The sequence below is a fragment of the Meles meles genome, chromosome 8, assembly GCF_922984935.1.
Source record: "Meles meles chromosome 8, mMelMel3.1 paternal haplotype, whole genome shotgun sequence".
NCBI classification, from domain to species: domain Eukaryota; kingdom Metazoa; phylum Chordata; class Mammalia; order Carnivora; family Mustelidae; genus Meles; species Meles meles.
The window spans coordinates 58,169,094-58,313,272 of NC_060073.1; the positions used below are offsets into that span (position 1 = coordinate 58,169,094).

The 144,179-nt window shown below is 37.6% G+C and overlaps 10 protein-coding genes and 2 pseudogenes across 10 annotated transcripts; 8 read left to right on the forward strand and 4 right to left on the reverse strand.

Annotated features, from left to right (window-relative positions):
* The first annotated feature begins 3,537 nt into the window (after positions 1-3,537).
* Positions 3,538-4,473, forward strand: LOC123949281 (olfactory receptor 52J3-like). Its single transcript, XM_046016669.1, has one exon. The coding sequence runs from the start codon at positions 3,538-3,540 to the stop codon at positions 4,471-4,473; it is 936 nt and encodes a 311-aa protein (XP_045872625.1).
* Positions 4,474-15,328: 10,855 nt separating this feature from the next.
* On the reverse strand, positions 15,329-16,273 carry LOC123949709 (olfactory receptor 51G2-like). Its single transcript, XM_046017290.1, has one exon. It carries the CDS (start codon positions 16,268-16,270, stop codon positions 15,329-15,331), a length of 942 nt encoding a protein of 313 aa, XP_045873246.1. The 5' UTR covers positions 16,271-16,273.
* Positions 16,274-24,545: 8,272 nt separating this feature from the next.
* LOC123949378 (olfactory receptor 51L1) lies at positions 24,546-25,502 on the reverse strand. The gene has a single exon (XM_046016795.1). It carries the CDS (start codon positions 25,491-25,493, stop codon positions 24,546-24,548), a length of 948 nt encoding a protein of 315 aa, XP_045872751.1. The 5' UTR covers positions 25,494-25,502.
* A 7,100-nt stretch (positions 25,503-32,602) lies between these two features.
* MMP26 (matrix metallopeptidase 26) lies at positions 32,603-39,034 on the reverse strand. Its single transcript, XM_046015918.1, is given in 6 exon segments — positions 32,603-32,841; positions 33,316-33,441; positions 34,254-34,402; positions 34,935-35,155; positions 36,468-36,557; positions 39,014-39,034. Coding segments are annotated over 6 exon segments (846 nt in total).
* A 12,431-nt stretch (positions 39,035-51,465) lies between these two features.
* Positions 51,466-52,407, forward strand: LOC123948763 (annotated as a pseudogene).
* A 6,086-nt stretch (positions 52,408-58,493) lies between these two features.
* Positions 58,494-59,466, forward strand: LOC123948764 (olfactory receptor 51A7-like). Its single transcript, XM_046015919.1, is given in 2 exon segments — positions 58,494-58,649; positions 58,651-59,466. Coding segments are annotated over 2 exon segments (972 nt in total).
* Positions 59,467-63,506: 4,040 nt separating this feature from the next.
* Positions 63,507-80,355, forward strand: LOC123948765 (olfactory receptor 51A4-like). The gene is given in 3 exon segments (XM_046015920.1): positions 63,507-64,461; positions 79,185-79,487; positions 80,183-80,355. Coding segments are annotated over 3 exon segments (1,431 nt in total).
* Positions 80,356-87,634: 7,279 nt separating this feature from the next.
* Positions 87,635-88,575, forward strand: LOC123949250 (annotated as a pseudogene).
* An 11,736-nt stretch (positions 88,576-100,311) lies between these two features.
* Positions 100,312-101,271, forward strand: LOC123948767 (olfactory receptor 51G1). The gene has a single exon (XM_046015921.1). The coding sequence runs from the start codon at positions 100,312-100,314 to the stop codon at positions 101,269-101,271; it is 960 nt and encodes a 319-aa protein (XP_045871877.1).
* Positions 101,272-108,620: 7,349 nt separating this feature from the next.
* LOC123949027 (olfactory receptor 51G2) lies at positions 108,621-109,562 on the forward strand. The gene has a single exon (XM_046016300.1). The coding sequence runs from the start codon at positions 108,621-108,623 to the stop codon at positions 109,560-109,562; it is 942 nt and encodes a 313-aa protein (XP_045872256.1).
* An 11,348-nt stretch (positions 109,563-120,910) lies between these two features.
* LOC123949734 (olfactory receptor 51A7) lies at positions 120,911-121,849 on the reverse strand. Its single transcript, XM_046017320.1, has one exon. The coding sequence runs from the start codon at positions 121,847-121,849 to the stop codon at positions 120,911-120,913; it is 939 nt and encodes a 312-aa protein (XP_045873276.1).
* A 15,959-nt stretch (positions 121,850-137,808) lies between these two features.
* LOC123949766 (olfactory receptor 51A7-like) lies at positions 137,809-138,744 on the forward strand. The gene has a single exon (XM_046017381.1). It carries the CDS (start codon positions 137,809-137,811, stop codon positions 138,742-138,744), a length of 936 nt encoding a protein of 311 aa, XP_045873337.1.
* Positions 138,745-144,179: the final 5,435 nt, after the last annotated feature.

Genomic DNA, 144,179 nt, shown 5'->3' on the forward strand with positions numbered 1-144,179 from the left:
GACTGAGCGGGTGAGATAAAACAGAGACAGGATTGCATGCTGGTGCTCAGTCTGGTGAGTCTTCCCCATCTCCCAGCTCAGGGAGCATCCTTACTTCACAGTGAGGGGTGAAGGGAAAGAAGGCAGATGGGGAAGAAGAGAGGAGACATGGGAAAAGTGTGGGGCAAAAAGACTAAGACTGGTGCTTAGAGAAGGAGTAGGATCATGTTAGGGAAAACCGTCCAATCCTAGTGAAAGCATTTGGATTTTATCCTGAATCCAGTCAACGTACATATTAAAAATCAGTCTGCTTGGGGCGTCTGGGTGGCTCAGCGTGTTAAGCCGCTGCCTTAGGCTCAGGTCATGATCTCAGAGGTCCTGGGATCGAGTCCCACATCGGGCTCTCTGCTCAGCAGCGAGCCTGCTTCCCTCTCTCTCTCTCTGCCTGCCTCTCTGTCTACTTGTGATCTCTCTCCGTCAAATAAATAAATAAATAAATCTTTAAAAAAAATAAATAAAAATCAGTCTGCTTGAAGATATCTAAGAATGATGGACAACCAGTCTCTTTGGAACATGCTTTAAAGTGCTTTAAAAAATTATCAGTTAGGGGCACCTGGGTGGCTCAGTGGGTTGAGCCTCTCCCCTCAGCTCAGGTCATGATCTCAGGGTCCTGGGATTGAGCCCAGCATTGGGCTCTCTGCTCACCAGGGAGCCATCACCCCCCGATCCCCGCCTGCCTCTCTGCCTACTTGTGATCTCTCTCTCTGTCAAATAAATAAATAAAATCTTTAAAAAATATATATCGCTTTAAAACTAATAACATACTTAAAGTTTTTATCTTTATTATCTCTATTTTATGATGAAAATACATTATGATGAAAGGTGCTTGTTATTTACTTCCCTTGGATTACAGAGTGAAATAAGTGATGAATCTGGGTTTCTACACAGTTGGTCATACTGTAGTGCTCTTGCTCTTAAGCACTGTAAAGTACTGTGTTATAATAAACCTCCCAAATGATCCCATTAGGATGGAGTAAATGTACAGATTTTAAAGATATTGGGGAAGTAGAATTAACTTTTTGTTTGGTTTGGTTTGGTTTGGCTTTTTAACGTGTGAAAGAGAAGGAGGGTAGTTTTCAATTTCTTCTTTCAATTTTTTTTAAATTTTAGAAATAATTGACATAGAACATTATATTAGTTTCAGTTATACAACATCATGTATAATTGGTAAATGATCACCACCATAAGTCTGGTTAATATCCTTCACCATACAGCATTAATCAGATTTTTTGATCTAGTGAGTTCACCGAGTGGTAATGATATAAGCCAGACAACTACAGAATTTCATTGCTGTCTGTGTCTTCTGACTATTTCTACTAGGCTATTGATATCACTGCCTCTCTACTTACCTACTGAGTCCTCATTGTAGCTTATAATTATCTGAGTTGAGAAACACACTAATTTCCCTCAATCAGCTCAATAATGAACTCTATACTATGAACTACAGTAATTTTCTTTTTTACTGAGAATCTACTGGGTATGATTATGATGAAATAAGGAAAGCATTGTTTTTATAGCTTTCTAATACTATTGCATACATTTCTGATCTACAGAAATGTTACTGAGGAATACAAAAAAATGTTTTAATAAAAGAATCTGCCATTAGCATTTCACCGACATTGATAAATCATAGGAAGTTAAGCCTTCATAATTGAATTTTACCTTTTATCCTTGTGTGGTTCTCACACATTTTTAGACTATTCACTATTCCATAAAATTGACTACAAAGAGGGAAGCAGAGAAAGAAACAGACTGCAGATGAATATTATGCACAGCCTTGCAGGACTTAACCAGCTTGGGAATCTCTGTTTTTTAAATGTCATTAATAAAATACTTATCCAAATTTGGACTTTTCTTTCACTTTTCTCAGGAGGCAATTAGAGTTGAGATATGTTCCTTCCTATCTTCCTTCATTCCTCTATGTTTCCTTCTGTTTTTCCTTTTTTTTTTTTTTTTTTCCTATAGTCCTAACTTATATCTCCTAGGGTTTTTTTTTTTTTCCTATAGGAATAAAGAAAGAAAGAGAAAGAAATGAGAGAAAGAAAGAAAGAAAGAAAGAAAGAGAGAGAGGAAGGAAGGAGGGAGGGAAGAAGGGAGGAAGGAAGAAAGAAGGAGGGAAGAAGGGGGAGGGAGGGAGGGAAGGAGGGAGGAAGGAAGGGAGAGAGGAAGGGAAGAAGGAAGGAAGGAAAGAGGGTGGAAGGAGGGTAGGAAGGAGGTTGGGAGAATGAGGGAGGGAAGAAAGGAAGGAGGCAGGGCGGAAAGATGAAATAAGGGACAAACGAAAAGACAGATATTAACTACAGTGTGGTAAATAAGGAACATGGATTTCTTAACCCTGATGTTGACCACCATCATTGTCATTGGAAACACAACTTTACCCCTCAAAGTTTCTCCTTTCAAAACATTTTTTCACTGTTCTTTCCCCAAACTCTTCCCCCAAACACATACAAGGATGGGTAGAATTGTTGGCTATCCAGGGAAATTCTTGAGAATTTGGCAACCAACAGAAACCTTGAAGTTCCTTATTAAGTTAATTCCCATCACAATGCTATAACAAAGAGATGTGTTTCTCTCCTGGAGGTAATTTCCAACTGCAGTATTTTATAATCTTTGTGTGTCTCTTTTCAAATCTGAGGCACAGTACAGTGTACAGTGTGTCTACCCATCTTTGTGCAGCTCTAACTATATTATATCTTAATATATCTTCTTATATCTGAGATTCAGCACAGCAGGTCTGTGGGGACATATGAGTAAATATGGAGGGATGCAGTAATGAAGCACAGTTCTTCATTTTGGATTTGGTTTTCTAAATATGTATCAATGTATACTGAATACTGAACAAAGTGGTTACTGAAATCTTGTATTTGCTATCATTCTATAGCTCGAGGTACACTTATATCCTTTTATATTGTCATATTCTGTGTGCAGTTGTCTGTACTGTTGCTTAGTGATTTTGTGTTGATGTGTTTAGGTAAATTGAACTTTGTCTTCAAAGAAGATTGATATTTCAGTATAAAGTCCTTTTGCATTTTTAAAATTAGATCCAGTTTTTATTTGGGGTTTCATCAAAGGAATATAAGATATTATTGTCCAAAACGTGAGAGGGAGGGAGACCTTTCATAAGATTAATGTTCCTTCCATTTGAAGAGTGCTAAGTCATTTCCTGCATATTACTTTGTACTCAAGCTTTAGCATTAGTTTTTTGTTTTGTTTTGTTTTTGAGAGAGAGAGAGGGAAGAGGAAGTGCAGAGGGAGAAGGAGAGAGAGATTCTTAAGCAGTCTCCATAACCAGGCTTGAGCACTATGTGGGCTCGATGTCATGACCTGAGCCAAAATCAAGAGTTGGACATTTAACTGATTGAACCACCCAGGCCCCCCAGCATTAGCTTTTATAATAAGACAACTACAGATAAAAATTAAGCCTACTGGAAAGTTTTGAGATATGCTCTTGTTTTTCCTTCTAGAGTAGTCAACTACTTCTCATCTCACCCGTGCAAGATGTTCCACACAAACACTTCCACTTTCCACCCAGACACCTTCTTTCTCACAGGCATTCCAGGACTTGAGAGTTCCCATGGCTGGATCTCCCTGCCTTTTTGCTCCATTTACTTAATGGCTCTGTTGGGCAATGCTACGATTTTGCTGATCATCTGGTCTGACCATACTCTGCGAGATCCTATGTTCTACTTTCTAGCCATCTTATCAGCCATAGATCTGGCCCTCTCCACAACCTCAGTGCCCAGAATGCTGGGTATCTTCTGGTTTGATGCACACGAAATTGGTTTTGGAGCCTGTGTGGCTCAGATGTTTCTGATACACACCCTTACAGGAATGGAGTCCGCTGTTCTGCTGGCTATGGCTTTTGACCGCTATGTGGCTATCTGCGTGCCACTCCACTACACAACCACCCTGACGCCCCGAGTGCTAGCAGGCATTGGTGTGGGTATTATAATGCACCCTGTCCTGCTTACATTGCCCATTCTTTACCTAACCCATCGACTGCCGTTCTGTGAGACTCGAATTATTGCTCACTCCTACTGTGAACACATGGGCATCGCCAAGTTGGCCTGTGCCAGCATTAGAGTTAATGCCATTTATGGGCTTTTTGTGGCTTCTTTTCTTATTTTGCATGTGGCATTGGTTGGAGTCTCTTATGCCTACATTCTTCGTGCAGTTTTCCGCCTCCCATCTCAAGAAGCTCGTCACAAAGCTCTGAGTACGTGTGGGTCACATGTTGGGGTCATGTGTGTTTTCTATACTCCTTCTCTCTTCTCCTTCCTCACCCACCGATTTGGCAAAAAAATTCCCCGTTATGTCCACATCCTGGTTGCCAATCTCTATGTGGTTGTTCCACCTGCCCTCAATCCTATAATCTATGGTGTGAGGACAAAGCAGATTCGTGAGTGTGTGATCCGTATTTTCACCTCAAAATAGAATCCCTTGTTTCCTTAGTTCTTGAGGACATGCACAGAACTGAAAGAAGTTGATTTTGATCCTACTCTAGGTTGATTATCTTTTTAAATGCTCCTCCTGTCAAGAGATCCTCCAGCTCCTAAAGGAACAAATTTTGGAGAATGCTTTCTGTTCTTAAATTTCAATGTTTCCTCTCCTGGTTGGTGTTGAGTGCTTATGCCTTTGAATATAGGGTTCGACTACAGTACGGATAACAAACAACTGAGAGCCTTTTACCTTTAAAGTATGGAGATCTAGTGAACCTCCATCTCTCTGTGTTTAAAAATAGGATAGTATTCCAGCTGGTACACTTAGTTTAAGGTCAATTGCCATACTTTCCTGAAACAAAGAACTAAACCTGAGTGTAAAATAAATAAGATCCTCATAGATTTCTGTTAAAAACTTAAATGTATCTGATTTCACTGGGGACAATCCTGGGATATTTAGTGTAGTTTTAAAAAATGACTCCAACTTTTACCTTTCATTTTAGCATCTTTCCCCTTATTTTCCATAATACCCTGTAGGTACTATGGGCCCTCACTGTGCCACTACCACCCTTTCTGAAGAAGCATGAAATGAATGTACCTGAAAACAATACTTGCGTTAAGGAATGAAAATCCTTGTTTCTAAGAGAAGCTTGAACTAGTGGTTTTCAGTTATGTTTCATTAGATTGTTTCCTTGAAATGGTATATGTTGTGTGAGTGTGTGTGTGCACGTGTTAAGTGTATTTAGACAAACTTCTGTCTAAAGCACATTTCTGGCTCTCCAAAGCCCTCCTTCTTTGTGGACTGCAACACACATGCATCCTTTGTGACTTCAGTCTTTGCAAAAGTAGATGAATCTCAGACAAGTTCGGGTAGAAAATAAATTTTCAAAAATCCTACTTTTACAAGAATTTGTTGGACATCCTTACAAGTATTTTCTGTAGTCCTATAGGGACATATCTCCTCCATGATTCCTGGGGATCAAAGATCTATTATTCTTCCTGAATTTGTCATTAGCAGAAACTGATGTGTACATAAAAAATCACGAGAAAGAACATAAAAGCAACTGCTCAGGAGGCTAGGAATGAGTTTCCCAATGTCATGTTTGCCATCTGATGGTACAAACATGACTGTACAACTCTGCAACATGACTGAGCCAGAATATGTACCTTCAGGGTTTGGAAGTATGGAAGGTAATCTTTCTACAAGGAGCATGGACTGGAGATATTGGTGAACACTTTCTGAAAGGAATTAATGGAAGGTGACACAAGGATATCTAAATACAATTATCTGAAGAATTTACTTCCTGGGAGCATCTTGAGCACATTAAAAGCTCTTTTAGAGACAGAAAGATGTACATTCTAAGTTATTGATGGCCTTTTATTTCAAAAGAACAGCAACAGTGTTCTTCCCAGTGTTTTCCTTAATTTCGATGTTGCGTTTCATTTTAGCACAACTCAAATTTAGTAATATTTAAGAATAAAATGCATAAAGATTCATATCTTTCCATTTATAAATTATTTTTTAAAGATTTTATTTATTTATTTGACAGACAAAGATCACAAGTAGGTAGAGAGGCAGGCAGAGAGAGAGGAGGAAGCAGGCTCCCTGACAAGCAGAGAGCCTGATGCGGGGCTCAATCCCAGGACCCTGAGATCATGACCTGAGCTGAAGGCAGAGGCTTTAACCCACTGAGCCACCCAGGTGCCCCTATAAATTATTTTTAAAAGTTGATTTTAAATCTCCATCCATTATGAGGTCCCCTATCTTAAAAGCCACACAGGATTACCAACAGGATTCCTCAAAGAAACTAAATTCAGTGTCCTACCTTTTGAGGGAAAGTTCGTACATATTTCCAGTTGTCTCACTGATAAGATTCAGATATGCCAATCTGTAAGTAATGATCTTTGCTATTAAAATTTTAACAGCTACTATATATTCATGTCCTAACCATGTCTTTTATAGTCCTAATGTTCATTGTCTCCAACCATCTCCCAAGGTTGCTTTCCATAAATTCCATATAATTAAAAAGCCAAGCAGGGTTTTGCAACAACAGCATTGAAAATATCTTTAAGTCCTACATATAGGGTCAACACCCCCAAACCCTATGTTGGTGGGTCTTGATCCCAAACAACACAGAAAATGGAGCACTGTTCCCCCATGCCCATACAGTCAAAAATCCACTTATAACTTTTGACACCCCCAAAACTTAACACTAATAGCCTACTGTTGACTTGACCTTAATATAAACAGTCAATTAACACCTATTTTTGTAAGTTATATGTTTTATATATGTATTCTTATAATAAAGTAAGGTAGAGAAAATAGAATGTTGTTAAGAAAATCTTAAGGAAGAGAGAACACATGTATAGTGTTGTACCATTTTTAAGTGGATCCACATAGTTCAAACTCATATTACTCAATGTCCAGCTGGATATATACAAATGATATAAGGCCAACAAAAGAAAATTTGCAGTTCCAAATACCTAAATATCTCCATATTTATTAAATAAGTTGCATAACTAATCAATAACCTTCCAAAACAATCAGGTTCTGAGGGTTTCACTGATGAATTCTATCAAACACACAAAAAAGAAATTACATCAATTCTTTAAAACCACTTCCATACTACAGAAGCTAAAAAATACTTATATTATGAAGCTGGACATACCTTAATACCAGTCATTTAAAGATGTCCAAAAAATATACATAGAGACTATAGCTAGCTATCTATCTATATATAGAGACTATGTATCAAAATTATCTCTCATGAATAATTGCAAAAATCCTCAATGAAATATTATTAAATTAAGCTAACAATTTACCAGAATAAGTAAGTATACATGGAGCAATCATGTTTATTCTTAATATACAAGATTAATGTTCAAAAATAATGTTCAATGTTCAAAAACAAACAATGTAACCTAGAACATCAGCCTAAAGAAGAAAAGTCATATTGATCATATCAATGGTTAAAAAATGTATTTTCTTAAAAAAAGTGACAACACACAAAAAATGACAACACTTTTTATAATAACACACAGCAAACAAGGATTCAAGAATAACGCCCTCAATCCATGTGGTAACACATTAGAGACTTCACTATGTTTAGATAGATGATAGATGATAGAAAGATGACAGATAAATAGATGATAGATGTTTATAGATATGTATACGTACAGAGGTTGGCATTTCCTTGCTTTTCCAGCTGAGAGGGTCTTAAATGGATCACACCCCAGTAGCAAAGTACATCTAGCACCCCAAAATTTGTTTATAATACCATTATCCAATTAAAGGTATCAATAATTTTCAGAGAAATATCACATCTAAGATTGAGGCACCTGATGTATGAGATACATCTGTAGCAACCTGGGGTCTCAGAAAGTAAGGATGTGACCCTTCCCACAACAAAAAAAGGACACACAATTATGGGGGTAATTAAAGGGACACACGAGATAACTGAAAGAACTCCCAATAGGCAAAACTGGTCAATGTGACAAAACAAAGGAGTATTGGATTATAACCTAAAGTATGAAATAAATATTTGAGTCTATCTGGGTAAAAATTGAATACATAAACAAATGGGGGAATAGATTATCTCTCATGCAAAAACAAATACCAAAGAAAGAAAAACCAAAAAACAAACCAACCAAACAATATATGAGGATGTTCCATGTCCAAGGAAGAGGAGCATAACTACTCACTGTTTAATTTGTGGCCTATATACTGTAAATTAGTTGCAAAGAGAAAACTCGGAAATGGAGGAGAAAGAGACCCCTGACATGACCTCAACAGGTGATAAGCTCAGTATCAACAGTGATAAACCATGTTGATAGTATGTACTTTTGATATATTTTGAAATAAATAGAATTTTACCTCATTGATCTTCTTCCCCAATCACATAACTCTGGTATAGTCATGGAGGAAATAATCAGACTAATTTCAATTGAGTGATATTTTATAGAAACCTGAATAATACTACTTTAACAAAAAAAAAAAATAAAGATTTATTTGAGAGAAAGGGTATGTGCCCAGGGACGGGGAGGAGAAAGGGCAGAGGGATACAATCTTCAAGCAGGTTTCCCCGCCAAGATAAGAGCACACTGTGGGGCTCAATTCCAGCACCCATGAGATCATAAACCTGAACTGGAAACAAGAGTCAGATGCTCAACCAGCTAAGCCACCCAGGTACCCCTAAAACCTGACTAGTATTTCTAAACACTGTGAAGTCATCAAAACTAAGAAAAGCCTCAGTAACTGTCACAGTCAAGAGAACCTAAGAGACCTAACTAGATAAAACTAGTCAATGTAATTTGGTATCCTGGATGGGATTCCAACTAAAGAAGAATATTAGGTACAACTAAAGGATTCTGAATAACATGAACTTTAATAAAATATGAACTTTAGTTAATATTGTTTCATTAATTATAATAAATGACCATACTAGTGAAAAGTGTTACTGATAAGGGAAATTATGTATACATTTATATGAAAGCTCTCTATACTATATTTACATTTTCTATAATCTACAGTGTTAAAACCTTTTTTAAAAAAACGTATGAAAATCAATTGGCCAGAAATTACTATAGACCTAGGAGAGAGAAACAGTATATGCTCTATGAAATATCAGCAATTTTATTATATTGTTATATTTAATATTTATACATTAATTGTAATTTTATATATTAATTATAATAATGAATATTCTAATATTACTATATTATATTAATATTTAATATATTTTTGAAATTATGATAAGAGAATTATGATAAAAGAATTAACAAAAAAGGTGAATACACTGAACAGAGAATCTAGAAACACATATATAATTGTCACATGACAGTGTTGACATTGCATACCCCAGTTTCAGCTTAGATGATCTATCCCTGAGAGTGGAGTGTTGAGGTCTCCTATTATTAACATATTATTATCAAGATGTCTCTTTATTTTGGTTAACAGTTGGCTTATGTAGTTGGCTGCTTCCATGTTGGGGGCATAGATACTTAAAATTGTTAGATCCTCCAAAATTACTTATATCTACAAAATTCAGAAGTTCTGTAAGTTTCCTCACAAGGCCCCTCCAACCAAAAACCTTAGCTTTTGAGGTAAGTTAAATTTGGGGGGCTTGAGAGGGCAAAGATTGTTAGAAAGCCCAATTTTTCAATTTAGATGCACAATTAAACCAAGAAATACTACACAGCTTTTACTCAGTAATAATGCTAATGTTCTAAAAGCCATTTATTGTACTCATGTGTTTTATTCTTTATTGGTAATAAATACAGGAAGGAAAATTATGCCACATTTATTAACTGCCCTGTAACTCCAAAAATGAATCTAGGAGACATCTCCATGGCAACTCCTATCCACAAAATAGCCTTGCCTGGGAATACTGTTAGTTAAGTGGTTTAGATTATTATCAACAAATCATAATAAATTTTTTACTATACATCAGGAAATGTTTTAAGTGTTATACAAATATTAGCTTTTTAAATCTTCACAACAATGTTTTATACTAGATATTACCCTGCTTATTATAGAGGAGGAAATGGAGACACAATTTCTTTCCCAAATTCATATGTCCATTAAGTAGGGAAGACAGGATTTAAACCCACATGTCTGTCTCATAGTTCATCCACTTAACCAATTTTCAGTATCTCACATTTATTTCCTTAGATCCCTTTATACCATAAATTAACCCCTCTCTTATTTTACTATTAATAAGAACCAGAAAGCAGAAAGGATTTGTGTTCAAAACAACTGGTCTTAGTTTTATTATATTATCTCTCCCATCGTCTTAGTTTTATTATATTATCTCTCCCATCAAAGTTCTAACAAGAACTCTACTCCATGAAATGATAGATATTAGCTGGGCTTCATTTTTTTCCTGATAGTATTTAACGTTGAATTGTGTTTAGTATGGAGTGAGAGGGAGAGGTAAGTTTTAGAGAAATTGACCTGATAACAGCAAGGTAAACAACATGGTAATGAAAAAAAGAACCAGAATGACTTGCCAATCCCATACATAAAATCATCCCGATCGTCTGTGACCTGGCCTTGTACATAGGGCCCATGAGAAGGAATCTAGAACTAGAGGGATCTTGAAGAGAAAGAATGTGAGGTAAGCCCTCCTTACAGGTATTCCTGCCTAGAGATGAGCCAATTTATCACAAGTCATCCCAAGCTTGGGAAACAGTATTCAGAATCAGGATATTTTCTTCTTTCTTTCTTTCTTTTCTTCTTTCTTCCTTTCTTCTTTCTTTCTTTCTTCCTTTCCTTCCTTCCTCTCTCTTTCCTCCTTTCTTTCTTTTTTTCACCAATGATGGTTTGCTTCATATTTGTTTAATAACATATAATGTATTCTTTGTTTCAGAGGTACAGGTCTGTAATTCAGTAATCTTATATAATACCAAGTGCTCATTACATCACATGACCTCCTTAATGTCCATCAGCCAGCTATCCCATCCCCTCACCAGCCCTCCCCTCCAGCAACTCTCAGTTTGTTTCCTATGATTAAGAGTCTCCTCAAGTTTCATCTTGTTTTATTTTTCTTCTCTTCCCTTATGATCCTCTGTTTTGTTTTTTAAATTCCACACCAGTGAGATCATATGATCTCAACCCATGGAATAGGAGAAGATATTTGCAAATATCTGACACTACAGATAAAGGGATGATATCCAAGATCTATAAAGAACTTCTCAAACACAACACCTAAGAAACAAATAATCAAGTCAAAAAAATGAGCAGAAGACATGAACAGACACTTCTGCCCATTTCTTGATTGGATTATTTGTTCCTTGGGTATTTGGTTTGATAAGTTCTTTATAGATTTTGGACACTAGCCCTTTATCTGATTATCCCATTTACAAATATTCGTCTTTCATTCTGTAGGTTGTCTTTTGATTTTGTTGACTGTTTCATTTGCTGTGGAAAAGCTTTTTATCTTAATGAAGTCCTAATAGTTCATTTTTGCCTTTATTTCTCTTGCCTTTGGAGACATGTCTAGCAAGAAGTCTGCTCCAATTTTTATTGCTTCTCTTCTCCTGCTAGGTTTAGGCTTTATTTGGTGTTCATTCTCCAGCTCTTATAGGTGTAAGGTTAGATTGTGTGTTTGAGAACTTTCTTGTTTCTTGATAAGGGCTTGTATTGCTATATACTTCTCTCTTAGGACTGCCTTTGCTTCATCCCAAAGATTCTGAACAGTTATGTTTTCATTTTCATTTGTTTCCATTAATTTTATTTAATTCTTCTTTATTTCCTGGTTGAACCATTCGTTCATTAGTAGGATGCTCCTTAGCCTCTATGTATTTGAGTTCTTACCAAATTCCCTCTTGTGACTTCCAGTTTCAAAGCACTGTGGTCTGAAAATATGCAGGGTGTGATCTCAATCTTTTGGTACCAGTTGAGACTTGATTTGTGACCCATTATGTGATCTATTCTGGAGAATGTTCCATGTGAACTGGAGAAGAATGTGTATTCAGTTGTTTTAGGGTGTAATATTCTGAATATATCTGTGAAGTCTATCTGGTCCTGTGTTTCATGCAAAGCCCTTGTTTCTTTGTTGATCTTCTGCTTAGATGATCTGTCCATTGCAGTGAGTAGGGTGTTAAATTCCCCCATTATTATTACATATTAGTATCAATATGTCTCTTAAATTTTGTTATTAATTAGCTTATACAATTGACTGGTCCCATGTTAATGGCATACATATTTACACTTTTAGAACTTCTTGTTGGATAGACACTTTAATTATGATATAGTGGTTGTCCTGCCTCATGTCTTATTACAGTTTTTGGCTTAAAATCAAATTTGTCTGATATAATAATTGCCACTCCAGCTTTCTTTTGATGGCCTTTAACATGATAAATGGCTTTCACCCCTCTCACTTTCAATCTGGAGGTGTCTTTGGATTTAAATGAGTCTCTTGCAGACAGCATATTGATGGGTCTTGCTTTTTTATTCAATCTGATACCTTGTGTCTTTTGATTGGTGCATTTATCCCACTTAATTTAGTGTCATTGTATTACCTGTAAAGTGACTATTCCTGTATATTGTCTTTGTTACTTTCTGGTCTATGTTACTTTTGGGCTCTCTCTTTGCTTAGAGGATCCCTTTTAATATGTCTTGTAGGGCTGATTTGGTGATCACAAATTCTTTTAGTTTCTATTTGTCCTGGAAATTTTTTGTTCCTCCTTCTATTTTGAAAGACACCCTAGCAGGACAGAGTATTCATGGCTGCATATTTTCCTCATTTAGCATCCTGAATAAATCATGCCAGTCCCTTCTGGCCTGCCAGGTGTCTGTGGATAGGTCTGCTGCCAATCTAGTGTTTCTACCCACAGACCTCTTGACCTAAGCTGCTTTCAGGATTTTCTGTGTGTCTTTGAGATTTGCAAGTTTCACTATTATATGTCAGGGTATTGACTTATTTTTATTGATTTTGAGGGGGGTTCTCTGTACTACCTGGACATGGATCCCTGTTTCTTTCCCCAGATTCGGGAAGTTCTCTGCTATAATTTGCTCAAGGATACTTTCTGTCCCTCTCTTTCTTTCTTCTTTTTTGGGATCCCATTATTCTAATAGTGTTTTTTCTTTATGGTATCACTTATCTCTCAAATTCTCCCCTAGTGATCCCGTAGTTGTTTATCTCTCTTTTTCTCAGCTTCTTTATTCTTCATCATTTGGTCTTCTCTATCACTAATTCTCTCTTCTTCCTCATTTATCCTAGCAGTTAGAGCCTCCATTTTTTTAATTAACATATAATGTATTATTTGCCTCAGGGATACATGTCTGTGAGTCATCAGGCTTACACATTTCACAGCATTCGCCATAGCACATACCCTCCTCAGTGTCCATAACCCAGCTACCCTATCTCTCCCTTCCCACCCCCCAGCAACCCTCAGTTTGTTTTGTGAGATTAAGAGTCTCTTATGGTTTGCCTCCCTCCTGATCCCATCCTTTTTCATTTTTCTTTCCCTACCCCTGACAATCCCCTATCCTGCCTCCCGAAGTCCTCATATTAGAGAGATCATATGATAATTGTCTTTCTCTGATTGACTTATTTCACTCAGCATAATACCCTCTAGTTCCATCCATGTCATTGCAAATGGCAAGATTTCATTTCTGTTGATGGCTGCATAGTATTCCATTGTATATATATACCACATCTTTTTTATCCATTCATCTGTTGAGGGACATCTACGTTCTTTCCATAGTTTGGCTATTGTGGACATTACTGCTATAAACATTCCAGTGCACGTTCCCCTTTGGATCACTACATTTGTATCTTTAGGGTACATACCCAGTAATGCAATTGCTGGGTCATAGGGTAGTTCTACTGTCAACTTTTTGAGGAAACTCCATGCTGTTTTCCAGAGTTAGAGCCTCCATTTTTAATTGCATCTCATGAATAGCCCTTTGGTTTCAAGTTGTTTAGATTTTAGTTCTTCTATTTCTCCAGAAAGGGATTCTTTAGTGTCTTCTATGCTTTTTCAAGCTCAGCTAATGTCTTTATAATCATTCTAAATTCTAGTTCTAACATCTTACTTATATCTGTACTTATTTGGTCCCTGGCAGTCAGTACTGCCCCTTGTTCTCTTTTTTGAGGTGAGTTTTTCCATCTTGTCATTCTTCCAGAAAGTAATAATCACTTTTCTATTTGTGGATTTGCAAGAATTCTTTTCTTAGGTCTCTGGTTGAGTTCACAGGTGTTCAGAATGTTTTGATAGCTATCTAGCTGAATTCCTGGGACGAGACAAAACTAAAGTCTCCTACCCCTCTACCATCTTGGAAAGTCTCCCTATAAATGTATCTGAAAACACTGAATTTTATACTTTATTTTTTAAATAAGATTTTATGTATTTATTTATTTATTTGAGACAGGGAGAGAAAGCACACACATGCCCATGAGTTGGGAGGAGGAGCAGAGGAAGAAATAATGTCAAGCAGACTTCTCACTGAGCCCAGAGCCCAAGGTCAGGCTCAATCTTCACAACCCTGAGACCATGATCTGAGCAGAAACCAAGAGTCAGACACCTAACTGACTGCAACACCCAGGCACCCCAAATTATATACTTTAATTGAATGAATTATATGTAGGTGAATTATATCTCAGAAAGCTGTTAACATTAAAAAAAATTACAGTACTTAGCAAACTAGTCGCCTAAAATACATATTGAAGTAAAGGGATGGAGATAGATATAACATGCCAACATTAATAAAAAAAATGCTAGAGATTCTATATTAATTTCAGAAAAGACAATCTTTAAAGTGAGAAAAGCTATCAAGGATAAAGGCCATTATATTTTGATAAAGTGATTTCCAAGAGGCATAACAAATCTTAATATCTATGCATCCAACAAAAGAGAATCAAAATACCTGAGGTAAAAACTGATAGAATGACTAAGAGAAATAGAAAAATCCATTCATATTTGGAAACTCTAAAAGCTCTCTTTCAGTAAATAACAGATCAAAAGCCATCTTAAAATCTATTCTTCAGAAATTGAGGAACTTCCCAAAGTATAATGAACAACTTCCTTAGAATGTTGACTTCATGACTCAGTTTCACAAACATTTACTGCTAATTATTAAAAGAAAAATCATAATTCTGGTAAGAAGGACCTAACTTAGGTTTAGTGACCATATTCCCTAGTTTTCAACATAAAGACAAAACAAAACCATGTCTTTATTCTCTATACTGAAAATACAGATTTTACTGCTTTTGAGGTTTTTATCTACCACCTTGAAATTAAAATATTATTAGCAAAATTTAATTTAAAATTCAACATTAATATGAAATACTCTCATAAATATAAAGGAGAGGGGGAAGAAATACATCTTTTAGTTTCTCTCTCACTTAAACTTTCTGTTGCTTGAATTTCCGGAGGATTCTATCACGAATCTGCTTGGTCTTGACACTGTAGACAATGGGGTTCATTAGGGGTGGGACCAGCAAGTAGACATTGGCCATGAGCACATGGACAATTGGGGAAGCATTCTGCCCATAGCGACGGATCATAGAGAGCCCAATCATTGGTATATAGAAAGTGAGCACAGCACAGATGTGGGAGATGCAGGTGTTGAGGGCTTTCACCCTCTCTGTCTTGGAGGCTATACTCAATACTGTGCCAAGGATGAGGATATAGGAGAGGAGAAGAAGCACTGAATCAAGTCCCATGGAGCAAATGACCACCATGAGGCCATAGATGCTGCTCACTCGACGGCTGGATACAGTTGTCTTTATGAGGTCTTGGTGTAGGCAGAATGGGTAGGAGAGAATATTGACAGGATGATATTGAAGCCTCTTTAGGAGGAAGGAAGCTGGAAAGACCAGAGCCAAGGCCCTTCCAGCAATTGTCAACCCAATTCCAATGATTACACCATTGGTTAGAAGGGCCACATAGCGCAGGGGCTCTCGGATTGCTACCAAGCGGTCAAAGGCCATGGCCAACAACACAGCTGACTCAATAATTGAGAAAACATGAATGAAGTACATCTGGACCAGGCAAGCATTAAAGGAGATCTCCCGGGCATGGAACCAGAAGATGCTGAACATCGTAGGCAAGGTAGTAGTGGATAGGCCCAGGTCAGTAAGTGCCAGCATTGACAGAAAGTAGTACATTGGTTGGTGGAGGGAAGGCTCAGTTATGATGATAAACAGAATGATAATGTTTCCTGAAATCGAGGTGGCATAAACCAAAAATATGGGGATGGAAATCAAGCTATATCTGCTTTCAAGGCCTGAGAAGCCTGTCAGGAGGAAGTGAGGATACAAGGCAGAGCTGTTGAAGACAGACATTGTGGTGATGGAGGCGCCCTCAGTCTAAGTGGGAAGATGAGAACCTGCAACAATCCATGTACAGTCAGTATTGCAAGAAGAACCAATGCTCTGATGCATGCTGCTCTGTATAGTCTTTCTAGTCATTCCTTTGTTCATTATATACAATTACCACCCACATTTATTATCTTCTCAATTAATCTATTTCATCACTGTACATTTATTGAGAATATATTTTATAAAAGGAAAACTGGTAGTACTAAAATGTAGAGAAATATATAAAAACAGAATTCAAATACTTAAAGCCTAGTAAATGGAGAAATCTAAAATTAACATAGTAGTTTAATACAAGCCCCTATAAAACACAGAAAGAGGAAGTTAACCTGACCCAGAGATGTCAGGGAAGATTTACTGAAGGAAAATTTACTTATTTATGACCTGATTCAAGACCTGAACCCAGTCTTGAATTAGGTCTTCAATGACAAGTATGAGATAGAGGGAAAAAAAGGCTGTGTTGGCTATTCTGTGCTGATTGAAAACCAGGTAAATGCAGAAAGATGTTAGCATTATACATGTAAATGAATGCAACTGAGCAAAACAGTAGGATAGGGTGATTTTCAGATGGTTATCAGAGTGAAGATTGAATAGAAATGGACCAGAATTTTGAAGAACTTGTGTATTAATATAAAGAGCTTGGACTTAATCTTAGAAGACACAATATAGTCATTTTAATAAAAAGTAAACAGTATGACCAGATTTATATTATATTGCCATCAAACTAGAATCATTGGTAAGAATAGACTAAAGGTTGGCAATAGAAGGCAGGGAAATGCTTCAGAAAGTTATCATAGTAATATTTAAAAGTGGAAGAAAGTAAAATGTGGGATAATAAAGGATAAATAGATATAAATGTTGTATAGGGAGAAAAGATACTGGTTGATGATCATATGGCAGGAATGTGAAAAAGAAAAAAAACCAAGGCAATTTCAGTTATTTGGTAGACTATGGTGTCATCTATTGAAACAAACGAGCAAAAATTCAAGAGGACCTCATGAAGAACTTGTGAAACTAGCAGATAAGATTAATTTAGTTTTATTAGGATAAATTTGAGGCATGCATGTCACGGGAGCAATGGTATATTGGGTTCCATAGGGAGTTGTCAAAAGGGAAATTACTCCTACTCAAGGAAATTTGGAATGATGACTAATAGGGTAAGGATACACAGAAATGCCTTCTCAAAAAAACAAAAACAACAATAACAAAAAGAACACCTGACATTTTATAAGACGAGTCTAAGAGTTTTAGTGCTCAGGGCTCAGGTCCCAATAGATGGAATGCACTGTTGGGAACATAAGAGGCAGAACTGACCAGGGACTGGGGAAGACGAGGCATTATAGAAAGAACCCTAAAGATGAACTACTTAGACATTATGGCCACCCAATTCCTGTTACTTTGGGCACTAAACATAAATTCTTTTACTACTTAGCATATTTGATGTCACAGTTTCTCCAAAATTCATGTGACCCCCAATGTATCTTGCTCCACCAATACAATTACATTCCATAGTTTTCTCTGACAGACATAATAAAAATAAGTAATTCCCTCACCCCTTACAATGACCGCAGGAGATTTTCCACTTTGATACCATCTTCCTTGCATTTTTGGAGATAACAATGAAGAGAACTGCTTTACATATCCTCATCCTGTGATGTATACACTACAATATTCATAACATATTGGGCAATACTGGTCTTTATATACTTCTCTAATTATCCTAGCTTTTTATAGTCACAAACTTCTGGTCTGCTTCAACATCACTTGAACAATAACCGTCATCGTGTTGACACTTGAGCACACTTATTTTCTTCTTCCTTGACACCCTGCCTCAAATCTTTCAAAATCTTGAGACTTCATCCTGGCCAAGTATGCCAAGTCTTCCCTCTGAGATCACTTTCTCCTACTACTTCATATTAAAGACTCCTCTGACTTAGGATATTCATAATCCATCTTCCAAAAATGGGTCTATTGGATGTAAACACAGCACCCTGCTCTCAGTGGTTACTCTTCTAGAGTCAGAGGAAGTCTAATGACAACTGTCATTCATTATCTCTATCACTTTGGGCAGATTGCTAAACTTCTTTGAGCATAAAATCTGGGAACCATATTACCTTACTTAAGAGATTATGTAAGAAAATGTAGCTAAAGTTCTTGGCACAGAGTCTGAGACCTTTGGGCTTAAGTGAAGCAAAATGTTAATGGAGATACAAAAGTACCCACAATCTTAAGTGTACCAATTTTAAGTGTAACAGGAATCCAAAGGCAAGTGTGACCTGGAGTATCCAAGTTATCACTTATAAAGATATTACACTTCAGGGCTTCTCTTGAGAGTTATTTTGCCAAATTTCTTTTTTGGCTCGAAATACTGCCAAGTGTGTATGATACATGGGAGAATGAGATAGAGGAGGTACTCAAATCACCATGAACATTATCGTCATCATTTTTAATGGTATAATTTTTAGTTAATATCAGATACCAATGTTTCAAAGAACAGAGATTTCAGTACGTTGATTCCTATCATGTGTACTGCCTATATATGGAGATGAGTTTACAATGGTATCCCATCCTAGGGCTCTTTTGATCAGCCTTTGAAGATGATACTCTGGCTCACTTTGGGGGAAATGACACTCTATACCTCTGACTTATCCTAAAGCTGTGAATTTGCATAAGCAATGACCACTCTTACCTCTTGACTTACCCTTCTACTTCTTGGATTCTTCAAATATATTAAGTACTTATAATTTCTTGCCCATTTTGCTCACTTTTGAATCCTTCCTTTAGGCATACCTGAGTCCTCAAGTGTGGACAGCTATCCACCCTGCTACAGATTTGCTGGGCTCCATTCTGCCAGGCCAAGGGAATTGTTGCAGGTAGAGAAAGCCACTGAATATGGACATAAAAGAAGACTAAAAAGCACAATGGCAGGTAGCTCTCTAAGGAAGAAGTATAGATGTCCTGAATGAGGCATCCGTTTCTCCTTCAGCAACTCCAGAGCCAAGGTAACATGTTTGCTTTCAGCATCTCTGACTCTATCCAACTAGGTGCTTTAGTCATACTACACGTCTTGGCTTTAACTACTTTAAACTAAATTGCCCCTCCTGACTAGTTATCCCCTCAGGAACATTCTTTTTTTTCTTAATGTAAACTTCAGAGAGGAGAAATGCCACTAGAGATTTTACTCCTGCTCAAAGAAAGGAGATGATTAAGTCAAATTCCCGAACTGGGAATCCAGATTTGGCAGCAACTGAGCAGTATCCTTGGGATCATCCGATGGAGTAAAATAGTGAATTTAGTGAGAATAGTGTACTAGAAAAAGTCTGTGCTCGGAATAAAAGACAAAGACAGCAGTTATTTTCTAGCAGTTGAATGTTGGGGAAATTACAGTAGTTCCTCCTTACTTGTGGTTTCACTTTATGTGGTTTCAGTTACCCAAGATCAATTGTGGTCTGGAAGCAGATGATCCTCCTTCTGAAGTATCATCAGAAGGTCAGTTGTGGCACAGGCTTCAGTGCACTAGAAATATAAATCATAGCTTCTTTCCTCATTGCACTTTATTTGGTGCCTTGATCAAGCCTTCACTGAAATAACCTTTTTCTAATGTCTAAAGTGTGGCACCAAAAGAAAAAAAAAAAAGATGAAAATGAAAACACAAATAGAGCAAAGAATAATTAACATGTGAGACATTCAAAGGCTCTAAAGATACATGAAAGAAGAGAATAACACAGAACTAATATCTGAGGGACAATGGCCCAGAAATTTCCATCTGAAATTAGTGTTCTGCAGATTATCAGGAATTTATATCTTTCCTGAAAACTTATTTGAAAGTTTTATAGAGAGAAAATCCCAGGCCCAGATAACAATTTTTTAAAAGATTTTATTTATTTATTTGACAGACAGAGATCACAAGTAGGCAGAGAGGCAGGCAGAGAGAGAGGGGGAAGCAGGCTCCCTGCTGAACAAAGAGCCTGATGTGGGGCTTGATCCCAGGACCCCGAGATCATGACCTGAGCTGAAGGCAGAGGTTTAACCCACTGAGCCACCCAGGTGCCCACCAGATAGCATTTTTAATGAATAACTTAAAACATAGAAAGAAGAAGAAGAATAGAAACCCTACATATATATTTCTAGAGAATATAAAAAGAGGGATCACTTCTTCATGATTTTTATGAGGCAAGTATAACTGTATGCCATTACCAGAAAATGACATCACAGAAAACAAATATCAAAGAGCAAAATACTCTGTAAAATTGATTATGAAATTCAAGACCAAATATTAACAACTGTAATCCACTGACTGCATGCCCATGCACACACACACACACACACACACACACACACACTATGATACTGTTGGATTTTTATGATAATACATAATCAGTTTTAAATTTAGTCAAATATTTTTCTTCATCAGTCTGGAGTAACAAATGATTTTCTCCTTTTTGTTTATTTAAGTCAAGCATCAAAGTTGTTTTACATGCAAAAATCACACAGTGTGATTAACTATATGTAATATAGAGAATAGGGCATATATAGAAAATATGGTGAGTATAGTATATATAAAATATAGTGAATAAAAGGGATAAATCACTTGGTAATGTAGATTGATGAAGAAAAAATATTTGACTAATACTAATAATCTTTATTAAAACATATTAAACTAAAAAAAGAACTTTCTTGATCTGATTTTAAAAACAAAAATAAACTTGATATCCAGTTTCTTCTGGTTCCTCATGTCCTAACAATGAGGAAAAACTGAACAGACTGAAAATCAACCATCTCTTCTTGGATCCATGAGAGAAAGGGCAAAACAGCCCCACCAAGAATGGAGAGTCAGGGAATATAGGGAGTCACAGCTTACAGAGAAGAGGCTCATAAGAAAGATGGCTTCAAGAGACACCATTAGTGTAGGAAAATCTGAACCAAATTAACAGGTTACTGGAACCTCAGTGTGGACAAGTCTGACAGTTAAAATCCGCAGGGGTACCCAACAATGGCAGAGGGTGAAAAGTAAAATATTGTTATATTTGCCTCCAGAAAAGCTGGAGAAAAATTTTCTCATGCTCCAAGCACTGAGAAGGGGAAAGGAACCATTTTTTAAATATGCCATGGCTCTCTGTTTGTTTTCACAAGGCCTTAGGAGAAATTAGTTAATCAGGGCCTAACCTGCTAGAGTATTAGCATCTAACTGACCTTAGGAAAGCAAAATACCCAACTCTAGCCCTCTCTAGCTTGTCCATGTGGGAGATGGTAATACCCAACCCCAGTCCATGCTAGCTATCCTATTTCATCTAAGGGGGGAGAATTAAAACAAAACAAAATAAGACAAACTGAGAAACATCTGTGAAGTTCAAATTTCAGGGGTATAGATAGGCTCACTGAAAGGCTGAAACTTAATCATAAGACTATAGGATGCTTCTGCGCACCCCTACATATCTTCCTGTATATTAATAAAATCCTATTTAAAGTAGTTCTTTTTACTTGGTACATCATTTCCAGTTAATGGGGGATGGGGGAAGGAGCTTCCTAAAAGGCTGAAAATATAAATTTTTTTTAAAGATTGTATTTATTTATTTGTCAGAGAAAAGGAGAGAGAGAGCACATAAGCAGGCAGAGAGGCAGAGAGAGAAGCTCCCCCCTGAGCAAGGAGCCCAATGTGGGACTCAATCCCAGGACCCTGGAATCATAACCTGAGCTGAAGGCAGCAGCTTAGCCCACTGAGCCACCCAAGCATCCCAAGGCTGAAAATATAATTTGAAGAAACAGAGCAAGCATCAGAACTAAGTATGACAAGGATAGTGGGATTATCAGACCAGGAATTTAAAAACCTTATGATTGATTAACATGCTAACAACTCTAATGGATAAGGTAGAAAGCATGCAAGAACAGATGAAATTTCCTTTCTCAACCTAGCCAAATGAGAGCTTCCACAACCCTTTTCTCTCTATACTTACACACAATTCTTAGGAGTAGAGGAATAAGAATTATGTACCTCCTCCCAGGCTCATACACTGAATTTGGCCTTTTCTTAAGGCTTAGAATAAAAAATCATGGCTATCTGCTCTTACTTTGTTCCATCTTCCTGCATAAGGATGTCTCTGAGAATTAAATTTCATCTTTCATCTTTATCACAGTTTTTCTGGGAATCTCTCATCCCAGGGTTTCTAAGAAAGCAAACTTTGAGATAAAATTTAGCCTTCAGTATGTTTCAGATAGAGAATCCTTGGGATAAACACCCTAAGATGAAGAGGGATAGAAGTAGGATTGTCAGAAGGAGAAATTGAGCTATGAGTCATATCTGATGCTATCTATGGTCCATACCAAAGAAAGTTCTAGGGGTAATATTGTCCAAGTGAATTGTTTTGCATTGGGCCAAAAAAGTCAGGGCTTTATATCTTATATCTCAGTGGTTGGATAGGTCTTGACCTTGGGCGGGGCTTATGTCTGCAACTGAGGAAATTCTTGAAGTCGCTGTAAGTCAAAGGCTCTTTACTGACAGCCCTTCCAGCAGCTGAGGCTACAAATTCTTTATTGAAGTAGGATCTGGGCAGGGGCATGTTCATGGCCATTACAACTCATTTCAGAGTCATTTCTTTTCTTAGGTAAAGTGAGATAGTTCGGGAAAGTCTCAAGTTTCTCCTGGAGATGGGGGTATATTACTAACATATGCTCTTTCTACAGTCTTTCTTTTTATTCATGCTACCTCCCCTTCCTGGAATACCTTGCCCGGCAGAGTGCTGGTAAATGCTTAACAACCAACTCTCTTGGAAAATGTATAAAAGCTTTGGTATATAGAGTTTAACTATTTCTGTTGTGTATTATATAATGTATACATGATGTATTTCCATCATGACCAGTTTCAAACTACCAGTGTTTTATAGAACATGGATTTGGAACAAGATATTGCACAACCGGCTTTCATAAGCCAAAGAAGCTAGCTTCAGCACACCACTTTCTTTCACACTTTGTCTAGATGGCAAGAATGAATTTGACCCAGTAGACACAGCCAAAGTGTCAATTGCTTCAATCTCAATCTTTAATAACAATATTGTACTATTTATTTATTTCAGTGATAGCATCTGTTAACTTTAATAATCCATTTATAAATGTGTCTCCGCTATTAAACATTAATTCTTTAACATTAAGACCATGCATTCTATATTTTATATATCCACAGTATTGCAAGCAGTGAGTGCCGCAAAAGGTATTTCATTTTTCTCAGTATGTTTTACTTGGATGAACAAATAGGCAATATCATTTACACTTATGAGTACATGTGATGGTTGGGGGAGGCCAGCCCCAGAGTGATGTGTTAGTGTAGCAGTCATGATAAAATATAAATAAAATATCACTAATGAAAGCATATGTGTAAAGCATATTAGTGAAAAAGAGAAGTCACAGGTTATTGACAATAAAGAAACTGAGAAAGACAATAATACTAAAGATCTACATAGAAATGTAGAACAAGAGGAGAACATTTTTATTAAAAGATAATGAGGGCTATTCTGCACAACTCCCAACATACTCACTGAGGAAGACATAAAATTCTGTGCTGTTGAACAAGGAATCTACACATTTGCCTGGAGGTTTAGACTGTCAGGCTTTCTGGAGCAACTCCCATGTGTCTTCCTCAGTATTTGCTGATAAACTGAAGAAGATGATAGACCTGCAGCGGCCAGGGGAGAAAAGACGCATCACTGTGTGATGATGAGGTGAAAACTTTGTTTATAGCCAACAGCCACAGTAGCAGTTCAAAGTCTTATCAAAAAACTCAATTTCCAAACTTGCCCCAAGAAGTCAAAAATCTTTTCATTAAAAAATATGACATTTTGGCATGAGAGACACAATATGGGCAAATGAGAGAGATTTATTTCTGGATCATAAACATGAGAAATTATATAAACAGTTGTATTTTATGAAGAAAATCTTGCTATTATTGTCATTCATAGTAATAATTTAATGATATCAATAAATTTGTAGTTTTCAAAAGTAATTTTTTTATACACATTGTCCCTTGTAAGTCTCAATTATTTGGGGCATAGAAAAGAACATACTTAGCACAATTTGGTTATAAAAAATCTGAATCTCATATAAGTGTTGATGATTAACTGAAATCACATATCAAGGGAGTGAAAGAATTATATATTTAACCAGATGACCAAGACCCAAGTATTTTACTTCTCATCTACTCAGACAGCTGCCCCAAGATTTTTCAGTGGGAAATCTTGAGGATAGAGGTTATTTAAAACCTCCTCCCTCGACCAAACTTGCGAAGAATTCTTAGACGAATCTGCTTTGTCCTGACACTGTAGACAATAGGGTTAAGTACTGGGGGGAAAAGCAGGTAAATATCGGCCATGATAAGGTGAACTATGGAAGACAGATGTTTCCCAAAGCGATGGACCATTGACACCCCAATAACTGGCACAAAGAAAATGAGCACCACGCAGATATGGGACACACATGTGTTGAGTGCCTTAAGCCGCTCTTCATGAGATGCGATGCCCAGCACAGCATTCAGAATCAGAACATAAGAAAGAAGTATGAAGACTGAATCCATGCCCAGTGTGGTGATAACTACACATAGTCCATAGACACTGCTGATTCTGGCATCTGAACAGGATAATTTCAGAACGTCTTGGTGCAAACAAAAGGCATGTGAAAGGACATTGACATGGCAGTAGTGATAACGTCTCAGGAGCAAAGGTGTAGGAAGTACAACTCCCATGCTTCTTAGCAAGCAGGCCAAACCAATCTTGCCTATTGCACTGTTGTTAAGGATTGTGGTGTAGTGCAGTGGACGACAGATAGCAACAAAACGATCGAAGGCCATGGCCAATAGCACCGAGGACTCCAGGAATGTGAATGTGTGGATGAAGAAGAGCTGAGCATAGCAAACACTTGCCTGGATCTCCCGAGCATCCAGCCATAACACAGCAAACATGGTGGGAAGCGTGGACATGGACATACCTAGGTCAGTCAGTGCCAAGAGGGAAAGGAAGTAATACATGGGTTGGTGGAGTGAGGACTCTATCCAAATGACAGAGAGGATGGTGACATTACCAATAAATGCTACCAAGTACACAAAACAGAATGGGATTGATAACCAAGAATGGACATACTCCAATCCAGGAAATCCCCTGAGAATAAATATGGGCTCCATAGTGTTATTGTTACTCCAGATCACCATGGTGACCTTTGGCAAACAGTGAAGAATGTTTTCCTTTTTTCCCCTCAAAATTATCCCTTGTGAACATGAGCAGTGCAATCAGGATACAGTGTATCTTTCCTCTAACCTCACAGAGATGGGAAGGATATACTTCTTATAGTTCTTACATGAGAATCAGTCCCCAGTAGAGCACCAAATTCCAGAGCAAAAGGTGTGTACCACACAATCTGGTCATCTCTGACAAGAAAGCTGATGAATTTGCACTGAGGACACTAAAAATTAAAGCAGTAAAAGAGTAGATAAAGAAATTTTTATCAAACATTATAAAAATAAAACTAGAGAAAAGTCGGAGTAAATGTCTATGAATTTGCATTGTTTCCTGTCAGTGATGTTCTTGAGTTCATCTTTTGTTGCTTCTATGCAGTCTCTTAATTCATAACAACTGGACTGTTCCCAAGGAGTAAACATAATTTCCTTTCATATTTAGTTTTATTTAATACTTTATAATATTTTAAAGATTGAGAACATTTAATATTTTAATAATAAAAAATAAATGCCACATTATATAAAATGGAGACATGAAAAAGAATAAAGTCCATAATCCTAGCACATTTGTATATTTTTTGCTGTTTAATAAAGCAATTCTTCCTTCATCTAAACTCCTCACAGTAGCAGGAAAAGTATTTATTATGATCAATATATCATAAGATCACAGTGTAACTATTAAAACTCTTCCTATATCCCTTCTCACAAAATAAAATTAAAACAATATATTTAAATTAGACATCTGTTAGTAATAGTGGATAATATCTGCTTCATTTCTATTGATCTTTTCTTGCATTTTTCTCTCAAAATGATGCTTATAATCATATTTTTAAAAATGTTCAACTTAAATATTAAATGTTTTTCCAATTTTACCACCCAGTTCATGTACCTCCATGAAACCAGAGCAATCCCAGAGATGTCACCTTTAGCATCCACCATCAATACCTGTTAGAAACAATCAATTTTTTTTTTCCTTTTTCAGAATAGAATTCTAATGTCTGGCATTACTTTCTCTGATCAGTCTTCACTGTGATGATGATGGCCTTGCTATTCCCGAGGCTGATAACACTGGTCACAGCAGCTAAGCCCTGTGGAATTCTCTGTCCCTTCAGTTCTCTGCTCCCTTATTTTAGCCCTGTCTAATGCCATTGACTGTCCTTGAGAAAATTCTTCACTTACCCCACCTTTTTTTTTTCTCTCTCTCTCATTACAGAAAGAGAGAGAGCAAGCTTCACCAACTGAGCCACCCAGGTGCCCTTACTTACTCCAACCCTTAAGGTTAGACATCTCTTCTGCAACATCTCAGCATCTCCCTTATCCTACCTTGTAGACACTTAGTCTCTGAACTCTTAAAAGTCTAACATAGATTTCAGATCTGGCCTGAAGTGAAGATCTTTCCAAATGTAGCCCCAGATTGATCATTAGTTCCATTTGTCAGGTACTGACATTTTATTGTCTCTATTTTATTTCATAAAATTTCTTTTTTTTAAATTTCCCTCCTTGGTGGATTCTTATCTGCATTTTTTTATAGTGTTAACACTGAAAGTTCTCTAGGCTGAACAATCTGTAATTCCAAAGAACTCTTCAGCTTAGAATCTACAATCTGAAGAACAGAAGGAAATACCAAACCATCCTCTCCATGCAGTAAGACAGACTTGCCATTTTCTCCTTTTTCCCCCAAGCCCAGGCATCCCATCGTCTAGGAGTGAGACACCTCCCTGGTCCTCTTCTCCAGTCCCAACGGGCCCAAACTGAACTTTCACTGAGGCCCTTGTCTTGGAGAAAGCAGTCAGCTAAGCAGTTCTGCATTTACCAGGCAAAATATCAGTTCCATGCATTTCTTTTTCTTTACCTCCAAGCAACATTTTTCTCTCTGGTCTTCAAAATCTACTAAAGTCCCTAGCTGCCTTTCTTTTTTCTTCCTCCTCACTCAGAAATATTTCTTCTAATTTCTGTTCTAAAGTTTAGCTCCTGAAAACATTCTAGACATTAACATTGAAGTATGCAGCACACATGGGCATGTGTGTGCACACACACCCCCATACACCCACACCCACACACCAACACACCCAAAGAGATTGTATTGTGGCCACAAAACATAAGTAGTTTTCTTCATGCCAGGAAATCATTCTATGCTTTCTCTTTCAACATTGATATAAATCACATTTTCTTTAATTCTCAGAGAAGTTGCAGAAAATAAAGTAGATCACTGGTATTTAGAAATGGTTTTCTCCCTGATCTGAGCCCTCTAAATTCAGATTGTAAGATTTAGAAAACTTCAGTTGCAGGTCTGTGCATGGATTTAAAGCTCAGACATTTGTGCTCTTTCTTGTCTTTCTCTCTCACCAAGTAGCTGTCATGTCTTTCACTCTTTCTCAGTCCCTTTATGATTGTCCTTTCTCGGTTCATTTCACTCTATGTCTATGTCATTCACAATGATTCTTTGTGGTTTCTTGACTTATTTTAACACAACTTAGTCATGGTAAATTGAGAAAGAAATAGTCGAAGAAGCTGAGACTGATTTCAAGGCATTTCAAGGGCAGAGCATGAAAAGCCTCACATCGCACACTCACCTATTCCAATTAAGGGAGAGCCGCTGAGGGTGAGGACACCATTTTACCACAGCCTCTCTGGGGTCTTATGGTGGTTCTCAAAAACTTCCTTCTCCTATATTAAAATTGTTGGAAAAAGACATTATGATATGTCATACATTTCATATTGTTTCTAAACTTGTTCTAAAGAAAATGACACTCACTTTCCCCTCCTGCATAAATTGTGCATTGTCTGAATGATTTTACTCTTTTTAGCCTTTGTATAATAACACAAATTGTGCCAAAATCTACCTGTTGTTTATTTATAATTTAAAAATTACACTTACCTGAATTTATAAGAGAATCACATCAGTATGAATGCTTAATCATGTAAACCAGGTGCCATTTTCCCAAAGGATCCAGTTTCCTTGTGTCTTTCTCTGCCTAAACTTTCCTCCATTGGAGGTAAAATCATATTCTCTCTCTGTTTCTATCTCCGGGCCTTTCTCTCTCCCTGCCACTTAGTTTACTTTCTAAACATCTTTATCTTTCTTAATCTGCCCCCTCCTGCCATTTTCTTGTATTTTATTTCACCTAAATTTGTGTCCTTTCACAATTTAGGAAAAAAACAAGTGTAACTATCTTTTTCCAGTCCTTTTTTTGCCCCTGTCTTCTCATTTCTCTGCTTTTAGTTCTGTTTCAGTTTAGCCCTCACCTAAGAAGAACTCCCTTTTCTATCTGAAAGTTACTTGTGTACTGGTTACAGATGCTACTGTTGTGATTATCCATGAACCTCAGGTCCTGAAAACCTTTGATTCCATAAATAGTGAGGCTTGAATACTTTTACTTCTCTATAAATACTCCTGATTTCTCCCAGGATAGAAAAGTAAGGTTGGTGTCAGAGTCCGATGGGTCCTCAGAGATGAAATTAATATAAACAACCTTTAAGCACAGCTGTTACAAGAGCATATGATTATGACACTGGAAATTGTATAAATGGCTCCCTCCTTCTCTCCACCACTACCTGTCCTTACTTTCAAGTGTAAGAGTTTTCTCTCCTTGAATGAGCATTTGAGAATGAAAGAATAACTATTCCATCCCAGAGGGATATTGAAACTTCAGCTTCATTAGGGACATCCATATAGAACTGTGGTAATTAAATGAAGAGAACCCTTCTGTTACAAGGTACTTACAACTTCTCACTGAACAGGATGTTCATCGGGTTATGTACTTAATAATCATTTATTAAGCAACAACAGGATTCAAGTCTCCATACTAACTTCTGTAAAGGCAAAACAATTATCTAGTTCATCACTACTTCCACTGTGCTTAGTACGGAACATGACTTCTTAATACATTCCTTTTTTAGCTTATACCTGACAATCCACCTCTTTGCACTTCCTTATGAATTTTATAGACAGCTTATCAATTTCCATCCACTAAGATCTATATTGGGATTTTCATTGTGAATGTATCAAATCCATAGCTCAATTTTGGGAGAATTGAAATTTTTAGGTTACCAGGTCTTCCAATCTGAGAATACAGACCTCAATTAATTAAGGTCTTTATTTTTTCTCAGTATTGTTTTATGCTTCTAAAATAAGAACTATTATATATCTTACATTATATTTATTCCTAACTATTTGATACTAATTTATGCTAATATGAATAGCACTTATAAATTATCTTTTTCTAAATCTTTGGTTCTGACATATATATGTGTGTGTGTTTATACATATATATGTATGTATATACGTACATATATATAATGACTGCAAGATGCCTTTGGCAAGAACTATTAGCTATCTTTGAGGGAAAAAAAGAAAAGGTTTATTACTTATAGGACCAGGAAAATACATGGCACACCTGGGGCAACATAGCAAGGTGTGGGGTGGAGGTTGGGGGAGGGGAGAGAGCCCACTTCTGCACAGGGGCCCAGGGTTCTTCTCCTATTGCACTAGAGTTTCTTGGGCTCACTCTTTATTGGTGATTTTTTAAATTTAAATTCAATTAATTAACATATTGTGTAGAATTATTTTCAGGGGTAGAATTTAGTGATTCGTCAGTTGCATATAACACCTGGTGCTCATTATATCAAGTGCCTTCTTTAATGCCCATCACCCAGTTACCCCATCCCCCACCCAACTCCCCTCCAGCAAACCTCAGTTTATTTCATGGAGTTAAGCATCTCTTATAGCTTGTCTCACTCTCTGATTTCATCTTATTTTTTCCCTCCCTTCCCCTATGTTCATCTGTTTTGTTTCTTCAATTCCACGTAGGAGTGAAATCATATGATAATTTATTGGTGAATTTAAAATTTAAGAGCTGGAATTTAAAGAGAGAGAAGACAAAAAGCATGTGGCCCAAATAGTCAGTCAACTAAGGAGCCTCAGAGGGAGTGGGGAGGGAGGGCATTGGTTTAGGTGACTTGGTTCTCTATCTAGTTGTGTGGCTGGCAAAGTGTTTACCTGAAATAGTCATCTTTGAAATGGATGCCTCTTTAATGTGGAGGCTTAATCAAAGCTTAAGTCAGGTACTTGTATCGCAAAAAAGAGAAACCAACTGTCAGGGTTTACACTACAATTGATTCAGTGCACTGGTTAAAACCCCTGGTGCAGTGTTGAGCAGAAGTGATGAAAGATATGTTATTTTCCCTTTGTTGCTCTCATAGGTAACGTGCTCACCATTTCCTTATTAATGTATGTCTGCTAGGATTTTTTTTTGTAACACTTTTATCAGAGAACATGTTACTTTCTCTTGTTTATTTGATCAAATATTTTACCCAGAATAGATGTTGAATTTCATAAAGTTATTTTGTGTCCATTGAGATTTGTGATTTTTATGATTCATATGATTTTCCTTCATTATCCTATTAATGTGATTAATTATATTGATTGATTTTCAAATATCATCTTTACATTTCTGGAACAAACCCAACTTGGACATGTTATTTGACCTTCCCTTATTTATTAGCAGGTTTAATTTGCTAATATTTTGTTCAGGATCTTTACATTTATGTTCATCAATGATAGTACCCTGAAATTTTCCTTACATATAATGTTTTTGTCATGTTTTACTGAAATAACCTTTCATGTTTTCATGAAAATAACCTGAGAAAAATTTTTTTCCAACTGGAATATTTTGCATATGGTTGGCATGATGTCTTTATTAAATGGCTATCCAGGGGTAGTTTTTATGTATAGTTTTGATAGATAATAGTTAAAAGACAGTTTAGATTTTCTTCTTTTCAGTTTTGAAAATACTTGTGAAGAAATATAGTTATAGATTATATTTTTAAGCATTTGTAGGGCTACTTGGATTTTCTAGTTCTCCCTCTGCCTGTTTTTTATAAGCTATGTTTAAGAATGTATTTAGATATGTATTTTGATATTTATTAACTAGAAATTACTCATTACACATCTTTATGATATTTCAATGTCTTAAGAGTGTCAAAATATTGCCATTTTTCATTACTGATGTTGGTTTTATATGCATTGTCTCTTTTACACTTGCCAGTCATACCACAGATAATTTCAGTGATCTTTCAAAAAATCAATCGTCTGAAGTTTGGTTCTCAAAAGTAAATATTAAGAGAATTTGGGATGTAAAGTGTAGATATTTGTCTAGAAAGCATGAAAGCTGCCTACTTTGGTCTTTACTTTGGGTCTCAACTTTATCATTTCTTCTCCTTGTGCATATAATTAATCTGTTTTCTTTCTCCTTTCATCTCTCTTATGTCAGTTTCATTCTTAGAACAAGAAATTTAAAGTTTATTTAAATAAATTTAGAGAAATTAAAGAAATTTGAAGAAACTTTAAAAACTGAGTTATGGGGCGCCTGGGTGGCTCAGTGGGTTAAGCCTCTGCTTACTGCCCAGGTCATGATCTCAGGGTCCTGGGATCGAGTCCCGCATCGGGCTCTCTGCTCGGCAGGGAGCCTGCTTTCCCCTCTCTCTCTGCCTGCCTGTCTACTTGTGATCTCTCTGTCAAATAAATAAATAAAATCTTTAAAAAAAAAAAAACTGAGTTATAAGGAGGTTAAATATATTTACTGAAACGTTCAGAGCTAATAAGTGGATAGGCCACCATCTTAACACCTGGTCTCTATAGCTGTAATCTTCAATACAGCATAAAAAACATTCCTCAAATGCTACCCATGTAATTACATATGAAAGACTTATTCCTATTCTTATTTTTTTCTTACGTTTTCAGCTAATTTGAGACTTCTATGGCCATATCTGTTAGAGTTTTCCATTCTAACATACTCTTCTCTCTTGTCTTGATCACAGTGACAGAATATATGAAATGCTGAGATATATCAAATTGTAAGAACAAATTTTTACTCTTGAAAACCATCTTTATTGGGACCCAGAAGTATTTTGAGCTTTGACTCAGCTGCCTTAAATGGAATCCATTCTTTAGGGGTTAGTTCAAGCAGTCCCCAATGCTGTGTTAAGGTCTTGAATTCTTTGATCTTCCAGTGAAGCCACTAACACCCAGGTTGAATGATTCTTCTGTGTTAACATTGGGGCATTTCAGATGACCATCTTTCTCCTTATGATGACAGAAGAAAACAGTAAACTCTAAGTGGAATTTCCTGTCCAGATATCCTCCCTTCCAGCAGGCACAGACCATAGGGTTGCTGGATTATTTTGATATCATCACCATCAAGATGGAAGGTTGGAAGGTCCCGATTCACATATCTGGGGTACATTATGGAGTTCAGATTCTTGGAGTGCAGCAGGCCCTGCGAATGGCCAAGCTCATGCATAGCAACAAGGAACAAACTAAATCCTGAAAAGGTACAGACAAATGTATACATATTAACTATGCATAAAGAAGACAGAAAAAGAAGGAAGGAAAAAGAACAGAAGAGGAAGAAATAACAAATATTAGAGAACAAGATAAAGGCAAGCAGAGAGGGAAGGAATCTAGTGGGAAACAGAATGGCAGAATAGATGAACAGATAAACTGGAAGTGAATAAGAACCATGGAGAACATTGAGACAACAATAAATGGAAACAAAGTCATAACAGAGAAAAGAAAATGTGACAGTGTGTTCATAATAGGAGCATCTTTGTTCAGAAATGATCCCAACTGCCCCCCCCCAATAGGAAACCCAGTTCCTCAACCAAACCTTCCCACCTCACCCTGGATACTGAGTCCTTCACTTTACTCTCTTCACTGCATTCTAAGCCCAGGTGAAGACCATCATTACCAACACCTGTGCTCCCAGAGAGTTCTAGCATTCCTACCAGGAACTTCAACTTCTGTCTGAAGTTAAGCAATGTTCTCCTCTGTCAAAGTGGATAACTCCTGGAGCTCCAGAATTTGGTAAAAAAGCATGACATAAGACACCATCTGGTCCATCAAAGGGCCAATAATCTCCATGGGCTGTGGGCAATGACACAAGTTATTGTCACAATGGGGGATCAGGGAAAGGGCAGGAATGATCATAGTAAGCCTCAGTGGCTTGGAGTACCATGCAACTGGATAACACTAGAGGTGTGAGAGGGTTAAGGCACCATCTATGCAGAGGAATGGGGTGGCACCAAAAATCTAGCCATGTCTTATCTTCTGTGGTAAAAGAAGAGAAGATGGCAGAGATTGAGTGAAGATTATACGTTAGCCACAAAAACTTCCCCAAATGGAAGGAAAATGGAGAAGGAAACTTAGACACTGCAGTGTTTGTTTTGTTTTGTTTTTTATTTTATTTATTTATTTGACAGACAGAGATCACAAGCAGGCAGAGAGGCAGGCAGAGAGAGAGGAGGAAGCAGGCTCCACACTGAGCAGAAACGTGGGGGCTCGATCCCAGGACCCCGGGATCATGACCTGAGCTGAAGGCAGAGGCTTTAACCCACTGAGCCACCCAGGTGCCCCAACACCGCAGTGTTTTATAAATAGGTTGGATTAACTTTGAATAGCATTTCAACAGATTTAAGGACTACACAACTGCCTTTTGACAGGCAAATGTATAGTCACCATCCTTCACTCTGTTCACTACACAGTGCATCTCATCCTCTAATCTCCTGCTACATTAGACTGAAGATGTCTTCTCTGTGTTATAGATTTATCGATTTCCATTAGCTTTGTCTGATTTTTTTTCAAAAGCTGGACTGGTGGACTGGGTTTTTGTTTATAGATTGATACCATTTGCCCTTTACATGGGACAACATGCCCTCCCTCCCATGTCAGTTTCTTACCTAAGACCCAGAAAGAAACCTTGATGTCTGTGTCTTGATTTTTCACTTGTTAGAAAATCAAGGGGGTCGCGTTGCTCCAGATGGAAAGTGCATCTTGCTTAATGTCTTTCACCGTGGATTGGCTTATATCTCTTGGGTAATTGATAATCCTGAAAGAAGAAATCTTTAGGTGGAATATCTCAGAGGTATGGGAATTATCCTATGTGTAAAAAAGAGCAAGTCTACTTTGGGGCAAATCACTTAATATTTGGGGGCCTCATTTTGCTCATCTGTACATTAAATTCCCAAAGAATTAAACCTGCAAAGTATAGATTCCTAAGAATTTAGGCATTTGTTAGATTTCTGAGAATTTTATCAAATTCCCCACCTTCTTAGGTAAACTAAAGTCTGGAAACCACAGCCCTACAAAATAATTATGAAAAAATAAACAATGTAGATTCAGTTGAAAAACGTGCAGCTTTCTATATACATTAGTATTGCTTGGCTTCCATGGCTTTGGATCCCCCCACAGAGAGAGTAGCCTAGTCAGGGAGCAAAAATACATCAAAATTCTCTGCTATAAACACCCCACCACCACCAGCACCACCACAAAACATTAAAAAAAAAAAGATTTAACTTAGCAGAAGTCAGTAGAAGTGCCTCCTGGAGGCACCTATCACTACAGGCCTTAACAATAAACACCTGTAGGTCAGAGTGTACGTCTTCCCTTTAGAACTTCCTGAGAGAGCAGAGTCATTAGCCGTATCAGTTACTCCACAATGGGGTTTGTGTGGCATAGTCAGCATCTGCTCATTCTGTAGGTCTGTCTCATTCAGATGAAATGATGGCTGGTGCTGTATCTTTTCTCTCTGGGTGAAGAGTGGTGACTCTTTCTTGGTCTGGAAAATCTGATGGAAATAGTCCTGAGTGAAAGACAAGGAAGGGATAAGTAATAAGAGAGGATAAGGGCAGACTTGCACCGCCAGCAACCTGGGGCAGAGCCTCATTTGAGGTTCTGGGAAGGGTGGGGCTTTGTGTATCTGACCTTCCTAAACTTCCTGTTCTCAGTTGAATGATGACAATTATCCCTGATTTTCCTGTCATGGGGAGACAATAAAATAAAACTGACCTGGATAGCCTGTTAAATATTCTCCCAAAATAAAGCATCCAGTGTCAGGATAGAGATGCCCAAGAATAAAGGTCGTAAGGTACTAGGTGGCACTTGCCCAGAGAAGTTGGTGTATTGTCTTTCTGACTGATTGAGGATTGAGGTGTTCTCAGTCAGGACAGAATCTCTGACTCCCATGACATAAAATTCGGTCATTTCTGCATATCCAGTTCATTTGCATTTATTCATTCCATTCCATTAAAATAATTTTTTGGAGCTTATTCATTAGCTACTCTCTGCCTCCATTAACTTTCTTACCATCTGATACTGAATTTCAGCTTCTGGGGGGGAAAGTGCACCTTATATTATAGTTGGGCTGTATCTGTATCTACGTTTGAACTCGAATACTTTAAGGGCAGTACTTATCCTATCATAACTAGGCCTACACCACAGTTCTTACGATAGTACTTGATAGAAACTCATGATTCATTTTTACAGTTTATATAAAATTACATGCTTATGCCTTTATTTAATTGTGGACTTGGCTGGGCACTCAGAGGCATATGATATAGCATATTTTTCTGGGCTAAGTATGAGCAGGAAATTTTACCCAGTCCCTGAGTATTTACAAAGTACACAATTAACACTAGTTTCAGTTATTTTGGATGCCTAAAAAGTCTGGAACAAATTTGCAGTTTCTTGAGGAATTTGAAAGTGTGGAGTAGGGAGTTTGAGAGGTTTCTCTGTCCACAGGAAGGACATATTTATTAATCCATTTAAATGATATCCCCTGATTGCTTACCACCTGCAGACTCAGAGATGCCAACCCTGAGTGTTCATCCTATGCCCTTCCAGAAAGCTAAGAGTGGGGAAGGGAAGCACTGCAGTGGAATTATTCACTAGGCACCATTAGCACACTTTTAGGGGCCCAGAAATGATTTCATTACTTCTAAAATCAGAAGAAAAAAACCTTCGAGCCTGAAGAAAATGAAAAATGATTTAATATGTAATATTAATATATTCATTTCTGTGCCATGAGGTAACTCTATACTATGGATATATCACATAGTAGAAGAATAGCCCACAGTAGTCATGATGTGACAGCATGGTCTAATTGGCACACCAACCTTAATAAAGTCCAATCCTTTAAACTTAAACTTAAGTTCTGCAGCAGGGGGCACTGGGAAGGCCAGGCACCAAGGCAGGAAAACAGTAACCTTTTTATGGCAGGCTACATGGCAAATGTTCGTTTCTCCCCCTGCCTGAACTCATGTACCTAACATTGATCATGGAGCCTTTATAGCCCTGTCAGCTACATCCACTGACTCATGCTGCGAGTTGCCATTTCTTTGCACTGGTTAGTGTTGTCATAGTCTTTCCCGAGCTGAAGGCCGAATGGTCAGGCTGGCAGGGTGATGACAACAGCCATGGGATTTATTTTCCCATTCACACCTGATGGCCCTCAGGATACCTGGCCCAGCGCCATCAGAGGAAATAGTGGTATATCTCAGGTTATAGGGAACATTATTATTTAAAAATGGAGAGGGGAAAAAGCTCAAGAAATAGGAGACATAGGGACAATTTATGACAGCTTTATATATAGAATAATTTCTTTACTAGTCACAGGCATATATTATCTTCCTCCAGAAGTGAAAGAGAGAGAGGATTATGAAAGTGAGGAAGAGGGTAGCATCCACGATTGTGAAAATTTAGATCAGAATATGAAAAGTCTCTGAGACCCATATAGAAGAGTTATAGGGGCACACAGAATGAGAAAGTTGCTAAAAATATGTTTGAGAAAATAAGTCAACTGACAAATTGAGAGAGACACAGATTTATATATACAGGAAAAGATTTCAGCTCATAGCCTTTGAAATCATACAAATATGAGTATGAATATTAACTCTGCTACCTAAAAGCTGATCTACCTTAAGCAAGTTATTTAATACTGTAAAATCTCTGTCTCTTTATCTGCAAATTAAGGAAAATAATAATATTCACATAGTTTGATGTGTAAGGGAGATAGAAACTGATCACTGTGCTTGGTAAAAGTATTCACAATTGGTAAGAGCTGTTTTATAATTATCATTACCTTGACCCTGACACAAAAATTGAAGGAGAAACAAAGACTTGGAGATACTGAGAGAGAATGCTTCGAACACTTGAGCACTTTCTGAGTACCCAGACCTGAAGCTGCCTCCAATGAAGAAGACACAGAATGAATGGATGTGTTTCCATTTCTTGCTATCAGGAGCTCATCCTTTGGCAACCACAGGGACAACTGCTACGTGCCTCTCTCCTCCTATTCCTGCCAGTTCCTTCCAATAAATGAAAGAGGATAAGATGACTCTGAAGAGAGTAGAAATAGGATGGTGCACAGATGGAGCAAGTAGGGGTGTTCATTACTTCTGCCTCACCTCTAAAACTCTAGATCCCCACCTCTACATCAATTCCTTCTGACAATTGATCTTTTTTTTTTCCTGACAATTGATCTTTTTTTTTTTTAAAAAAAAGATTTTATTTATTTATTTGACAGAGAGAGATCACAAGTAGGCAGAGAGGCAGGCAGAGAGAGAGGAAGAAGCAGGTTCCCTGTGGAGCAGAGAGCCCGATGCGGGGCTCGATCCCAGGACCCTGAGATCATGACCTGAGCCAAAGGCAGCGGCTTAATCCACTGAGCCACCCAGGCGCCCCCTGACAATTGATCTTAATCAAATTTCTCTATTCTTCCAGGGGTGCCTACTCCCTAAACATGATACCATCTGTCACTGTCCTGCAAACACAGCCTCAATAAGGCAAATTGGTTTGCCTTCTCCTATACTCTGAAAACATGCTCTTCTAGGGTAGTGAAACTTCCACTAGTGCTCCTTTGGAGAAGTGTAGCCCTCTGCTTGTCTCCCCATCCCTATCTTCTTCACGGCTGGGAAAGACACCATATTTGATTGAGATTTCACTGCCTTGACAATATTTGGCATTGAGAAGTGGTGAAAGACAGGGTGTGAAGACTCTGCCAACCATGATCTTGACATAAAGACCAGGCTCACAATTTCATTAAATGTTAGCCTGATAGCAAGACATAATAGAAGCCAGAGTTCTAGGACTGGGGCCTATAGTAAAAACAAAAATCAAATAACAGGTGTTAAGGATGGGAACTGAGGATCACATAAGAACATGTAAAACAGGGGCACCTGGGTGGCTCAGTGGGTTAAGCCTCTGCCTTCGGCTCCGGTCATGATCTCAGGGTCCTGGGATCAAGCCCCACATCAGGCTCTCTGCTCAGTGGGGAGCCTGCTTCCCCCCCTCTCTCTGCCTGTTTCTCTGCCTACTTGTGATTTCTATCAAATAAATAAATAAAATCTTAAAAAAAAAGAATATGTAAAACATATGCACTTATTGAGGCCTGATTAAACAAGTCTGTATTTTATGCCTTTGGGGAATATTATAATAATTTTACAGATTAAAAGATAAGACTTGAAAATAAAAGATGACATACTAATGTCAAGTAGTTAAGGAATAAAGTTAGTTTCAAATTCAACACTGAAATGTTCCACCAATAATTGTGAACAAAATTATATATATATAGATGACAGATAATTGATCAATTGATAGATGATAGCTAGGTAGAGGAGAGCAGACCACTACGCAACAACATCAGGGAACCAATTACCGACACGTGCAACAAAACAAGCAACATCAAAAACATTACGTTGAGCTAAAGGTGTGTGATTATATAGTAACATTTAGGGGAAGTTCTAGAAAAGGCAAACTAATTTGTGGAGAGAAAACTGAACAGGGATTTCCTTTGTAGAGGGGAGAGAGGATTGATGGTAAAACACCTACACAAGGGAACTTTATCAAATGATAACACCTTCTATTTCTTGACTAGAACATGGATAATATAAGAGGATTCACTTCAAAACTCACTAAACCATACTCAGTTATCTTTGCCTTTACCATAAGCTAATTATACTTCCATAAAAATAAGTATTATTTATTTAAATAACTAAGAGAAATTGTAGATCAGTAAGGTACCAGATGTTACACACACTTCATCCTGAATGTATGGGACTACTACCATTATCTATATAAATGGTAATATCTGTTGCTGGGAGCCATGAGGCCTGGTCGAGGGCATTGCCCCACTAGGTTAAGGTTTGAACTGATGAAGGCCTAATCCTGCCGAGGGCAGGATAGCCCCATAGGCTGCCAAGGGCTGGATAACCCCACAGATAAGCATGGTCTGATAGTCTCTTGCCTTTTTCTCTGATCCCCGTATCTCTCTCAAATTAAAAGCCCCTTGATCATCTGCCGCAAACATCTCTCAGTCTTGTGGGCTGGAGCAACTCCAAGGAGGTAAATTATTCTGTACCTAGGACAATGGAGAACTTTAGATGTGTACCACAATAGATGGTTTCCTCCCTAGGTTGATGTTTGTCCAAGGCTTTCACAGCGGAGCCATTGATATACACCCTGCCTCCTGCAAAGGTAATGCCTTCTCGTTCCTACTTCTCTCCTATATACTTAGTTTCCCCAGATAGTTTCTCGTTTTCCATTAACCTATATCTGTTATCTTCCAGTTCCTTACTATCTAGTTTATCCCTAAAGCTTCTCATTTTCCATTAACCTATATCCTGTTTTCCTGCTGACCCCAGAATAAGTTACCAAAAAGCATATATCTGTTCTACCTCCCATGGCTTTCTGAGGGACATGATTACTCAAGAAGCAAGACCCTGTCCCCCATCCCTGGTGCCAGTGTGTACCCATCATAGCTTAATTAGAATAACATGTGCTGAACAAAGAGAAATTGTCTGATGAGTGCTTGAGTCCTTTGATGTCCTTTACATGAATGTAGCCCTCTACCCCAAATAAACTGCTTATATAAGAAGCTCACTGAATGGTGATAAACTGGAGATGCCTGACTACTGACCAGAACTCGCTGTGTGGCTCTCTCATTTCTCGCTGATGCCACCCTTCCTTAATGGACACCTGGACATGCTGAGGCTGTACCCCAGCAATCTGTGGTCAAATAAGCATATATATAATTATGTTGTATTTTTTTAATGTGAAAATGCCATAAACTAGTTAACATTCTAAGAGAAGGAAGTTATATCCTGAAAATACGGGTAAGTAAATAATGAATAATCCAACAGAAGAATTAATAAGATTGGAAGTATTTGTGGTAAACTTGAAGAAGAGAATATTCTGAATCTGGAAAAGGCAAGGTGGAGTAAGATCGCCTATAGACCAGAGGTGCTTATTATTAGGCAGGTATAATATAAAGACAGTTTCTTTCTTTCTTTTTTTTTAAGATTTTATTTATTATTTGACAGACAGAGATCACAGGTAGGCAGAGAGAGAGCAAGGGAAGTGGGCTTCCTGCTGAGCAGAGAGCTTGACATGGGGCTCGATCCCAGGACACTGGGATCATGACCTGAGCCGAAGGCAGAGGCTTTAACACACTGAGCCACCCAGGCACCCTAAGACAGTTTATTTCGTATAGCCTCTTTCAAATTTGTAAAATATGACTTTGTTCACTGAAAGCTCACAGTGATATAGGCCTTAATCTTCATTTCCAAAATGAATAAACAAGGGTTTAGGAAGTAATACAAACCTCTCCATAGAAATGGTAAAATCCACAAGAGTTACATCTCTATCTGGTTAACTCTAAAGCAAATTCTGTTAAATGGGCATGATGTCTTATCTTTACTGGCAGATATCCATGATTATACCATCAACACATCCTTGTACTTTCAACCAGAATAAATTCACAAACCTTAGGACCTAAGCTCAGGGGAATCACAATGTTAGAAATAATGCTTAACTGTGAAAAGTCACTAGAAGTTTTCCAAAATGCATGGCAACACTGAAAAGGGAAGCACAAAATTTTTGAACCTCTTATGTCTCCACAGTTACTCTGAAATACCTCTTTTTTTAATCCATCCCACTCATCAATCCCTGAAGTGCTCCTGCACACATTCCTTGTCAGTTCTTCATCCCTAGTTTCTTCCTGACTCTCCTGCCCCTCAGAAGTGACCAATTGGAGGTTGGCTTCTCCATCTAGGTTAGATGTCTCCAGAAAGTGAGAAGTCGGGTCCTCCCTGAACCTTGACACGACATGATCAGAGTCCCCCATAAAGGGCAGTTCTTCAGTTACTCTGAATTATTCTTCAAAATCTGGCACACGATTGTTAATAAATGAAATCCCCCTATGTTTCCAGGTCTGTAAACTACTCTGTAGATTCATTAAGGATAGACAGGGACTTTTCCAATTTGCACTGATAGATATACAGTGGTCTTTGGAACTGAAAAGGAACTCATTATTTATTAGATGAATAAATGTGCTCAGTGATTGAATATCGTAGCTACTAATGAGACTAAGTTGTTTGTATCTATTTTGCTAGTGGCAAATGGGAGCACATAACTCAAGTTTCTCAACCTAGGGCAGATAAAAATTATAATAATTTATTATTATTTATATATGCCAAGTGTGTACTATCTTGTTTCATTGACACAACCATTTGTAAAGTAGGAGTTTTATTACTTTCCTCTTAGAGTTAATGAAATGAGGCCTTCACATCATTTGGCCATCATTTGACAGCCATAATACTCAAAAGTGATACATGGAGGTTATTAAAAAAAGAGTGTCTTACTCTGATGGCAGAACAGTTCATCACTGAAGTGGACTGCCAATTTCATAGCTTCCTCACTTGTGGTGCTACATGTCACTGCGAGACTTTCTGGTGATCCGGGGTATACCACGCAGTGTGATAGGGTGGACTTGGATCAGTAGCCACCTGTAAGACCGACCCTGTAAATGAGTGGTGGGTGCTGAGGCCTTGCTTACCAAAGAAAGTAAATGAGTGTCCTATTAACAATTCTGCCACAGTTGGAATTACAGCAGTGTTTCTCAAAATGTGATGTAAATATGAATCATTTGAGGATGCTGTTAAAGAGATAGATTCTGATTCACTAATCTTAGATGGTCTTAATATGGTTAAGTTCATATTTAAATCCAGTTAGGTAACATACAGTGTTATATTAGTTTCAGGTGTACAATATAGTGATTCAACAATTCCATGCAACACCCAGTGCTCATCGCAAGTGCCCTCCTTAACCTCCATCACCTGTTTCATTGACCACCCCTCCACCTGTCCTCTGGTAGCCATCAGTTTGTTCTCTATAGTTAAGTGTCTGTTTCTTGATTTGTCTCTCTCTTTCTCCCTTTGCTCATTTGTTGTATTTCTTAAATTCCACATATGAGTGATATCATATGGAGTTTGCCCTTCTCTGACTGATTTCACTTAGGATTATACTCTCTAGCTCCATCCATATTGTTGCGAGAGGCAAGATTTCTTCTTTTTTATGGTTGAATAATAGTCATATATATCTATATCTACATCTATTTGTATCTATCAATACAATGGTCATATATATAGTATACCTTTATATATACATATATAAAATACATCTCCTTCATCCATTCATCAATTGATGAAGTCCCAATATTTTTAATTTCTAACAAGCTCTTAGGTAATGCCAATGCTGCTTATCTAAGGATCATACTTTCTGAGCAGTTAGAAGGCACGAGGTTTTGAAAATATAGGGAGGGGCTGTGAATTCAATCAGAAATCTTTGAGAATGAATATTAGATTTTACATTTTATTTTAAAAATGAGAAGCTAAGAGAAACAGGAACCCATTTCTCCTCCCCTCCCTACCCATATTTTCACCCTCTTCATCATTCCAATGTTTTTACCCTGGGGCTAAAGAATCTGGCTTATTCCCAAAACCTTTAGCAGAGTATGGATTGTTTCCCTACTCCTTCTGGGTAAACTATCTGTCTGGCAAGAGAAAAACCATTTTCAAGGTATAGGAATGCATGACATCCATTTCTGTGATTAAGGTAATGAGGTGGTGGGGGGAGAGCATTTTCCAGAGCTGGGAAATTGTTGCCTTTGTTATGACACTGGCAACTCTCCTGGGAAAGAATGACTCAGTATCTCATTCAACTGGAGAAAGAAGAAATGTTTCCAGAACAAAACTAGACTTTGGGCTTAGACTGAGAAAAGAATTACTGGTAGAGAACATAGGGGACAATCAAAGGTGGGAATGAGGGAATTGTACAGGCTGTGAAGAGTCATCAGTATCCCTATGGCAGTACAGAGCAACCAAAATGTTTATCATCATGTTTAATTATTTAATTATTATCACTGTATGTTTTCTCTCCCAAAACTATTCTTCATCACTATTTATCATTTCTGTCCAGAGAATACCATGTCATTTGTGATGCAAATGTTATTAAGATACAGAGCCTTCCTTAAATTAGTTTCCCATCTCATAGAATGTTTTGTTAATTAAAAATATAATTGTGAGACAGTGCTCAGCCTTGTAATAAATATACACAAGTTAAACTAGGGACTAACTGGAATGAGATGTTGACTTGGGTTACAACCTGGTTTGGTCAGAGGAAATAAACAGAAGTATAACCTAGCTGTTGTATTTAAAAAAGTATTGTAGGAATAAAATAAAATATAAAATAGAATAAAATAAACTAATTAAATTACATTAAAATAATAAAATAAAATGAATAAAATAAAATAATTATAGGAACTCAGGGGGAAAATCCTGGAACTTTATGCCAGTCCTTTTGGTTGGAGTATAGTTTATACTGAGCAAATACCTTCATGGATATAAATATGTAGAGCAACTGGGAAACAGATTATTCAGGGCTTTAAAAATGATATAAAATAATTTATATTATTTACATTTTATAAATGTACATTTATATTGTGTTTATTCAAATAAGTACAATTATCAAAAAATAACCACAATAATGAGAGCAGCCAACTTATACTAATTGTTATATGTCACAAGCTATTTATGTGAATTAGCTCATTTAACCCTATTTTATGGATTAGGGAATTAAAACTCAGTTAAACAATTTTCCCAGATTTAGAGAACTTTAACTGGAAAACCTGCAATTTTTACCTATAAATATATGCACACATATGTTCGTGCATGCACATATACGTCCATATACACAAACACACACATCTTTGTGTTATAAAAATTGTACATGCTTCACCAAACAGACTGACCACAGACTCTGAGGCAGCTCAGTGATGTGGCTCCAACCCTGTTCATCCATGGTCTCAGGCACTCCTGGTTGGCTGGGGATCTAGGAGGAATTATGCCTTTCCACAACCCTGGTAAAAGGGCCATGAACCATAAACATAACTGGACTCAGAAGCAGTCTTATGACCTGGCTCTAGCCCCACTCAACCAAAGTCCCAGAGGTGGTCCTAACTGTCCAGGGACCTGGCAGAAAACCTTTATCTACCAAAACCAGTCTATAAAGACCAGAGGAGGAGGCAGCTTCTTAAAATACACAGACACAAATGTAAGGCTACATGGATCATGAAGAATCAAGCAAACATGACACCAGCATAGGAAACCAGTAAAGCACCAGTAGCTAACCATAAAGAAATGAAGATCCATGAACTGCTTGAAAAAGAATTAAAAATATCATCTTAAAGAAACTCAATTAGCTATAAAAGAACACAATTAAACAAAATCAGTAAAATAATACAAGAACAAAAAGAAATTCACTGAAGAAGTAGAAACCATAAGAAAAGAATCAAAGAGAAATTCTGTGGCTGAAGAATACAATTACTGAGCTGAAAATTCAATAAAGAGCTTCAACAGCAGACTGTTTCTGACTCTGTGAGGGAACTCAAACAGAAGTTATTTGAAATTATGCAATTAGAGGAACAAAAAGAAAAGTATGAAAATAGTGAAAAAGTCCTGAAAGAGTTATACAACACTACAAAGAAGCAATATAGATACTATAAATGTCCTAGGAGAGAAAGGGACAGAAAGCTTATTTAGATATAATGGCTGAACTTCTCAAATCTAAAAAAGTTACTGACATTCAGATTCATGAATCCCAAAGAACCATTAAGTACATTAAACCCAAAGATGTTTACACTGAGATACATTACAATTAAATTATCAAAAGTCAAACACAAAGAGAAAATTTCAAAGCAAGAAAAAATAATTATTTTTTTTTCAATTATTATTATACAAGACAGCCCCTATAAGATTACCAGCAGATTTCTCACCTTACAGGCTAGGACAGAGTAGGAGCTTATATTCTAAGTACTGAGAGAGAGAGAGACAACATAAAACTTCATGCTAGAATGCTTTGTCCAGAAAATCTGTCCTTTAAGAACGAAAGAGAGATAAAGACTTTCCCAATCAAGAACTAAGAGTTTGTCACCACTAAATCTGCCTTATAAGAATTGTTTCAAGTTGTTCAAGTTGAAAAACTTCAAGCTGAAGAACAAGTTTTTCAAATTGAAGTTCAAGTAGAAGTGATGAAGTTCTCGAATATATGTGAGGTTCGGTGGAGTAAGGTCCGGAGCTGATGACCAAGAAAGAATTCTGAAGACATCTTAGGTGCAAAATGGTGGTTTATTAAAGCACAGGGACAGGACCCCTGGGCAGGAAAAGCTGCTGCCCGTGGTTGTGAGGGATGGCAGGTTCTGTACCTTGGGGTGGGGGAAGTAAGGAAAAGGGAGGTTTCAATAGAACTTTCATATGCTAAAGAGGACCTACAAAGATACCCAATACCAGAGGCCTTGCCCTGGGGTCAAGGTTGTTTTTCCCTTTTAGCAAGCCATTAACATTAAGATAGTTGGGGCATTCTTAGAGAATGTCTCATTTGTCCTACCCAGGAGTGGTGAGCGCTAGGGGGAGATTTGGAAGTGTCAGTCTTTTGCTTTATCCTCAGCCAGCCTTCTGCTCCCTCATAAGAAGAACTTCAAAGAGTTCTTCAATTTGAAAAAGAGGACATTAAACAAGTAAAAAAGTTAAGTAAAATGCCTCACTAATCTTACATATAAAAAAACTCACTGCTGAAGATAAATATAAATAGAAACAGAATACGGTACTGGTAGTGTAAGGGCCTATTCAGCCAGAGCAGCCCCACCCCGGTTGAACTGTCATTTTGTTGTAAAACTTGGATTGATCTTGCCCCCCCACCCAGGGGAACTTGCTTAGAGGCAAGTCCCAGAAACCAGTCCCAGGTAACAAAGTCCAAGTACAAGGGTGGGTAAGGCCAGGTGGAGACATTCAGTCAGTGGGGGCGCATACTGTCTCCTAGCTACCAAGGTGATGGGCTAGTTTCCATGGCTACTGTGGGGCGAATTGTAATTCAATTAGCCACCTGTGTGTGGCCAGGCCCAACCACAGGACCTTTGCTCTATAAAAGTTAGTCTGGAAAGCAGGGAGGGGTCATCCTCTGTAAGGGGCAGCCCCCACTGGTCTGTTTGACGGTGGGTCTGATTCCTGATGCTTGGCATGAAATAAAGCTTTGCTTGAGTTTCGCTTAGTATCAGTCTCGCTCCTTTAATCACGGACCCATTATTGGGGTACCCAATTTTGGGGGGACCCAACAGTAGTGTATAAATCACTTTTAACACCAGAATACAAATTTAAGGACAAAAATAGTAAAAATAACTAATTCCACATTAGTTCTATTTCATTCTTTCCTCACAGGCTTTTAACCTCCTAGCATTCTCCAAATAAACTCTACACCCAAATATTTACCTCAGTGTTTGATTCAAAGAGAACCCAGCCTATGACACTGTCACTAACAAAGACAAATTACATGGGACCTAAGGGGAAAAACTATTTGCATACACATCACAATAGATGACTATATTCTTTAAAATAAAAGGCACTCCCACAAACTAATATAATTTTTTTAAAGGGCATACTTCACTGGCTTCTAAAAACAAACAAGAACGCCAATATCATTTCTTTTACAAGGTACAGATTGCATTTATCAGCAGTAGCAAAACTGAATATGAAAACCCAATTATAGACACAAATATAAGGACATTGAAAAATAAAATGTGACACTCCTCCCAAAGAGGAATCTGTATGTCTCCCACATATAGACTCTGTAATTGCAGGTGACAGAGAAATCAATTTTGCTTGATTCAATGGGAGAGGTCTCCTAGGGCAAGTCTCCTAGGGCATTAAACATAAATGGCTAATTCATATGCATAGTGGGAATTCAGCTGAACACTGCTTGAATTAATTCATTTGAGGACTTTTATTCCTTCTGGACAGTTTCCGGAGTTCTCATCCCCAGAGGCCTTTGTTATGCTCAAAGGGCAGCCAGGTAGAAGGACTAGAATCAGACTGTCCTGAATAACCTTGTGCCTAACAACCAGGATTGGGATGGCTTCATCCTGCATTCATTTCCTTTTTAATCTTGAAGTATAAATGCAGTGGCCAACACCTTGGTAAGTACCTAAAAACCCTCATGATCTTATCAGTCAATAACATTAAGATACATACCATTTTCCCCTGGCAAGCTATCATGATTTTTTCTGTTTAATGCCTGCTTCAGTTTTAGAATATGTTTAGCATCTGAAGCTGTCCCAAGGACACCATCCTGACTACATTGAATAGCGCTCTACCTTTAACTTAAATAACATGACAAACAACCTTATTTAACAACTTCCATATAAATAGTAAACTTTATTTAAACCCCATCCTTTAAGGACATTCTGTGTCTGTTCCTTAAACTGCATTTTTTACATTTTTGCAAAGCACAGAATTGGGTTGGGTAGGCCCTTCTGAGATGGAAACAACATACTGGAAATGTTCCTGTACAGTGTTTTATTTTCCTGCCGACTCTCTAAAAATGTCACACTTTAAGGCAAATAAAATACCCCTTCCAGAGAGGTATGTATTTTTTTTAATATATCATCTCATTGATTTTTTTTTTAAAGAATTTATTTATTTATTTGACAGAAAGAGAGAGCATGCACACAAGCAGGGCAGAGGGAAAGGGAGTGTTGTACCCGAGTTTTCGCGTCCGACAGACCACCAAGGAGCCAAGCACCCATGCAATCACAGGAGGGTTTATTTGACAAGCTTAAGCTTGGGTCCAAATATACCCGACACAGTGGGAGTAGGGACTTGGACCCCGAGCTTGGTTAAGGCAGTGCTATTTATGGGTTCCTGTTACTAAAGCAGGGTGGGGATTCCTGGAACCAAAGCCGGGTGGGGGAAAGTTCAGTCCTTGGGCACCAGGGGTCTGAGATGGCTGCTGGAGCTAAGATGGCTGTACTTATGTTATGCTAAGGCTAAACCTGAGGTGGGATGGCCTCGATTTTTCTCAGCCTCCACAGGAAAAGCAGGCTCCTCACTAAGCAGGGAGCCCAATGTGGGGCTGGGTCCCAGGACCCCTGGGATCATGACTTGAGCCAAAGTCAGCCACTTAACCAACTGAAACACCCAGGAGCCCCAGTATAGCATTTTCTAAAGATAGATAGATATATGATATATATATAAAGATATAGATATATGTATTTATATTGATATAGATATACACACACATATATATATGTTTGGAGAAGTAGAGGTTGATAGTGAAGAATAAATAATGTGCTCATTGAAAAAGTTATTACTCCCTTTTTCTTGATTTATCAATAAATAATTTTTTATTACATTAAGAGAACTATATGTCAAAAAACAATTCCCAGTTTTCAACAACCTACAAAGTTTGGGAGATATATAATATCATTTATTGTATAATCTAAAACTTCCTAGGCATTTCTCTAATTGTCTATCTTCTAAACATCTCATTTTTGAGGGGAATAAATGTCACTAAAATGTTTAAGTCAACCCAGAGATGGAAGTAGTTTGGGCAGAGGAAAGTACATATAAGAAATTGGAGGTGGGGTTCAGTCCAGAAAATCCATCCAGAGGACAATGAAAGTTTAAGAAGCAAAAACAACCCAGAAAGAACTGAGGGTGGATTACAGCGATTGTTGTTTGAGATCGTAGAACAGACAAATCGCAGAAAAGAAATAGTTAAGAAAAAAAGGAAACATGAGTTTTTACGAGTTTTACATCATGACAAAATAATGGCAAAATGGTTGAAGATGTATGTAAAGATAAGAATGGAAGTACTAAGAAATAGCCTAAAGAGTTCAGATCTGAAAGACATTATGAAATTCCTCATGACAAAGATTGATGAAGAAGCCTGCAATTAGCTCTAGTGTGTTATTTAATAAATTAGATTAGCTCATTATTTCCAAAAAGCACATGATCAAACTATTCTAAAAAAAAATCAACTTTTCCTGAGCATAAGATCTAACAGGTTATATTTTTTAAACTGTATTGAAGTTTTGATGGAGAATTTTATTCAACATGTGGTAAGCTGAATCAGGTATGTCAATTTGTACTTTATGCCAAACATGCAGTAATAATAAATAAAATATAAAGATAATAAAAAGATGGTTGTCATGCTCCTTAGATAGACAAATAGATAGAAAATACATGATAGATAGATAACAGATACTTAGACAATGAGGATAGATAGATAGATGATAGATAGATAATGAGATGCCATGTAAAAACATATAATTGTGAAGTTCAATCCACAGACCTATGTGGCTGCTGGTCTAGAAGCATATTGATGATTGGCAGCTCAGCACCTACATGGGACTCAGCATGATAGTGCTCTGTATTTGACAAGGGACCAATATAAGTTATCCTGCTTGGTACATGAAGCTGTTAATCCATGTGGGGAGTGGAAATAGGTGTTGTCACAGCCCAAGTCTACTCCCCACAAGCTAAGTCTTGATATAGTTGGTGAGTGTTGGTGGGTGGGAATGGGAAGGGCAAAACTGTACTCATCTCTCATTTGGAACAATATCCTTTTACCATTATAAAAAGAACAGTTGACAAACAAGGAAGGAAGAGTCAACCGCTACATCTAATCGTGGGGCATAAACAAAATAAATCATCAGATGAACAAGGAAGTTTCCACTCAAGGTGAGATTACAAGTAAAATTCTAAAACATATATCAAGACTAATACTGATAAAGAAACTCTACAATTTCAATACTCACTGATGAAAAAAGAAAAACTAAAACAATTTAAAAGGAGTTTTGAAGCAGGTATGCGTAAGATCCTCATGTCTTGAAGGCAGCATAATAACAACAAAATTAATGAAAAATTCTGAGGGCATAAGTATATATAAATTGAAAATAAAAATATAAATTGGAAAAGAAAAATAGAGAAATGAAATAAAACTCAATAGTAGAATACATTTCAGACCAGCCACAAATGAAAACAGAATTAGTAAATAAGAGAGTAGTACTGAAGAATGCATCAAAATGCCAAAAAACAAATGAAGAGTTTGAAGTTATGAAGCAATCCAACTAGGAAGTTGGATTGAGAAGGTTCAACATGTTCCAGCTAGATAAATTGCTTAGTAGGCAATGTTGGAAGTTCTCATGGCAGAAGATATTCAAAATTGAAAAAAAAAATACATGACTCTTCAGATTGAAAATATTAAGTGACAAGCAGAATAAGTTCATTATAATCTCCACCCATGTATTGCATGTGGCACTGCAGAACATCAATGATAATAAGAATAGCCTAAAGACAAGAGAAGAAAAGGGAATGAGAGAACATGAGCCAGCAAGATACAGATGCACATGAGGAAGTCAGTTGAGGAGTGTCTACTGAAGGATTTCTTTACAGAGGTGCATACATGGTTAAGGGGGCAAAACAAGATGATGAGGCACTCAGGGATCATGGTAGGAAAGAAGGATACAAAAAGAGAATGGCCGGCACAGACAGGATCATATGGGCTTCTATAACAAAAATCTGCAGTATTCCTCTATTGTCTCTGAATTTTATGTAAATTAATTGACATTTTAACAGTATGTAAGTTATAATATTTACATTAAAATATTTACATTAAAAAGTGAAGGGATCAATTCTCAAATTGGAAAAGAGGCACATGTATAATTATCTTAATTGACAAATCAGTCCTTGTATAGAACTTATACCTATTATAACTTGTATCTGTTATAAGATTTAATTTTGATATAAATTTGCTTTCCTTTTCTCTCAGTTTTTGTTTTCAGTTGGATATTGATGACTTCTTTCCCTATCTTTTTCCATTTAGGCTTATACTTAAGAAATGTACATATCACTTGGATTCACAAAGATCTCTATGACTGAAACTGGATAGAGTCAGGCATCTGAGACTCTCCCAAGCCTCTCATCTTGATTCCCTCATCTACCAGTTATGTCCACCTTCAACACCTCTGAAACTGAAATCTCTACCTTCTACCTGATTGGGATCCCAGGGATGGCACGTGCCAACATTTAGGTCTCCATCTTTATTTGCTTCATGTACTTTGCTGCCATCCTGGGGAACTGTACTATTCTGATTTTCATAAAATCAGAGCCATCTCTGCATGAACCCATGTACTATTTTCTTTCCATGTTGGCTCTCTCTGACCTAGGACTATCCCTCTTTTTTCTCCCTACCATGATAAGGATATTCTTGTTCAACGCTACAGGATTTCCCCCGATGACTGCTTTGCCCAAGAGGTTTTCATTCATGAATTCTCAGCTATGGAGTCATCAATTCTTCTCATCATGTCCTTTGATCACTTTATTGCCATTGCCAGCCTGAGATATACCTCCATCCTGACCAGTGCCAGAGTCACCAGAATTGGACTTGCTTTTTCATTGAAAAATGTTTTGTTGATCCTCCCTTGCCCTTTCACTCTAAAACATCTAAGATACTGTAAGAAGAACCTCCTTTCCCATTCCTACTGCCTCCATCAGGATGTCATGAAGCTGGCCTGCTCTGACAACAAGATCAATGTCATCTATGGCTTATTTGTGGCTGTCACAGGCATTCTAGACTTAATATTTATTTTCATGTCCTACATGATGATACTGAAGGCTGTATTGAGCATAGCATCACAGAAGCAAAGGCTCAAGGTCCTCTACATCTGTGTTTCCCCCATCTGTGCTGTGCTCATTTTCTATGTTCTCATTATCTCCCTAGCTGTTATCTACCACTTTGCCAAAGATAGGTCCCCAATCATTAAGATCCTCATGGCTGTTGTTTTCCTATCAGTACCATCATTGATGAACTCCATTGTATACATACGGTGTGAAAAGCCAACAGATAAGAAATATAGTTTTAGGGAAGCTATGTCAGAAAAATAGCTGACAGGGATGCTTGACCACATTGAAAACTCAGTAAGTACATGACACAGAACAAGCAGAACAAATCAGTAAGGAATCACACCATATATTAATTGCTTTACAATATCATCTTTCAACATGCTTACTAAGATTGAAGAATCAGTCTTACCAATATGTTGGCTTGGGATTTTGGATTAGGGCTCATATATAAACATAAAATGTATTCTAATGGTCTATTTTCACCCAGCTTGCTTTAACCAGCCTTATGAGCATAGTATATGCTTGCCATTATCGTACTTAAAGTTAGTCTATACATTTACTTGAGAATTAACAGTGTACATTTACATGGATATTGATCAGAAATGATAGAGGATTTCCTCTTCATTTAAAATAGTCCTCTTCCAGTCCCGTCCATGTTGATACAAAAGTTGGCTATTCATCCTTTCTGATGGAACCATGAGAGACTATGGACTATGAAAAACAATCTTGAGGGTTTGGAAGGGGCGGGGGAGGAAGGTCAGGGGAGCCAGGTGGTGGGTATTATGGAGGGCACGTATTGCATGGAGCACTGGGTGTGGTGCATAAACAATGAATTCTGTTACACTGGAAAGAAATAAATAAATAATAAAATAGCCCTCTTCAACTCATAGATTTCACTTTTATGAAATATGTTTATGCTCTCAGGAATGAAAATTGAAATGGGCAGGAATATGTACATGCACAAGACCAATAAAACAAATATACACATATGCAGAGTTTACAAAAACATGAGAATTTAAGTCATTTGCCCATTTCATTTTGTGGGAGGCCATGATAAGGCTTGAGATGAGGACCAAACCAGGCCCTGACTTGTATCTCCTTTAAAGTCCTAATAGCCTAACAAAAGGCTTATTAGGATGGAAAAGTTGAGTAGCACTGAGAGAGGGTCTGTTCTATGTGTTGTGCGCTCGCTTACATGACTTCCCACACATTTACTAGTTAGATGAGAGCAAATTGGGTGGGGTCATAAATTCTTTACTGGTCCTTGCTGTTCCAGCACAGCTCAAAGAACACTCTCAGGTTTGTTGTTACTTCTTTGTAATTGTTATCTGAAGACAAAGACCACTGGTCTTGGAAGATCTGCATTTAGACCTTGAGAAGAAGTTAATGAGGAGGTCTGGAGGGTTTCATGCATATGTAACAAATTCTTTCATAATTAGCTAATGATGGACACTTCTTTGTAATTATTTCTGTTAGCTATATAATGCCTCGTTGCCCTGAATAAACTTGGCACTGTTGGACATCCTTCTCAGTGCTCCTCCTGTCCCCATCTCTTTGTCTCTTGAACTTCTTTTCACCATCCTCTTACCCTCACGTTTCCTGGTCGATTTGTCGCACCAGCCGTGACATCATTTATTTCAATATTTCCTTCTTGAACATTAAAATATTACTGTCTATGTTATGCAGGATAGAAAGTTTCCTGTCTTCAAGGTTTCTATGAGAGTTCTACCTAATGCCATTAACTCATTATACTGTATATGATTTGTCTCTCTCCCATGCAAGAATGTAAACCCTGATTAAGACTAATTTTCAAAAAAGGTAAAATTACAGCTCTCTCAAAGACATAAAATGAACATCCATTAGAGATCTAGTTTAATTCATCATTTTTTGTAGTCTCGACATCCAGCATGGAGCCCAGAATGGGGCTTGAACTCATGACCCTGAGATCATGACCTGAACTGAGATCAAGAGTCAGACACTTAACCAACTGAGCCACCCAGGGGCCCCAAATTTAACTCACTTTTAATGAAAGAACCAGGCAAATGATACAACCAGGTCAAAGGAGACCCCATATAAAAGATACCTTTATAGACAGGAATATTGACATTAATTTGCAAATGAGTACAGTCTCTTCTACTTCGTGGGACACATGCCTATTGACCATCGATCAGATAGAATTTATTTACAGGTCTACTTACATGAAATACTTTGGTTGCTATTAGTATCTAAAACTTTCAGAGTTGGAAAATAGCTCAAAGGGATTGAAAATGCCAAGTCCCAATACTCAGAATCAAATAACACATAAGAATGTGTTCTAAGCAATGTAGTTTTCCACTGAAACACAGATTTTTCCCTATAGTCTCCCCCATTTTAAATAAAGTACAATTTCAAAGAAAGATTATTCTTGATCACAAAATAAGGTTTTCACTCGATTTTACCTCATTATTTACACAGATGCAAAAAGAATGGTAATATGCCAAATGAGCCTTCTGAAGTTTTCAGTGCTGGAAATTTCTATACAGAATCAGATTGGATATTCAAAAGCTGCTCAGGATAGGGAGTTACAACAAAGAAATTGTCTTCATCAAATTATTCCATCAGGTATATATACATTTGGGCAATATATTCTTTTCTTAGACTCCCCAAAACATCCCAGGATCCTGGTCTGCCATGGACGTGACCTCTCTTACCAGCTTTAAGGGTTATGCCTATATGTCAAGAAACAGGCTAATTTACTTCACAGGGCTTTGTCAGCACATATTTTATACAGTCAGTTATAGTTCCCTAAAAGTCACTAGTCATATCTGATTAAATGAGCAACATTTTCAAGTTTGACATTCCAGGAAAGGCCTTGGTTGCAGCCAATTCTTCAAAGTATATCCTAGGTAAAGAGAGGACAGGTTCTTTGGACCTTGGCAAGTACACATTGTCATGAAAAGAAACACATTAGGGTGCCTGGGTGGCTCAGTCTATTGAGTGTCTGCCTTTGGCTCAGGTCATGATCTCAGGGTCTTGGGACCCAGCCCCACATCCAGCTCCCTGCTCGGCAGGGAGCCCGCTTCTCCCTTTTCCTCTTCTTTTTCCTCTGCTTTTCCTCTCCCTTTTCCTCCCTTATTCCCCTTGCTTGTGCTCTCTCTCTCTGTGAAATGAATAAATAAAATATTAAAAAAAAAAAAAGAAACACACTAAATGGGAATTGCTGAACTCTGAGGATTCAATGACAATCAACTACAACATCAAAATGTTTCATTTTACAAAAGCAGAATCTACTGGATTAAATTGGTTAGAAATATCTTAAGAGAAAAATCCTCTTTGTTCAGAAAATAGAACATAAGATAACATCAACAATATTCCAAACAAACATAATAGGATGTTAACCATCAGTTCATTCAGTCCTATGCAATTAATTTTTGTTTCTTTGGATCTTGGGCTTACCGTCTCATAAAGCTATCATCTATTGACTGAAAAGCGTCCTGGAAATCACCACTCAACCCACTGGAATAGTCTGGAAGTTACCTAATAGTCTATTCTTTGAAGTTTGAAGTACTTGGTGCAGGCATTTTCCACAAACTCTGGCTGGGTCCTTTTCTACTAAAGACAAAATTCTGGTCTGTTGCTAATTGCACAGCTTTCATAATGCATCAAACAAAAAACATCTATCGTTTTAAGATCTTTAAGCTAAAGTAAAAGTGTTACATTAATCTTAAAATGGCCATTGTTAATTTTACTTACACTATTCAAATATAAAAATTCTAATGAAAGTTCATAATACATATAATGCAACTGACAAGTAAATTTGGTTGTTTCCATAACAAGAAAACAAGATAATAAAACTATTACCAAAAAAAAAGTTTAAAAAAAAAATCTTTAAGGATGGTGATATATCCTATACATAAGGAAAGTGAATGTTATATCTATTGTATACAAATCAATAAACATAATTTTATAGTGAAATCAATACTGACATATAACATAGTAATCATGCAAAATAACTTATCCTTATACCATGAATATCAAGGAAAGAGATTCAGTGAATCTGGAGTAGGCCTAGAAATCTCTATGCTTATAAAATTCCACACTGAAGCGTGAGTGCTGTTGAAACCTGCCATCTTTCTGCAACCCTCAATTTGTTGCAGCAAAAGAGGTAGGTGGGGGGGTGGGATAACTTGGCAATAGGCATTGAAGAGGGCAAGTGAATTGATGGAGCACTGGGTATAATACGCAACCAAAGAATCATTGAGCATAATATAAAAAACTGATGATGTACTATACACTAATGGAATTTAAATAAATAAATAAAATGCATATCCACTTTCTTAAAGAAAAACTACCATCTTTGTAAATGCTAGATGAAAATTAAATTTTCAAAAATTTGTCAATTTGTAGAAGGAAACAAGTATAAGTTTAAGGGAGTAAAGTTCACTGGAAGAGACAGACGCATAAAGGCATGGCTATCACAAACTGTGAAATTATTCTGATTATTCACATAATGCTCTTGATCTTTGAAGACAGGAGCATATTCTGCCAGAGGAAGCAAAGAAGGCATAAGGGGTGTTTTGCTCAAAGGATTAGTTCTTGTCATTTACAAGTAAGGGTTGAATGACTCTCCTGGGCTACAGTCCCCTTTGAGGTTTCACCTACAGGGAGTTTTCTTTTTCTCTGGGTATAGCCTGTTGAGCTGAAACCCTCAAAGTTCTCTGGGCCAATAGGAAAGAAACAGGGAGGCAGGACTAGACTCTGCAGGTCAAGATAGACTGTTGTGCCTACCTAGCGGTGAAATTCTGGGGACTGCATGCCATCTCCATTTCCTCCTTACCCTGACATGTGGCTCCAACAACTTCTCAACTTACTGGTAAGCTTCCAGATGTTCATAGCTACCAGCTGCCTTTGCACCAGCTCAAGCAGAAAAATTCACACAGTATCGGCCTGGTTGTGGTTGCTGAATGATTAGGATGGATGCCATTACTCTAACCCTCTAAAAAGCCCAGCATTTCCATAAATGCATGGTATTAGTCCAGAGTCCTGCTAAATGATAACAGTCAAGTGCTAGGCCAGAATCAAGCACAGAGAAATTCAAAGCCAGGTGTTTGAACCTGGCTGGCCCTGGGGTGATATGTTTGCTGAATGGTTGAGTTATTGGTGTACAGACATGAGAGACTCCTGAGTTTGCAGAGGGTGTTGGTAAGGAGGCAAGAAGGATAACATAGTCTGTCCTAACTCTGCATCCTTCTTCATAGTTTTAAATATCTGCTTTACATTTTCACTCTCATGATGAATGGAAAGCAGTGTTATGATTCTAACAAAAAACTATGAGTCCATGGATTTTAAGTAATGGTGTGAAGATGAGTTTTTGTATAAGTTTCGTTTAATCATTTAATTTGTAAATAGTGGCCTCCATATTGAGGGTGTAACTTTTCATTCATTTAGTTGTGTCAGTGTACATCAAATGATATCTGCTTATATATAATCCTATGAAGTCAGAAAAGAGGACAAAGAATATCAGTGATACCACAGAGCACACAACCTCAATTGACAAATCTTATTACCTAAGTTTCCTTCTAAGACTTTCATTGTTTTAGCTATTTTTTGTTTCAGCTCTATAATATATTTTTAGATAATTTTTATGCAACCTATAAGATACAAGTCTACCTTCATTCTTTCAGGATGTGGATATTAAGCCTTGCTAGCCCCATTTTTTGAAAGAATGTTGTTTTTAAAAATTAATACTCTAAAATAACTATAAATGCAATTGTATTTATTAAGTGGTGTCCTTCTTTGATCCTGTATTTTTCCAAACAGTCTTCAAACTAAAAGGCTGGACTATCTTTTAAAAAGTTGCTATAAGAAATAGAGGTTGTGGAATTTACTGCTTCCTTCATGCACGATGAGCTCAGAAAAAGCATTATATATAACTATCTGCTGGCAATTAATTGTGTAGATTAACATGCATTCATGTTTCTCTTGATATCCTATCTATATGGGTCATGCTATTACTCCTAATGATGTAGTTTAAAATATATTGTTTTAATCTAAGAATTCTTTTTTTTTTTTTAATTTTATTTTCTTATTTGACAGAGAAAGCGAGATCACAAATAGGCAGAGAGGCAGGCAGAGAGAGAGAGGGAAGCAGACTCTCTGCTGAGCAGAGAGCCCGATGTGGGGCTCAATCCCAGGACCCTGAGATCATGACCTGAGCCAAAGGCAGAGGCTTAACCCACTGAGCCACCCAGGCTGAGAATCCTTATACCAAAAAGCTGCAATCCCAAGATTTATACCAATATTTAAAGCATACACTGAACTAATCTATTCATGCCATATTCTGATGCCCTCACATTCCTATACACAAATTAAATGATCTCCTCACATTCATTCCTTAATACCTCGGAAGTGGAAATCTCTACCTTCTTTCTCATTGGGATTCCAGGGGTGGAGCATGCTCACATTTGGGTCTCCATCCCCATTTGCTTCATGTACCTCCTTGCTATTTTGGGGAACTGCACCATCCTTTTTTTTCATAAAAACAGAGACCTCTCTGCATGAGCCTATGTATTATTTCCTCTCCATGCTGGCCTTTTCTGACCTGGGGCTGTCCATCTCCTCGCTTCCAACCATGCTGAGAATCTTCTTGTTCAATGCCACTGGAATTTCTCCTGATGCCTGCTTTGCCCAAGAGTTCTTCATTCATGGATTCTCAGCCATGGAGTCATCAGTACTTTTCATCATGTCCATCGATCGCTTGATAGCCATCTACAGTCCTCTCAGATACACCTCCATCTTGACCAGTGCCAGAGTCACTAAAATTGGCCTTGTATTTGCTGCATTATGTATTATGTTTGTTCTCCCTTTCCCCTTTCTTCTAAAGAGACTGAAATTCTGTAGGAAAAAAAATTCTGTAGGAAAAAACCTTCTATCCCACTCCTATTGCCTCCACCAGGATGTCATGAATCTGGCCTGTTCTGACAACAAGGTCAATGTCATCTATGGACTGTTTGTGGCTCTTACATCTTTATTGTACTTGGTATGCATTTCTCTGTCTTACATGTTGATCTTAAAAGTTGTTCTGGGCATTGCCTCACACAACAGCCGCCTCAAGGTCCTCAACACTTGCATCTCCCATATCTGTGCTGTGTTCATCTTCTATGTGCCTATTGTCACCTTGGCCACCCTTCACCGCTTTGCCAAAAATGTTTCCCCAGTTGTTAGAGTTGTCATAGCTGATATCTTCCTTCTTGTTCCCCCTCTAATGAATCCCATTGTGTACTCTCTGAAGAGTCAGCAGATTAGAAATTTGATCCAGGCAAAACTATGTGAGAAACAATGCTGAGGAGCAATTTCTGCCACAATGAAAGCTCAACTCGGCAGTTTTGGAACAGCTATAGAAACCTGAAGATGGTAATGACAGGAAAGAGACTGAACACAAAGAGACACACTGCTTGTACTCAGTGGGCCCAGCAAATATCTAGCTATTGATTTAATTAAACAGCAACACAATCTAGAGTAGATGTTTTAGGAGTCAGGATTGGGGTTCTTATCCTCCTGTAGCTAAGTGTCCCATCTCCTTTCTGATTTTTATCTCTCCGTACAAACAGCTGACTATCAATCTTAGCCATACAGGAACAGTCCTAATTAGATTTAAAAGATTTAAAAAATATCATTCTAAACAAAAATAGAAAAGAGTAAAATAACATGTTCATGGCTTTCATTATCTTAGGCCATGATTATGACTAAAACGTGCTAAACACACATACTCACCCATACACAGACTCAGCATCTCCTAAACATCTAGTGTGTATATGTGTGTTTTCCTGTCACCAGCAATTTATGTAAACTATTAAAAATTCTTCTGTCCTATAGTAGTGTGAGATATGTTTGGAGATAGAAGGTTCACACACATAAAATGATTTAAATTAAATGTAAAAATAGATATGTAAATATTTAATATTTCACTAATTTTTTTTTAAGATTTTACTTATTTATTTGACAGACAGATCACAAGTAGGCAGAGGGGCAGGCAGAAAGAGAGGAGGAAGCAGGCTCCCCATGGAGCAGAGAGTCTGCCTGATGCCAGGCTCTATCCCAGATGGGATCATGACCTGAACGAAAGGCAGAGGCTTTAACCCACTGAGCCACCCAGGTGTGCCTACTCATTTATATTTTAAATAGCTTGCACAAATTACCTCCTTTGAATGTATACTGGGTTAGCTATTCTTCATCCAAATCTGTATAACATTATTTACTACTGCTATGATGTTAAGCAACAGTATTTTTTTGTCTATATCCTTAATCAATGTGCAAGTGATTTAAGAAGCAATTTAGTTTTTGTCTTTGTCAGTACTGAGCAAAGTACCTGGAATATCCTATTCATGTTTATGTAAATATTTCATAATTATGAACAAATTTTCTATTTGACAAAGCCCTGCTGTGAGATCTAGATGATTTATCTGTCCTAGATTGTTTTCATACAAATATATATTTTAGAAAAATATGCACACATTTTCAAGTAGAAGAGGGAATTTTTTTTAGCCTTAGAAATCACTTTAATAAGAGATATATAATAAATCATTAACAAGCAAATGTAGATATTTTTTATGTCTAACAGAGTTCTTATTTGGAAGTATGTTTTCACCATTTCTAGGCATTTATGAAGGGTATGCCTGCTTGCTCTAGAGGTTCTAGTTCCATCCATGTTATTGCAAATAGCAAGATTTCATTCTTTTTGATGGCTGAGTAATATTCCATTATGTTTATAAATATATACCACATCCTCTAACAGACACATGAAAAAATGCTCAATATCATTCAGGATGAGGAAAATAAAAATCAAAACCACAGTAAGATACCTCACACCAGTCAGAATGGCTAAAATTAACAACTGAATAAATGACAGATGTTGGCGAGGATGTGGAGAAAGGGGAATCCTCTTACACTGTTGGTGGGAATGAAAACTGGTACAACCATTCTGAAAAACACTATAGAGGTTCCTCAAAATGTTGAAAACAGAGATATTCTACAACCCAGCAATTACACTACTAGTTATTTACCCAAAGGATACAAATATAGTTATTTTAAGGGGCAGATGCACCCCCTTGTTTATAGCAGCAATGTCCACAATAGCCATACCATGGAAACAGCTTGATGACCATAGACGGATGAATGGAAAAAGGTGTGGTATATATATGTATTCTATTTTTTTTAAAACATTTTATTTATTGAAAGAGAGACAGTGAGATCATGAATGAGGAGAAGGTTAGAGGGAGAAGCAGACTCCCCGTGGAGCTGGGAGCCCGATGTGGGACTCGATCCTGGGACTCCAGGATCATGACCTGAGCTGAAGGCAGTCGCCTAACCACCTGAGCCACCCAGGCACCCCCATATGCAATCTATTTTTTTTATAAACTTTGTAAGTATATAAAAATATTCCATGATTTTAATCAGCCTTGGAAGATATGAATAAAATATATGATAGTAAATCCAAAGAATTGATCTATGTCTGGGAAACCCTTCTAATGTAGAGCTAGAAAAGAAAATAAAAGCAAAGTAAATAACACTTGGAAAGCATTTTATTTTATTTTATTTTTTAAAGAGTTTATTTACTTATTTGACGAGAGAGATCACAAGTAGGGAGAGAGGCAGGCAGAGAGAGAGGGGGAAGCAGGCTCTCCACTGAGCAGAGAGCTCAATGTGGGGCTCGATCCCAGGACCCCGGGATCATGACCCGAGCCGAAGGCAGAGAGTCTTTAACCCATTGAGCCACCCAGGCACCCCACTTGGAAATCATTTTAAAAATGAAGTAATCTTAAAAAAAAAAAAAAAAAAAAAAGAAGAAGAAGTAATCTAGATATCACAATCCTAGATTCCAAGATATACTACAAAGCTGTAGTAATCAAAACAGTATGGTACTGGCATACAAAAACATACACTTAAGTTAATGGAATGGAATAAAGAGCCCAGAAATAAACCCATGCTTCCATGGTCAGTTAATACAATAACAGAGGCAAAAATATGCAATGAGAAAAAGATAGTCTCTTCAACAAGTGGATGCTGGGAAAACTAAAAAGTGACAAGCAAAAGAATGAAATTGGGCCATTTTCTTACACCAGACACAAAAGTAAACTCAAAATGCCTTAAAGACCTAAATGTCAGATGTGAAACCAAAAAATTCCTAGAAGAAAACATAGGCTGTAACTTCTTTGATATCAGCTGTAGAAACATTTTTCTAGATATGTCTTCTAGCAAGGGAAATAAAAGCAAAATTAAATTAGTAGATCCTGGGGCACCTGGGTGGTTCAGAGGGTTAAGCCTCTGCCTTCAGCTCAGGTCATGGTCTCAGGGTCCTGGGATCGAGCCCCGCATCGGGCTCTCTGCTCAGCGGGGAGCCTGCTTCCCCCCACCCCACCCCCCGCCTCTCTGCCTACTTGTGATCTCTCTCTCTCTGTCAAATAAATAAATAAAATCTTTAAAAAAATAAATAAATAAACTAGTAGATCCTACTCCAAAATAAGAAGAGCTTGCACAGTGAAAGAAAATATCAATAAAATAAAAAGGAAATGTACTGAATAGGAGAAGATATTTGTAAATGACATATATTATAAGGGCTTCATAGATAAAATTCTATAAAGACCTCATACAATGCAACTCCTAAAAAACAAATAACCTAATTAAAAAATGGCTGGAAGACCTGAAGAGACATTTTTCTAAAGAAGGCATATAAATGGTCAAGAGACATGTGAGGAGTGCAACATTACTAATCATCAGAGAAATGGCGCCTGGGTGGCTCAGTGGGTTGGGCCGCTGCCTTCGGCTCGGGTCGTGGTCTCGGGGTCCTGGGATCGAGCCCCGCGTCGGGCTCTCTGCTCAGCAGGGAGTCTGCTTCCCTCTCTCTCTCTGCCTGCCTCTCTGCCTGCTTGTGATCTCTCTCTGTGTGTCAAATAAATAAATAAAATCTTTAAAAAAAAAAAAAAAAAAAAAGAGAAATGAAAATCAAAACCACCATCAGGCATCACCTTACATCCACCAAAAGAAATGACAAGTGTTAAGAGGATATGGAGAAAAATTGATGACAGTTTACTAGTATTTCACTGGGAAAATGAAATTAGATTAATATCTGAATAAAAAATTTCTAGTTTCTCAATAAGAAAAACATGGTCAAAAGGAGTTTTCTTCACCTACTATATAGGTAGATATTAGTCTAAATTGACATCCACTTCTCACTGTATGATAGTTTCATAAATATTTTATTCTGCTGAAAAAGAGCTAAAAAGAGCCAAAATTTCAACAACTGCATTTTTCTACCAAATTTCCAGACAACCATATTTACTAACTCAAGAATCTCTATTTCATTGTATAGAGCCCTCTAAATGCATCATGTCTATTATTAACAAATCGAATGTTGAAATCACCACCTTCTTCTTGGTTGGGATGCCAGGGCTGGAATATGCACACATCTGGATCTCTATAACCATCTGCAGCATGTATCTTTTTGCTATTCTGGGAAACTGCAGCATCCTTTTTGTCATCAAGACAGAGCCCTCCTTGCATGAGCCCATGTACTATTTCCTTTCCATGTTGGCCATGTCTGACATGGGCTCGTCCTTCTCTTCTCTACCCACCATGGGGAGGATCTTCTTAGTCAATGTCCCTGAAATTTCTGCTAATGCCTGCTTTGCCCAGGAATTCTTCATCCATGGATTCATAGCAGTGGAATCTTCAGTGCTCCTGATCATGTCATTTGACCGCTTCCTAGCCATCCATAGCCCTCTGAGATACAGTTCCATTCTGACTCCTGCTAGAGTTGCAAAAATAGGAATACTATTATTCCTTAAGAGTGTCCTTCTAGTGCTGCCCTTCCCCTTCACTCTCAGAAGTTTGAAATATTGTAGTAAAAGCCAATTATCCCATTCCTACTGTCTCCACCAGGATGTCATGAAGTTAGTCTGCTCTGACAACTGAATTGATGTCATCTATGGCTTTTTTGGAGCACTCTGCCTTATGGTAGACTTTATGCTCATTGCTGTGTCTTATGTCCTGATCCTCAAGACTGTGCTGGGAATTGCATCCCAAAAGGAACAACTCAAGGCCCTCAATACTTGTGTTTCACACATCTGTGCAGTGATCATCTTCTATCTGCCCATCATCAACCTGGCCATTGTCCATCACTTTGTCAGACATGTCTCACCTCTCTTCAATGTTCTCATGGCAAATATTCTTTTACTTGTGCCTCTAATGATGAATCCCATTGTGTACTGTGTAAAAACCAGGCAAATTAGAGTGAGAGATCTAGCAAAATTGTGTCAGAAGCAGATACAACAGGGATGCCTGGGTGGCTCAGTGGGTTAAAGCCTCTGCCTTCGGCTCAGGTGGTGATCACAGCGTCCTGGGATCGAGCCCCACATCGGGCTCTCTGCTCAGCAGGAAGCGTGCTTCCTCTTCTCTCTCTGCCTGCCTCTCTTCCTACTTGTGATCTCTGTCTGTCAAATAAATAAATAAAATCTTTAAAAAAAAAAAGCAGATACAACAATGATGTGTAATAGGAAACATAGTAGCCAGTTGTTTGGGTGGGGAAAGATTTCTAAGATAAGTTGCAGAGAAACTAATATTTGACATGAAGATGTATCAGTATCACTTTTTGTTATTATGTAAGATTTATTTCATTCACCAGTAATACTGGTCATGGATATAAATAGCAGAAAGTGCATATCTTGAGGTCTCCCTCTTAAGGCATCTAGGAAAATCCATGACCAGGATGAAAATAGATGTCTTATAATGTGATCTATGATAAAAACAAAAAAAAAAAATGCTAATACAGAAAAATGATCATGTATATCCTTCCAAGGGATATATAGAAGTGGATTCCTCATCCCTCAAATGCAATCCATCTGTATTAATTTCTTTGAGGTCAAAACTCAAATTACAACCTAGTCTCTTCCTCCCACTATTTTTATTTTAGTCATCTCAGTGTAAGTCATTGATATCACTTTAATGAAATACTGCAATAACCTCACAAGTTTCTAAACATCTACTTTTGCTAATTTCTAATTGATTCTTTATGCAAGGCAAGAGTTGTGTCTTTAAAATGAAAATTGGATAATGTGATGATGACTCTTTTAAATACGAAGTTTATTTTTCTTTGAGAATAGAATTAAAGCAATGAAGTTCATACTATAAGACCATACATTGACTGAGTCTTCTCTACTTCTCCAACATCATCAGACAGTCATTGAACTCCAACCATTTTGGACTTCTGCATATTTGTAGAATTTATAGAGCACTCTGCTTTTTATAAGTTATCACATCTGACCCTCAATTTTAGAATATTCTTGATTCCAATTTCATATATTTATTTGTATTCAATTTTCAGTTATGTTCTGACTTAATTTCACTCTAGAATACTTCCCTAAACCCTCAGTCCAAAACATGACCTTCTTTTTGAGTTTTCTTTTATAACTAGTTTATCCTCTGTTTATTATTATTTGCAATCACAGATATAATTTCATTCTTTTCTTTTTACTTTCTGAATAAAGTGTGCTTTCAAAGAAAGGCAAATCACATTCATTTTGTTTCTGTATCCCTAATATGTAGCATATTTTCTGATAATGAGTAAATCTGCAGTAAATAATTATTGAATGAATATGCAACTGAAGCCACATTTGGAGAAAGGGAAATTACTTTGGAAGAGCTCAGTAATACTCCACCCAGATGTGATATAATTGTCTTCAGCTGTGTACTACAAAAGCAGACATATCACAGATGCTCAAAAATGCTAAAGAAAAAATAATATAGGATTAAGGAAGAATTTATTGTTTTGGTTGTGCTAAGTGACAAACAGTCCAACTTACTTTCCTAACATGACCTCAAAACTCGGATCATAGAATAGAGTTTTCACCTTTCTCATGCCCACTCATTAACTCAAGTCTTATCCACAAATCGCAACAGTTCTTGTCTCCTACATTTGTATCCTCAGGTGAATCAAGAAACAAAGTCCATAAATGTCAAATGCTTAATGAATAATAATGAACTCATACTTGGAAGATACTTCTGAATTAATGAAAAGTTTTTACAGCCATAAACATTGTTTTTGAACCTCTTATATGTGCAACATGTGCTTTGAGGCATTTTCAGGCATATATTTTATTTGATTTTCATAATACCCTATCTTTATATAAAACATTCCTGCCTATTTTTTCAGTGGAAGATAGTGAGGCTCTGAGAAATTGATTTCGTGAAATTCACATAGACAGGAAATTAAAAGCTTTAATTCAAACTTTATTATTTATACCCCAGGATAATACTATCTTGGCTACATATTAGCTTTCACATACATTCAGGATTGCACCTGTTTCCACAATGTGTCCCAGAATAGGAAATCCGATGACCAGAGCAGAGCAAGAAATTTTTCTGTTTCTTGGGTGTCTGAATCTACCCCAAAGTTTCACAGTGCACCTGTGAAAGCAGCCAATATGTTATCAGCTTCAAAAATACAGTAGTGGGGCAGCTATAGGATAGAGAGCTCCATTCCAAGTAAGATAAATTGAAAAGTAGTTAAGTGATGGGCATTAAGGAAGGCATGTCATGTGATAAGCCCTGGATACTATACAGAACTGATAAATTATTGAACACTACATCTGAAACTAATGATGTACTATATGTTAGCTAACTGAATTTAAATAAAAAAAAAATTTTTAAAAAGAGAGAGAAGTAAAGGATCACAGGTACCAAGTAAATTGAGAACTTACCAGGGCAAATCCCGTATCACTTAAAGTTTTGAGAATAATTCTCTTTTGCTTTATGTTCTGTTCTCTAGGTCTGCCAGGGTAGCATCCTTGCATTTTTTGACCATCTGAGTTTTGGCCTTGTCCCTTCAACTTGGGTATTGGCAGTCTGCTCCATTGGAATCAAAGCGGGGGCTCCATCCTTTGCACCCAAAGAGGAAACAGCCTTGTCTCCCAAACCTTTGGCTTTCTGGGTCCAGGGTAGTCTTGGCGGCCCTGCTGAACTCTGAACCACCACTGGGGTCATTCCTCCCTTTTCTCCAAGGTTAATGCATTTTTGTAGCTTAAAAGCTACATTGGCCGGTTCCATAGCCTCTCAAATGTCTGACACCTTTCCTTCATTTCATCTCATTTATGTCCGATCAGTAAAAATTGCAAACATTTCTGTTTGTGTATAATGCTCTAAAATCCGTTTGGCTTCCTATACAATTAGCAAGGTCATCACAGATTTTATTCAGAAACTAGAGGAAAGAGACCTCAGTATACAGCTGAGTTCATCTTCTCTGAAACAAAAGGCTTTTGAAATTTTGAAGAGTGCTAAAGGAAAGTATCTAAGGATGTGGGGAGGGAGAGTGTGGCCACTGTGATTAGGCCACTTGTATGTGATTAATGGAGTTTGTTCAAATCAGGCTTCTAACCTGTCACAGAGACTAGGAGGCAGGGGTCCTATCTTTCTTGATGATTTAATTTCAAAGGGATGGTTCCCATGTCCTTGAGAAAAAAGACATTCCTGATTATAGAAGATACTGTTCAAAGAGGCAGAGAAAGGATTTATCATTGTAAATTTTCTAAAGTAAATGTTATAAGAAAAGGCAGATCAGGGGCCTATCTCAGGTTTTAGTTGAAACAACTAGTAAATTCTTTTGGCAGGGTTCATGACCTCAGGAGAGGTCATGCACACCTGGGTGGCCCAGTCGGTTAGCCATCTCCCTTCAGCTCAGGGTCCTGGGATTGAGCCTTGAGTGGGACTCTGTGCTTAGCAGGGAGTCTGTGTCTCCCTTTGCCCTTCCCCTGCTTGTGCTCTCTCTCATATAAATAAATAAAATCTTTAAATATATATATGTATATTTGGATGTCTACAAACATGGATTGGTTTTAGTAATTAGTATCTATCATTTACAAAATTGTAAAATAGCACAAAGACACAATAAGGCACAAAGCCACCAATAACCAGGATCAGATAACTCAGAAGGCTATGTCTAAACAATGCATAGTTTTCCACTGAAGCACAATTTTTTTCCCTTTAGTGTCCCCCATTTAAGTAAAATATAATGTCAAAGAATAATTATGCTTTTTTTTAAGATTTTATTTATTTGACAGATGGAGATCACAAGTAGGCAGAGAGGCAGGCAGAGAGAGAGGGGGAAGCAGGCTCCCTGCTGAGCAGAGACATCCCCCCCCCCATATGGGACTTGATCCCAGGATTCTGGGATCATGACCTGAGCTGAAGGTAGAGGCTTTAAGCCACTGAGACACCCAGGCACCCCAAATAATTACTCTTAATTGCAAAAGGACGCTAACTCATTAGATTTGGGGGCTTATATATATAAAGGCAGGAAAGATGTTAAATTGCCATAAAGGTCTTGCTAAATTCACAGTGCTAGAGATTTTCATAAGCAATCTCAGATTGGGGGCATGGGTGGCTCAGTGGATTAAGCCTCTGCCTTCGGCTCAGGTCATGATCTCAGGGTCCTGCATTGGGCTCTCTGCTCAGCAGGGAGCCTAATTCCCCCTCCCTCTCTGCCTACCTCTCTGCCTACTTGTGATATCTCTCTCTGTCAAATAAATAAATAAAATTAAAAAAAAAAGAAATTTCAGATTGAGGGGTGCCTGGGTGGCTCAGTCAATTAGGCATCATCCTTCTGCTCCGGTCATGATCCCAGGACAAGGGATCCAACCCAGGGGCAATCTCCCTGCTCAGCAAGGAGTCTGTTTCTCCCTCTCCCTCTGTCCCTCCGCCTTCTTGTGCTCTCTCTCTCTCTCCTTCTTAAAATAAATTAATTAATTAATTAAATTAAATTAAATTAAAAAAAAATCTCAGAACAAAAAGCTGCTGGTATTTGCTATATTGAGACTAGGAAACCAGTCCAAGAAATTTTCTCCATCTGATTTCCTCTATGGTCCCTGTACACTTCAAACAAATTCTTCTCTTCTTGAAGTCGTCAAAACATCTCTAGGCTCCTTGCTTTTCTACAGAAGTGACCTCTCTGAACCATTTGAAGGCTGAACTGTATAACCAATTGACAGGTCTGTTTTTCTCAGAGGACTTTGTCAGCACTGGCTCTGTAAGGTCAACTTTAGATCCTTTACAGTTGTTGATAGTACCTTATTACATGAACAATGTTCTCAAGTATGCCATCCCCAGCCATGCTCTGGTTGCTTAACCAATTTTTCCAATCACTTCTTGCTAAAAATGCGAACCAGCTTTTATTGGACCTATAGAAATACTGCATTGCCATGAAAAGTAAGTTTACTCAATAAGAATTTTTGAACTTGAAGAACTCAGTTAGAAATAGGTAACATTTTGGAGCTCCTGGGTAGCTCAATCTGTTGAGCATGTGACTTCAGCTCCAGTCATGATCTCAAGGTCCTGGGATCTGGTCCCGAGTTGTGCTCCCTGCTCAGCAGTGAGTCTGTGTCTCCCTCTCCCTCTGCCCCTCTGTCTGCTTGAACATGCACTCTCTCTATCATATAAATAAATAAAATCTTTAAAAAAAAGTATGAAACATATTTAAATGTTTCATTTCAGTTTATAAAAGCATTGTCTCACAGATTATTATAATTGCAGATAACTTAAGAAGACTTTTATATATCCAAAAATAAAACATTAGGGGTGCCAGGTGGCTCAGTTGGTTGGATGACTGCCTTCAGTTCAGATCATGATCCTGGAGTCCTGGGATTGAGACCCACATCCAGCTCCCTGCTCGGCAGGGAATCTGCTTCTCCCACTGACTTCTCTCCTTTCATGCTCTCTCTCTCTCTCAAATAAAATAAAAATCTTAAAAAAGGAAAAATAAAAAATAAAACATTAAAAAATTAAACAATATTCAAAACAAACACAATAAAATGAACCTCATCAGTGCAATCAGAGTTGTTTAATTCCTCTGCTAGATCCAAGATTAATAGTCTACCAGAAGGGTTTCTCTCTCAGCTATGAACAGTCCTGGGTAACATGACTCATTCCGCTGGCATGGACTGATAATTACCTAAGAATCTGGTTTTGAAATGTGGAGTACTACTACAGTCCTTTTCCCTAGGCACTGAGACCAGCCTTCCATGTGAAGACCCAAAACTCTGGCGTATTGAAGATTGCAGAGCTGTCAGATAAGCACCAGAATAACAAAGAAATACTATCTAAGATATTTAAAATACCTAAAATTACTTAAAATGACTATAATTAGTATTTTTCTGATGATTTTCACAAGTTCCAAGGAGAGTTGGTAAAAGAATAATACAACTGACAAGAAAATTTTGTTGGATTCTCTGATATGCAAAACAGGATAATTAAGTCATTACAAGAAACAAAGTTCTTGATAATCATCTCTAAGAATAATGATAAAGCAGATTTTCAAGGACAGTAGATGTTGCAAATAGAAATTTTTCTGAGGATAGTACCTTGACTCACATTAGTCGTAAGAAACAATATATATAGTGTAACAAGCAAGTATCAAAACTACACCAAAAACATCAAGAAAAGAGATTCAGCCAGTCTAGAATAGGACCTAGACATCTGCATTTTTATAAAACCCCATAGTGAACTCTATCTGTATCTCCATTTAAAACCCCTTGATCTTGAAAATGCTCAATGACAATTAAAATTTCAAAATGTTTTCAATTTGTAGAAGAAAACCCCTGTAGCTTTCAGGAAGTAAATCTAGTGGAGGAGGCAGGCACAGAAAGGCTTAGTTACATAATCTGAAACTGTTCTAATATTCACATGGCATTCTGGGATCATGGGTGGGGCGACCATAATTGTATCAGAAGGAGCAGAGGAGGTTTCAGAGTGTTCTCCACAAATGACTAATTCTGACACTCTCATGGTCTCTGGTCTCCTCTGAAGGTTTACCTGTGGGGAATTTTCTTTTTCTTCTGAGTACATCCTGTTAAGCTGGACCCTCCAGAGGTTTCTGGGCCACTGGGAAAACATCAAGGATGGCTAGATTGTGTGGGTCAGCATATATCAATGTGTTTATACATCAGCACAACTCTAGTAACTGTGTGCCACCTCTAGTCCCTCTTTATTGTGACGTGTGGTACAATGATGTGCCTACCCACTTGCTGGTAAGTTTCCTGATAGTCACAGGTGTCAGTCCCTTTTGATCAACTCAAGCAAGCCAGGTCTGTATTATGAGTCCGTGTGCTTCCCCAGTGCTTAGCATGAATGCCAGCAGTCCAACTTTCTAAAAAGTGCAATACATGTGAACACATAGGTGGAAATTCACGATCCTGCCAGCCATGGGAATCAACTTGTTGATAGGTGCAGATCACAGCAAGAAACTCCAAGAAAAGAACATTGACCTAGATATTGAGTGATGTGGTTTGCTGTTGTCATAGTTGTCCCCTTATGTGATAATATAAGTTGTTTCTGGGTGTGGGTATGTGTGTCTACTGAGCTTTGGGTGGGTATCAGAGAAAAAATGGTGGCCGCTATCAGTCTTTCTCCACAGCCTGTCCTAACCCTGCATGCTTCTGGTTAGATTTAAATCCTTGCTTTACATTTCCCTCTTGATAAATAAGAAAGCAACCTTATGATTCTAATAAAAACTGTATCTATGAGCTCATAGTTTTTAAATCATCTTTTAAAGGTGTTTTTTTGCATAAATTTTATTTAATTTGAAGACACAGCCCTGCAAGATGAAGTTATAAATTTTTCATTCATTCATTGTCAGTACATATCAAATATCGCTAACATGGGATCCATGCAGCCAGAGAGAGGAAGCCAAGCAGTACCATCACCAGTGGGACCCCACTGTGACCTGAGCTACTGTTAATCCCTGACAGAGAATTTGAGGATTAATTTGGGTTCACTAGGTAGGAAGGATTAAAAGAAAACAAAACAACAAAACATCATTTCCAAGCTGTAGGAATTATAGATATTGCTCAAATTTTACAACATTAAAATTGTAAAATTCTATCTTAAGCTCACCTAACACAAAGAAAAGAATCTACAGTATCATTTGGAAATATGTATCCTTTAAACAAGTGACTGCTGCCCATTGATCAAGCAATCCTGCATTTCAGATCATCTTATAAAGAAAGAGTATGCAGCATGAAGCTCTAAACACATGAAATATTTAGAGGCTAATAAGCCCAGCTGGTAGAGCAAAGGACTTAAGTGGAGGAGTGAGCTGGGAAAGAGGCTGAAAATGTGTGCAGCCAAACTAGGGAGAGGACAAGGTCAGACAAGGAATTGGACATTAGAGCGCACTTCTGAGTTTTCTTAAGAGAAGACGGACTGATCAAATTAATGATAGAGGAAGGCAACTCTGACACCTAGCACAAAGGCAATTGTAACAATTGTGTACATATATTGTCCCCCCCTTTTGACAGTTTTTATTTTAAATCTAGTTAGTGAACATACACTGTAAAATTAGTTTCAGGTGTACAATTTAGTGATCTGGCAATTCTATACACCCCCGGGGCTCATCACAGCGAGTACCTTCTTTAGCCCCCATAATCTGTTTCACCCATCCCCCCATCCACCTCCCCTCTGGTGACCATAGGTTTGTTCTCTAGTGTTAAGAGTCTGTTTTCTGGTTTGCCTCTCTCTTTCTTTTTTCCCCCCATGCTTCTTTGTTTTCTTAAATTTCACATGTGAGTGAAATCATTAGGTATTTGCCTTTGTCTGACTAACTTATTTTACTTAGCATAACATTCTCTAGTTCCATATGCATTGCTGCAGGTGGCAAGATTTCATTCTCTCTTATAGCTGATATATATATATATATATAATCCTAAGATTATACAAAAAGGCAGCACCTTGCAAAGGGGATGAGGGAAAGTGAGGGCAAGAAAAAAGAACAAAGCAGTGTAAGGTGACATTGCTAGATGCCTCTTGGAGGAAGAATATTAATTCTCTAATGACTGTATTGTTGTGAATGAAGAACAGTTTAATTTTATATTTATCCTTTAACAATTTGGAATACAGATGGTTTATTTATAATGTGAATACTCTTCTTCAATATAATTGTCTTTTTATAGACACTGGTTATGGTAAAATATACATCTCTAAATATGTTCCTCATGTTTTCCACTTGTAAACTAATATTGACTGTCTTGAGATTGATTATTCCTTCAAGAATACAAGCCTGATAGCAAGCCAATGTTTGGAGCACAGAATTTGTGCCCGTGATTATTCTTATTTGTTTTGTTTTTGTCCTAACATTTCTTTAGCCTCTTTGTGACAAAGATAGATTGTCCAACAAACGTTGAACAAGAACCAAATGTATCACAGGATCAAGTGACCATGAGATAAATATAAGATATCCTCTGCTCTCAAAGAAAGCAGTGAGGTTAGAGGAAGAGATGTTGATCAAATGAACCATAATAGTAGGATAATCTTGAAAATTTCCTGAAGAGGTTATAGACCAAACCATCTATCATCTTGCAGTGGAAAGTAGGGGATAGTTCTAAAGGTTTTCTAAAATGATGCCTGTCTTGGGATATGACCAAAAATAGATATGGAAAAAAAAAGTATAGTACAGAGCACTTGTAGCATTTGCAAAGGCAAGAGATATGAGACAACATGATATTCTGAAAATTAAAAATGCAATGGCCAGAACATAAAAAGTTTAGCTGGCCATGAAGAGAGAGAAGGTTGGCAATTAACTTCCCTCTCTGGCCAAGATTATACTAAAATCACATTGAGATAACTATGATAAGGGGTTAGTCCCTATTTTCTTTATTTCTTGTTCAGTACATAGAAAAAAATGTGCATTACTTTCTTAAAAGAATTCAATGATTTGTTTTGTAGAAAGCAAACTTCCTCTTGATCTAATATAATTATGCCCTTACCATATCAGAAAAAATATTCCACAGTTCTAACATTTAAATTCCCAATTGTGGCCTCATTTGTTTTGTTTCTTAAATTCCACATATGAGTGGATACATATGGCATTTGTCTTTCTCTGACTTATTTCAGTTAGCATAATACTCTATCAACATCCATGTCATTAAGAATGGGAAGATTTCATATATAGATTTCATATATATATATATTTATATATAAATATATGTGTGTGTGTATATATATATATTGTGTGTATATATATATATATACACACACATATGTATATGTATATATATGTGTGTGTGTGTATATATATATATATATATATATATATATATATATATATATACCTTTGAGTAAATACCTAGTAAGTAGTACAATTGCTGGATTATAGGGTAGTTCCATTTTTAACCTTTTGGGGAAACTCCATACTGTTTTCCTGTGTGGCTGCACCAGTTTATAGTCCCACCAACAGTGCATTAGGGCTCTCCACCAACATCTGTTGTTTCCTGTGTTGTTGATTTTTGCCATTCTAACTGGTGTGAGGTAACATCTCATTGTGAGGTAACATCTCATTGTATTTCCCTGACAATGGGTGTTGTTGAGCAAGAAAACTCAGTGGTAACGTCTTTTGTGAGTAGAGTATTGATCTCTACCTCAAAGGAGGTAGAGAAACATATAGAAGCAGAACAATACATAGAGATAAAGACACTAAAACAGAAGGAAGATAGAAAAGAGCATGATTAAGGGACAAAGCAATGAGAGAATATCATGGGAAAACAATGGATATACCCAAGACTCTGAAATCTGGGGGAAAGAGGAAAGGATTTCAAAGAGATAGAAGCAGACAGTAGTAAAATGAAATGGGTAAAGTAGTGAAAATACAGTGAAGGCCCAACAGGAGAGAAAAAAGGACAAAGACTGTGAAATGTGAGTCAGGGTATCAAAGTAGTAAATACACAGACATATACAAAGGAGTTTTATTTACAGGACATATGGGTACAGAAAAAGGAGATGAAAATAAGCAGAAAGGGAGATGGAAAAGGATAGTGTAAGACTTTCATACCCTTGGAGAGAACCCACTTTTGTAAAACCTTATACTTAACCTTACTCTTCCTTTACTCTTGTCTGCTAGTAAGGCCTACCTGACTCCCGTTTTCTGTCCGTACTGGAGAGAGAGCATACCGTAGTGACGAAGAGCACAGAGTCTGGAGCCCTATTAGCTAGTCGTGAAACCTTAGTTCGCTATATCCTATTTCTATGACTTTGGGCAAAATGGTTTATTGCTGCATGCCTCAATTTCCTTTTATGTTACAGGAGAATAATAACAATATCCTTGTATGGTTGACAGACCCGTATTTGCAAGGTAACAAAGCAGTACCTGGAATACGACAAGTTCTTTGTAAACTTCAGAAGGAAAAAAAAAAGGAAAGGAAGGAAGGAAGGGGCATTTTTGATCATGAAGAGGGAAACTGGAGCACATTATGCTTTGCAACAATATTAAAAACATTAGCTCAGCTCTGCATACTCCTCCAGTGTTATAGGGTTTAAAGATGGAGGGAGGAATTTAAAGGGGATCCTTCAATACTAAAAAATTTGGTAAGGTTCTGTTTCAGGTCATGGGTGATATATCATTGCTGATTACATTGCACAGAAACCCCAGGATTGAGAAAGTGAGTATCAGTAAGAGATGGAACCAGAAATGAGTTAAAGGACACAAGAGACACGTAAAGAGACAGAGACTCAAATGGTCAGTTAGAAGAGTCACAGAAATAGAGACAGAGGGACAAGGACAGAGAGCTTGAGAAAGAGAACATGATGGGGACTGATGGACATGATCCAAGAGTAGTGAGAAAGGATGGTGCTAGAGGTAGGGACTTCTGGTAGGTGTTCCTACCTGAGGTAGGTAGTAGGTATTCCTAGAACATTGGTAGGTATTCCTAGCATCCAGCATGGGAGAAGACAGACACTTAATGGAACTTATGTACATCTTTCATTCTCCATCTCCTCCAGAAGTGAGTGAAACATGAGTTCAAAAAGTAGCCCAAAAAGTCATAAAGAGACTCCTTGTAGTGAGTAGAAATAACTGCTCTTTCTCTGTAGACACAGAGAAAACTTAGATTTTCTGGGATGCATGAGAGAGGTGCATAGATTAAGTAATAGGGCAAGGTAGACAGGACAAGGTTTTACTGGTGAAGGAGAAAAGAATGTTGAAAGTTAATATCATCAGACCATAAGAATTAAAAGAATTGATGTTTGGCAATTATGACAGAAAACCCTTTGGGTGAGGGTGGAGGGTGTTTGTGTTTGGTTAGGATAGACCATGGGAGGTTAATGAGCAGCTCTCTCTTGATATGGGGTCCCAGGAAGAGATTTCAGATTAGACTGGTGAGTAGAACATCCAGAAGAGTCAACAAGTCAATCCCTTAAGGAACAGGATGAGAACATATGGATCAGGAATTGTTGGACTTGGGAACTAGAGATTTTTCCTGGAGGCTGTTTCCCTGCTCCTTCTGAAGCTTTCAGTTGTTACGTGGGACAAGGCACACTTTATAAAAGAAGGATATAAAACTTGAACCCTCGTGTTCCAAACCCTGCATTAAAAATTCAGTTTCCTCTACTAGGAAAGAAATCCACACACTTAAGTGCAAACAGTTGAAACTTAAAAGAAAACTCAAAATCTTTGCCAGGAAGTTCTCACCCTGGTCAGGACAAATACCAGGGATGTTTAAGAGTTTGTAGATATAGGCATTGTTGAGGAGAAGGGTAAGATCCTGGTATTTTCTGCATATTTTTGAAGAAGAGATAATTTGAGAAATGATAAGGAAGGTTAGAATTTAGTAATTATAAACATCTAATGATATTGTTCTTTATACTATTATCTTCCTTGCACACACATACACCTACAGCATCTTGACAGATGAAAGGAAAAACTTTATAGACCGAACCAAAAAAAAATCAAGGAATATACTATTCAATACTTAACAACTGCTGTAAAACAGAATGCTTTCCCATGTTTGCAAGAAACAGTTGAGCAAAATAAAAGTTTGGTTAATTTACCGCCTAAAATTGAATTCTACAGCACAATGACCACGGAGTGAGAAAATTATAAGAAACTATTAAAAAAATGGGTTAATTGTTTTGATTGTCATTAATTTTGTATAATTCAGTAAACAAATATAACTGGTGTATTAAAAAGCCTAAGAAGATAATTCGTAGAAGAATGAAAATAATCATTTATGTGAAAGAATGATCTGCCAGTAAACAAAAGAGAATAGCTTTTTTTTTTTTGAGGGAAAAGGGGCTTAGAAATAACATTTATTAATAGCCAGAGAGAATTTCTTACATCATTTAGACATGAGCTGATAGTAGAAAGACTCATGAATTTCTGGCTATTCTTAATGGTTGTACAATTTTGGACAAATAACTAGACACCCCAGCGTTTTAGTTACTCTGTTTTTATACGGTTACTATAATAACTAAATAAAGTAAGATATATATACTTAACAGAGGGACCAGTGCCATATTATTTAGGAAAAGATTTATAACTTTAAATATTATTTTTAAATTTGTATTGGGCAATATATATTAGTATATATTAAATGTTATATTATTTGATTTAGTGAACCCCTTTCTGAAAATCCATGCTGAAGAAAACCTTAAGATATGACAAAAATTGATTTACAAGAAGATATTCATAAAATGTTAGGTGCAAAAATAGGGGCCTAGAACATTAGTAAATAATATAGAGATATCACATTATGTGAAATGAAAAAAGAATATAATTTATACAGTGAGATCGACAACTACATAGACAAATAAATATACATTGGTAAATAATATAGAAGTCAAAACAATGAACATAAAGCAGCATATCCTCTCTGATTATCTATTTCAACTGGGTAAAGTCTTGGACTATCAAATAATTTATATTTTGTATACACCAATTCAAATTTATCTGAGAATAATTAAAAAAATTCATTTGGGGACTGGTATATATTTGTCTAAGTCAGTTTGATAATAAACAGAAAAGTGTAACAAATTATCATTACCAAGTATTGAGAAAGATAAATAAATTGAGAGACAAAAATTCTGACGTAAAATTTAATCCTACAATTATTAATATTAAATAAGAGACAAGTGCATAAGAAGGTCTATTATTGTGTGCTTTGGAACCACATATGCAGGACTACTCAGATTCCTAGAAAAATAAGTAAAAGAATTAGATACGGAAATCATTTGATATGTAGATGACAGAACTAATCAATTAAATCATTTGATTTAATTGAGATATGTGTTCATATATATGAACAACTTTTTTTAAATGGGAAAACATTATGAAGTAAAGAATGGTAAATAAATAAAAATGTTATATGTCATTATTCTGATTAGTAGATAAATAGGCCATTAACATTTTGTCCTTTACTGTTAGGTTTTAATGTATCCAAACATATATTTAAAGAAACTTCAGAGGTTCATTTGTGACCAATTCCCCGAATTAGCTTTCCTCTTGAGGATTTAAAAAGTCATTCAATCACAACTTCTGCTGTAACTGGAGCTTCCATGTTTACCTGAATTTTGAAAAACTAAAAGGAATCAAAAATATTAAAATTATATATCATGACCTTTCCTTTTCATCATGTTGCATTTTCACAGAACATGCATGTTAATTTTTAGAAAAACAGAAAAATATGTTAAAACAATGAGATTAAGGATATAAGGGTACTCTCAAAAAAAAAATAAGAATGAGAATTGATCCACAGGCTAATTTGAAGGAGATCAATTCAGCGTCCTTATTTTCACTTAAATTTTGTTGTATTAATGTACACAACTTATCTAAAGGTTTATATTTCTCTATTCTGCATGTAATTTAATTTTTCAAGGCTGTGATGTATACCCGATAGCATCCTAGCAAAGATCGCAGGTCCCTGTATACAGTGCGACCAGACTGCATATTTTATAAGCTGTTCCTGACCTGATGATTCAGCTGCTTGGGATGTCTGTCTTCCTACTTGTATTTGTGTAAGTCATTTGAAGAACACTAATGATTGATTTTACATGAATATAGTAGAATTTGCTCACCATTCTGAATAGCCTGTGACTTTCTCAGCATCCGTCACACCCAAAGGGCTTCTGAAGCACCACCATGGTGGTCTGGAATAACAGTGGTATTATGGAACCCACCTTTCTCTTAGGGGGTTTCCATGGGCTCAAGTCTGTTCATGCTTGGCTCTCAATTCCATTTTGTCTTGTATACCTTCCTAGGCAACATCACCATCCTCTCTGTTATCTGGAATGAGTCTTCACTCCACCAGCCCATGTATTATCTGCTGTCCATCTTGGCAATAACTGACCTGGGCATGTCCATGTCTACACTCCCCACGATATTGGCCGTGTTATGGTGGGAAGCCCAGGAAATCAAAGTAGGAGCCTGTTTCACTCAGCTCGTCTTCATCCACACCTTCACATTCCTGGAATCTTCAGTGCTGCTGGCCATGGCCTTTGACCGATTCATGGCTATATGTCGTCCACTGCACTACTCAAGCATCCTCACCAATGATAGGATTGGTAAGATTGGTTTGGGCTGCTTGCTACGAAGTGCAGGAGTCGTGATGCCAACCCCCATATTATTAAGGTGCTATCATTATTGTCACGCTAATGTCCTCAGCCACCCCTTTTGCCTGCATCAGGATATTCTGAAATTATCCTGCTCTGATGCCAGTGTTAACAACATCTATGGGTTGTGTGTGGTCATTATCACACTGGGCACAGACTCAGTCCTCATCCTCCTCTCCTACGTCCTAATTCTCCATGCTGTACTGGGCATTGCATCTCGTGAAGAGTGACTAAAGGGGGCGCCTGGGTGGCTCAGTGGTTTAGGCCACTGCCTTCGGCTCAGGTCATGATCTCAGGGTCCTGAAAGAGATTCAAGGAATTCTCCAAAAAATCACCTATCTAGAAAGCTGCACCTTTAAGAATCTGATGGAGAGGGCGCCTGGGTGGCTCAGTGGTTTAAGCCGCTGCCTTTGGCTCAGGTCATGATCTCAGGGTCCTGGGATCGAGTCCCACATCGGGCTCTATGCTAGGCAGGGAGCCTGCTTCCCTCTCACTCTCACTGCTTGCCTCTCTACCTACTTGTGATCTCTCTCTGTCAAATAAATAAATAAAAATCTTTAAAAAAAAAAAAAAAGAGTGACTAAAGGCACTCAACACTTGCTTTTCCCATGTATGTGTGGTGCTTATCTTCTTTGTACCTCTAATAGGGGTATGCATGGTCCATCGCTTTGGGAAACACCTGCCTTCCATAGTCCACATTCTCATGGCGGACGTTTACCTGCTTCTTCCACCAGTACTTAATCCCATCATCTATAGCGACAGGACCAAGCAGATTCGTCTTGGAATTTTCAACATGTTTAGGCAAAGTCCAAGTCTTTAGAAAACACATGGCATTGGTCTGGAGGAAAATTTTCTCCATTAGATTCTTTTTTTTTTTTTTTTTTTAAGATTTTATTTATTTATTTGAAAGAGAGAGATCATAAGTAGGCAGAGAGGCAGGCAGAGAGAGTGAGAGGGAAGCAGGCTCCCTGCCTAGCATAGAGCCCGATGTGGGACTCGATCCCAGGACCCTGAGATCATGACCTGAGCCAAAGGCAGCGGCTTAAACCACTGAGCCACCCAGGCGCCCTCTCCATCAGATTCTTAAAGGTGCAGCTTTCTAGATAGGTGATTTTTTGGAGAATACCTTGAATCTCTTTCAATTCTAAGTTTCTTGTTCATAAATTTGAAATTTTGTCATTGTTCTGATGATGTCTTTGCATTATGTGAACATCTTTGTGAATTATACATTATGAGGATTTTAATATAACAAAATAATCTTTTTAATGACATACTGTATTGTTTTAAAAAATAATAATACAACTGAGATCTCTTAATAATTCAAAGACACAGATAAGGTTATCTTTGGTAGTCTGTGATCCACACACAAGACTCCAGTGCCCAACTGTTGTGGAAAAATCTATTTCAAGAAAGTAGTCTTGTCCTGGAGGAACCTGGGTGGCTCAGTGGGTTAAAGCCTCTGCCTTTGGCTAGGATTATGATCCCAGGGTCCTAGGATTGAGCCCCACATCGGGCTCTCTGCTCAGCAGGGAGCCTGCTTCCTTCTCTCTCTCTCTCTCTCTCTCTCTCTGCTTCCTCTCTGCCTACTTGTGATCTCTGTCTGTCAAATAAATAAATAAAATCTTTAAAAAAAGAAAGAAAGAAAGAAAGAAAGAAGGCTTGTCCTGTAGTGGTCCTGAAATTTTGAAGACCCTACCAAACTCAGTCTTCTCTCTATCAAATATCATCCCTATGACTGACTTCTTAACCTTATCCTTTTACACTTACCTTTGTATCCTCTTCATTTACTCCATTTACTTCATTATCCTCTTCATAATCACCTGCTGGTGTTGAGATAAGCACCTAGGTCATGATTGCTCACCCAAAGTCAACACATAGTAAGTGGGACAAATGAAGCAGGAGTGCATTCGCTGCATTGAGATCAAGAAGATGTCACGAAATCTGGAATGTAGATGGTTTTGGAGAGCGTTCACCCATACAATCAGGTTATAACTTGGGCAAAAACAATTAAGCAATCAAACATTAAATACAAGAAAAACATTTCATTTCTGTTTATTGCCATGATGGAGTAACAGGGATCGGATTTATTCCCTCACCTTCAACAACTAAATAACAGTCAGAAAGTTTATAAAATAATAGTTCTCAAAACTGGATAAAAAGGAAACAAAGGAAATGATCTCTAAGAGAAGGGAAAAATAACATGGGCCCAAAGACTGACCTGATCTTACTTACTTACTGGAAATTTATCAAGTCACAGAGAGGGGCAGAGAACCCAAACTGAGTCTGAGGTTCTCCCTGAATGACAATGCAGAACACCAGAGAGGAGAGAGAACTGTGCAGAGACAAACACATGACCTCAGGACATTCCTCAGAAGCCTTCAGTTGTGTACTGGTCAGTGTATGTCTGTGAAGAAACTACCGAGGTCAAGGAAAGAACCACCAGAAAGGAGCAGAGGGAGCAGAGATAAGACCTGAGACCAGTCATATCTCAGGTCTTATATGTGACTGAGAGGAGTTCCGATGCTTACATGCAGTGTGGAGAAACCTTGTAATAAACAGAATATTTGGCTATATACTTGGAAAGGTGTTACCCTTAGTAATGACCCCATTATCTCACCCAGTTACCATACCAGTTACCGTAGACCAAAAGCTATATTTGGTCTTTCCTAACAAAGCCTGAAGAAAAGTCTTGAAGGGGTTAAAGCCATTTCCATGTAACTTTATGACACACAGGAATAAAGGTAAAATATATATTTAGAGAAGTACAAAACAATGAGTGCGATTTATTTTGTGTCTTTTCTTTTGGAAACCAACAGCCTGGAAGGAGCATACATTATGCCTCCTGGTATATTTTATAGGAATAGATGGCATGGTCTAGTCCTATAAAGGCCTGTTCTCAGACCATGATGGGGCCAGTAGGCCCACCTAATTCAATGGATCTGTGTCAGGAATTTCACTGTAGAACACATTTAAACAAGATACTCAGCTGACAGCTTGTCCATGATAACGTTGAAGCTCTTTGTGTTCATTTGTTTGACATTAAAAAAAAAAAAAATCCCTCCATTTGATTCAGAACTCAGGGCTCAGATAGGACAAAAGGTTTTTAAATCCTGGAGTGTTTCTTAAATACCCACACTTATTTTTATAAAAATCAGTATAAGCATAGGAAAAAATATTTAACAAAATATCTCATAATATTAAGAAGGAGGGAAATCATGACTAAAATATGAAATAATGAAAAATATACATAGACAATCAATCCAGAAAACCATTTGTCAACAAAGAAGAGTTATAAAGAGAAAGGAAAAAAAAGGGAGATACTAAATTAAAACTAATTTCCAACTTCTACTGTAATAGATCCATACCTTAGAAAGGTCCGATTCACATAGTAAATAAGAATGAATTTTCAGAAATTTAAGAAGATGATAGTATATATTTCAAAGAGGAAAGAAAAATCAAAAGTGTTTACCTACAAGAAATAGAAATTACAGTGGTATCAGAACCCTTGAATTCCATATGGAGGATAGATGATAAATGTAATCATGCTTATAAAATCATCTTCAACCAATATAACTGTATTAGTTCATTAGGGTTGTGTCAACTAAGTGCCACAGGCTGGGTGGCTTAAACAACAGACATTTCTTGTCTCCCAGTTCCTGAGGCTGTAAGTCTGAGAGGGAAGGATCTGCAGTGCTGCTTCTTCCTCAGAACTCGGGGAAAAAGTGTCTATTCCAGGCCTCGGGACTAGATTACATGGCGCCTTCCTGATTTACTTGTGTTTTCTTACAGAGCTTTTTTGTTTTAATAAGAATACCAGTCAGGTTAAATTAGGGGCCCACCCTACTCTAGTATGACCTAATTTTGACTTAAATGATTACATGTGTAATGACCCTCTTCCTGAATAGGGTCATATTCTAAGGTACTGGGTATTAGTATAATATAAATATAAATTTATGGCAGAAGGGGACACAGTTTAACTAGTAATGAATGACTAAACCCAATATCAATCATAGTTGAGGGCAAAATAATATTTCATGCATACAGAGATGTTGAAACTCTACCTCCCATTTATTCTGTTTTTGGAACTCAATATAAGGATGTGTTCCACAAAAAATAAGGAGCTGTCTGTGAAATGGGAAGACATGAGGTAAGAAAAAAGGGGATCCCAAACAGGAGAGTAGAATAGGGCATTCCCACTAGGCACATGAAAAGCAAACAGTTCAGACTAGAGCTACAGAACTGAAGCCACTAGGAAGGAGGTCTTTCAGGAAAGGAAAAAAGGATGAAGAAAGAAGACTGTGGCAGAGGAGGAGGAGAAGAAGAAGAAGAAGAATTAAACCTGTACCTGTTGAGATATTTTACATTTTAAGTTTCTGAAAAGAAAATCCAAACTGTCTTAGTCATTAAAAAGAATTTACTGGTTTTTACAACAAACAGATGTTGGTCTGGTTTAATGTAACAGTTATTTGAATAAATAAACTGGGTCAGTGGGGACTAAGTCTGTTTTAATATTTGCTGTTGAGATTCTGTGTCTCATTTTGATCCTAAAATTAGCTGCCTTTATGGATCCAAGATATCTCTTAGCATCTCTCAAGACTCGATGTGTCCTACCTCACACTAAAGAAGGAAGAAATGTACCATTAAGCAAATGTCTTAAAATTGATTTTGATTTTGTACAAAGACCTTAATGGATCCAAGAGAATATTTCATTGTATATGTACATGAAAAAAACTATAAACTTGCAGGAAGTAGCTTGAATGTTTGTAGAGAATGATGGAGAAGATTGGCAATGGTCAAATGAGAATAAGATATTACTTCTCATGCTTTGTAGTCAGTGTTTTATTTCATAAGTCTAAAGGCCATTTTAGGAAGGGTCCCAGAAACTTCACCTGCGTGATAAAGGGATATAATTTCTTCAATCCGAAAAGATCACATTCTGATAAAATCCACATGATTTTTGCAAGATTGATTCTAATATTTGAAAAGAAAATATTTTTTTAAAGATTTTATTTATTTATTTGAGAAAGAGAAAGAAAGCCTGAGCCAGTTGGGGAGAGGGGCAGAGAGGGAGGGAGAAGCAGGCTCAGCAGGGAAACTAACTGCTTGACCCTAGGATCAGGACCTCAGCCTTAGGCAGTGCATAACTGACTGAGCCACCCAAATGCCCCTGAAAAGAAAATATTTAATGTTATTGGAGATTTCAGAAGAAAAATGGCTGCAGAGTTGGTAGTGATTGGTGATTCCTAAACTTGCTCTGCATGAATAATATCTATGCAGCTGTTCTTGTGAGCTGAAATTGAGAAGAAGAAACAAGTTATGACTGACCACGTACTACATATACGACACTGATCTAAATGCTTCAGAGAGATTTAATTTGTATCAATTGTACCCAGTGAGAAAGACATTATTTTGATTCCCATTTTATAGTTAAGGAAACTGAGGCACAGAAATGACACATAAGTCATCCGAAGTCACACAGCTAAGCAGAGCCAGAACTTGAACCAACACTCTGGTACCAGGATTGAAATTTTGGCACTAATCAATAGGACTTTTGAAATTTGTAAGGTGAAATCATGGTTACAATTGGGAACTCATGTACAGAAAACAATGTAGAAAAAAGATCATGGATCTCTGCCCTTGGTGCTACTTGGGGAAACTCAAAGCAGCTTTATGAGAGGAGGATGGAAAAAACTTAGTGAAAAGAAATAGTAAAATGAAAAAAAGGCTTCTATACTAGTTTAAATATTTGAATTTAAATTACCTAGTTCTATTAAATAAATAAATGAAAAAAAAATGGGCAAATAAAAAAATAGGCCAGTTTCTTCTCTATGTAGGTCAGTAAGCCCTCGAATTGGACCACAGAGCCGCATTCACACAGAGAGACAGTCTGTTTTCACATGTGTCAAGTACAGATGACAAAAACCATGTGCTTTATCCCTACTTTTCAACTTTTGCTTCCATATCCTTCAGTTTGCTTTTATGTTCCTTGGGATTTTTGGTCTGGGGAATAGAATCTGGAGGTCTATGCGCAATCTCTAAGGACTCAATCCCAGAGCTTCACATAAAGCTGGGATTGAAATGGGATGTTTTCTTAGAAATATCCCTTAGGTGCTAGGAGTCTAACATAAAGGCACTCCCCATGAAGTCCTCAGAGAGAGGTATAAGCACTGCCCTGCTTGATGCTGTGTGGAGGCCTCGATTCCTATGGAAGGAAAATGTGAATCAGCAGCTGGTGTCTGGTGAACAGGTGTGGCAGGAAATGCAGAGATCCGTGGGCAGAGCAGCCTGAGAGCTGGACCAAGTGGCCAACTGCACCAGGCAGGAAAAAAACCAAAATTATATCTTTAAATGGGGATGAGGTTACCTTTAAATGGGGATTATATTATGTTTACAAGTCTTTGGAAGATGCATTGCCCTTAATATCATCCTGTCAGTTGCATTAGATGAAATCAATTTCCATGTCAGTAGGAAGGGATGAGGCCAGTGGAGAGCTGCTGTCATGAGTAGGCTCCTATTGTTGTTCTGTATTAAACAACAGGGACTTTCCAACGTGGCCTTGGCCATCACCCTTCTAGGCAATGGTTTCTTACTTGACCAGGGTGTTTATGTTTTTACAGAGAAAGAAGAGTTTGTGCACTTTGAAGCACTGTTCTTTCTTTGTTGGACTGAATTCACAAAAGATAGTTAATTTTTTTTTACCTGGATATGTTTTCTGTATTGAAAAAATAAAAACAATAAAGTGAAAGTATGAAAAGACAAAAATGAATATCTCTGCTTTTTTAAAATTTTATTTATTTATTGAGAGCGAGAGGGCATGTGTGAACAGGAGAGGGGCAGAGGCAGAAGGAGAGAGAGACCTCAAGCAGACTCCATGCTGAGCGTGGAGCCCGATGCGGGACTCATTCTCCTGATGCTGAAGTCATGACCTGAGCTGAAGTCAAGAGTCGGGCACTTAACCAAGCCACCCAGGTGTACCTATCTCTGCTTTATTTTTTTATTACAACTGCTGAACCATACATTCCAGGGCAAGTTCCTTCACCTCATTCTGAGCAGTTTGATGCATTCTGTAGTATTTTGAAGGCATTCCTTAAGTGTCTTTCTCCATCCCTTCAGATCATTGCAGAACTAGATTCTTCTCTATTGACATATGATTGTCCCCGCAAGCTGCAAAAAATATCTTTTCTAGTACCAAAATCATTTGAGGTTTTTACCCAACTCACCTCTCTTCCCAGGGTCTTGGATTGGTAAGGGAAGTATCCAAGTGTTGGCTCCATAGCAGTGGTAAAATGAACACCGATAAGATAACAGGTGCTCTGGGTGTACTGGATACGCTGTGAGAGTGAACAGGTGTGACATGGTATTAGACAACCCTCCTTTGCCCTTTCCCACCTGATACTCGGTGCTGCCTGTAAATCATAACAGTTCCTGTTTCTACTCCTGGCCAGGCATCCCAAGGTGTCGCCCTTTTTATCTGATTTGGTGTGTATGAGAGGCTGCTGGGCCAGGGCCAGAGTTTTTACAGATCAGTCAGAAGAATTCAGATTTTTAATTGTGTGAGTACCTATACTCCTGGATCTAGAATTTATTTTCATTATGATTTTTTAAAGGTATTTTCTTTCTTTCTTTCTATGTCTCTTTTTTTCCTTAAAGGCATTTCTGACTGCCTCTGTAGTATATTAACTTGACCTCATCTGTAGTCTTGGTGTTGCCAATGTCACTCATCAGAGTGACATTTCCCAGAGTGGAATCACATCCATTCTCCTTCAAAGTGAATGATGAGCTCTAATTATTAGAAATGTTCACTGAGCTTTCTGCAAGCCTCCATATTTGGCATTAGAACTCAATCAGCAGCAGGGTGAAACTCTGAATATGACCTCAACCTGCCTTATCAAATGGCTGTGAGGTATCTCATATATGTCCTTCATTGGCACACTTACTATGTATTAGGCTTGACATCAGCTCTGTCCTGAAACACTGAGCCAGCAAGTGACATGACATCTGCCCTTCACACACTGATCTCTCTTTTGATCTCTTCATCTTGCTCTCTCTCATTTTTTCCCTAGAAGAGGAGAATTTCACTTCATTTGACCAGTGACAGCATGACATACCAGAACAGAAGTATTTTTCACCCAATCACATTCTTCCTCGTTGGAATCCCGGGTCTGGAAGGGGCTCATGCCTGGATCTCCCTGCCTTTCTGCTCAGTTTACCTTGTGGCTTTACTGGGCAATGCCACAATTCTGGTGGTCATCAAGATGGAGCAGAGCCTTCAGAGAGGGAGCCCATGTTCTACTTTCTGGCCCTCCTTTCAACTATCGATTTGGCCCTTTCCACAACCTCTATGCCCCGCATGTTGGGTATCTTCTGGTTTGATGCTCATGAGATTAACTTTGGGGCTTGTGTGGCCCAGATGTTTTTGATCCATGCCCTCACTGGCATGGAGGCTGAGGTCTTGCTGGCCATGGCCTTTGACCGCTATGTGGCCATCTGTGCTCCACTCCACTATACGACCATCTTGACATCCCGGGTATTGGTGGGTATCAGTGTGTTCATCGTGTTTCGTCCAGTTCTGTTTACACTTCCCATAATCTATCTCATCTACCGCCTGCCATTTTGCCAGGCTCGTGTAATACCTCATTCCTACTGTGAACACATGGGCGTCGCAAAATTGTCCTGTGGAGACATCCGTATCAATGCCATCTATGGGCTTTTCATGGTCTCTCTCTTTCTGCTGAACGTAGTCCTTATTGGCATCTCTTACATCTACATTCTGCGAGCTGTCTTCCGCCTCCCATCACAGGATGCTCGGCTAAAAGCACTCAGCACATGTGGCTCTCACGTTGGGGTCATCTGTGTTTTCTATATCCCCTCAGTGTTCTCCTTCCTCACTCACCGATTTGGACACAACATACCACGCTACATTCACATTCTTGTTGCCAACCTCTATTTGGTTATCCCACCTTCACTCAACCCTATCATTTATGGTGTAAGGACCAAACAGATTCGAAAGCGAGTGCGCCATCTCTTTGACAAAAAGTAGGTACTCTTACCTCTGTTTACATTTTGACCTAGCAGGGAAAATGTGGGCTCATTTGAGGTTTTTTTTCTGTTTAAATTTAGTGCTGCTAAATTATATTCTGGAGTATTTGATCTTGTCCCATTGTTGATTCCATGATTTGAATAATCTTTAAAATATTTCAAGTTCAATGACCAAATAATGCAGTTGTTGAAATTTAGGCTCCTCTTAGTTCTTTTTCAGCAGAATACAATATTTACGGGACTAACATATAGTAAGAAATGAATATCAATTTTTACTAATATCTACCTATATAATAGATGAAGAAAATTCCTTTTGACCATGTTTTTTCTAGAAAGAAACTAGAAATATATTTTGCATTCAGATATTAATCTAATTTCATTTTCCCTGTGAAATATTGGTAAACTGTAATCAATTAATGTGCAATATTTTTTATTAATCCTTGCTTTTTCATCGTAGATAAGATGTTGGGTAGAATATATGATTTCTAGAATGACACTGTGATGGCGAAGGAATCTCACAACTCAATTTCATCCTACCTCTTGGTACTCACACAGAAGTATGATTTCACAAACTACCTTTAGTTCTATCCCCTGCCAACTCACCTCTCTTCAATGTTCTCATAGCTAATGTTCCTTTACTTGTTCCTCCAGTGATGAATCTTATCGTGTACTGTGTGAAAACCAGGCAAATTAGGGTGAAGAGTTCTAGCAAAATTATGTCAGAAGCATATATAATAGTCATATATTATAGAAAACATATCTTGGGAATGTCTTGGATAAGAGTTTAAGGGTGAGTTGAGGAAACCTAGTATTTGCCACAAATAACCATCAACGTATTTTTCTTGTTATTATCATTAGATTTATTTTATTCAAACTGGATACTAAACAAGGACATAAAACAAAAAAAATATGAAGTATGTTTTCTGAGGGCTCCATCCCAGTTTAAAAAAAATGAAAATATCAAATGTCATCTCTCTATAAATTTCAATCAAGATGTGATATGGTAGCTCATCTTTCTACCAGAAATGTATTTTTAATCCTGTATTCAATCTATCTATACTAAATTCTTTTGATTCTAGACCCAAATTATATCATAATTCATCTCCTCACTATCTCCTTTTTAATCCCCCTAATGGGTCACCAGCATGTCTTTAGCGAATCATTGCAATAGTCTCCACGGTCTCTAAATGGTTACTTTTGCTGCTTTCTAAATGATTTTCTATGTAAGATGAAAGTTCTCTTCTTAAAAGAAAATTTGAATGATATACTATGTCTTTTAAATATGTACTCTAACTTCTTTGGGATTTGAATTAAAACTCTAAGTACATACTAAAAATCTACACATGTCCTTGGCCCTGTCTCGCTCTCCAATATTATCAGATAAACTACAGCTACAGTGGCATTCTGAAAATTTGTTGAATTTACAAATATTGCTGTTTCTTTTAGGTTTTCACATCTGACCCTTATTCTTAGATGATCTTGTCCTCAATTTCTTTTAACTCTTTATTATTCATTTTTAAAGTTTCAACATAATTTCATAATAGATTATCTGAGCTCTCACAGTTCAAAGTTTGACCCTCCTTTTAAAAAATATTTTTATTGCTTATTTATTCTTTATTCTTCATTTTACTTAATCTTATAGGTTTTTTATTTCTACTTTCTAAATAGAGTGTGCTATTAGTGGGGGGAAAGACAGATCTGTTTTCTTTATGTCTCTGTGCTTAATATCTAGGATAATTCCAGCACAGAATATGGCTCTAATAAATAACTATTAACAAATGGATGTGGAAATGAGGCCATGTTTTATAAAGGGAATTGTTTGTTGAAGAGTTCAGAAATACTCCATTCATATGGGATATAACTTTCTTAACCAGTTTATTTCAAAAATAGGCATAGCACAGATGCTCACAGATTTTGAAAATAGGAAAAATATGGGATTAAGGAGGAATTTTTTGTCTTGGGTTTGATGGGTGACTAATAGTCCACATTCTCCTCCTAATGTGACTTAAAAACCTTGTGAATCACAGAAAATGTTTCTTACATTTTCTTATCCCCACTCATTGACCCAAGTCCTCTCTACCAACCACACCAGTTGTAATCTCCTACACTTTTATCCTCACGTAAAGCAACAACTTCCAACAATAACAAATGCTTAAGAATCATAATCAGCCTGTAAGAGAATAGCATCTCACAATTAATGAAAAACTTTCAGATATAAGCATTGCATTTGAAATGCTAACATATACAAAATATACTTCTAGGCAATTTCAGGCACACTTTCCATTTTGATTCTCACAATAACTAATTTTATAAATCATTCTTCCTATTTTTTCCACTGAAGAGATTGAGGCTCTGAGAGATTATTTTACTCAATTCCCACACATACAGGAAATCAAAACTGGTAGTCATCTTATCTTTTATACCACAAGATAGTTCTATTTGGCTACATTTTAGCTTTCACATTCAGCATTGCATCTGTTTCCACAATTCTATCTCAGATCAGGGAGCTAAGTGCCTCTGTGCCTGAATAACATCACAGATGTAACCATGGGCACTGAGGGCTATAGCACACCAACACATGTTGACATCCTTTATTAATTGTTAGAAATGGAAGCTCATATTTTCCTAGTGTGAAGATGCTTCAAATGTATGTTAATAGGAGGAGGGATAATAAAATGGATTTAAAGGCTATCAGTTCTCATGGTTTATTGTACAGGCATGTCACACTCAGTACAATTTATATTTCAGGTTATTTCTGACCTCATTGATAAAATAAGACAAAAGCAAGATGAAGCTACAAAAATGCCAGTAGGGATGGGAGGACTTTATGGTCACCCTGATTATTCCCACATGTTCCTGGAACGATGAAAGCCTAACTCTGGGCCTCCTAAAACAATGGTTCCCAACTGTGAAAAGTTTGGCCACTAGAAGACATTTAGCAATATCCGGAAACATTTTTGGTTTTTGCCACCTGAGAGGTCTGTTATCAACATCTACTGGGTAAAGATTAGGGATGCTGCCAACCCATTCTACAGGATGCACTCTACAATGCACAGTACAGCTGCCTCCCCAAAATAACTATCCAGCCCAAACATCATAGTGTCAGAGATTAGGAACGGTGGTCTAAATGTAACTATCAAACAAGAAATTGCTAACACCATGGTTACACAGATTGCCTTGAGGTAGACTACACAGAACTTCAGCATAATCTGCTGTCAGGTCAGTCCCTCAGAAAGGCACTCAATGGAAGACTGAGAAAACTTCTGGAAAAGCAAAAGAATCCACTTTTAAGATGCTAAAACACTCTTCCTTTACAAGAAGAAACAGCAAAGACATATGGAATGCATATAAACTTGACCAGGGAATAATAGTTTAAAGATTTTTAAAATTATGATGTTGTGTTGTTTTGTTTGTCTATTGGATATTAGCCAATTGTGAGAGATTTGGGGAAAACATTGCAAGGGATGATACACTGTATAAAATTAAAAGGACAAAAAAGGGCCATTATTTCCTAGATGTATTAGGTCTGAGAATCAGGCAAAAAGAATATTCCTTTGTGATACTGGAGTTATGTGAGCAAATTAGTGTAATTTTCTTTCTTTTTTTTTTTTTACTATTTTTTAAATTTATTTGACAGAGAGAGAGAGAGAGATCACAAGTAGGCAGAGAGGTAGGCAGCGGGGTGGGAGGGGGGAGCAGGGTCCCTGCTGAGCAGAGAGTCCAATGCAGGACTCAATCCCAGGACTCTGAGATCATGACCTGAGCTGAAGGCAGAGGCTTAACCCACTGAGCCACGCAGGCAACCCTACTGTAATTTTCAAAATAGGTGAGTATTTGCTTGTGTAGCTTAAACATCTTAGTGTTATTAGGGCCCTTTAGCATATTTTCCTCAGAGATAACCTTATAAATTAAAGTAAGTTGGGAAACTACCCTTTCCAGACTTCAATTCTGATGTGCAGAAGTGAGTGCCCAGTTGCATCAAATCAAAGACACACTGAGTGTAAACAGCATTCCAATTTCAGAGATCTTAAAATGTGAACAATGTGCATCTTAGAATACATAAAATGTAGTGTTATTTCTATATAAAAGTTGTTCCTGGTCATTTTATCTAAGGATATTTTCAAAATCAGGCAGGTTCTATAAATCTTAGATTCACCAATGGCAAGAGACTCAGAATAAATGCCTCCATTTCTTATACATGTTTAGAAAATCATTGCTTTGCAGTGTTCTCTTTGTCTATCTTTTCCCCTCTCTCACAGGCACTCTGTTTCTATTTCTGCATGACCATTCATCAACCACTTGGTTTTTTTTTTCCCTGAGATTCTTCAGTTTCAGTTGGAGATGTTCTATATTTTGCTTTTGCCATTTCAAGCTGTTTGATAAATTGTTGATCAAAGAAATAGTCCAAGATTCTCATTATAACTGAATATTAGAGCGCTCGGTGAAGACACACACTTAATTATGTGTCATTATTTTATTCAAAAACCATTTGTTAAATATCTACTTTGTTGCACTTTACCACATGACTATGAAAAGATGATTAATGTGATGAGAAAATATTATATAATACATTTTAATTCATTAATTATAATCAACCTTGTGAATTTAATTGTAGTATAAACACTTGGTTGGTTGGTTTTCTTTTTGTAATGTGACTCACTTAAGTTTGGTTGCTAAGGCAACCACTTCAAAGGGACAATACACTTCAAAAATAAATGTATTGACAGCCACTGAACTAGATAAATGCCAAGCTATCCACTCCACCCCAGCCCTCACATCTACCCACCAGGCTCCTTTGTTTTAAAGATCTTGACTGATTTCCATAAGCGAACATTTGGGCCATTTATTTTTTCTATACTTTCAATGTACATTCTGGCTCTTACATTTTATAATCACATATAAAGAGTGAGCACATAAAACCCTGAGTCCCAACAAGAGCAGAACCCCAGTCCTGTGCCATGTGTTGGTAAATGAGCCAAGACAAAAGTTGATAAATAGCTATTAAATCTCATTATGATCTCCAAGCTCTTATCATATTCTATTTTTTCTATCTGTGCATGCATTATGTGCTCAGGCCTAGATCCATGTCCCCTGAGTCAACCAACCCCTTAGAAGATTTTCCGTGAGGTGTGTGGTGTTATTCTCCAAACAGCTCTTGCTTATAGCCATCCCCAAGGACTCTCTTGGCTCCATAAGATATTGTCTACAAAGCAAAAAGGGAGTCTATAAATTCTTTCCTGATTCTAATCTCTTCCTTCCCATTGACTTTGGGGTGCAGTGTTACATTGGTTTAAAAAAAGTCAGAAGGAGGTAAGATACAAATTTACTCTTTCAGAATATTTGACATCATTTCATTCCATTCTCTATCTCTTTGGATCTATCTCTTTGAAAAGAAGGGCTAGATGTTAAAACAAAAGCAAAACAGGGAGTGATTGGGTGGCTCAGTCAATTAAGTCTCTCACTCTTGGTTTCAGCTCAGGTCATGAACTCAGAGTTGTGAGATCCACGCACAGTAGTCTGCTTGGGATAACTCTCCCTCCCACTCTGCTTCTACCCTTGCTTTCTCTTTCTCCCTCAAATAAGTACATATATATATATACATACATACATACATACTTTTAAAAAGGGCAAATCAAAAGTTTTGCTCGTGGAAATTGAGACTCTTTCAGAATTACCAAGGAGAGATAGAATGTACATGCTGATGGGAGTGTGTCCTGAGAAATTTCAGAAATACCCAGACTGAATGAGACGTGTGAGAAGGGTCTATAGCTCAAAGACTGCATGATTCTTTTTCTGTCCCAGTGGCAGATAGATACAGAATACAGGATAGATACAGGACCCTGGACAATTTATTTTACCTTTCTAAGATTTGGTTGTTACCTGTAAAATGGATAAAATTATAGCATAACAACACAAATGAGAAAAATCTACCTAAATCATGTAGCAGGTTGTTATATTACTACATAAAAGATTAAAAAAAAAGATTTAAATAATAAATATATGATAAAATAATTACATTTATGGATGCTTGCCATATACATTTAAAGTAAATCTCAATAATACCTAGTTCTAAAAAATATTCTTCACAACAATGGTGAAACCAAGGCCAGAATACAAATGGTCAGACTGTCAGTCTATCATCATAATATAATTTTGGCCAAATCTAGGAGTCAGAAAAGCAAGTAAGTTCTATGGCTCAGATAAGGAGTTTCAAAAGGGGAGCAAACTTATAAAATGGTGGATATCATGTACTTATTTGCAACTGTGGCCTTTCTCCTGTGTTGTAAACACTCATTCTTTTTTTAAAAATATTTATTTATTTATTTATTTATTTATTTTCAACATAACAGTATTCATTGTTTTTGCACCACACTCAGTGCTCCATGCAATACATGCCCTCTCTATTACACTCCACCTGGTCCCCCAACCTACCACCCCTGCCCCTTCAAAACCCTCAGGTTGTTTTTCAGAGTCCATAGTCTCTCATGGTTCATCTCCCCTTCCAATTTCCCTCAACTCCCTTCTCCTCTCCATCTCCCCATGTCCTCCATGTTCTTTGTTATGCTCCACAAATAAGTGAAACCATGTGATACTTGACTCTCTCTGCTTGACTTATTTTGCTCAGCATAATCTCTTCTAGTCCTGTCCATGTTGCTACAAAAGTTGGGTATTCATCCTTTCTGATGGAGGCATAATACTCCATCGTAAACACTCATTCTTAATAAGATAAGGGTTCCCAAGGAAAACAAGTCCTTGGATAATACTGTGGGTGTTCACCCATTTGGAGGTTGGGAAGAAGAGCAAAATCCAGAAAAAAGCAGCTAGTATGATACTGAAACACGATGAGATTATACTTTATTAGAAGCCAAGTTTCTCCCATATTCTCAACATTCTTGGAAAACTCTGAGAGTCAACTCTGACAGGTAATTAAAAATGAGGGAGATTGTACTTAACTAATGAATCATTGAACACTACACCAAAAACTAATTATGTACTATGCAGTGGCTAACTGAACATAATAAAAAATAGTAATACATAAAAACTATACAAAAATTGTATCATGAGTTAATAAATTAATGAATGTTTTTGAATTAAAAAAATGAGGAAGATTGTGTGGATAATTCCATGGACAGTCAATAATGACTGATCATTAAGAAAATGGGAGGTAAAACCCAATAAAGTTTTGAAAAGACAGACACTTCTTTGGAAAAACAGCCAAGGAATTGTGTTTCCATATGTTAACAAGCACAAATATTTGTTAGTAAGGAACACCAAAAGGAATCTAAAGGAAAACAAAAGATTGAAATTCACATGTATATTGTTTCACAAAATAAATGAAGTTTAGTCTAAAAAGACACAGCTAATGGAAGAAAGCATTACTGTCTTCAACTTTGGGGAATTACATTTAACTAAATAAATAATTATGAAGTTACAACTATGTTTCACTAGTAAAAATGCTAGGCTCTGGACATGCAGCTATGAACAGTGTACACATGAGTCCCTATCCTTATACTCTAGAGTAGGAGAAGACAGACATCAATTAAAAACTAATGGGGGAAATAATAAAGAAGTTATTTTGTGAAAATGGAATTAGATTCTGTACCTGCAGAGGAAAAAAAATTGAATTACATATAACACTTTGTGATAAATGAAAAATATTGGACAGATTCCAAACTGGTTGGGTGCCGCTTCCCGTCCGCGCACGGGAGAAGAATGAGGCACAAACAAGTCAGCTGCAAGAGAAAGGGAGCAGGGGACAACAGTAGAAAAGACTGTGGCCCCAAACAACTCCTCAGTCCCGCTTTTATTAGATAGAAACAGTAACCAACAGAAGAGCCGAAGAAGGCCAAACATTAGTCATATGCCTTGTAGATAAACAAGAAGGAAGGCAAAATATATCTGGACAAGCAGTATAAAGTTTATAGTTGAACAAGCACATTCAAAGGACTTATCTAACTAGTCACAAGCACTCTGTGATGGGGGAGGGAGATAACGGAAAAATGAAGCAGGTGAAGCAGGCAGAGATCTGCCCTGAGCGTGCCCTGCATCCCCTGCTGCTCAGCTTCAAGGCCATATATTGTCCCCTCCCCCAGAGGCCTGTTGCCAGTATGTGTTTTTCTTAAGGCTATATCTAAACGTGCTTGGTAACTAGTAAAATTTCCCAGGGGTTATATTTTAAGTAATACATTGTTCTGAGGGGCAGTTGCAGTTGGGAAACAAAAACAGTAAGTGTAAATTAAGCCTACTATTGGCAAATTAGAATCACACTCACTCTACTAATTATTTTAATAATTGTGTTTACTGAGAATCGATTAAGTTCAGCTATTCTGCCCAGGTGTTCCCTCCAATGTTAAAATCAATTCTGTAAGAACTCTTGATATACATGTTGGTAGTTAAAATGGATTGATGAACTATTTTAAAGTATTAAACTGGTATTTGTAGTACAAGTTTCTGAGTTAGGACCCAAGCCACACATGTATGGAGCAGAATATACAGGGAGTGGCCAATAGTAATTAAGAAACTAATAGTTCATGCCTGAAGGCCAAGGCGGGCCTTTCTTCTCCCCAAACTCAAACCAAATTACACTAGCAGATGACTCTAAAACATGCCTGATGGGACCAGGGTCTGAATAAAAAGAAGAGGGGTGAGATTCCCTTCTTAGAATATAAGGAAATAATTTTCTGGGAGGTTAATTTTTCCTAGGTTGCATGGTCACATGGTTAGAAAGTGTAGTAAGTATCAGAGATTAGGTTGGAACCAGCTTTATCTTTTATCTGAATCTGAATCAAAACACTCTCACTCTTGTAACACTGCACACAAGTCTAACTAGATCTTTCTTACCTCGTTTCAGAAAATGAAATCTAGAACTAGAAGCATCCTAACATCTTGAAGTTATCCCTCACTCACACACAGGGTTGAAGTTTCTTAGCCTCCCGCGACCTCCATCCTCAGCTAAGCATCTTGAGAACTCGTCAGGGTTAGCAGAGGTCCCACGGGAGAAGCTGCTAGTGCTCTTCAAAAAGACCCTGTATTTTAAGCAGAGAATATTCTTGTAGCTGTGTGAGCACTCATCCTATATTCTGATTGTTCTCTCCAGTTGTTGGTTGTGTTCCTGTGTATATTGCAAGAAGAATCTGAAGATGGTCACCAACACAGATGCTGATAATCTTGAACACCTTTGTGTGAAGTTATATGAGGAGTAAGTCAGAGGAAGTCAGACTGTTCTTGAAATCGCTGTTCAACCCATATCTCCTCTTTTTTGACATAGATATTAGAATGATATTCCTGTAACCCCAATAAACTGGAGTTGAAGGGACAATCAAGGATGTATGATAGAGTCTCCTGCAGGAACAAGCCAACACTTCTCTGATCTGTTAATCTGGAGGTGAGTGCCTTGGAGAAGAAAATGTAGTCACTGCACTAAAAATTATAGTTTAATCCCTACTGCATCTCATCTCTTTATTCTAACCATTCACTTATGTATTTATTCAGTAGGCTTTATTAGATCCCAAATCTGTATTAGGGTTGCAAGTCTCTAGTCAGTCATACAGCAATTCCATCTCTTCGGTGGTAGGTATGGCTTACTTTGATCTTTCTTTTTCCCCCTCCCAAATCTGGCACACTTGCCTCATACCCACCCCCAAAATATAATATGCAAGTAACAAATTTGGAAGGCAAGGTAATAGCAGGGTGAGAGAGATGATGGATACAACTTCTCACTAAGCAGCAGAATGATCCTTCCCCATCTAGAGATAGAGGAGTGAAACGGATCACCTCTAAATGTTGCTTCTCTTTCACAAACTCTGAAATGGCTCTGTGTAAGATGGATGAAACTTCACTGTGAGTCTGGTGGCTGAAAAGGTACACATATATTTAAACTCTTATTTGCATCTCCCCTTAATTGATGGAAAATTTCCCCTTCTTTCTTATCATTCCTTTTAAAAAATTCTGTTGGCCATTTTCTGTCTTGATTTCGGAGCGAGATTACATTGTTGCCCGTGCTGTCCACAGCCTATTCTGCAAATGCTGTGATAGTCCCTTTTCCTTCACAGCTCCTCTCCCTCCCATCTCCACCTCTCTCCTTCATTCTCTTTCCCTTTTCTAACTCTGGAATCACAAAATAAGAGGGGTTTTATTATTCTATTAATTATTGCATTATTATCTTATTATTACTTGTTTTGATTAATAATGGCAAAAGCTGGATACAGACTTTTCTTCTGTCATTTTCCTCACTCTTCCATGTCCCTTTACAAAAGAAGTCTTTTGAAAGAGTACCCTGAACTCCCCATCTCTCCTCCTTAAAATATCCTGGTATCTTCACTCATCCTCTAAGATTTTCTCTTAGAAGAAAACTACAAACAATATACGCTTTTTACTTACTCCTCCCCACCCATTGATAATTTCAGTCCTTATAATCTTTCTCCAATCTATCAACATACTCTCTAACAATTGATGATAACCTCACCATTCTAAGTGCAATGCCTTTTTAGAAATCCTCATCCTACTTTCTTTTTTTAATAGGTACAGTGATGACATGACTTTGGTGATAAAATACACTATTATTTTTGTTTTGTTTCCCTGATTGTCCATTCTTTGTCTCTTTCAAAGAGCTCTTTCAAAAAAGCTATTTTAAGCTTTTTTATGCATATGATAAACAATATACTAGTCACATTGTATTAATATACATACACCCCATTATAGTATGGCTTGCAATAAATGTAATTGAATACAAGTTCTGAAGGCAGAAGTTAAATAGAGCCCAGTTCAGGTATTATAAAGACAGATCTATACCTGTGTGTCATATTTATCCAAACCCCAAATGCACAGCTTACTCTGAGAGCCTTAAGATTTAGTTTCCTCATTATAAGCTAAAATTAGAGGCTTTCCTGACCATTTTAGGTTTCTTTTTATTATTTCTATTTCAGATCTGATGCATACCTCCTCTGCACCCTCATCTCTACATCTAACACCAGTTTAACAGCCTTGATGTTGGAAACTCACAACTCTTGTGATATCTCCCAAAACAAAGCCCCAGTGTACCCTTTCCTAGAGTTACTTGTTTTCTGAAGATCCTGTTTCTTCTCAGACATTTCTCAGTACCAGACTTCAGATTTGTGCAACACAATTTTCATCCTTAGTCACCGAGGGATTTTATACAGATTCAGGAAAGGCATCACTGTGGTCACAAGTTATAAGCTCAAAGAGTTCGGTGACCATTTACTCAATGCTTCCTCTGCATTCCCCTGCAGACTAAACATTGTGGAATAAAGCACAATTCCCAGCCAAATTAAAAATACATTTAAAGGCATATGATAGGCACTTGATCCTAGTACGCAATTATGCAAAATCATGTATAGTACTAATTCCCTGTATATATGATACAGATTCTGAATTCTTTAGTTGATTAAACTGGACTCTTCTCAGGGAGGAACATATGAAAAAGGTGCCATCTGAGGTGACCTCATTAAACCACTGAGAGTCCAACACGGGCAGACATACCACCATAAGGCTAAATCCTATGGCATCCATACACTACAGAAATCCCCTGTAAAAGTCCCCATCCTAGACCCTCTAGAAAATAGTAATAGATCAAGTCCCCCAGTTCTTTCTCATTTCATCTGCAGATGCTTTCTCTCTCACTGGTCCCAGGACACTTTGGTGAGTGAGAATTCAGTTCTATCACTCTCCAGGAATCCCATTCTTGATTGGAGGTTGGTGAATCCAAGACTGTAAAGCCATGACAGTCTCTTATAATAGCAGCCTCCAAAAAGCCACTTTCTTTCTCACGGGCTTTCAAGGTCTGGAAGATCTCCAGGGCTGGATCTCTATTCCCTTCTGCTTCATCTACTTGACAGTTATTGTAGGAAACTTTAGCATCCTCCACATCATCCGTACTGATGTCACCCTCCATGAACCCATGTACTATTTCTTGGCCATGTTGGCCCTGACAGACTTGGGCCTTTGTCTATCTACACTGCCCACCGTGTTGGGCATCTTCTGGTTTGATGCCAGAGAGATTGGCATTCCCGCCTGCTTCACTCAGCTCTTCTTCATCCATACCTTGTCTCTGGTAGAGTCTTCAGTTCTACTGTCCATGTCCATTGACCGCTATGTGGCCATCTGCAACCCACTGCGCTACTCCACAGTCTTGACACCCGCACGTATTGTCAAGATGGGGCTGAGCTCAATGCTGAGAAGTGCCCTCCTCATCCTGCCCCTGCCATTTCTCCTTAAACGTTTCCAGTACTGCCGCTCCCATGTCCTGGCCCATGCCTATTGTCTGCATCTAGAGATCATGAAGCTGGCCTGCTCTAGCATCATTGTCAATCACATATATGGGCTCTTTGTTGTGGCCTGCACTGTTGGCGTGGATTCACTGCTCATCTTCCTCTCCTATGCTCTCATCCTCCGCACTGTGCTAAGCATTGCCTCCCGCCAGGAGCGACTTCGAGCCCTCAACACTTGTGTCTCCCACATCTGTGCTGTGCTGCTCTTCTACATTCCCATGATTGGCTTGTCTCTTGTGCACCGCTTTGGTGAACATCTGCCCCGTATTGTACACCTCCTCATGTCTTATGTGTATCTACTGGTACCACCTCTCATGAACCCCATTGTTTATAGTATCAAGACCAAGCAAATCCGCATCCGCATTGCTAAGAAGTTTGAATTTGTAAAAGCCTTTAGGGGTTTTCAATAAGACTGGGTTAAGATGAAGGGAGGGAGTTCAGGCCATCAAGTCTATTGATATTTTTATTTTCCAGTGAATCAGTAGCAGATTACCTCCTCAAGCAGCTTCTAGAAACTTCCTGGTGATTCCAGCTGGTTCCTCAGCTGCTTTTCAGAAAGTCAACAGTAACCCCCATACACACCTTCTTGGAAAATTTCATCAGTCTTCCAACAAGTGGTTCTCCACCAACCAGCTTTAGCCTAAGTGTGAACCAGCTTTGGCTCAGAAACCTAGGGAACTCTCTTGTCATTCAATGAACTTCACTCATATTCTCTCCATCAACATCCAAACGCTAGCCATAGGGTTGGTTCTTCCCCTGAAAACTTGTTTCTTCCTTGAATCTCCCTCAGCCCTAGAGTACCCTTTATGATTCTTTCTTTCCCACTCTTAGTTGATTCCTTGTTACTGTAATCTCTTATTAATGAATAAATGAAACTTTTCTGTTAAATTCCTGTGTGGTTTTTTTCTTCTGATTGGACCCTAACTAACACAGTTCTTTGATTTATCAGTTCTACTCCCCGTTTTGATCTAGTATCTTAAAGGAACCAGTTAGCATCTAGGAACTGTGACTTGCCAGATGAATCCTATTTCTGTGTGAAACTCAAACTCTCTGGTCTCGGATTCATCTCTTCTATGCCTCAGCCAACTGAAGTTGAAGATTTCTTCCAGAATCTTCCAGAGTCTTTGCACCACCCTTAGACTCATATTTATTGAAGAATTCTTACAAAACTAAGTTTCAGAAGGCAGGATGAGAGCAACTTAAAACCAAAGTTGATTTAAAAAAGTAATAATAATAACATCTTGTGTTGATGCCTGGGTGTACATTCAAAATTTTGTCAGAGGATTTGGGACCATTCTTTAATATGTATATATTTTAACTTTCAAAATAAATAGAACAGCCTGTATTTCCTTCCCCACATCACCTTTCTTACAGATTAGCTGGGAAATAACAATAAAAAATAATAATTACAATTGTAGTAATAGCACCTAACAATTATTGAGCATCTACTATGTACTACAGAATGTCTTGAAGTGCTTGCATGCAGTAATCAATTTGACTGTCCTTTGAAAATTAAGATGGCAGAGTCAAAATTTTAAAATAAGATTTTTCAGTTAAAAAAACTACTACAGGAAGGTATTCTCCAGGTAGCAGCTAGGTGACTGCTACCTCCTGATTATTTAATTATTGAGACATCAAAATTATGAATTTTCTGCTATGTAGAACTATAACCTATGATCCAGATCAAGAATTGGCATGCTTATTTCTGAAGAATGTCCTCCCAGATACTTAAGTAGGGTAGAAAAGACCTCAGTAGGAGTTAAAAAGGTATGCCTTATAAAAACTTCAAGAATATTAGTGGAAAAGCATGCCTATAAGACACATTTTAAATGGTCATGGCATTTACCGACTTACTACAACAGTATCATTTTGTTAAAATTTTATTTTTCCAACTATTTTTATTCAGTGCTATCTTACCATTTAAGATAGACAATTTCCTTTTAATTCTCATATAATCCCTTTAGATTGGAGGTTTGGTGAGGTCAGTTACTATAGCCAATATCATATATAATAAATGGAAAACTCAAAAACCACATTCAGGTCTGTCAAATCTCAAAACCTAAACTTTTGGCATTATGCTGTTGAAAGTTTATGAACTCTAGTTTTCCCACATATGCTAACATTTCAGATGAATGGACATCTATTTGCCTCAGTAGAGACAAAGGGAAAAAAAGGATGTGAAATAGCATGGCATGTTCCTGGGAACTATACACAGTGAGCATTCTGTAAATATAGATGGGCAACAACTTTACTCACACAACTAGGGTGCACAGGAGGAGAAATATTGCTTATTTTCTTACTTTTTTTTTAAAGATTTTATTTGTTTATTTGACAGACAGAGATGACAAGTAGGCAGAGAGGCAGGCAGAGAGAGAGGAGGAAGCAGGCTTCCTGCTGAGCAGAGGGCCCGATTTGGGGCTTGATCCCAGGACCCTGGGATCATGACCTGAGCTGAAGGCAGAGGCTTTAACCCACCATGCCACCCTGGCACCCCGCTTATTTTCTTTCTAAATCATCTGTCTTCTTCATAAACACCTGCCAACTAAATACATGGAAAAATTTAATAATAAGAATTTAAAAAGCATGCTGAAATTAAAAACAAACAAACAAACAAAAAACAAGATGAATTTTTGCATCAGTTTGTCTAAGTCCCATCCGATAATATTCTCTTTAGGTCCCTTTAGTGTCTCCCAGCTGGTATCTCCTCCAGGCAGCATCTTTGTGTACAAGGTATTCCCTTATATTCTGCCTCTATCTCGTTTCTTTTCCTTGCTCTTTTCTGGGCTAGGAGTTACAGACCTTTTTGAGGGCGGAGGGGGTCTCTTCCCACATCATATCCTATTTTTCCCTCAAAGAAGCTGAATATCTAAGATTTAAAGAAGGCAGGATATCTTCCCTGTAATACGATCAAATTCTATGCTCCTTCTAATCAAAGCTGTTCAAAGACTAAATCAGTCTTTCTCTCTTTCTCCATAACATCTGAGACTCAAACCTATTTTCTTCCAAAACATATCGAACACTACTTTTTTCTTTCCTCAGTACTTGGACTCAGAGGCTATAAATAAATATTGCTTCTGTGTTTTTATGGAAGAGAGAGTTATTTCTGTTATAAAATATTTGTTAAATGGGTGAAAAAAAAAACGGGATGATAAGATACATGTTATGTATACATTTACATATTATAGGTTGAATTGTGCCCCCCATTCATACGTTGAAATCCCAGCCTTCAATACCTCAGAATGTAACTGTATTTGGAGGTAAGGTCTTTTGGAAGGCTATTAAGTTAAACTCAAGCTTTCAGAGTTGGCCCTAAGCCAATATGACTCATGTCTTTATAAGAAGAGCAAGAGACATCAAAGATATTCATACACAGAAGAAAGGCCACGCGAGAATACAAGAGAAGATGGCCATTTGCACGTCAGGGAGAGGGGCCTTAGAAGAAACCAAACTGTCAACACCTTGATGTTGGACTTTGCTGGCCTCAAGAACCATGAGAAAATAAACTTCTGTTGTTAAACCACCTAGTCTGTGGTATTTTGTTATGGTGGTCCTAGCAAACTAACAAGAAGTATCTGTGTTTTGAAATGAATTCCAGGTAAAAGGTGAAGATGCATTTTTAATTATAGAGGGAATAAAAAACTCTGGAATCAGAACTGAAAACAAATCACAAGGACAAGGATATATGAAAAATCTTAGGCTTTTGTGGTTGTTACTAATGTTAATTTTTGATTCTGCGTTATAGGGATAAGGCCCAGAAATCTGCATTTTAACAAGCATTGCTGGAAATTCTGATCCTGATTATCTGGGGACTCTGATTTGAGAAATATTGCTTCACAACACTCAAGTGTGTCTACAGTGTGCTTGACCAAAAATTAATGGAATATTCTAAGGGGACCAATCAGGCCAATAATTGGAATAACCTCTTATGGTTAGTGAGGGGATCTGGACATTCCTTAATATTTATACTTTATATTCCCAAATTAGATTCAAGTAGCTGGACACTAATTAGGTGAGTAATGAAAACACTGAAACAGCCTCCATGCCTCCCTCTAAAATGTCTTGCCTGTCAGCTTTCAAAGTCTAAAAAATGAATGATTAATTCTTCATATCCCCATATTGACATATAAAACTCCCTGGTTTAACTATCCTTTGCAGGGGCTCATGTTGCCCAGAAGGCTATAAGAATGAATTTGTTTTTCCAATTAGCTCCTGTATGTCTAGAAACATTAGGGCTGAGTTCTGTGTCTGTGTGGATCAGAGACAGGAAGAGAAAATGGAATCTCTCAATGTAGGCAGGAGTCAGGAATATGTATTTATATTCATACACACACACATATACATCCACACACACACATAGGGTTATTGGGGCACCAAAACTCAAAGCTGTCACAATATATCCAGGAACTTGGTCTGACTACTCTCTTCCCCTTTAGTGATGGAGGAAGCACTGAATTAAAAAGGCCCTTTTAAGGTTACATAAGGTTATGTATAGCCACAATACACATTGTTACAGCTGATGTGCATTAACTATAGAATTATGATACATCATATATAAAACACTATCACTAACACCCACTCTGCTTCTCTGAAGTTATGGAGTTGTTCAAAATCTCATGAGATCTTTAAAAAGTAGCTACACTGTGTGACATCTTCTGGGCTTTTCATGTAGATATCTCATAAGACTCTTCTCTTCTCTTTCCCTTATTCCCAGAGTATAAGATAATGAGGTCCAGGGAGCCAGTCCTAGTAGGGAATTCATTAAAGATTCCTGAAAGAATCTCAGTGGGGGCCTCAGACAATTTCATAAAAATCAGAGAATTCAAAGTCCACCCTCCAGTCTCTCCATATGCCCAAGAGCCTCTAGTATTAACATTCCTTCTCCCCTGTTGCAAGACCCAGAGGCTCTAGACCTAGCTTTGGTATGTGAGACAAATTTGTAGAGCCACGAGGAGGTCCCAGAAAGCTCAGCTTGAGCTCTGGAGAAGGAGGGGGAGAGAAGGGCCTTTGAGGCACAAGAAAGGCTATAGAGGATGCCTGTGGAAGGTGGTGACTACTGCAGTCAGATCTCGCTCACCAAACCCTGATCTGGTTTTAGTACTAGCTTAGCAGAGATACAACAGCTTTCTTGCACTCATTCACTTCCTCTGTTTCCTGCCCAGAAGCAAAGTGATCGTCTGAAAGAAAAGCTGTCTGTGACATGAAAGGACATTTTCTTGGGTGACCATGGAGTTCGAGTGATAGAATTAGAAGCAGCCATTGAACTTGCCCAAATCCCCTAGGAAGTATTCTCCAAGAACAACTGTGAGCCGGCCATTTGCTAAATTTCCAACTCCCTTCTGCTGCAGACAGCTGCTTTTTCAACTGGTCAGGAACAATGAAATTCTCACCAAATCTGATAACTGAAACTCTGAAGACTTTAAATAAGAAGCCCTTAGAACAGTTACCTCACTAAGATCTCCCCAGCCAACAAGCTAAATGTGATCTTTCCCAGGCAGATACCTCCTGCTTCAATACTCTGGATTTTCCTTTATGTCTAGATCTCTACCTTCAAATTCCTTCAACACTCACTCTCTGATTCCTATTCTGCCATATGTCTTTTAAAATGTGATGCGCAAACTCTGATTCCAAAAAGAGTCCATCTTGAGCTAAAAGAAGGTGGGGCACAAAGGCTATTTCTACTATTTGTCATTCAATCTTCACCCATTTCAGGCTGTCTCAGCTTAAAAACTGCCCAGAATGCTCCTTGGAGCTCCAGAGATTTAAGTTTGAATTCCAGCTCTGCCAGTGATTGATGGTATGACTTAATGCACATTATCAAATTCTGTAAGCCTCTCCTCATTTGCAAGTCAGGGTAATAATATTAACTTGCAAGGTTTTTCTTGCAATGTTATTTCTTTTGCAATGCTCCTAACACAGCGTCTGGCAAACAGTAGATGTGCATCAGGTATTATAAATAAACTTTTATATTATTAAACAATGTATATTCTTTCTTCACTACCCTGTTTCGTTTTCATGTCAAAAGATTTCCTGCCTTAAGTTTTATGACTTATATTGTTAACCACCATGTAGCTTGCCTGTCTCTGACAGGTAAGTTTATCACAGCTCTTCTGAATTCACTTTGATGAAGAAGTGGTGATCACTGACCACGGCAGAAGCAGAAGCTGAGGAACATCACACAAGAGCCAGTCTGACCTTCAAGTGGACAGTGAGTTAATGACACTGGCAACTAATTTCACTGGTATTTGGAGTGAGGAAGAAAATGTCTACATATATATTTGCATGTATGTCTCTAGTAAGTTTATTATTAACTTAGCTAAATAGCCAGAACATTTTTGGAGGTCTATTAAGCCCCTGACCTTATTTATGCTCACTGCTTCTAGTTGACAGTGAATTGTCCTCTATGCAGGGAGAAAGTGTAATGGTTGTTGAGATCCAGGAATCTAGAGAAAAATCGGATCTCAGTTCAAATCTCATTTTGGCCATTTATTATATCTTTGATCTTAGAAATATTAATTTTCTCTAATTCTCTGTTTCTTTATCTATAATATGTATTATTAATAGAACTTTATTCATAAGATTTTTTAAAGCAATAAAATATACACCAACTTAGTAACAGCTAACTAAGTAATTTAACTTTTATTCATGCATTAAAAAAAATTCCTGAGTGCCTAAGCACTGTCTTTACAGAAATAAACAAATCAAAGCCCCTGCCCCTTTTAATCTCACATTCTAGTGGTGTTATAAATTGGGAGTGGGCAGATGACTGCTCTGAAACTCAGGAGGCTTAAACTGGCATAAGACCTCTTCCCAGTAACTATACGCTCGTGAACCTTCATTTCCTAACCTAGAGAATATGTCCTACCAGCATTATTGCCTTCTATTCTGTAGACTCTCATGGACTCTGTCTTGTAATTGGGGGTGTAGTCATGGTTGATGCTTCAGTCTTTTCCCCCACCTAGGTTCATAGCAGTTGAATTCTAGATCTCTAGGGAATGTAGGTTACCGACTGACAGGAGAATTAGAGCTTTGATATGGTACTTCAGCAGTCAAGAATCACTTTACAGACAGCCTTTCATTCACTCTCCAGTTCTAACTGCAATTATGTGAGCTGAGTAGCACATATGAGCCGTCTAGATCAAGCTAGGCTTCCATATGAGATGAGATGAGAAGATGAGTGAAGGACTCCTCTGTTTACACTTAGCAATTGTATGTAGCTGATGAAGTCAAGCAGAAGTAGAAAAGAAAGAAAGAGAGAGAGGAGGAAGAAGGATAGAAAGGAGGAAAGAAAGAAAGAAAGAAAGAGAAGAGAAGGCATAGAGGGGGAGGGAGGGAGTAAGGAAGGAAGGAAAGATAAAAGAATAGCAAAGGAAGTAAAGTAAGAGAAGGGAAATGAAGAGAAGCTGAAAGAAATTTTGGAACATTAGTGAGAGTCTTAGTGGAAAAGAGGAAGGTGAGAAGTGTTTAAAGATCTTCTCAAAAGAGATAGGCAAAGTTAGGTATAACCAACAAGAATAATGAAGAGTGTCAGATGTCTTAGCTTAAGGAGAAAAAAAGAAAAAAAAATCTAAACCAATGTTCAAAGGGAATAAGGGGCCAGAAAGAAATGACCTCTGGAAGAGCTGTACAGTTCTAGGTCTAGTTGATTCTAATGTTTTGTTGGTTTGTTTTCTAATTTCTTTGCAGGGACAATCCCTAGCATTTTCTGAATTCATTTCAAGAATTTGGAGGGAAGCTAATTTTCCTCTTCTCTCCACACACAATGACTTTGGGATTCCTGGAAAGCAACCGCAACATTTCCTCCACCTTCCTGCTGAGTGGCATTCCTGGGCTGGAGCACATGCACATCTGGATCTCCATCCCATTGTGCCTTATATATCTGGTTTCCATCCTGGGGAACTGTACAATCCTTTTTATCATTAAAACAGAGCCCTCACTCCATGAACCTATGTACCTTTTCTTGTCCATGCTGGCTCTGACTGACCTGGGTCTGTCTCTTTGCACCCTCCCTACAGTACTGGGCATCTTTTGGATTGGGGCACGAGATATTGGTCATGATGCCTGTTTTGCTCAGCTCTTTTTTATTCACTGCTTGTCCTTCCTGGAGTCTTCTGTGCTACTCTCCATGGCCTTTGACCGCTTTGTGGCCATTTGTCTCCCCTTGCACTATGCTTCCATTCTCACCAACACAGTCATTGGCAGGATTGGCCTGGTTTCCCTGGGTCGCAGTGTAGCACTCATTTTCCCATTGCCTTTTATGCTCAGAAGATTCCCTTATTGTGGGTCCCCGGTTCTCTCACATTCCTATTGTCTCCACCAGGAAGTGATGAAATTGGCCTGTGCAGACATCAAAGCCAATAGCATCTATGGCATGTTTGTCATTATTTCGACAGTAGGTATAGACTCACTGCTCATTCTCTTCTCCTATGCCCTGATCCTGCGTACTGTGCTGTCTATTGCATCCAAAGCTGAGAGATTCAAAGCTCTTAACACCTGTGTTTCCCACATATGTGCTGTACTCCTCTTCTATACTCCCATGATTGGCTTGTCTGTCATCCACCGCTTTGGGAAGCAGGCACCTCATCTGGTCCAGGTGATCATGGGCTTTGTGTACCTCCTCTTTCCTCCCCTGATGAACCCCATTGTCTACAGTGTGAAGACCAAACAGATCCGAGATCGCATAACCCATGCTTTTTGTTGCTAGCTGGGTCTAGTCTTAGAGGCACTAATTCCTTAAATGTACCTGTACTCCTTCATCTTTTATAATATCCAATGTGCATGAAATGGAGGAGACAATTATTTATTTACTTAACAAACACATGAAGGAATGATCAGAAGTCACAGCTCTTGCAGAATTATCTTTGCTCTGATTGGGGGGGGGAAGCACAATGTAGTATGACATGGCAGATTGTATTTTTCCAAAAATGGCCAAAGAGGTAATTCTAATCCTACATTTTCCTCCAGAAACTCGTTGCTTCTCCATCAAGAGATGGAGTCCATTTTTGTAACTGTGTAGGACTTGGTAACTGCCTCAATGAATTGAATGTTTAGGAAGTGATCTTGTAGGACTGCTGAGGCTAGGTCATAGAAGTTGATATGTTTTTCACTGGCATATGCCTCCCCTACACTTTCTCTCCCCCTCCTTTTCTACCTTTATTTCTATTTCCATCTCACTCAATGCTTGCTTTTTGAACAAAGCCTGCAAATACCATACCGAGAGGAAGCTGAGACCACAGGGAGAAGCCACATGTAGATGTCCCAACCAATAGACCAAGCTAAGGTCTCAGCCTTAGTTGGATCATTATCATCTAATAGTAAGTAAATAAATCTTCATATTATTCCAACCCCCATTTTTTCCTGCCTTTCCAGATGGTACCAAATAAAATAATCAACCCTACTCTGAACCTAGCCCAAGCTGCAGATTTGCAAGCTCAATAAATATTTTTTTGCTTGTTTGTTTTTTAAGACACTAAATTTTGGGATAGTTTACTATACAGTCATATGTTAATTGGGTTGCTCAAAATAAGAAGAAGTTGATATAGGAGCAAAAAGAGAAATATCTTCTTTCAGTTGGGGGAAACAGAATATCAGGAAAGATTGCCTTGAGTTGACACAGTGTAAGAAACATACTGGAGTTTGGCAATCAATCTGGAAAATTATGGTCTTATGGTCTTATCTGAAGGAATAGCATGTACAAAACTGAGTCAGAGGTGAGTGAGAGAATAATGCATCTAAAGAAATATTTGAAGTTGTTTCTATTGTCATTGTCCCCTAGCATGTCAGGGAAAAGTAGGGAACAGGGGAGTAGAGGAAGGGGAGGTGATAAGTAGAAAAAGGTTGAGGCACTGACCATACCAGAAAAATCATAAACCAGTGAATCAAAAAGAGATAATTTCTTATACCTTCTTATCTGTCCACTACAATTTTGCCACCATTTTGCCAAGAAAAAAAAAATATATATATATCTTTTAAGACATAAATGTGAGACCTAAAACCATAAAAATCCTAGAAGACAGCCTAGGCAGTAATTTCTCTGACATCAGCCACAGCAACATTTTTCTAAATATGTCACCTGAGCCAAGGGAAATAAAAACAAAAATAAACTATTGGGACTACCTCAAAATTTAAAAAAAATTAAAAAAAAAACTTCTGCATAGTGAAGGAAACAATCAACAAAATTAAAAGGCAACCTACTGAATGGGAGAAAATATTTGCAAGTGACATAGCTGATAAGGGGTTAGTATCTAAATTATATAAAGAACTGATACAAATCAACACCCAAAGCCAAATCATGCAATTAAAAATAGGCAGAAGGCATGAAAACATACAGATGACCAACAGACACATGAAAAGATGCTCAACATCACTCATCATCAGGGAAATACAAATCAAAACTACAACGAGATATCACCTCACACTTGTCAAAATGGTTAAAATAAAAAATACAAGAAATGACAAGTGTTGGCAAGGAAGTGAAGAAATAGGAACACTCTTACACTGTTGGTGGGAATGCAAACTGGTGCAGCCACTGTGGAAAACAGTATGGAGGTTTCTCAAAAAGTTAAAAATAAAACTATTCTATAATCCAGTAATTGCACCACAGGGTATTTACCCCAAAAATCAAAAACACTGATACAAAGTATAGAAATAACCCAAGTGTCCATCAATAGATGAATGGATAAAAAAGATGTGAAAGATATGTGTGTGTGTGTGTGTGTGTGTGTGTGTGTGTATGTTCCTATATCTAATATAGGAACATTATTCAGCCATAAAAAAGAATGAAATCTTGCCATTTACAACAACATGAATGGAGCTAGAGAGTATAATGCTAAGTGAAATAAGACAAATTCCATATGATTTCACTCATATGCAGAATTTAAGAAACAATGCAAAGGTAAAAAAAGAAGAGAGACAAAGCAAGAAACGGACTCTTAACAATAGAGAAGAAACTCATGGTTACCAGAGGGGAGATAGGTGGGGTGATGGGTTAGGTAGGTGATAGAGACTACAAAGTATACTTATTGTGATGTTTATGGAATAATGTATAGAATTGTTGAATCAATATATTGTATACCTGAAACGAATATAACACTGTATGTTAGCTATACTGGAATTAAAATAAAAATTTAAAAAAATTATCTTATGAGCAATATATGTCAATATAGTATTTGTAATTTTGTCTTGGAGATATCTGTGAGGAAAGCAAGTCTGGATAAAATGCTGCTAAGTAGGGTTTTGAACATCTAGAGGGAATATTGAGGATGTCATGTTGCTGCACAGTGCAGGATCAAGAAAGGGAGTGACAAAGGGCCAAAGATAAAATATCTACTATAGGGATGCCTGGGTAACTTGATGGTTTGGCATCTGTTTTGGCTGGGGTCATGATCCCAGGGTGCTGGGACTGACCCCTACAACATGCTTCCTGGTTGGCAGGGAGCCTGCTTCTCCCTCTCCCTCTACGGTCCCCCTGCTTATGCTCTCTCATTCTCTCTGTCAAATAAATAAATAAATAAATAAAATCTTAAAAAACAAAAAACAAAAAACCTGTACTACGAGGTTTATGTGAAGTCAGTTCCCATTTGAAGTTGGGCTTAATCTGATGCTATCTAGCACACCTGACATTTAACTCTTAACAGGGTATGCCTTCCACAACCAGTGCCTCATTCTGCAATGAGGGATATACGTGAACCTTGGGTGTTACATGTGGAAGATCCAAGGGTACTTATGCAGAACAAAATAAAATAGAACATGTGTGTGAGTGTCATGGGTGGTTTGTATTTTGGTTGTCTATGTACACAGAAAACCTCAGGAAAACCATAAAGCTACATGCCTCTATTTCTTTCTTTTTTTTTTTTTTTAAATAGTTTATTTATTTATCTGACAGAGAGAGAGGTCACAAATAGGCAGAGAGGCAGGCAGAGAGAGAGGGAGAAACAGTACATGCCTCTATTTCTATTGGTACCACTTTAAGTCTAATTAATAGTATCTCTCACTTGAACTACTGTGTCTCTTCTACTGTTCTCCTACCTTCAGTCTTTTCAGATTTATTGAGGTATACTTAACAAATAAAGCTTGTATATATTTAAGGTGTACAATATGATATTTTGATATATGAATTGTGAAATGATTATATAATCCTGCTAATTAATATATCATCACATTCCATAGTCCATAATTTTTGCAGTGTGATAAGAACACTTAAGATCAGCTCTCTTGGGGCACCTGGGTGGCTCAGTCAGGGAAGCATTCAACTCTTGGTTTCAGTTTAGGACATGATCTCAGGGTTGTGGGATCCAACTCCATATTGGGCTCTGTGCTTGATGTGGAGTCTGCTGGAGATTCTCTCTCTTCCTCTCCTTCTGCCACTACTCCTGCTTGTGCATGTTCTTTTCTCTGTCTCTAAATAAATAAATTAAATCTTTAAAAAAAAAGATAAACTCTCTTGGCAAATGTTAAGAACACAAAACAGTACTATTAACTATAGTCACCATGCCAGACACTAGATCTCAAGGAAGGAAGGGATGAAGATTACTTCTTGGTTTGAGTTTTGAAAAATTAAGTGTATGAGAGTTCTACTTAGTGAGATAAAGAATACTTCCTAAGGAATAGGCCTAAAGGAAAGAATTAATTTATTGCATTTTGAAGATACTGAGCACCAGCTGTCTATGCAACACAGAGAGTGTGTAGTGGTGAAGAACTCAAGCTCAGGAATAAATAGGTTTGAGATGAATCCAGATTACATCACCTACTAGCTGTGTGTCCAGTGAAGTTTTGTTTTGTTTTGTTTTGTTTTTTATTTATTTGACAGAGAGAAATCACAACTAGGCAGAGAGGCAGGCAGAGAGAGAGGAGGAAACAGGCTCCCTGCGGAGCAGAGAGCTCGATGCGGGGCTCGATCCCAGGACCCTGGGATCATGACCTGAGCTGAAGGCAGAGGCCTTAACCCACTGAGTCACCCAGGCGCCCCCAGGGAAGTTTTTTTTACCCCTATAAGTTCCTATTTTCTCATCTGCCAAACAGGGATAGATAATAATACCTCCTAATGGGTTAATAGAGGAATAAATGTAATAAGGTACCATATATTATGTAAAGCATTTGGTATAATATATGGTACTTAGTAAATGATCAATAATTGTGAAGTATTATTATTATCATTATTCTCATTAAAAAGGAGAGTCAAGGGGCACCTGAGTGGCTCAGTGGGTTAAGCCTCTGCCTTCAGCTCAGGTCCTGATCCCAGGCTCTCCGCTCGGCAGGGAGCCTGCTTCCTCCTCTCTCTCTCTGCCTACCTGTGATCTCTCTCTCTCTCCGTCAAATAAATTAAAAAAAAAAAAAATCTGCTCTTTAAAAAAAAAAAAAAGTAGAGTCAATTAGGCATTTGGATCTATGGCCCTGGATCCTGGAAGAGAAGGCTATGGTATGGAAATAAATTCATGATCTGGAATCATATATTAAACCTATAATAAGGTAAGACTACCCTCTCATTTACCTCTCTCAAAGAAAATTTAGAACTGGGAACATAAACTCAAATCCCTCTGAAGGCCACCTAGTAAGGTAAATGAGTCAAGAAAAATTGTGGAAGACAAATAGCAAGTGATAGGTTATGATCTCTGGCAAACCCTGTCTTAAGGGACTTAACTACTCAGCTCCAGAATGCTGGGCTAATAGTAATAGATGTGCCTATTTTTAAAAAGGAAATAAAAATCAGGTCCTCTGCCCATTTTAAAATCAGATTTTCAGGGGTTTTTCTTGATGTTGAGCTGTAGAAATTCTTTATACATTTTGGATATTAATCCCTTATTAGACACACCGTTTGTAAGTGTCTTCTCCCATTCAGTAGGTTGCCTTTGGCTTTGTTTATGGTTTCCTTCATTGTGCAAAAGCTTTCTATTTTGATGTAGTCCCAATAGTTTATTTTTGCTTTTGCTTCGAGAAGACATCTAGAAAAATGTTTCTACAGTCAGTATCAAAGTAATTCCTGTCTGTGTTTTCTTCTAGGAGTTTTATGGTTTCAGGTCTCTAATCCATTTTAAATTTATTTTAGTGTATGGTGTTAGGAAGTGGTCCAGTTTCATTTTTCTGCATTTAGCTGTTCAGTTTCCCAGCACCATTTATTGAAAAGACTGTCTTCTCCCCATTATATATTCTTGTCTCCTTTGTCACAGGTTAATTGGCCATAAGTCACTATGTTGTACACCTGAAACTAATGTAATGTTGTGGGTCAGCTATACTAAAAAAAGGTTAGAGAATTAGAAATAATCAAGTATATTATTGTATATGAATAGCACAAAGTCAAAATGTTGCTTTGAAAAAATACTTGATAAAATATGAAAATAAATTCTTTACAATGTAGCATAGAAAATACCCAGGTTCTTATGTAAAATTTCATGATTTTTAAAGGTTGAGAACTAGTTCAATTTTTAAATAATTCACAGTTTTACGGATGAAATAAAGCCTTATTCTGCAAGCTTTGTCCTGTGGACCACCACTTTGCACATCTGGCCTATCATTATCCCCTGAACAGTCAATTCTTTCATTTTTTTCTGTTTTGTTTATATCCTGGAAGATGACATAACATAAAACTTTAGAACAAAGGCAAGTGGTCCTAAAGAGACCTGAGTTCAGTCCCCAGGCCTGCAATTTTAGTAATCACTTAATTTCTCAAAGCCATAAATTTTGGACAAGAGTAATATCTACTTCAGATATTTACCACAAGATTAAATGAGATACTGTGCATAATGTATTTGTTTCAGTATGGAATAAATCATATATCATCAATTAAGTGTATGCACTATATTTGCTTCTCAGGTATCTGGCCTAATTTCTCCAGAGCACTAAATTAACCCATCCAAGAACTTAGTCCCTCCTACAAATCTGACCACACATGAAGGAGGGTGAAATCCTATCACCTTCCTTCCTTCATTGTTCATGGTTTCAATTCTTCCACCTACCACACCCAGAACCAACCCTACAGTGCCCTCACCTTTGGAAAGTCTAGAATAAATTAGGTCTGACATGTTCTTTAACTCAAAAAAAGTAATCCTCCTTTCTTCCAATTTCTCCCTTCTTTTACCCCATTGGATTTTTTTTTTCAGAAGTTTTCAGGACTTATAATATCTATTTTAATAAGTAGAAGTTAAGCATCAAAACAAATGACTATACGGAAATACTCTGAACTTCATTTATAACCATTTCAGTTATCATTTGTTGTGTGGCCTTAAGAAAGGCATTGCATTTTTCTGGGCTCTGATTCTTTATTTGCAAATCAAAAACTTGTGATCAGTGAACTACATGGCTCCTTCCCATTTGTAAGTCTTTGCTCTCTAGCTGTTGTCTGTTTATTCTAGCCTGAGTTTTCATGGTGTCCACAGCAAAGGGGTCCAGGTGTTTTCAACCTCTTGACCCAAAGTAAGGTAGAAAAAGACACAGCAGCCAGATCATGGCTGAGGCCAGTGGGGGATGGGGGGGCGGTTCTTTAGGACCATAGACTGTTCTTTACCCCAATTGTAGTAAGAGAAAATAAGAGTGTTTTAAGTAAGTGGATAAGGTAAGTTGTTTTACAAAAGGTCACTCTGGCTGATAAGTAGAGAGCAAATCAGAGAGTAAGATTGAAGGAAGGGTCCAAATAAAGACCTGATAAAAACATTCTTGCATGGGAGGATGGTGATTTGGATAAGGATTATAGCAGAAGAGATAGATCAGGAAAAATTGATAGATGGTTCGGAGAAAAACGTCTATAGAATTTCATGTCAGACTGATCAGCATACTACCACAGAGGCCAGAGAAGACACAATCTCTGCTCTGAGAATTATCGAGAGCTCTGTAATCTCCACATTCTGTTCCCAAGCTACATCCAGAAGCTTGGGACTGCTTGCATCTGGAGGCTGCTGTAACATTGTCTCAACTGCCTGGATGTCAGGTGGCAGTTTTTCTTGCAAAGTCATGGGAGAAAGTCATCAGATCTACAATAAAGTGACTTACAAAGCAATTGGCAAATGGTCGAGGCCATTCCATGGGCTCTGTATGCCTGAAGACATCACTCGTATGGTCAGCTTCACTTAAGACTTTTTAGGCTTCACTGGAAGAACAGATATACAACCAACATTTGATACTCAGCAAAATTTTGTCACCAAATGATAATAACCTGTGTGCTGTTTTTTAAGTACAGAGACTCATTGGAGGTCATTTGAAGACTCTGAAGATCTTTGGAAAAAATCTCCAATGGGAGAGGGTAACAATGAGGATAATAATGAAGGCCAAGGATCAACAAATCTGTTTCTTCTGCTGGGCTTCCAATGTGCAAGTGAGCTTTACCAATGGCTTGAAAAAATAACTTCGTGACAAAGCTTTATTCTGAATTTCTAAGCATACACTCATTTTCCTTAAGGATTTTCTTCCTTTGGGAACGCCAACTGAAAGTAAAAGTCTGGAAGAATCTGCACCAAACCCAACATTTGAGTACATCCCCCTTAAGCATAAAGGGGAAATTGAGCAAGAACACTGAAGGAGGCAGGCAAACTAGCTTCTTGGTCTACCTCTAATCATTCATGCATGATGGTTAAGTCTGAGCAAGTCATCTACTTGGGATGTCCATTTCTTCCCTTACAGAGTGAAAGGGCTGGACTAATTATCTCTAACTTATTTTCTTTGAATCTAAATTATAATGATGATCAATGAAGCTAATTATTTTTCTGAGGCTATCAATTTATACATTTAGATCTCTAAGAAGGAAATAGAGAAAGGCACATTACAGATCTTGTTTTTGACATTATTTTCTTAATTTCCTACACTGGTACACTATGTTTAATTAGTACTTTTATTTACTATAATTAGAATTTGTAATATATCATAAAATCCACAGGCAAACAACATTAAGAATATTTCCACGTGAAACAAAAACATCTAATTTATTAATTAAAACAAATTGTATGGTATTGTGGAAAATAAAACTAATAAGCCTACAGTTTGATTTTTCCATCCATCCCAAAAAAAAAAAAAAAGAATTTTCATGTCAGTTTGGATATAGAAAATAAAGTGAGATAATGGACACTGCCTTAAGAATAGATTTGAGTTGAGAGCAGTAACAGGGGAGGCAGTTCTTGGCTTTTCACAAAACAGACAGCAAAGTTCTGGTGGACTTTATAGACTTTCCATTAGGCTTGGCATGACTGTAGGACAGGAGCTGCCTGAGGAAGTCATGACATGCTCTAACCTGTGGTGATTAACACAGTATAATTTCAGGCCTCTGTCCACAGAGATGCTCAGGATTTTTTTAAAAATAATTTATTTATTTATTTTAGAGAGATGCACATAGGGAGGGGTAGGGGGAGACAGAAACTTCAATAGACTCCTCACTAAGCTCAGCTGGATTCAGGGTTTGATCTCAGGACCCTGAGATTGTGACCTGAGCTGAAAAGAGTCAGATGCCTAACCAACTACAACACCCAGGGGCCCCAAAATGCTCAGGGTTTTAAGCTTAGGAAATGAGCATCAATTTTATTCAATGATGGTCGGTCATGAATTCACAAACTTATCAACAAATATTGAGTCCTTCTTTGTCTAAGTATGTGTTAAGCAATAGGGATGCAAAAATAAAGAAGATGTACAGACATTTGTAGATCACAGGATTTACACCTTGGCAAAAGCAAACAACATTTAAACAATTATGAGTTAATATTTGTTGAAATTACACTGTAGAAATCAGTACACTGTGAAAGGGAACAAAATTTAGGTATGAATTTATTATGCTTGGAGTGTCAGCCAGTAGTATTAGAGAAAGTATATTCCTACTGAATTGTTAAATGGGAGAAATCTCAAAGAGTTGAAGAAAGGCATTTTTCTTAGCAGAATAATGTCCCCTCCCCCGATGTCAATGTCTTAATCCCTGAAATTTATGAATATGTTACCATATCTGGCAAAAAACACTCTGTGGGTGTAATTAAGGTTAGATACCTTGAGAAAGGGAGAGTATCCTAGATTATCCAGGTGGGCTCAATTTAATTACATGAATCCTCAAAAGCAGAGAACCTTTCCTAGTTATGGTCAGGGGGAGATGCAACAATGGACGAAAGGCACAGGAGATGTAATTTTGCTGGCTTTGTGTATGGAGAAAGGGAGCCTTGAATCAAAAAATGCAGGTGGCCTAAGAAGCTGGAAAAACCCCATAAAGAAATTCAGGCTTGCCAACACCTTGACCTCAGCCTAGTAAAAGTCATGTCAGACCTCTAACTTACAGAAATGTAAGATAATAAATTTATGTTGTTTCAAGCCATTAGTTTTATGATAATTTGTTATGCAGCAATAAAAAACAAATACAGCATTCCTGATATATAACACACCATAAGCAAGGATTAGGTATAAGTAATGATGTAAAGTATTTTTATTACTCCATCGAAGTGCAAGGCAGAGTATTAACAGATAAAGTAGTAGACAAACACAGGCATTGAAAAATGGAAAGCCCTTGTGTGAATATGGAGTCTTACCATTATCTGGTAACTTATTGGACATCTATTGAAGGATTTTAAGTGTGGTGGCATTTACATTTTAAAAAGATCCTTCAGGGGTGCCTGGGTGGCTCAGTGGGTTAAAGCCTCTGCCTTCTGCTCAGGTCATGATCCCAGGATCCTGGGATCGAGCCCCACATCGGGCTCTCTGCTCAGCGGGGAGCCTGCTTCTCCCTCTCCCTCTGCCTGCCTCTCTGCCTTTGTGATCTCTGTCTGTCACATAAATAAATAAAATCTTAAAAAAAAAAGATGCTTCAAACAGTTCATCTCAATTTAAGGGTTGATAGGATAAACCTGAGGAATTTTAAATCTGAACTAAAACAGCTGCAGGAGGAATTCAGTGAGTGAAAAAAATATTTGAGATAACTTCATAAGGGAGGATCTTCACAGTTTGATGATTGAAACTTGTTTAAAATATTTTACTCCCCTGTCTACAACTAAATATTATTGTCTTGCAAATGAGAGCAATGCTACCTTTCCAGTTGTGACAGATAAGCAGTTATGCCAGCCTCCTCTTTCAGCATGTCTGTCTTTGAATATTCAGTCACTTATGTCTGTACACTCATTGTTTAGTGGAACTTGTGAATTTCTTATAAATTATGTTTGTTGTATAACAACAACAAAAAACAACAACGAAAAGCAACCTAGATAGATTTTATTCTGTCTCTGCCCATTCCCAGGATCACTCCATAGTGGGATTGTTGCTGCAACCTCCTGTCAATGCCCTCTTCATCTCTCTCAATAGAATCCATCTTGCTCCTGCTTTCAGACATGCTTTTCGTAACATCTGATCCATCATGTTGGCTGTTTGCTGTAGAGGTTAAATTTTCTCCCCAGTACTTCCTGCATTTATACTGTTCAAGGCTTTTCTAAGTACTCCAAAATCTGCTTCACTCACACTAGTCAAAATTATCCCTCACTCTTTGCCAAATTATACTCTTATTCCAGCCAGACTAACAGCCTTCATGGCTTCATGTGCCTTGCTAGTTCATTTCTCCTTGATAGTATAGTGAGTGTACATTGTAAATATATAAATTCAATAAATGCTGCTTGAGTAATAATCTCAATCTGTCCAATTTTATCCATTATTTAGGAGATGACTCAAACCCAACAGCTCCATTATATAGTGTTTTGTTTCAACTACTCAAAATACGAATTAATCCTCTGTGAATCATATCATCTATCACCTGATTATTTCATCCTTCCCATTCAATAACATATTCTTGACTTTATTATAAATTCCTTTCACTCTCCCACAGTCCTCCACTAGATAGTGACCACCGTGGTACTGAAATAGGTGCCAATTCATATTTACTGGTTGATAATTTATTACTTCCATATTTGAATTTTTATCTCCTACATATTTTTTTTATTTTATTTATGTATTTGACAGACAGAGATCACAAGTAGGCAGAGATGCAGACAGAGAGAGAGTGGGGGAAGGCTCCCTGCCGAGCAGAGAACCTGATGCAGGGCTTGATCCCAGGACCCTGAGATCATGACCTGAGCTGAAGGCAGAGGCTTAACCCATTGAGCCACCCAGGCGCCCCTATCTCCTACATATGTTAAACAACTTTCCCAAGACCTTTTCCCGGATTTGCTGAGTTTTTGCACAATACACAATGGGGTTCATTAGGGGTGGCAACAACAAGAATATATCTGCAATAAGGATTATAACTAGAGGGATTTTGTGCCTGGCAAAGCGATGCATGGCAGCCAGGGCGATGATGGGTACATAGAAAGTGAGCACAGCACACATGTGGGAGACACAGGTATTGAGGGCCCTGAGCCTCTCTGCTAGAGAGGCAATGCTGAGTACTGTCTTCAGGATCAGCATATATGACAGAAAAATTAATGCCAAGTCCAGCATAGTACAGAGAGCAACAAAGAAGCCATAGATAACATTGATCTTGTTGTCAGAGCAGGCCAGCTTCATGGTGTCCTGATACAGACAGTATGAGTGAGAAAGGAGATTCTTCTGACAGTATTTTAATCTCCTGAGAGTGAATGGGAATGGAAGCACTAAAAGAATGCTCCTGATGGCTATAGTCAATCTCATTTTAGCAACTCTGCGGCTAGTGAGAAGAGAACTGTATCTCAGGGGATTATGAATGGCAAGAAAGCGATCCAAAGACATAACTAGAAGCACTGAGGATTCCATGACAGTGAATCCGTGGATGAAGAATTCTTGAGCAAAGCAGGCATTGGGTGAAATTCCCATAGAATTGAACAAGAAGATTCTCAGCATGGTAGGAAGGGAGGAGAAGGACAGGCCCAGGTCAGAGATGGCCAACAGGGCAAGGAAATAATACATGGGCTCATGAAGTGAGGGGTCTGTCTTAATGATAAGGAGGATGGTGCTGTTGCCCATGATGGCAACCAGGTACATGAGGCAAATAGGAATGGAGATCCAGATGTGGGCATGTTCCAGTCCTGGGATTCCAATCAGAAGAAAAAGCTGGACCTCAGAATTATTGAAAGCAGACATGAGTGGGAATAGGAGCTTTTTAGCCAAATCTGAAATCACATAAATAAAAAGCAGTCACAGTTCTGGATAAAATTCAGTGTTGTGGAGATAAGCAGCTCTCTTACATGCTATGCTCAGAAAACATATTTGGCATAGTAGTAATAAAATGCAATTTTCAACATTTATCAAAAGTCTTTAGACATGTTTATGTTCTCCAACATGGGAATTTCACTTATAACAATTTATCCTATGGTTGTGGTTTTCCAACACTTTTAGCCAAATATGAACTCATCATATCAAAACAGAGCGGCTTTGCTTGCGTCAATGATAGGCATTCAGAATCTTTCTCACTGTTCTCCACATGATCTTTAGTAGTTGCCTCATTGGCTTTATAACAAGATCCTGACTTCATGTAAAAAGTTAAAAATAACATTTTAAGAAAATAATCAAAGATCCCTGAGAATATCTACACTATGGTAAATATTAAATGCTAGAAAGTAAATTTATAGACTAGTCTGAAACGAAAGAGTTCCTACTTCAAGCATCTGTGCACCACACTTCAGGGTATCTGTTATTATTCCAAGGGAAAGTATTGATCCCATATATAGCATCAGCTGTATGTTCACCATATCTCTCCTGATCAAATTATCTTCTATTTTATATTCATGACTGAATTAGTCAAAGAAATTCTAAATGAAAAACATCTAATCATTCAGTTTCCCTTTGTAAAAATTTTAAATCCACCTATATATTAAAATAAACCCTCATTTTATTTTTAGGGTCTCTACTAAAGAGTTCACAAATTATATTTTCCAAGGAAAAATATACAGTCTTTCAACTTATTATGAATTTGTTGAGCTTCAGGATATCACGATGTTGAATAATCAGACTAAACTGCTGGAGAAATATACATATCTAATATAACCATCATAATTCCCATCTATGTTTTTAGTAAGCCTGATAATTATATACATGAGTAAATGAAAATTATTAAATTAATAATTTCAATTGCAGATTCAAAAATGAAAGGAGAGCCAATAGAAGGTTAAAGTTTACACACGATGCTAACCTCACTCCATAATTTTTGCAAGTTCAAATGGCAATAGAAGAAAAATTAGTCTTCAGTGGAGAATACAGAGGACACAGGAAATTATTGGGATCATCTAAATTGAAGTTTGATTATGAATTGACACTGTATTTTGTAATTCTCTAGAGGATAACTACAGAAAACATAATATGTAACAAGCAGCCCTCTACAATATATTTGATATTTTCTGGGCACTATCAATGCAGATTTGTTTTGTCAGCTTCTGAACTGAGCTGTAAATGCTAGACTGGGAGCTCCTAAGTAGTTTGACAGGTCTTATTTGTCTCCCACCATGGCAGTATGCCTAATGCCACACCCAAAGAATGTACATTTTGAGGGTGATAATAGGCTTTCAAATACCATGAAAATCATTCTGTATCTAATCTGTCAGACTGCCCAGTTAGCAAATTTTGTTCTGATACCTCTTCATCTTTTCTTTTCCTCTTTGGCAGAGGGGTACTGACTTAGGTCTTTCAGAGAATACATCTGTTGTATGTCCTTTACCATGAAGTTTCTACACTTTTTTTTTTTAAGATTTTATTTATTTATTTGATAGAGAGAGAGAGAGATCCCAGAGTCCTGGGATCATAACCTGAGCCAAAGGCTGACGCTTAACCAACTGAGCCACCCAGGTGCCCCATCTACACTATTTTATAATGTACTGTTTTCATGTATCCCTCCCCAGCCAACCCCACCATCACCATATAAACTGACTGCTAAATACTGAAAGGCACAGAAGAAATTTTATTTATTTTCACCTATCTGTTATCAACATAGTTTCTGGAATATAAAAGGCTCTCAGAAAAAGTACAAAAACTAAATGTGAGTGGAAAAAATGTAAAACATGTAGAATAATTTCTTTTATTCTTTTTTTATGATTTTGCTTATTTATTTTTTTAAAGATTTTATTTATTTATTTGAGAGAGAGACAGTGAGAGAGAGCATGAGAGGGGAGAAGGTCAAAGGGAGAAGCAAACTCCCCGTGGAGTTGGGAGCCTCATGTGGACTCGATCCTGGACCGGGATCATGACCTAAGCGGAAGGCAGTTGCTTAACCAACTGAGCCACCCAGGCGCCCAAGATTTTACTTATTTATTTGAGGGCGGGTAGATAGTGAGAGAGAGAACAGGCAGAGGGGAGAAGGGGAAACAGGCTCCCCGCTGAGCAGAGATCCTGATATGGGTCTCAGTACCAGGACTCTGGGATCATGACCTGAGCTGAAGGCAGATGCTCAACTGACTGAGCCACCCTGGCACCCCTGCAATCATTTCTTAATGCCTTCTCCTTTTCATCTCTCCTAGTAACTAAAGGATATTTATGGTCACTCTGCTTACCTATATCCTTAATGGTAAACTTGTTCTTAGTCAGACCATTCTTTTGGACATGCAGTCTGAACTTTAGCAGAAATGGGCCATGAAAGTAGATGAGATCACCCAAGAAAAATGTATAAAATACAAACTTTAAATCTCAGAACCCGGAGGAGAAACAAGATTGTTGAGAGGATCTTGTCCAAGAATATCCAGATATCTGGGAGAAAGACTAGCAGAGTGAGACATAGTAGATATCAAAGGAAGACAATTTTTCAAGGATGGTAGTCATTGTCTCAGACCTTTTAGAATTTCCATCTTTAAGGTAAAAAATAAGCCCTCAGATCTGATGGAGTAACCTCCAGATATGTATTCAGCTTGGCAATTTGCCATCTGTGTTAATCTGGGTAAGCCGCTTAGGCCTCCAAATAGATGTATATACTCTTCCATTAAATATTATAAACACAGTATCTATACACAACTAATGAATCATTGAACACTACATCAAAAACTAATGATGGGGGCGCCTGGGTGGCTCAGTGGTTTAAGCTGCTGCCTTCGGCTCAGGTCATGATCTCAGGGTCCTGGGATCGAGTCCCACATCGGGCTCTCTGCTCAGCGGTGAGCCTGCTTCCCTCTCACTCTCTCTGTCTGCCTCTCTGCCTACTTATGATCTCTCTCTGTCAAATAAATAAATAAAATCTTTAAAAAAAAAAAAAAACTAATGATGTACTATACAGTGTATAACTGAACATAATAAAAAAACAATTATCTATATAAAATAGTTATCATATAACTATTAAAACCATGTATATAAAGTAGTCTGATATAGTCTTTAACATATGTAGATAATCAATAAATACCAACTACTAATTATTTCACCAAAATTTCCTAACCAACCATTCCACACATCAAGTCCTAGACTGACTGAAGAGGACTTTTTCTATCTTAATTGACAATACAGTTTCCTTTGATTTGTGATATTATCAGTAAATGGGACCTTTTTAATACTAGCATTAATAAAATCTTAATTTTCAGGCCATGTATTCCCATTCACAATCCATTTACATACATAGAACACACACACACACATACATACACACACGCAAACCACTTCCTTTTCCTTGCCATAATCATTTCTTCAAAAACAAAAGGATTTTCAATTAATAGCACTTACCAAAACTAGATGCTTAATATGTCCCTGAAAATAAAAGTAAGATCTTTCAACTTTGACTTCCATTTTATCTAGATGTACCTACTTCTACTTCCCTCTGGGATAGGGACCTTTGGGAGGAATAGAAAAACAGCCTGATTTTTTTTTTTTTTTGGTAAACTTACTTACAGAAAAACAGGTGGGCCTAGTACATTAACTCTTTGATGCCCAAGAACTACAACATGAGCTAGAGAGAAATTATGAGGCAAAACAATTGGAGAACAACTAAAGTCAGAGGTAAATGCTAGAAATCACACTGATAGAGGAAGCTTGATATGTAGCATTCGTAGCAATTGGGCAATACAGTTAAAAGAACAAATTATTTGTAATCAAAATACTTTAGTTGACCATACCACTTTGCTTTTTTCATTTGAGTTTAATCATCCACAAAATGGAGACAAGTATCAAATATTTATGAAAGCACTTTACAAGCTATAAAATGACTTATCAATTATTCCATTTATTTTTTTAATCTATTTTTGGCAAATATCATTAGATAAAGATTGAAATAGGTATTTCCTGCCATGCCTGTTAGATTTCCAACTAGGTATCCACAAATTACATGCCTCCTACATTATATCTTGCATTCAGTAGAACTATTTGAAAGCTATCTCCTGTAATCTATTCATATCTTTCTAATTTTTATGAAAGTCTTATAGTGGTTTAATTCCTAAATTGAGTAGTAGTTACTCAAGCTTATGAAGCAGTATGAAAATTTGATAATTTAAGTATAAAAAAGATATATATATATGTATATATATATATATATATATATATATATATATAGTAACTAACATACATGTTTCTGGGAACAAAGATGTAGAAAGTTAAGAGTAGCCTCACTTACATAACTTTCAGTCACGTATTTGGGAATTTTGCTTCTCATTCTTGTAGTTTAGGTTCTATTGGGCAGGAGGTTCTGATTCCCAGAGTGGGGGATATAGCAAGGGAACAATTAAAATTTAAGTTATAGCTCCTGCCTACTAACTTTTATCTTCTCAAGTTCAAAGACCAGCAGACACAAAAAGAAGTCCCTAAACTGGCAGGGGTAATTAATCCCTAATCAGGAAAAATTAAGGATGCTACAAAACAATGGGAGGATGGAAGAAAATGTTCAGTACTCAGATGGCTGGCTGGTTATCTTTTCATACTCTCCTGACAAATTTTGATGATGAATGAACAAGGGCAGCAGCCGTACCCTGAGAAGAGCATGGTATCTAGAGATTCATACCTTTTGGCAATAAGGATCTGGGTCACTCCACCATGAAATACACCTAGACCATAAAGGTTCTAGCTGAGGGTGAGGGGAATTTAGAAAGGGTGGTAGAGCTGGAAAATGATGAGTTGAGGCTTCAAGAATACTGAAGTGAGTGGTGTCTGTTGTACTTTATTCTCTAACCTTCAATATTAATGTTCCTTCAGGCAAAGGAACCAACCCAAACACTGGATGGGCTATTCCAGACTGGGTGAATTTACCAGATGAAGCAGTTGGATATGAACTATGCTATGGAAGACTCTAATAAATGCAGTCAGCACTACTGCAGAACTGAGACACTACTTCCCCAGCTTCCAGGAATATTGGCAGCTATTGGAATATAACTGAATTCTACTGGAATTTTTCTGATCAAAATGAAGCTGCCTCACCCAAGTTCCTCACTGGTGGAACAGACTTCATTCAGTGATTGGTTGATACAGAAGTTCATAAATCTTACCTCTTTGTCTCAAAGGCTATCCCAATGCAGTTTTCTGTAGGATTGACAAAGCCACCCAGTACAACTGCCTTGAATATCAAATTATCCTTCTAACCAATCAAGATTCTTCCACACTCCTATAGGCATTTTTACTGAAAGTCTACACACACACACACACACACACGGAGAGAGAGAGAGACAGAGATAGAGAAAGAGAGACAAAAAAAGAGAGACAAAGAACAAAAAAGATATCCTTCCTGCTAATCTTCACCTAAGAGTCTATTCTTGAATGAACACTACCTTAAATAGAATCAAACCAATAACTTCTGGAGGAGATAGATTTTATTGAGTTTCTTTTTGACGGAGAAGGTAAGTAAACATATATTATCTGTTAAATAACATTCCCATGGACATTTTTGAGACAGATAAATAATGTTAATGTAAATCTATTTTCTCTTGTTAAAATGTCTATATTATCCAAAGCAATCTACACATTTAATGGAATCTCTTTCAAAATACCATGAACATTTTTCACATAGCTAGAACAAACAATCCAAAAATTTGTATGAAACCACAAAAGACCCTGAATAACAAAGCAAGCTTGAAAAAGAAAACCAAAGCTGAAGGCATCACAATTCTGGACTTAAAGCTACATACAAAACTATAGTGATCAAGATAGCATGGTACTGACACAAAAATAGACACGTAGATCAACAGAACAGAATAGAAAACTCAGAAATGGACCCTCAACTATATGATCAACTAATCTTCAACAAAGCAGAAAAGAATACACAATGGAAAAATGACAGTCTCTTTAACAAATGGTGTTGGAAAAATGGGACAATTACTTGCAGAAGAATGAAACTGGACCACTTTCTTATACCATTCACAAAAATAAATTCAAAATGTTGAAAGAGCTAAATGTGAGACAGAAAATCATCAAAATCCTAGAGAAGAACATAGGCAGTAACCACTTTGACGCTGACCATGGCAACTTCTTAGTAGACCTGTCTCCTGAGGCAAAGGAAATAAAATAAAAAATAAACTATTGGAACTTCATCAAAATAAAAAAATTCTGCACAGTGAAGGAAACAATCATCAAAACTAAAGGGCAACCTACAGAATGGGAGAAGATATTCACAAATGACACAACTAATAAAGGTTTAGTATCCAAAATAGTAAAGAAATAAAACTCAACCCATGAAAAACAAATAATCCACTTAAAAAATGAGCAGAAGACATGAATAGATATTTTTCCAAAGAAGACATACAAAATATGCTCATCATCACTCATCATCAGGGAAATAAGGATCAAAACCACAAAAATATATCACCTAGGGATGCCTGGGTGGCTCAGTGGGTTAAAGCCTCTGCCTTCAGCTCAGGTCATGATCCCAGGGTCTTGGGATAGAGCCCTGCATCAGGCTCTCTGGTCAGCAGGTTTCCTTTCTCTTCTCTCTCTGCCTGCCTCTCTGCCTACTTTGTCTGTCAAATAAATAAATCTTAAAAAAAAAAATCACCTAAAAGCAGTCAAAATGGCTAAAATTAACAATACAGGAAATGACAAGTGTTGGCAAGGTTGCAGAGAAAGGGGACTCCTCTTATACTGTCAATGGAAATGCAAATTGATGTAACCACTCTGAAAACCAGACATGCAGGTTCCTTAGAAAGTTAAAAATAGAACCTCCGTACAATCCAGAAATTGCACTACTAGGTATTTACCCAAAGAACATAAAAACACTAATTCAAAGGGATATATACACCCCAATGTTTAGTAGCATTAGCAGCAATCGCCAAATTATGGAAAGAGTCCAAATACACATCAACTGATGAATGGATAAAGAATAGGTGGCATATATACATATGTATATATACACACAATGGAATATTACACACACACACACACACACACACACACACACACAATACAATGGAATATTACTTGGCCATAAAAAATAATGAAATCTTGGGGCGCCTGTGTGGCTCAGTGGGTTTAGCTGCTGCCTTCAGCTCAGGTCAGGATCTCAGGGTCCTGGGATCGAGCCCCTTATCGGGCTCTCTGCTCAGCGGGGAGCCTGCTTCCCCCTCTCTCTGCCTGCCTCTCTGCCTACTTGTGATCTCTCTCTCTCTGTCAAATAAATAAATAAAAATCTTTAAAAAAATAATGAAATCTTGCCATTTGCAATGACAGGGATGGAGCTAAAGAGTATTATGCTATGCAAAATAGATTAGTCAGAGAAAGACAAATACCATATGGTTTCACCCATATGTGAAATTTAAGAAACAAAACAAATGATCATGGGGAGAAAAAGAGAGAAAACTAAGAAAGAGACTCTCAACTAGAGAGAATAAACTGATAGTTACAGAGGAGAGGTGGGTAGGGGATGGGTTAAATAGGTAATGGGGATTAAGAAGTGTACTTGTTGTAATGAGCACCAGGTGTTATACGTTAAGTGTTGAATCACTAAGTTGTACACCTGAAAATAATATTACACTGTATGTTAACTAACTGGAATTTAAATTAGAAAAAGAAATCTATTTTCTTATTTTTAATAATATAATTCAGAAATTTATTTGTCCCTAATTAGAATGTGGAAAAGTTTCTAATACATTAATTTATGTAAAAAACGAGACAGTCTAAATAAACTGAAACTCAGACACATCACAACCAAATCCTGAAGAAAAAGAGAGACATGTTAAAAGCAGAAAAGAAAAAGATAATACAAAGAGAGAAACAGTGGTAAAGAATGCTGAGATGGAAGACAATAGAATTGCATTTTGAAAGTACTGAAAGAAAAATCTGTCAACCTAGAATTCAATATTTGTCAAAATTATCTTTCAAAAAGAAAGCAAGTTGTGTATTTGTTCCAAGCAAAACCTTAGAAAATCCATAGCCATGAGAACTCCATGCAATAAATGCTAAAGAAAGTTTCCTAAGCTAAAGTAAAATAACATAAGATGGAAATTCAGATAAATAGAAAATAATAAGGAATGCTCAAAAGAATGAATATGTGAGAAAATACAAAATATTTGTTCTTTTCTTAATTTCTGGACATGATAGTTTACTTTTTAAAATAAAATAATTACAATATACTGAGAGATTTGTAACACGGGTAGAAATACGTACATGACAATACTTGCTTACAATTTTAAAATGAGATAAATGGAAGTATACTGTTAAAGGTTTCCTAAATAAATACAATCTTTAAAAGGGGGGAGGGGGTGTTCAGTCAGTTAAACATCTGCCTTTGGCTCAGGTCATGATCCCAGGGTCCTGTGATTGAGCCCTGCATTGTGCTCCCTGCTCAGTGGGGAGTTTGCTTCTCCCTCTTTCTCTCCCCTATGCTATGCTCACTCTTTCTTTCTTTCTTTCTCTCGCTCTATCAGATGAATAAAATCTTTTTTTTTAAAGATTTTATTTATTTATTAGAGAGAGAGAGAGAGAGAGAGAGAGCGAGCACAGGCAGACAGAGTTATAGGCAGAGGCAGAGGGCAAAGCAGGTTCCCCGCCAAGCAAGGAGCCCGATGTGGGACTCGATCCCAGGCTGGGATCATGACCTGAGCCGAAGGCAGCTGCTTAACCAACTGAGCCACCCAGGCGTCCCTCAAAAGAATAAAATCTTTTAAAAAAGGTTTTCTGTGTCACCTATGGGGAAGTATAATAGTAACTTATGATGGACTCTGGAAATTAAGGTTGCATTCCATAATCCAAGGAGCAACTACAAAAAATAAAACCCAGAAAGTATAGCCAAAACCCAGCTGAGGAAATAAAATAGAATACTGAAACATACCTGAACTGATTTGATTTAAAGATTTCTTAAAAAGTAAGTAAAACTATATAACAGAGAAAAGAAAATAGATGGGACAATGAGGGAACAAATAAAACAATGATAAACATAAAATTGAATGTATTAATAATTACATTAAACATAATGGGCTAAAGACCCCAATTACAAAACTAGCACTAGTCAAACTGGGTTAAAAAACATGCCATTTATAAAAGTTGGCTATGAAATCACAGATAAGTTAAGAGGAAGAAGATAGAAAAAATGTATCACCCATACCAATATACATGGTGAATGTGGCCAAATTTTCAGAGCATATGGAATTTAAAGCAAGACATAGCATCAAGAAAAAAGGGGACATTTTGCAATCATAAAAAGGGTGAATTCATAAAGTCATAACAACTTGAATGTTTATATATCTAATAGGAAAGCTTCAAAATACACAAAGAAAAAGAAACAACTAAAAAGAAAAATTCATAATCAGATTTGGAGATTTTAGCACATCCTTCATTGTTACTTGGTACCATATATAGGTAAAAATCAGAAATCTGTGTCTTTCTATATGTAGATTATTTTTTTAATAATAAAAATAGGAAAAAACACTTTCACTGATGATAAGAAGAAACAAAGAAATGGTGAACCAAAAATAATATATCAATTAATTTGGGATTAAATGATTTCTTGGAGCCTCAACTACTTTCCCTAATCTCTGGGGCAGACTCTCCTTGATATGTGCAGGTTTCCAAAATCTGTGAGACATCCAAGTCTGACCTTTTCATGGTCTTGTGGGAACCAGTGAATTAAAACTATGGTCCTGAACCAAGCTCTCTTCCACAAATTTCTAGGAAATTTCTCAGGGAAATCATTTGTTTACTGAGGGTAGCAGAGCTGGAGGAATTGGTGTCCCAAGAGTGCAAAAGTCAGAGGACAGCTCAAAGAGTCTGGGATCTATAGATAAATGTCTTAGTCAACAGATGTGGTACACTGAGGTTGAGAAGCCTGTAACCTAAAGTCATTTCTGTTTCACTATGTGGTGAAATGGTAAGTGCAAAGGGGCCCTAACATAATTGTCCTTTGTATCCTAAATGGCTTTGTATCCTGAAATGTGTCTTAAAGGTGAGTACTCAAAGAACTGGGCACGGCACATAAGGGAACTGTGAACAAGGGGGTACTGCATGGAAGCTGATATAAGGAGCATTAAGAGGTGGAAAATAAATAAATAAAGATTCCAAAGGGGAGAAGGGAACAGAGGGAGCTTTTCTCAGAGCAATGTTTGCCACACAAGAGGAGAGTTCGACTTAAATTTGGAGAAGAAGCTATGAAAATTAAAAATGCACTGACTTTTCTTTTAGCCATCCAATGGCACTGTTCACTTCACCCATCCGTGGTTCATCTTAGAAAGCATCCAGTTGTTCACGCAGTTAGACAAAAGGCTAGACAAAGTGAGAGAGGGACTGGGAAATAGGAAAACCAATCTGTTTAAAGCATAAAATTTATCTAGCTAGATAAAAACAGAGAGGGAGGCAAACCTGAGACTCTTAACTATAGAGAACATACTGATGGTTGCTGGAGAGGAAGTGGGTGAGGGATGGGCTAGCTGGGCGATGGGTATTGAGAAGGGCACTTGTAATGAGGACTGGGTGTTATATGTAAGTGATGAATCACTAAACTCTGCTCTAGTAAACCAATACAACACTATTATCTTAACTTGAATTTAAATTTAAAAAAAAAAAAAAATTACCTGCCTAAGCAAAGAATGGGAAGGCAAATAGCCCAGCTTGAGTCAGGCCATGGGTAACAGGGTCTCAGTGTTAGACTAGAATCACAGAAAGGGCTTTAGTCTTGGTGAAAGAGCAGCTGAGATGACACTGTGGTTTTAGTTAATGGAAGAACTTTGGAAGAGGACCAGAGGACAACCAAGTTAAATAAAATGAGCCACAGGAGATTGGAAAGGAAATAATATAAGCAGCACTAGAAAGTAGTGGCTGGCATCTGGCAGGAAAATAAGACACACTTAGGTTTGAATTCCAGTCTTACCCCTTACTAGCTGTTTCTTTCTTTCCTAATTCATAAAACAGATAATAACAGTACTTGCCTTATAGGGCTGCCCTGAAAATTAAATAATGTACATAAAGAGTTTAAGATACCATTTGTCTAAGAGGAAGTATTTCTGAATGTTAGTTCTTCTTAGTAATAACATTTAGGGCTTTCTCTCAAGACAGTTAATTTACTGAGGAAATATTTCAGTAACGTCTCTACGTGAGGCACTGTACTTGACAAACAAATGCACTGGGCCCTTTTTGACTGCAACTATTGTTGCAGGAATTCTCTGCCTTTATTGCCTGCAGGTCTTGGTCACACCACTTCGAAGCATGAAGAGGTAGACTAGACAAAGTGTGGTGGGCAGCAAAGTTTACTGAGCAATAGTACAAAACTCCCAAAGAGGGAGGGGACCTGAGAGTGTTGCCCTAGGCGTTTCTAAGTGTAGGGTTTTTTATGAGCTCTTTTGCAGAACTATTTTAAGCAATCAGGGTGTGCTGAGTTGTGCCAATCATACCTTTGGTCACGTATCTATCTGTCTGCCTATTAGGTTACTGTCCATGTGTTGATGGTCTTTTTTCAGCCGACATCTGGGGGCTTATGTCTTAATTGCCCCTTGCCCATGATATTGACAGATGCTTTTTCGTTAATTGCCTTATTTTAGGACATCTTGTAGAAGTTATTTCTGCAAAGCTGAAGTTTTGGGGAACCTGGTCAAGTCAGTTTGGGGAAGTTAGGGGTCCTGGCCCTAACTACCTGTCCAACTAGCTCCTAACACTATTGCTGGTAGGTTTTTTTTTTTTCCAGACTGATGAGGGCTTTGCCAGTAACTGTATCTTATCTTCAAGGTAATTCTGATGTTTTGCTATCTCCTGCTCATCAGTAAGGCTGTGAGGGTTCACAGATTCTTTTTTCCAAGTTTACATAAAAGCTGAACAAAACATTTTGAAAGCAGAAATATCTACATGTCTAAATGTCTAACACAATGTTTAACACATAGTAATAGTTCCCAATGCTTTCTCTTTTCCCTGTTTTTAAAATATCTACACCTCTTTTTTCCCCCTCAGCTTATGAAGAACCGTCTCTTACCTTCCTCACCCCTTGATCTGGCTGAACAGGTACTGATTACATAGTTTTGCCTTTACTGTTTTACGGTTGATTCTTCTTGCTGGATTTTGCTATCAACAATCTCTGTTGTCCTTTTATTTCTCATCTGATGCAATTTTGTCAGAAATGAAATTGAAATGACTTATGTTGATTAACATAGCTCTGGAGGTAACTCTATAGGGCACTAGAACTGGGATGCAATAAAATTCAAGGCTTCAACCTTACTTGCCATTTATATTACTTATTCCCAACACTAATTTTTATATGCCTTCCATCAGAATGCAATTTCCTTGTGATGTATTCAGTTTTTAAACTTATTAACATGAGATAGGACGCATGGCATAAATGAAAAAGCTTAATTCAAATGACATTGATTCAAATTCTAAGCAGAAAGAGTTATCAGTCCCCAGAAAAAGACAAGATGTGGCTTTCAGGACACAGGAGAAGTCATTTTAGGCCCCCAGCTATTTTCATGATCTATGCCCCAATTGCCCAAGCATATTTCTTGCAGAACTGTCTAAGAGTTGTCAGAATTACAAAGAAATGCAAAAATCTCAGTAGTTAAGGACTTTAAGGGAACAAAGGGAATAATATAAAAACCAACAAGCTCTCTGAGGCCAGGAAATAGCCTGACCATACCAGAGAGGATCAGCCAGGGATAAAACTCAATAGTGCTATTTCAAAACAAAGCAAGGTCCTGACTTCCTCACCCAAGATAAGGAGCACAATCACTTTACACCTGCTCTCAAAGGATACCCATAGGCCCTTCCCATCCTCTGACCCTTAACCTCCACTTCCATTATTTTTTTTAAACTTTATTTTTTCAGTGTTCCAAGATTCATTGTTTATGCATCACACCCAGTGCTCTATGAAATCCATGCCTTCCTTAATACCCACCACCAGGCTCACCCAACTCCCCACCCGTCTCCCCTCCCAAACCCTCAGTTTGTTTCTCAGAGTCCATAGTTGCTCACGGTTCCCCCAATGCCCTTCTCTTCTCCTTCTCCCAGCTTCCTCTGCTTCATTATTTAATGTGAAAGTCTCTGCCCTAGAACAAGCACAAGCTTCATTGACTCAAGACAAGGTGCATGCATGGGCATGTTTTCTAAGTACTCCTGCACCACCTTATGCCTGCTTTCACAAGCCTTGACAAAGCTCCCCTTTCTGAATATTCATCCTAAACCCTAGATCAAAGGAACCCACTCATCTCTGCTGGGGAGTCATAGCTTTGGAAGTTATTCCCCAAGATCCTCTTTGCTGCAAATGAAGTTTCCTTGGGTGACAACTCCCCCTGGTGTAGTCTCCATCTGTTAATCACCAAGGAGCAAATTCACTTAAGGTTACAAAACCTCATGTCTGTTCATAACAACATATGTTTTTTCAAGAAATTAGTCTCTCTATGCTCCTGTTTTCAAATTTGTCAATCAGGAATAATAATACCATATAAGGATTAAATGAAGTAACAAGTATAAAACATTTAGCATAATTCGATACGAGGCAGATAGAAACTCCTGGCTCCAGCCCCTTTCCATCCCTGGCTTCTCTTTGCTCCTGCAAAGGCCAAGAAAAGGACCAATAAGGATCCAGTTTGACTAAGATAAGATAACAAGTCAGTGCTCCAGCAGAGACAGAAGAAAAAAACCAGATGCCTGTTTGAATAAGAAAAGAAAGAGAATCACACCCAAGATGATTTAGCACTCTCCTGAGGTGCCTCCAGGTAGATTATACTTCCACGTGAAAGGGACATTTGGCCTTGAGAGACTAGGAAAGCACCCAGCCTTGAGAGATCACGAAAACATCCCGCTACCATACCCCATTGCCTATAACCATAAAAACTCACTCCTAACCCTGTCGGGTGCCGTGTTCTCCCCATCTCTTGCCACCTTTGGGTTTATTTGGTCACCTCAGATTTTCTGCAACAGATAAACCCCTCCTGTTTCCCTATTTTCTTGTTTAATCCACTCTACTGTTCTTCCTTCTCTAGAACACAACTCCAGCTGTTCAGGAAAGGCCTTTCTGAGGATGTGACCTCTGATAAAGCTATTAGAGCCAAGGAAAGGGCAAGTATAGTAGTGAGATGGTATCATGCTGGAATGTTTGAGGATATTTAACAGAAAAATATTTAGGGGCATAAGAGCTTTGTGAGTGAAAGGAACTGGTCACTGTAATATTGTGATTTATAATAAATATATGGTCTTCATGATTTCCCTTGGAATTTGCTGTGTGAAGAGAGGGATAAAATTGTCTTTTCTTATGTTAATGTGGTAACTTCTGCACCTCACCTAAGATTGGCAGCTCTTGTCTGGAGAATCAACCTGGTGATAGGAGGGTTGAAACTTTTAGCCCCATGCCCTGACCTCCTGGGAGAAGAGAGGAAGATGAACTAATTGAAAAGCTTGTGTTTCTGATTCCTAATAGGCAAGAGTGCTCTGACAAAGCCCAGGCTTCTCAATTCTCAATTAAACCCTCCCTTCTCTAGGCAAAGGGGTAGAAACCATATGCTCTATGTGCCTTGGAATCCCATTGTCCCAGATTTACCTAATTCCTTAAAGAAAGAGAAAACTCTCAAAGGTACATATATAGTGAGCTCAGTTGTTTATTAAAACAAACAAGCTACAGTTGTAGAACATCTATTTACCTTATGGTGTCAGGAAAAAAAAAAAAGGATCCAGAGAGAACCAGTCTCCCTCATCACCAACATACTGTGTCTCTCACCTTGCCACCCACCATGGCTGGCCTATAGTCCAGTTGGCTGAGTCACTTTGTGTTTACGAGAGTATATGTTGGCCTATAAAGTCTAAGAATTTCTCTCTACTCCCATGCACATGGATGGAGAGCACTGATATGGATTATTCATTTTAAAGAACATTCTAGGGGCACCTGCGTAGTTCAGTTGCTAAGTTTCTGCCTTCGGCTCAAGTCCTGATCCCAGGGTCCTGGGATGGAGCCCCGCATCGGGCTCCCTACTCAGCCCTCTCCCACTCCTTCTGCTTGTGTTCCCCCTCTCACTGTGTCTCTCCCTGTCAAATAAATAAATAAATAAAATCTTCAAAGAAAGAAAGAAAGAACAATCATTCTGCTTCCATACAAGAAAATGGGATTTTTCACTATACTGTAAGAGACGGTTAACAGTCAAGCACACACAACCTATTTTCTGTCCTTTCTTTGTACCTCTTCTGGTGGAGAGCTTGTGAGTAATGTCAGCTTTAGAAGCTCAAGTCCCTGGCCTGAAAAACATTTGGAAGAAAGGACTATAGAAATTGGAGAAACCACTTAGTATCTGCTCTCTTAAAATCTACTTCCAGCTGTTTTCCAGCTTTTTTTTTTAATTCTAGGCTCACTCTGGGTCAAGCTGAAAGTGTTATCCTATGGTTCAGCCTAACTATATAAAATTTTTCATTGGCTTGGGTTCAGGAGGTGCAAATCCTAATAGAAAAGGAAGAATTTATTTGCCCCCCACTCCTCCTTATGTGGGTGTTTTGTTTTGTTTTTGAGGACTTTATGGAGAAACGTGATTGGTCAAGATAGTTCCTATATTCCTGCTTCTCCTTGCCAATTAACATTATCTGACTCTATTATCAATAGCTTGTTCAGAAGAAAGACTTCATTCTTACATTTCTTGATATGAGTTTCAAATTGCATTTCTTTGTGTCTCAGACGAAAGTGCTGAAAGGAGGGAAATGAGCATAATATACTTATGTTAATAGTGTCATTTCAGGTCTGGGAATAAATACTCTCCAACTGATTCATCATGCACACTCTCAATTCCTCTAAAATTGAAATCACCACCTTCTTCCTGATTGGAATCCCAGGACTGGAGCATGTTCACCTTTGGATCTCTGTCCCCATTTGCTTCATGTACCTAGTGGCCATCCTTGGCAACTGCACCATCCTCTTTGTTATCAGGACAGAGCCTTCACTCCATGCCCCCATGTACTACTTCCTCTCCATGCTAGCTGTCTCTGACCTGGGCCTCTCCCTCTCATCCCTCCCTACTATGCTGAGGATCTTTGTTTTCAATGCTACAGGAATTTCCCCAAATGCCTGCTTTGCTCAAGAATTCTTTATCCATGGATTCACAGATATGGAGTCCTCAGCGCTCTTGGTCATGTCTTTTGACCGTTTTTTGGCCATACGCAACCCTCTGAGATACAGCTCTATCCTCACCAATGCCAGAGTTGCCAAAATGGGCCTGGTCTTTCTCATTAAAAGCATGCTCTTAGTGCTCCCATTTCCTTTCACTCTCAAAAAACTGACATATTGTAGGAAAAGCCTACTTTCTCACTCTTATTGTCTGCACCAGGATGTCATGAAGCTGGCCTGCTCTGACAACACGGTCAACTTTTTCTATGGCTTCTTCGTTGCCCTCTGTATGATGTCAGACAGTGTGTTCATTGCTGTGTCCTACATATTCATCCTGAAGACTGTGATGGGCATTGGATCTCATAAGGAGAGACTCAAGGCCCTCAACACCTGTGTCTCCCACATCTGTGCTGTGCTCATCTTCTATGTGCCCATCATTGCTTTGGCCTCCATGCACCGTTTTGGCAAGCACAAGTCCCCAGTGGCCATGATCCTCATTGCTGACATTTTCTTGCTAGTACCACCTCTGATGAACCCCATTGTATACTGTGTGAAGACACGGCAAATCCGTGAGAAGGTCTGGGGAAAACTAGGTCTAAAATGAAGGTATGGGGAAAAGTAAGAAAAAGTCAGCCAAGATAGGAGAATAAAATATTTCTAAGCAAAGTATTATGGATATTTATTCTTACCTTCCTTGATCATTCATATAATCACTGCAACATATAGGCTGGGCACTGAGATCTATGAGCCTGGAACTCACATGGGCATTGACAGGTAAGTATGGAATAGTTTTTGCAATACTATATTCTAAGAACTTTTGCTTATTTATTTGACACAGAGAGAAAAGTTTTGCAATATTATTAAAATCATGAATCAATATACTGATTTGGAATTTCAGTTACACTATTTATTACAGCACGAGGATAAATACACAAGGGAGTAGAGCTTGTGCTCTCTTATAGAAAATGAATACTAGAGGAAGTGGAAGTTAAAGGATGTTAGCCCAATCCATTTACAAATTTTCTTTCAGGCAGCCTTCAGACATATATTTGTTGAGGAGTCTTCAGTCTATTTAATGCAAATTCTTGATTTCCCATTTAAGGAAAGAAGGGTATTGTCAAGTGGAAATTGGTTAAAAATTTCCTCTCTTTGCTCTTTCCTTAGTAATCAAATAGGGACAACCAGTGATTCTCTTTTATGTTAGAGCTTTCATAGCCTTGAAATATGACAATAAGTGGCACCTGGGTGGCTTAGTCGTTAAGCAGTTGCCTTCTGCTCAGGTCATGATCCCAGGGTCCTGGGATTGAGCCCCATACCAGGCTCCTTGCTCTGCAGGAAGCCTGCTTCTCCCTCTCCCACTCCCCCTTCTTGTGTTCCAACTTTCACTTTTGTCTCTTTCTGTCAAATAAATAAATAAAATCTTAAAAAAAAAAGAAATATGACAATAAGATCTCTCATAACATTCTTTAAGACAGACCAGATTTTTTTTCTCCATATTACAACAGGTTTCCAAGAAATTATAGTTACTAAAAGGAGAACAGAGGTACCATTCTGCTCTTGGTAGGATACAGAAAAGCTAGTAGTTCAGTCATTTTTAAAACACTGATATTTTTTACTACTTTACAAAATAATGGCTCTCATGCTTGTTTAAGCACTTGGTATTTTGAACTATGATATATGCAATAACACTAAAGAAGCTAGAAATAATTTTAAACTAGCAGAAAATATGACCATATATTAAACAATATAAAATGATATTCATACATATATGGTTTCATTTTTTTAAAAAATCGTCAACTAAAGTAGATTGGCTATCTCAGTATACTCTGTAAAATTTATTTGTTTCCTGTTTGTCTTTTATTGGTGAGTACTCCATAGAAGACAAAGATTTTAAACATAAAATTTAGAATAAGTCAACCAAAACCCTTAAAAAGTTTGTACTAGGGATTGGGGAAAAAACTATTGGTAATCAATTTCAATGTTTTATTGCCTCAGTTGAACTAAAAAATAATTAGTATTATTTGTTCCAAAGAACCATTTTGAAGATGTTCTCTGATGAATAAATATTCATATACATTTTATGTCCCCGGGTGAGTTTACCTGAGTTCTTATTGTTCAATAGCTGACCCTGTCTAGATGCCCATAGTTTAGTCAAGACAAAGTTCTGGGCTTCCTCCCAGTTTGTTTCCAGTTATGCTATTAGTTCACCTGCTTGTCATTCTTACTTATATTTCGTTTCCTTAAAGAAACTGCATACATCGAATTTGTTGGCATATCTCCAGACTTGTACACTGTATATAAATGACATCTGGATGGTAGTCTGACACTTCTCCCAACTTGTTTAGATAAAAAGACCACACAGGGGGCACCTGGGTGGCTCAGTGGGTTAAAGCCTCTGCCTTCAGCTCAGGTCATGATCCCAGGGTCCTGGGATCGAGCCCCGCATGGGGCTCTCTGCTCAGCAGGGAGCCTGCTTCCTCCTCTCTCTCTGCCTGCCTCTCTGCCTACTTGTAATCTCTGTCTGTCAAATACATAAATAAAATCTTAAAAAAAAAAAAAACACACAGAACATCTAGAATGATAAAAAGCAAAACAAAACAAACAAACAAACAAACTATTGCAAAAATCAGTCAGGAGCAACTATGAATTTTAAGTCAAAGAAGCTGCCCTGAGAAATGGGTCATATCCTGTTTAGCAATGAGAAAATGCAAATAAGTTGTCATGAGAGAAACAAGGAAGAATATTTATCCTCCATTCCTCAGTATTTGCTCTCAACACAGAAATTCAGATCTTTACAAGACAGAAACTGCTCAAGTCATAAGGTATCAATAAGTGGTGGGACACCTGGATAGTTCAGTCATTAAGCATCTGCCTTCCACTCAGGTCACGATCCCAGGGTCCCGGGATCAAGCCCCATGTTGGGTTCCCTCCTTGGTGGAAGGCCTATTTCTCCCTCTTCCACTCTCCTTGCTTGTGTTCCCTCTCTTGCTGTGTCTCTCTCCATCAAATAAATAAATAAAATCTTAAATGTTTTTCTGGGTGAGAGTGAATAGGCTATAATCTGTTTTCCTCAATTATAAGAGAGGTTTAATGCATTTCCAATCATGGTTCTAGTGACACTTCATTTAGAATATACCAAAATAATTCTAAAAACAGATTTTTAAGTGTCAACTGGGAATATAAGAAAAAAATAAATAGCAACTATAAAAAAGTTTCCTAAGATAGCAAAATTTACTAAACAGTTATAAAATTGTAAGGGTGCCTGGGTGGCTCAGCGGGTTAAGCCTCTGACTTTGGCTCAGGTCATGATCTCAGGGTCCTAGGATTGAGATTGGGCTCTCTGCTCAGCAGGGAGCCTGCTTCCCCTCTCTCTTCCTGCCTCTCTGCCTACTTGTAATCACCCTCTTGTCAAATAAATAAATAAAATCTTAAAAAATGAAATAATGTGTAGTTGGCTCAACAAATCAATGGGAAGAACAAAGAAGAATAAACACACCTCAATATACTCTAAATGATATGAAAATAGTATATAATTAAGGAATATCAAAACCTTATTGAAAATAGATTCAAATAATAGTGGCAGAAAAAATTACAACCTACTTTAGAAACCGTATTTGTGTGCGATCTTTTATTACACACAAAAATAAACTAAGATAAATTAAGAATTAAGTACACAGATAACTTTTTTCAAGTTTTTATTTAAATTCCAGTAAATTAACATACTGTATAGTCTGACATTCACTAGGTACCAGACATACTTATTTGTATAAACTCAGTTAACCTTTGCAAGAACATAGGAAGTTAGATTTTATTATTTCCTCCTGTTTCATGGATTAAGAAGCTAAAGCTCTGAGAAGTGAAAGAATTTTTCTAAAAACACAGAACTATAAAGTGTAAGAAGCTTGAATCTAAACCCAGACAGTACATTTCCAGAACCTACAACCTTACACACTACACCAGATCAATTATTATTTTGATTCTTTCTAAATTTAATAATTCACATTCTAGGAATCTAAGAACAGAATCAGAGGTGTGATCAAATATTTATTTATAATGTATATCAAGGATTATTTTCTATGACAAAAATGTAAACTGCTGAAATATTAAGTAATAAATAACATAAACCATGATATACAAATAATATGAAATATTATTCACCTACACAACATAGCATCAACAACTAAGTGGCATTTCCTAAGTGTTGTATTAGATGTTAAGGATTACATGAAACTTAACTTTAGACGTGCTATTAAGGGGTTTACCATCTGGTGGTGGGGAGATCAATTAAATAATTAAACTCACTGAGTAACACATGGTAAGCTTAAGTACACATATAAGAAAGCAAATAAAAGACTGGTAACTTGCCTATTTTAGTGAAGAATCAAAGAAGAGTGCTTCCTAGTGGAAGTAAAGTCTAATATAAAAATCTGATATATTATTAACAGAAAATGATAAATAATATCAAGCACATAAGATATACATTTGAGTATACACTTCTATCCTAGTTTAAAATGTTTGTGAATGCAGGGATGCCTTGGTGACTCAGTTGAGCAGTCAACTATTGATTTCAGCTCAGTTCATGATCTCAGGATCCTGGGATCAAGCCCTGAGTTGGACTCCACGCTCAGTGGGGAGTCTGCTTGAGGATTCCCTCTCTTCCTCCATCTGCCCCTGCCCCCTGCATACACTCTCTCTCAAATGAATAAATAAATAAATCTTTTTAAAAAAGTGTGTGTGTACACATATGTTGGTTATTAAAAAAGATTCAATTATATACTATAAAATATCTCACTAGATTATGAATGATTTTTCTTATCTTTTTAATCACATTTTAATTATATATTGTATATGTAGTTGTGTATAATTATACATTTATAATTGGACATTTATAATCACACATGACATTTATAATCAGAACAACCTCCAAATATGTTAAACACATTCCTTGACAAATTCATGTCCTATTAACAATTGTGGGGATGAAGAACACTGAAAAAAGTGTTTTTGGTATGGAGCAGGTGAATTGCCTTTTGAGCCAGATGTGAAAAGCACTTTTGGAATAATAAAAGATGAACACATATGCAGTAGACTGCCTTAAATATTGACCATCATAAAACTGGAAGAATGCTTACACATTTCTACAACTGCTCAACTAAAACTCTTGGAATTTATAATTTTCTATACTCTAAAAAGGCCCTACATCCCTAGAGGCATTACCCTATATTCAAGCAAAGCTATATTTCTGAAGTGAAATGTGCAGATGTTCACCCAATGTGTAATAAATAATGACCATAAATACATTCGAGTCAGTTTATGTTCGCTTTTGCTGCCAATAAGTTTTGGCCCCAAATTTAGGAATTAAAAAAAAAAAAAAGTTTTTCCAGATGTTTTGAAATTCACAAATTATAAATGGAGTTATTAACTTTTAGAAAGATTTTCAAAGAAGCAATTAAAGAGCTATTGGTATTGGTAAGAACTTAAGAGGAAAAGTCTGGATGGTTAGAGTAGGGTTTGGTCCTGCTTGTTTACTCTGCCACAGGTTGATTCCAGGGTCAGAGACTGGTATCTCTTGGTTTGGGCAAAGCAAAGTCACAAAATTGTCAGTGCTTGAGCTGAACAGAAGGCCAAGCAAAAACACCAGAGTTTGGAAGTGGTATTCCCTGTCTACCTGGAGTAAGAAGTTGATACGTGGAGAGGAGACAGATGGCTTAGATCAGAATATGGGCTTTGTCTCCTGTGCTCAGATAGGAATTATCCTGAGTGGAACAAAGTTTCATAACTCCATGTGAAAGAAAGCAGGAAAATTCCCCAACATCCCATCAACTCTATAGTGAGGTTACTTCTTGACAAAACAAATAGTGTTAAGAAAGGTAATCCAGGGGTGCCTGGGTGGCTCAGTGGGTTAAAGCCTCTGCCTTCGGCTCAGTCATGATCTCAGAGTCCTGGAATTGAGCCCCACATCAGGCTCTCTGCTTGCAGGGAACCTGCTTCCTCCTCTCTCTGCCTGCCTCTCTGCCTACTGTGATCTCTGTCTGCCAA

Excerpts from the sequence above, each read along its gene's own strand:
- LOC123949281 (XM_046016669.1), top strand. The coding sequence starts at position 3,538 with ATGTTCCACACAAACACTTCCACTTTCCACCCAGACACCTTCTTTCTC.
- LOC123949709 (XM_046017290.1), bottom strand. The coding sequence starts at position 16,270 with ATGTCTGTCTTCAACAGCTCTGCCTTGTATCCTCACTTCCTCCTGACA.
- LOC123949378 (XM_046016795.1), bottom strand. The coding sequence starts at position 25,493 with ATGGTGATCTGGAGTAACAATAACACTATGGAGCCCATATTTATTCTC.
- LOC123948767 (XM_046015921.1), top strand. The coding sequence starts at position 100,312 with ATGACAGTCTCTTATAATAGCAGCCTCCAAAAAGCCACTTTCTTTCTC.
- LOC123949027 (XM_046016300.1), top strand. The coding sequence starts at position 108,621 with ATGACTTTGGGATTCCTGGAAAGCAACCGCAACATTTCCTCCACCTTC.
- LOC123949734 (XM_046017320.1), bottom strand. The coding sequence starts at position 121,849 with ATGTCTGCTTTCAATAATTCTGAGGTCCAGCTTTTTCTTCTGATTGGA.
- LOC123949766 (XM_046017381.1), top strand. The coding sequence starts at position 137,809 with ATGCACACTCTCAATTCCTCTAAAATTGAAATCACCACCTTCTTCCTG.